At 43.7% G+C, this 144,179-nt stretch overlaps 3 protein-coding genes across 3 annotated transcripts; 2 read left to right on the forward strand and 1 right to left on the reverse strand.

The window, feature by feature from the left end:
* Window positions 1-3,136: 3,136 nt before the first annotated feature.
* Window positions 3,137-4,082, forward strand: LOC122618904 (inactive serine protease 45). The gene is made up of 3 exons (XM_043795499.1): window positions 3,137-3,421; window positions 3,482-3,527; window positions 3,584-4,082. The coding sequence occupies exons 1-3, from the start codon at window positions 3,232-3,234 to the stop codon at window positions 4,080-4,082; spliced, it is 735 nt and encodes a 244-aa protein (XP_043651434.1). The 5' UTR covers window positions 3,137-3,231.
* A 254-nt stretch (window positions 4,083-4,336) lies between these two features.
* LOC122618905 (serine protease 42) lies at window positions 4,337-5,243 on the forward strand. The gene is made up of 3 exons (XM_043795500.1): window positions 4,337-4,514; window positions 4,586-4,631; window positions 4,685-5,243. Exons 1-3 carry the CDS (start codon window positions 4,337-4,339, stop codon window positions 5,241-5,243), a joined length of 783 nt encoding a protein of 260 aa, XP_043651435.1.
* Window positions 5,244-23,591: 18,348 nt separating this feature from the next.
* On the reverse strand, window positions 23,592-120,589 carry LOC122619344 (nucleolysin TIA-1). The gene is made up of 9 exons (XM_043796210.1): window positions 120,513-120,589; window positions 119,227-119,828; window positions 70,476-70,563; window positions 34,921-34,996; window positions 26,419-26,521; window positions 26,121-26,313; window positions 24,145-24,489; window positions 23,840-24,008; window positions 23,592-23,782 (listed from the first exon to the last, which is right to left on the reverse strand). The coding sequence occupies exons 2-9, from the start codon at window positions 119,525-119,527 to the stop codon at window positions 23,741-23,743; spliced, it is 1,317 nt and encodes a 438-aa protein (XP_043652145.1). The 5' UTR covers window positions 119,528-119,828; window positions 120,513-120,589; the 3' UTR covers window positions 23,592-23,740.
* Between the last annotated feature and the right edge of the window lie 23,590 nt (window positions 120,590-144,179).

The raw sequence follows: 144,179 nt of genomic DNA on the forward strand, positions 1-144,179 counted from the left end.
ACTCCACCAACTCCCGCCCCGATTCACATGTGTGTGTGTGTGGGCGCGGCTTGTTCGCGAAAGTTGATAAAAGCGCCGCGAGACAAATTGTGATGTGGGTGTACTTGTGCAGGTTGTTACCTGTAAGCAGGATGCCGTACATCAATCTGGTGCTGTTGCCGTTTCGGCTGCATGTTTATCGTGTTTGCGGCTCATTAAATGCGCCTCATTAGGCCCGGTCAGAGTTCACAGGCCAACCGGTTGCAGCGCCAAGAGGCTGAGCTCCCTGCTCATCCTTGGCATGAGGCAACCGCATTGGGTTCATGCAGCATGCATGTATGTGGAGCCAGCAAATTAATATGATTCTCGATGTCTTTCTGTTTGTACAGCACATATCGAAATCGAAATCCGAAAGTAGCAATCACGTCAAATATTATGCTCGAAATTAAACAAAAACAGAAGCGTAATCAGAATCTTGGCACACATCTGTCCAAAGGAAGTGTTTATTAGAGTGGTCCTTTTCCGTATATTTACATATAGTTAATTTCCGGTTTACATGCGCCTAAAAGCAGGCTATGAAAAATAGTAAATCGATGTGGCAAACTTTTAGAATTAAGCTTAGATTTTAATGGTTCATACGAGTATTTAAGCATGCACTTATCAATATTCCAAGTGAAATTTCCAAGTCCACCCCGAACGTCGGACAGAAATGATTCGATAACCGGGCAGAATCAGAATTCAGCTCCTAATTGAAATCGACTATGTTGATCATGGGTCTCTTCCCGTCTGCCGATGACAGATGTCGGATTGAGTCTGCTCCCATCCCTCGTCCCCTTTAATGAATGGATGCAATGCTTAGGCCTTTTTATGAGCCAAATCCCTGTGTCCGTGTGTTTGTCCGCCCATCTCTGTGTGTTTGTGGCTGACAAACAGCTTAAAACCTTGATGGACATTAGGCTAGCAGAGTGGGATGGTGGGATGTTTTACATTTCAACGTCTGTTGGTCGAAAAGCAAACCAAAACCCGAACCAAACGGACGGTGGGGAGTGCAAACAAATGCGCTTTGAGGCCTTTCACTCACTTTGGCTAGGTAGCAATTACTGTTTGTTTATGCATTTGTTATTGTTGCCGTTGCCGTTGCAGCCAAAGAAGTAGAATTGAAATTTGAAATTCATAATTCAATTGAAGTTGTGCTTGGCTGGCAGCATCAACAAAACCCGAGACCAACAAATGGAATTACACAAATACACAGAACCCAAAGCTGATATATTGTAGCTTTCTATTAAAATTTCACTTACAGTAGGTTTATATAAAAAATGAGTTTAAAGCTCTAACTTGAAAGCAGGCAAAACATTGGCGAGATATAAAATAGTTATAAGCGGAAGACTCGATAAATAAATAGGGACTTAAACTAAAAATTTGTTATGAGTTATTGAAAGATTTAGGTAAACCTTCGGTAGTTTCTCTCCGTGCACTGATGCAACAGCAGAAGGGGGCGTGGTCGCCAAAGGCGGACTGCGTGTATGTGTTATAATTGAATGCAGTTGCAATTGCAGCAGTATAGCATCCAAATGCATTGCCAACTGGAATTTTCTTTGATCGTTTTTGCCGGAGAAGGAACGAAAAATGTACGAATGGGTAGAAAAATGCCGGCTCCTTTATATACGTCCATTTGCTGACATTTTGTTTAAAATGCATAAATCATCAAATGCTGCAGTGTCATAAACGAAGCAATGCACAAATACACCGAGACAATAAATAGATATGCGCTCGCATACGAAAATCAAACACGGCATATTATTATTCTGTGAGTTCGGCAAAAAGCAACAGTAGCAATGGGCAAAGAAAAAAATTGGAAAATAGAGAAAAGAGTTCAGCTAGAACGAGGCGAAACTCGTACGCTCTTCCCCAGTTGCAATAAATCTGCTGGGGCAGTCATAAATATTGATTTCGAAATTGTCCCTTTGCATGATGCTTGCATGTGTGTGTGTGTCTGTGTGTGACTGTGTGTGTGTGTGACTGTGAGTGTGATGTAGCCACGCCCCCTGCGACCCACTTCACTTAGATTTGTCGCTCATATTAGCTGCAGAAATGAAAATCGTTTTCCAATCGTATTCTTGTCGTTTACCTTTTCCTCTTACCATCGCCGCCCCCACATTTCCCATTTTCCATTCCCATTTTCCCATTGCCCTGTGTTCCATTCAAGTGTAATTTGCAGTTGCTTTGCCTGTCGTTGTTATTCTTTTGCTGACAAACGCTATTTTTCCATACCCTATTCAACTGAAGGTCCTGCGTCCTAGAAACCAGCTTTTAAAATGAGGAAAAGCTAGTGTGCAGACTTTCAAGACCTTGCATCAAACAGTTTGCTTCCATAATACTATGTGAGTGATTTGTCAGCTCTCATGAGTAATTATTATGGTATTCTTATGTATGTATATTTTTGTATATTTGTATATTTTTTTAAACTTATTTTTTATTGACTCATGAAATATGTCTTATTTTTTTGGTTTTTTTTCAAGATATACTATATATTTTATATTTGCAGTTCAGAGCATTTGGCAGTCGAATTTAGCCTGAGTTGCCGACCTGCTCGAGTGTTGAACTCAATATTTTCAATATGATGGCAATCGGTTTTTGAGTTTGATGCTTTCGTCATTGACCGTCGATGGTTCCCATGGATTCATCTTAGGTCGCCCAACTTGAACCATTGTTGTTGCCTTTGGTTGTTTCTGCCACTGCCGTTTCGTAGAAAAGTTTCAAATTTATGATCCGTCACTGACTTTAGAATTATGGCCAATGCTTACTGGCAGGTGGTTTGCCAGAGAAACTGGCCGAAAGGGCAGGATATCGAAGGGCAGGACACGACACATATGCTGGACCCACACTGAAATTGAAATTAAAGTCATGATTCATTGCGCATCCGCTGACTTTAGAGTTCAGTTTTTGATTCTTGTATGTTTCACATGAAGAAAACAGTAAAACAGTAAATTCCAAGTAAGGGAATTGACCCCAGAAATTCACAATGTATAATATTCTTTTTTAATTCACTTTGAAATTGACTATAAAACACAAACTCAGCCTGCGACTTGAGGTCAGTTGTTTTGAGAATATTGACATTGAAAGATAAATGCCTTAGAAATTCACAATGACTAATTCACAGCTTATCAGCTGCGTTTTGTGAGAAGCGTGACTATAAAACACAAACTCAGCCTGACTTCAAATTAGTTTTTTTGCGAATATTGGCATTGAAAGATGAATGCCGCACGATGGATAGTGCTATGCACCATTTTGATGTTTGACCTGGGATCTCCACAGACTCTGGAGGACGATTGCGTAGCCATTGACCAGAATGATGGGAGTAGACGATCCAGAGATGCTCCTTGGCTGGCAGAAATTCTATCGAATTCCACAGTAATCTGCGCCGGAACGCTCATCAACAATCGTTAGTATGGCACACGATATGCTTTACCAGATACCAAATAATCAGGATGTTGTTTCTCAGGTTATGTTCTAACAGCGGCGAGCTGCTTTCAAAGGCAACAAGAACTGTAAGTTAATTTTAAAGATAACCCAGAATAAAATTATATCTTTCTTTTTTCCAAAGAACTGTTCGCTTGGGCAGTGGCTATTCTAATAATAGCTTCGAAAATTTCCGAGTATCGAAGGCCATCCTACAGCACCCAGATTATTATGGGAACCACACTGTATGCTTGCTTCGGTTGCAAACGGAAGTCAAATTCAAGACCCACATACGACCCATGTGTATCACAAAAAGTTTTGATTTCCAAACCCAAGGAGGGACTTTTGAAATATTCAGTGCAAAGCTCCTAGTAGGGTGTCAATTCTCTCAGTTTTACGGTAGATCTTGTGACGAAAATAAAAGAAAGAAATATTTACAGTCCAAGCTCGTTGGGAGTCCTTGGACTGATGTGATCGCAAACGGTCCTTTAAAGGGCATGGTTCGATATGGAATCCTTATGTATCGTAACACAGCAACTTTTTATGACGTTTATATAAGTGTTATGGCCCATATTAACTGGATAGCTAAAGTCGCGTTAGACATTCATATAAGTACTCCGAATACGACGGAAATAGTAAATTAAATATTGAATGGAAATGGGAAAATTTCTTATTTTAGTGGTGCTAAGCGTGACAAGGCGGGAAAATACGTAAAAATTCTCTATAAATAATGACACAGTCCTATTTATTTACAATTGGTTAGAGGTTTAATCTGTGAGTTAAGAAATTCTTCTGTTCACTGATAAGAATAAAAATAATAGCGCAGACGGTAGCTTCAGCTCAATGCAAGATTGCTTTTTATTGTACATATTTTCAAAACGCCTCTTAGTTCGAAACAATGAGTGCGGCACTCCAGTACGCGATATTTTCTCTGCTGCTGTTTCACCAGGGATCAGCTTTAAATTTAGAGCAAAATTGCGGGAAATGTTCTGTATTTACTCCCACTCCATGGCTGGTCAAAATTCGAACTGATCTGAGTTCGAATATCACATGCGCTGGAACGCTTATCAACGAACGTAGGTTTTAATCTAATAAATCTAATAGAATCTAATAAATTTTTTTTTTAATAATGTTGCTGATTGTTAAGGCTTTGTCTTGACCGCTGCGAGTTGCATAGATGGCGCATCTGAAATGTATGTGATAATAGAACATAAAAGATATTTTATTCACCAAGTTTTCTTCACAGCATCGTACGCTTGGGAGAGATCGACGGAACTTCTAACAAAAGCAGTAAATTGCACTATGAAGAAATCGGTGTTAAGGTGGCGATTATACATAGGTTATATTCCTCAAAGAGCTATCAGCATAATATAGCCCTGCTGCGATTGAAAACAAGTGTTGTGTACAAAATGAATATACAACCGATATGCATTGATGTGAACGCGGAGAAAGTACCAAGAGCTCCTACCTTTCTGATCGAAATTAAAAAACCTGTAGTGCACAAAAAGCCTGAAGAGGGGTGGTTCAAAAAATCCACAAAATGGTTTGTGTCCCTGTTTAAAGGGAAAGATCCAGATACAGAACGCGAGGTCAATTTGGAACCCGAGGCTTCGGCAATTGGGTGGCCACTCACCAAACAAATCGACAATTCAGCAATATATTATCAATCTGGCATTCTGAGCCATCATAATTGTGGATCGAGGAAGGACGTCTATACCGATGTAATGGCCTACGCCGATTGGATAGTACCGATCGCACTTGATGTGAAAATAATCATGGCCCCAAATACAGATCTTGATAATTGAATTTAAATACATTTAAATATAGTCCGTTTTTTCCTCTGTGCAATGTGAGTTTCATACTGTTGCTGTTGGCCGCTGAATCTCTACTTTTGATGGTAGGATTGTATTTAATTGGCTAATCCCGATCCTATATTGGACTGTGGTGCGTCCAGGAAATTCCCATCTGGTCAGGTCCTTTTTCCTTTTATTGCTCTGCCCTGGCATCGAAGTTGTGGGTTAGCTTGTGTGTAGTGGACAATGTTGGGCTATAAAATCACCATCATACTCATCTCTGAGTGCTGACAGTTTCTGCATTCCCCTGGGAATGGTTGCTTGGACTTGGACTGTTACTAAAGCTTATGAGTTATCAGTCCATCCCCTCATTTGTTTCCTTAGGCTGTAGATGCCTTTCATTTATGTGATTTACCATGGAAAATGAAGTTGGTTCAACTTTAAGTAAGATTAGTGTTGAATAGCAGCATTAGCATTATTTATATTAATTAGAACTATTGATAACTATTTTGAACTTTTAATATATATATTTTATCTAACATAATCAAAGCTAAATTCATTTAGTACGCCGAAAGCTATTTACCTAATTTCCGCTATGAACGCAGGCTATTAAGAAATTTGATTGCAAATCGATAGATTTTAATCAATGTTGATTAAATTTCCACTCTTTCGTTGACCGCAGATGATTCTAAAAGTGTTAAAACGCTGCCGCTGAAAACTCAATTTATTTTATCACACATCCCCACATAACATACTATAGTCTCTTTCCAAATTCGAAAAATTGTTGCTCCGCACACGGGCATGGACATTTTATCCAATTACACATAGCCCTTTGACTTTGAAATAAAAAATATCGTTATGGAATTGGGGCAAATAAGCTGAACATGAGTCACACAAATGGCCAGGAGGTCCTAAATCTGCATCCCCCATTTGGGGACCTTTGCGCCCTCGTGTGTGTCACATTGTTGTTTTTTTCTCGTTTAATATTGGCACAAAATCAAATTATCTGCTATTTGTCAATAAATAACTACGGACAAAGGCGAAACTTTATTAAAATTCACCACAAAACGTTGCAGTTTCCGGTTTCAATTACGTCATAAATTTTCGGCCCTCCACAGCCGCACTTGGGGGCGTTAGGAGGAGGAGGGCGAGGGCGTGGGCGTGGTCGTGTCGGTCATTCGATGACATAGAGCCCATATTGAAATTTAAAGCCCCGCTGGCAACCTATCGCAATTTACAACCCGTGTCCTTCCCGATTCGACTCACTCATCCTTCCTCCGGTGGCCCAGTCCACTGTCCAAGCTCCACAAAGCACGAAATATGAGCCAATATAAAAGCAATAAAGCACGACATGCAAATAGAGCAATATGAAATCTGCCTAAAACGAAAGTAAGCCTTTGGAATCCGAATACCAGTGAAACCAGCCCACTACACAGAAACAAATGTTTTAAAAAACTTCCAAAGTACTTTACATCACTTGTGCTAATATACTCACCTGTCTCCTTAATTAGGACATTTAATTGTATCTTTAAGAAGCAAGTGCAGAACAAATAGAAGCCAACACTCCAGGCCAGCTTGTCTGGCTTTATGAATTATTGTAATTATAAATTTCATTTCATTGGCCAAGTAACTGGCACAGATCAAACGACGACAGCGTGCGGCCATAAACATTAATAACCAATATGCCAGCAGGCAGAGGGCAGGACTCGCAGGAAGCGCAGGACCCGCAGGATACGGAGTACCAGGTAAAGACAGGCGTGTGAAGCGCATAAACAAGCCGCACAGGATTGCAGCGAAGAAAGGCCAGATCCTAGCAGTTTTCCCTGGGCGAGCCAAAGCCACTTTCGCAATTTATGGCAGCGGGGTAAAAGGAGAAAGAATCGCGAGCAAAAGCGCGGCAGAGTAGAGAAAAGCAAAGTTTGTTACTTTGGCACGGCTTTCACCGATGATGCATTGATGCGGATTTAAAGTTTAAAAGGTTTCGCGGCCGTGGAAGGGAGAGAGAGAGAGTGAGATTCCTGACAGCCATTTGGCGTTTTGGCGCATAATAAATTCGAGCGGTAGACACACGGTTTAATTTATCATCAAAGGCTGCGAACGGCTGACTGGCAATCAGGGCCTAGCGAAAGGCGACTGGTGAATGGAATTTATTAGACTAACTTACGGACAAACCAGGCCAACAAGGCCAACCAATGCCGAGTTGATGGCTTCGTGGCTGCCAAGGTGTCTGTGCATAGTTTATTCCAAATTGGTTGCTTCTGCCAGCGATCCGCCAGCAGATTGATTGGACTGATGAATGAATGCTCATAAGAAGCGGTCGGCGGTCGGCGGTCGGTGGTCGGTCCATTGTGCCTGCAATCCAGTTTAAAAATTCCATTATATGGTTTGCTGTTTTTGCAGCACTATTTGCCTTCAATTGGTTATTTATTGGCATTCATATTGAAATGTTTTAACAATGGGTGGGGCATCAAATGGGGGCGCAACGATGATTTTCACTCCGAATTTTTGTTGCGTTTCAATTGTTGTAAGCCGTGTTCGAAAATAGGAATAAAAAATCATTTAAAAATCATAAACGACTTTGATGTTCGGCGTGAGCTGTAACTAAAACAATGCTAATAATCTCCGATGACGGTGAATGACAAACCAATTTCTTGGCAATAAAATGCCTGAAGTAGGTGGGATTCATAATTTCCAGCTTGAGATGAGCACATGGGGATACTTGGCGAAGGGACATGACTCGGCTGTATCCTCAGATATGGGATAGTAATAAAAGGGCACGCCTGGATGGCCAGAGACGACGGCATCCTCAAATCAGGCAGAAAAATGCTGCCGTGTCTGACTAGCTGCTGATACTGGATAGGATAGGATAGGACAGGATAGAATTGGATGGGATGGCAAGGACTAGGATGGGCTAGGATGGGATGGGATAGTCAGTGTGTCTATCTGTGTTCCACATTTCATTACGCCGAACATGACGATGCTGGAAGCACGTAACAAGTTTAAATTGCGCTCGTTGACTGTTGACTGCCGTGCGGAAGATGGCGATATCGATGCCCAATATCCCCATATCCCCATAGCCCCATGGCCATATCCACAGCTATTCCTGATTCTGATTTCGATTCCAACGCCGCTGCCGGCCAAGTCATGGCCAACAGCCGCAATTGAACCAGAAAAGTGTATTTATATGTAACGGAAATGATGCTGCACTTATGTCCTGCCGCACGGAGCAGAGTGGAGCGAATCTAGTCGGCCATCCACTGATTTGCCTTGCTAATAGATGATTATGATACCATACTGTATATGGATATGGATACATAGAACATACAGAACAGAGCCCACTCCAAACTGGCATCTTCCACGGGCAATTGGCTGGGCGATAAGCGCGGCATTATGCATAATTGTGAGTGGAAAATCTGAAAATGGCTGGAGCAGCAATGATATGAAGTAAATAAAGTTGCGAGTGTGTGGGCACTGAAAAAAAATTATCAAAAGGAACCAGAACTTCATTAGATGGTAATGAAGCAAAACTAACTTTAGGATGCTAAATATATAGGTTGTATATTTTGTGTCCAAGACTTTAGTTCCTTGGATAATTCTTATAATCCAATGCTACTTCAGTTGATTTCTTTGCGTGGAATCACCGCCATTGCTATGACATTACTTTTTATGTAGTTAAAGCTGAATTGATGTGAGTGTGTGCCTGTTGTGATTTTGTTTCTACTTGGTGTACCTAATTTAATAGCCACCTCCTCTCCACCTGCTACCCGAGATTTGGAAGCCTGTTCACCTGGCAATGGAATAATGGCAGACTTATCGCTCTTGCCAACTCTGTTGATTTTTATGGCATCTTGGTTTTCGTTTTGGTTTTGGTTTGGGCTTCGGGTTTGAGTTCGGGTTCGTGGGAATGCGTAAATGAAATTATTATCTGAGGGATTTTTGGCAAGCTGAATAAATAAATTTTATGTCTGCGGCTGTGTGTATTTTTATGGCTTGCCAGTCGGTCGGTTGGGGCGGCGAACTCTTGCAGTAAGTGTTGCCTGTTTGCTCAGCATTTGCATTTATTGTAATGGCCCAAAAGTTTGTCTATTTCAAAGTCATGCACGCTGTCAAGCATTAAGCGTTTCACACACCTACAACAAATAGAATGCAGGGCGAAGGACGAAGGACGGTGAACGAAGGGCGCAGGACGTAGGACAGGTATGCATGCTAATGTTGCGTATACGTTATATTTTCAGCTGCTGCAAAACGCGACTCGCTGCTCTCTCAAATATTTGTGCAGAGCCAAAAACGGGCACACAAATGTGTAACCAACACGCTATTTGCTTGAGGCAAACTCACAGATACAAATGTTCATACGTATGTACATATGTATGTATGTAGCTATGTATATGCGGATCCCAGATGCGACACAGTGCAAATAAAAATCTTGGGCAAAAAGGTGAAACGTGTATTAAATAATTCCTTTGTCGAGCACATTTTAATCGTGCAGCAGTAGCGGCAAACAAAGGCTCCACTGGACGCCAGCCCAAATGTCCAGCGGGCACAACAAACATGGCCCTTGGTCTACAGCCCCCCATACCCCGTCCCCCGCACCCGCCACTTAAGCACCCTTAACCCTTTCTGCACCCCAACAAAAAAGTGCAAACTTTGTAAAAATTCAGAACCAGAAATTTGTTGTGTCCACGTACACGAGCTTTTCGGTCTGTGGTCGCGCATGCCAACTAAGTGGACTTCAGATCGCTGCACTGACAAAAAATCTATACAAAAGGATGCTTAGTCTCAGATAGCACATAAGGCAGCAAGATCTTAGGACATTCAAATTATTTGCATCATTTTATTGTCTGGTGCAACATGTTAGAATTCATTGTGAAACAATTATCTCAGGTAAATTGCTATTACCTTTTTTGTAGAACTTATAAATGTTTGTGCGAGTGCATGGCTTATATTGATTGAAGAATACTATTTTTCTCAGTGTGAGTGCTGGAGCAGGCTAAACCTAGCGAATGGATGACAGCGGTGCAACGGTTTGACAGGCGTGTGAAGACAAATTTCTGGGAATTTTCGCTGGGGCGACGAATTCAAAGCAACGAAAAATGAAAATATAACACTCGTTCTCTCACTCTGGCACACGTGTGTACAAATGTTGTGAAAACAAATAAAGGCGAAAAATGTACCCCCTTTTGTATCTGTGTGTTTTATAACTTCAACGTGTGTCATGTGTGTGAGTGTGTGTGTGTGCAGATGAGTGTGTTTGTGTTTTTGAGAGGGACCATTGCGGTTTTGCAGGCATCAGCATCAGAAATAGGAGCAGAAAAAGCCGAAACTGAAACTGAAACTGTGGCAACGGCAACGGCAATGACAAAGCCATGCCATCTTTTTATTTATTTATTGTTTTTGTCTGTGCTGCTGCATTGGTGTTATTAGTGGCGTTTTCCTACTACATAGTGTAATAAAGTACAAGCGCCACACACGAAATACCAAAACTGTAGCGTCAGCTGGCATCATTCGGCATTATATTTCTATATTTTACGAGTGCGAGCTGCGCTGCTAAGCCAAAAATGCGATTCAATTTTTGATTGGTATTATGACGTTTTTTTTTGTCATTTATAGGTTTATTTTGGATAGTGCTTCGAAAGGCTCAAGTGAGTTTTCACAACTTTAAAGTTAAAAATAGCAGACTAGAAGAAATTGCTTAGAAAACAATTTAAATACTTAATGTTCAATTACCCACTTTCTCATACGTTTAATGGTCTAATTTACAATTTGGAAATAATTCAAATTAAATGAAGTTTATTTTAGGCGCATTTAGTGTATGCAAATGAAACTTTTGTAAATGCCAAATGAAAATTGCGAAATGAAAATTGAAAACGAACAATGCCGGGATGCCTTGGCTTGCATTATATTTGATCAAATTTATTGATATAATTATCCCAGCAATTTGTGGCATGAATTTCTGATGTCCCATAGGTAAATAGCATTATTTTCTTGTCGTTCGAAGCAAAAACTCTTCTTTAATCGACTGTTCGTTATCGTACTTTGCAATTGGTTTAAATAAAACTGCAAATTAAATAAAAACTATGTAAATTACAGCAATAAATTGCATTCGTTCGATAGCTGGCCCATAAAGCGAAATCAGATAATGGCAATTATCCATCTGGCAGTTAGTTGGGTCGACAAAGGGCTATGCAAAAACTTTTAAGCCGGGCCAACTCGTAATCAGTTTTATGCAAATGGAAAGATAATAATTACATCCCACATGACACTTTTGTCTTGTCTGTGTGTGTGCGGCTTCGGTTTCCAAGCAATTAATTTACAATTTTCGGTTAACTGGCTGCCAAGAATAACAAAACAATTAATACAATCAAACAAACTTTCCCAAAGAAATTAAAGGCAAGTGCCGCAAAACCAAATAAACTCCTTCGCAGTAATATCCCATTCCCACCTCAGTCTCAGTACTTTTTGGGTTCGTGTGGCAGTTGCTAAATGGAAAACAACAAAGGTACAGCCACAAAAGTGACATCAGACGCACACTGTGAAAAAATAAGGAGTTTTATTTACACTTTACAGCTAGTCAACTGTGTATCATATCTTAACATCCTAATTTAGATTGTTAAATTTGAACATATGGGGAATATTTGTTTTCTGAATATATATTGATTTTTCGCTGTGTACAATGTGCGCACTGAGCATTGACCAGTTTGGTTGGCTTCTCATTACGGATTCAGTCTGGTTTCTGGGGAGGCGTAAATCAAGCTGGTCCCATTCCCTTCCTTCCCAAACCGAAACAACATAATTTTATGTGAACTTAAATGCTTTTAGCTCCAGTGGCGACTAACTTAAGAATCGAACTGAAGAAATTTCTCGGCTTTTCAAGCTGCTGCTCGCAAAAGGCTGTTGCATATTTTATGCAACTCAACCGGTGAGTTGTCGGTCTGGTTTGACTTGAATAATTTGGCAAAGCGAATGAATTTTCCTTTCTGGTTTTTTGGCATGCCTCTTTTTGTTTATGTTTGACCGAGGTCAATTGCTGGCAAAGTTTAGCATGCATGCCGAAGAGACCGTAAATATTTTAAAGCCAGATGCCAAACTGTTGCATACTTATGGGAGTCGCTGGCCAGAGAGACGGACAGAGACGGCTGAAAGGCATTTCCATTATTAATGTCATTGAGGAGGCTCTGCGCAAGGAACTCATCTCTCAACTGCTGCGTTGTGGAATTTTAATAAATCATTTCTCGTGAAATGCGTATCCAAAATGAAACGGAACGAAATCAAATGAAACGAATGAATGAATGCCTTCCTTCTACAGCTGTATACAGTGGGAATGTTGTCTGCCAGGAGGTTTTGGGGGGGAAAAGCCTCCAGTCCCGAATACAAAGCAAATTAGGATCGCTTAGCTGGGCCCACCAAGGAGGGGATTTATTTCAGTGGAAATATTTAAAAATGTCTGGGGGTATTCGCCTGGTGCGTTGTAAATCAAAATGCCAGAGCATTGGCAAAATATTAAAGTACAGCGAGGGGGAAGGCATCAAATATGTAAATTGCTCTTGGACTGCTTCGCTTTTTGGTGCGCCGTTTATGCGAAGCCTTTTTGGAGAAAACGAACCATTCTTTTAAATTTAATAAATATTAAAGTTGCTATTTATTCTGGTAATGAAAATATAACTTTCCAGCGTGCGTAGTACGCAGCTTATCGTGTCTATTATAATTCGATGGATATGGGCATAAACGTATTTCCATAAATTTATTTGGAGTATTAGGAAGCCGTTTCGTGCATTTTATTGGGCCAATGAAGCCGCTTTTCGCTAGACTATCAAAGAGTATAAATCAGCCAAATCACGATGCAACAAATGTTCCACAGACTCATGGAGTCTGAAAAAAAGTCTCCCACTTTAGTTACTTTTTTGCGCATGTAAATGTTGATATGTGATGTGCTCGTCATGTGTGTGTGTGTATTTTTTTAAGGACCTGCATTGGGGACACTCTTGTCAGGCTCTCGACTGTAGCATTCATTTGTCAGATGAGCTAACATTTATTGAAAATATATATTTTTTCGCACAGTCAGCGGAATTTCCTTTGAAATGCGAAATCCGTTGAGATTGACGATGATAGGGTTGTTAATAGAGCAGATATCCCATTATAGTGAGATGACTTAATGGTTGGAAAAGGGACAGCTCTCAAAGCCGAAAACTCTTTCGCGCATTGTTTAATTTACAATTTGCGCATTAACTTTGTCACATAATTCTAATTAACGCTTTTAATTACTTTATGAGGCACTTTGCGCCGCACCCTAAAAAATATGGCTGGCTCAAATTGCCCGGGCAACAACGGCTTAAATGTCATCGCTGCTCCACCTCAACCTCCTGCTCCTCCAGCTTCAGCTCCAGTACCAGCTCCAGCTCCATCTCCTGGCCACCTGGCCAAATAGCCAGGCATCCGCCGAGTGCCTCGTTAGGGGCCAGCATTTTCACGCTGATGCTGGCAACTGAGGCCGTGGCCAAAGCTGAAGCCGGGGCCTGGACAAAGTCATTAAATGCGACGCAAATTAGATTTATTGTACGCCACTGCACTTGCCAGGTGACTGCCGAGGTACACCTGGAGAAACGGGCTAGCGATATAAGCAACTATCTGAAATTCAATCTAGTGCATGGCTGCATACTTAAGCAAACGATAAGAAACTTATTTGAAATATCTTTAAAGGTATTTTTACCAAACTTAAAGAATACGTATGCTAATATTCAACTTAACCTATTATTATTATTAACTTGACCTATTTATTGTCGCTTGATTGTAGTTTTCTCCATGCTTTGTATAATTATGGTTGGTAAATAATTCAAGTGTAGCTGTGGGTGGTTCAGGCGGTGGTATTCTGAGGTCCAATGCCGCGGTGCCGCTGCGGTTACCGCGTTGACCTGCCCAGCGAACGTGGTCCGCGGCCAGCCGCCCCATTCCGCCCGCCCACTTTTTGCTTAACAATAAATTTACATTAGCAGAATGTTACATATTTGCAGTGCTCGGAGCGGAGCGCATTTTAAAAGCCGCCTCGGACAGCCTGCCAACATCCAACTGCCAACACCGCAGAAACATGCACGCACCACTAACTGAGCCGTGTCCTTTCGCCGTGGATGTGTGTACGTATGTGTGTGTGCGTGTGTGTGTGCATGTGTGTTTGTGGTGAGTGCACTCACCGTTAACTTGCGAAATGATATGCAAATAGGGATAAATTCGTCACCCGTTGTACGTCCTGCGCCCCGCCTGCCAGCAAATCAACTAAGCTTAATGTCAGTGGACTGCAATTCTACTTTTTTGCCACTCCAAGTAGGAAAATATTTCTGGCATGCAAGTTAGTGCCTTCCTGCATTTCTCGAAAGCCATAAACTTGAGTTCGATCTTGAGTCAATTTCAAAATAAAAGAATATTTCTCTACCTCGCCTATATCATATAATTGTTTAAACTTAGTACTAATATATGCAAAAGATTTCATAAGTATTTAGCTTAATTTTCTAATGAAGCCATAACGAAAATTTAACTCATTTCATATATACTCCTTATTCATATAATAAATATATCTTTATATATACTCAAAAGATTTCAACTTAATTTTCTGGTGAAAACATTTAGCAAATTAAATTCAGTTCATACGAGTATATAGTATGCTCCTTTGTACTGACTGCCACATGTCTGCGCATTGGGACTGAGAACCCGGTCAGGAAATCGTATCTCATAACTCACGTCATTTAATTTAGCAAATATCACGACCCCAACAAAAGCCATTGAATGCAACTGCTGCTGCTGCTGCTTCTTTGGCTTTGGCTTTCGGGAATCCAAGAGTCGGCGTAATGAAACAAGAAGCAGCAAGAAACTGGCCGAGATAAAGGATAAAAAGGAGGACGGGCGACGAGCGAGGAGCGACGTGCAAAGCGAGACAAATGGTTGGATTTCGCCTAGATCTCCGGGTGCCTTGCAGTCGCAGTCGCAGTGGCAGTCGTCCTCTTTGGTCCTTTTTTTGTTTCGGTGGGCAGGTGGCAGGTGTCAGGCGCATGAGTCTAGGCAATGCTGAAGTTTTCGCATAAACAAAGGCAAATATTGCGCACTTGTGCAATTTATATTGCAAAACAATTGTCATTAGAAAATGCCGCACGAACAAAAACGCCGCAGACAAAAGCGCCGTCGACGGTCGACCCACCAAGGACCAAACACTGTGCACTGAGCACTGAGAACTGTGCAGGATCCAAGGACCAAAGGCATGGACTCGCCGAGGTAGCAACTGCAACTGTCACATGTGAAAGCGGGCTGTGCTGCTGCAAAGCAAACGGCAGCAGCATTTTATGGCGCAGCTTAAGTGCTTCAAAAATTCCACGTAATGCACTCAAAGCAACGTCTGCCGACCCTCAGAGAGAACCAGGCCCCCAGATCTGTCCCCATTCCGAGTCCCTCGCGTCCTGGCCCCAATACTACAGATGGCAAATAAGAAAACGTGCGAGGAGCAGCGCAAATTAAAGCCATTGCCACTTGGATTCCCCCATGCACTGAGCCAAAGAAGGCGGTACTTTGGGCTGTCCTCCTCACAATCATTTAATTAGCTGGAAGTAAATGTGCTCAGTTATATATAGATTCTAATGGGCTATGCAACAGTTAAGTTTGGTTCAAAGCCATTAATAGTTTTCAAAGCCAAATAGAGTAATTTAATACATATTTCCAAATCTATCTAATATCATTAATATTTAATATCACTACACTTTTACTTTTCATAGAATGGTCTTCATTTGATATCATTTTATCTATGAACAAATGCCATACATTTGGACTGAGCATACAACTCTTGTCTAATTACACTTCATTTATGCTGAATCCCGCGGAATTAAAAGCTCCATTTCTCGCCGTGAAGTGATTCCTTACCTGCTGACAGAGCAACGTGTTCCAGGTCTTCCCTTGCCTTTGCCTGTGCCTTTGCCAGTGCCTTCAGTTGACTCCACTCAACTCCACTGCACTCCACTCCACTCCACTCCATTTTAGGCCACCGCCCGTGTGTCATCCGTCCGCTGCTCCTTTTTCATCGCTCAGCGAGTGCTGTGCGGCATTTTCTTCATTTAGGTTTTTGTCTGTGCGATTTTCACACACTTTTTGTTCATTAGTGGATAATGAACAATTGCAGCATTATGACAGCGCCAGCAGAAGCAGAAGCAGAGGCTGTGGCAGAAGTAGAAGCAAAAGCAAAAGCAGAGGCTGCTTCCGCGGCAGTGCAATGCAGTTGAGTTGAATTCTCTTCTTGTCGGTGGCCGGAGCATTAGCAGCCTGCATCTGGCCAGTTTTTCACCTCTCGCCATCCGGATGCAAGCATTTTTATTAAAATTCCATGTCAGAACCATTAATTTTCCCGCACTGTGCAGTCGCTCCAGCTCCATTCGCCTCCTCGTCCTGGTTTTTATGCACCGACTGGTTTTGTTCTTTTTATTCGGGTTTTAGATGTTTTGCCGGTTGTTGGGTTAAGTTTTTCGTCGGTCGCTTTTATTGCAGTTTTAAGCAGGCTGTGCGCTTGTTCTTTAATAAAGTCTGTGGAAAGGAATTAATAGCTTTTCGAGTCGAATCCTTCATGTTTTTTTTTTATGGCGAAAGGCGATGGCAATGTGTTGGACTGGGTACTGGGTACTGAGGACTGTGGACTGGACATTTCTCGTCGCAGCGGGAGTGCGTTCAATATGCAAATGATCCGGCTCGGATGGCCCGTATCTGGGGGCACAATCAAAGTTTTGTTTGGCACATTAAACCACAGCTGGCAATTAATTTGGCTTAGTTTAGTTTAGTGCACTTCCGTTGCGCACAGCGGCCATTTTGTCGCACCGCCGGATGGACATCAGCCATTCGCCATTCGCCAGCAGATGCAGCGGCATTTGCCACGCCGGCGAATTCATGACCGCTCAAAAGCAGCTTTAGTTTTTATTACCATTAAAAGTGGGCGGTGCCCCTGCCTCCCGCTGCTGCCACCAAAAAACAGAACAGAATGTCGCTCATAACTCAAAGGCATAAACACACAGAAACGGCACATTCGGGGGGTGTGAATGCACTCGGAAAAAATTAAGCCTGTTATATTATCAGAATCTCATTAGAAACTTAATATTAAACCTCTTCTATTTCGGTTTATTGATCACCTACAGCTTCAGTGTTATTATGCAAATATAGCGAGTGTATACGATCCATTTTGCCAGTGTAGCTTTGAGCCCCCAACTGGGTCTTTCGGGGCATCATGTATTTAACAATTTTGGCAATGCTCTTTGCTGGCATCACCTGAAATTCAGCCCTCGGCCAGTGTCCTCGAGCACCACTGCCCCTCCACTGGCGCATCCGTGACCCTATTGTCCACTCGCCGGTTCAACGGCGGCTTTGAAAGCCAAAACTGAAATCAACTAACAACATTAACATGGCAAAGCAATTTCCACGCATCCAGCGAGGCTGCAAAGGAAAAGGAGGAGGATCTGCCCCTGGACCTGGGGACCAGGACCTGGTTTTTGGGCCACACACAAAAGCAGACAATAAGCGAGCTCTCTACCAATTCTGATGACTGCAACGCAACGGTGGATGGGAGTCCGCGGTGGTGCTGGTGGTGCTGGTGGTTATTGCATATGCACACACCATATACCGCGCACCACACCTTTTGCCGCTCGCAGGACAACATGGGTTAAATAGGCGAGAGCCCCGCCTGCAGGGCACAGAGAGTGTGCCAAAAAGGATGGGCATAGTTGCCAGGGGCATCCTGGAGTTGGAGTTGGAGCTGCATTTAGGTACTCAAGCGCCGTTGTCATAGTCATTTGCCATGCGAACGGGTTGGCCGGGGTTGGTGTAGCGATGGTTTTAGGTGTGTTAGCCGGGCTACGGATCGGCCCTTTTGGCTTTCTATCCAACAGCGTCACATATGCTCCTAACGATAATAGTTTTCTGCGTAATTTGTTCGCAATTTTAGAGGAAGCTCCGTCGGATATCGCGCTAAAAACTTAGGCCACGCATCGCATCCAAACCCGGCTTTTTGGAATGGCAGTTCGAGCTGGAGTGGGAGTGTGCCGACGTTGCGTATAATTTAGTAGCCCGGCGGAGGACCCACTGGGTGGGATATTGCACAGATAAATAGAAAGTGCACTGCGAACTACAAGCTAAAAAGGTATATTTAAGTTAAATGTAATGATAACTTTACAACGCCGGAACAATAGTTTGCATAGCTAAATCATACTAAATATAATTAGTTTATAGTAAAATTCCTAAAAGTAATTACCCAATCTTCAGGTGTACAGATAAGTAGAGCGCTGCAGACCTTTACTTGCCGACACTTTGCGCTGTGACTCGTTAAAATTCATTTCAATTTGGCCCTGCTGCTGCGCAACGCCTTCGGTCCGCGGCCACCAATGGGTTAAGATAGTGGAAATGGCAGGACTTTGTCTCTATCTCCGCACGTGTCACCGATGCCGCCGCCGTGGCCGTGGTCGCATCCTGCGTAGCTTTATAAACAATTTTGAATTTTGCGGTTGTGCGAAAATTAATGGATGCCTCGCTCTTGTGCGGTTTTTGGCCGCGCTTCCAGACACGCCCCCTTTTGGCGCTCCACCGCCCTCCGGCGAATTTTAGCATTTTGTCATTAGCGTTTGCTTTCCGAAAACGAGATTGTTGTTTGTCGTTGCGGCGGCGGTGCAATGTTGGTGGTGCGATTTTGCAGCTTAATGGCGGGTGAACTTTGCACTGCAAAAGCAGTTGTGCTAGATTCTGATCAAACTCAAAGTATATTTAATGCATTTGATACCATTACTTGCATACTTACATACTAAGGAATTTAATAGATAGAGAATAAACAGATTCTTTATTTACCACAATCCGCGGGCAGCAGAGTGCAATCAATTAATGCAGCAGCCGCCGCCGAAGATGGCTCACACACATAAAAATGTTTCCCCGGAGTTTTGATGGCGGTGGTGGTGCAGCACGAGTGCAGCTTCCACATGTGACTCCATGTGTGTGTGTGTGTGTGTTTGTGTGTGTGTGCTATGAATAAGACAGGACGAAAACTTGGGCTTTTGACTTTGGCAGCGCCATGGAGCCGTGGAGTCAGGCAGCTAGGCAGCCAGGCACGGTTAATAAAACAGACAAACACTCAAACTTTTGCTATAAAAATATCCAGCTAGTGTGTGTGAGCGAGTTTTTTAAGTTGCCAGCGTTGTTTGCTTGCTAAACAAGTGCTATTAAAAGAGCATAAAAAGGTGGAAGGTGAATTGCGGGAATTGGGGAGTGGGGAATGGGGAATGGGGCCAAAGACAAAGACAAAGGAAACCCAGCCAGCATTCAGGCATCGTTAAGGTCCTGGCTGTCTGGTAGCAGGATGTGCCACTCCCTGTGCCGTAATAAGCCCCGGCAAATCTTCATGCAAACTCAGAGTTTTTATATTTGGCAGCTTAGGTGCACTTCTGCCGTTGTCCTTTTGGCGTTCTTAATGCACTGCACGGTGAAAAAAAATATACATACATATATAAAAATGAGTAACAAAAGCCGGAGCGGAGCCACTACATGATGCAGTGAAATTTTATGCGCTTAGTTTTTATTGCGGAATATTTTGCATGGCAGGGCAGTATAAAGAATTATCCACTAAAACTGTTGTAAAGCGGAGTCAAGTGTTTGTTAAGAAGCACAGCTTACAGCTCCACCTAACTCGAGAGCCACCACCGAAACTTTGGCCCCGACCCTTTTTTCTGTGGTGCAACCAATTTCGAGCTCGATGCGTTTGCGTTTGCGTTTGTGCGGCCAACGGGGCGTATGAGTAACATGTGCACTTTATGGAGGGAAGGGGCCTATTTGTTTTATTTATATTTCGCCGCGCTGTGCCATTTTGAGCGCGCATATTAAACAGGACATGGCTGTTTGTGTGGCCATGGCATCGGCATCGGCACTGGCAGGCCAGCGGGCAGGACACGGAGGACACGGAGGCCCAGAGACACGGCCAAAGTGCAAAATGCAGTAAAATATTGAAATTGTACAGTTCCCGTTGTGCAATGAGCCGCAATGCCAGCGACGTTTCAGTGTTTCAGTGTTCTCTCTGCACTATTTTTTTCGTATTTTTTTTCCCTTTTTTGTGTGCACTCACATGTGGGGAAGAATTTTGATTTTACGTGACTGGCATGCGACGATTGCAGTGTGGGTGGGGTGGGTGGTGTGTGGTGTGGTGTGGTTGCACTTTCGTACTGAAAAATAAAATAGTTCGAATCGAAACATTCGGGGCTCGATTATGGGGGGCTGGGTGATTTTGGAGCAGATTTTCTCTTATTTCCAATTAGCATTGCAAATTCATTTGCAGTTTATCGGGCTGAAATAATTCCACAGAACTCTGGCTGGCATCACCGATAATTTGAAGTTCTGCAAATCCATCCATTCACGCATTGATGTGTGATTCCTGCCAATTAATGCATTCTTCTTTAAGCCATTACCCATTATGCAGGTTTCGAGTTGTCTGAAAATCATTCTTGGCCTCAATAATAGGCCATAAGTCATAGAAATGTTAATAATCGAAATGTATATAAATTTGAAGTAATCTCACTAATTAAGATCTCAAAATCCCTTCCAAGTGCCCAAGAAAATAAGAAGACGTCAAGGCATTTGTTTTTAATTTTGTTTTTCTGTTTTTTGATTAACATTTTTCCATTTTATTTGATTATTTCTCTCTTGCTCGGCTGCAATCGCTGGCAGCGCCTTTTTCTATGCATATATTAACGTGTTTGCAGCCACACACTCAAGTGTGCGTAAGTGTGGGCGTGTGTGTGTGTATGTGTGTGTGTGTGTGATTGCGTGGGTGTTGGTGTGGGCATTAATGTGTGTTTGTGAGTTTGTTCCGGGGGCTTCGTTCGGTTTTGATTGAATTGGATAGGCTTTTGATAGGCGCTTAACATAATTATGGCATTTTGCTTGCACACTTTTCATAATTCTCTTTTTCATACTGTCTGTTTCTGTTTGTTGTTTATTTTTCATTCTCCGATTTTCCTGCTGCTGTCACAAATGCAATTATATAGGCGAGTTGCTGGGTTTGGTTGTTGTTCGGATCTGATGGGCGCTATTTAATGATCTATCATATGTCTGCGCTGGGCCTTTGCAAAAACAGATGCTCTCCTGCAGCTTTGTTTGCACTCGGCTTTGTTTTTTATTTTGTTTTTACATGTATATGCAAATATTAATACAATTTCCTTTTAGTTAGTTTGCCTTTGTTATGCGCACATATATCTTGCTTTTAATTATATGTTTTTTTTAGATATACCTTTTTCATATTTTTATATGTACATACACAACATTGAATCATTTATTTATATTTCTTTCGCTTACACCATAACTATGTTTATATAATTAAATATAATTATGCTATTATGTATATGTCGTAGAGTATTTCTGATTTCTTCTTCCGTTTCATTAAATTTATTTCGTAATTTTACCATAATTTTCCAACATTTCCAACATACGTTCAGCTACAATTTTATTTAATTTTCATTGATTTTCCATATATTTTCATTATTTATATATTTATATTTATATTTATATTTACGCATAGCTTGCTCTGACACACAGTTTTCTTGTCTGCTCAAATAACATTTATCATTGTATATATATATTGGTGTATATATATAGATTTGTATATATGTAAAGTGATGCATCCGTCGATGCACAGTTTGTCGTTGGCTTTCAAAAACATGTTATGCCAAGTTGAAAAAATAAATCAGTTTCCTTTGTCCGTAACATCGATTTGCTCTCATCACAACTTATAGAAATTAGACTCGCTTCTTTTGGCTCCACTCCGACGATTATCCAATTGAAAGATTTCTAATTTTGATTTCTCCGTTTTTGCATTATGAATTACTTGTTTTTCTCAATTTTCTCGTTTTCTTTGGTATGTAAAAAATAGTTTACAATTTGTATTCGCATTCGTTTTCCGTTTCCGTTTCCTAGCCGTTTTGCCTTTGTAAATACCATAAATAATTGTGTTTAGGTTTACATTTTAGTGTATAGTGTTACAGTTACAGTTACTCTTACGATTCTTAGCTACACATTGACTACAATTTGTATTTTGCTTTTGCTACACGTTTTTCTTTCATATCCTTTTCTAAATATTTCGCTATTTCCTTAGTTTCTTATAGGTTACCTTAATACATTTACACGGTACACAAACACAGATACATGAATAAGGATCCTTACGTGTGACTTTTGTGCGTGCCTGCGTATGCGTGTGCTTGTCTGTGTGTAAGTGTAGTAGCCTCTTCTATGGGTATCGTTTAGGATATATAGTTTGATCTAGTCATGGGTCCATCTACATATATATATATTCTCTGGCTCAATCGATCCGTTCGGTTTTCAGTGCAATTATCTACGCGATTTCTGGTGTGTTCTTCATTTTCGGGTTCGGTTTAGTTGTCGGTGCTTGACTCAGTTAGTACATTTACTTTGATATTTCTCTAGATAATGCTGGATAACACTCATAGTCGTGACTCAACTGATCAATGCTAATGCTGGACCATTTGACTGGCCCTTGACTACATGCTAATTCTTAGGCCTATGCACATCGATATATCGGTGAAATGATCATCGTAATGGAATCTATTGGAAAATCATAGGTTCTATGCATTTCGAAGATATCGAAGATGGGATCAATTTTCCAAAATGAGTTCTCAGTCAACGAAACATGTTTGTCTTAACCTTTTGTTTGTTTGCTTATATCTACGCTTAAATATTACTTTCGGTTTGTTATGCTTTCTTTTGCTATGTGAAACGTAAGCCCTGGTAAATCATAACCACTTTCTTAGTAGCACCCACTCTATTCTTACTCTGGTATATACATACCTACATACTCGTCTATATGTTTATACCTACTAAAATACATTTAGAGCTTCTCGTGTTTTCATTATTAATATATTTTTCTTCTTTTCGACTGGGGCGACTTCCTCGAACCGCAGGAAAGTCCCTCAAAAATAGACACAAATAACACACATTTAAACTTTGGTTTTCGGGTTTTCGGGTTAACCGGTTTTGGTTTTCGATTGATTAGATCAACTTTGGATTTCGACTATTGCACTTTCTGGCCTGTGTGGTTGCTGCTGTCGCCGTGGCGTATACTTAATCTAGGGTAAGATTGCACCTTCCTACACGTCGGACATGCCATAAACCTGAGCCACTGGTGGTTGTTGCTGCGCCTGCTGCTCGATGTTTGCGACCTGCTGCTGCTGCTGTTGCTGCTGTTGCTGTTGCTGCTGCTGCTGCACCCAGTGCGATGGATAGTACAGTTGGTGGATATAGTGTTGCTGCTGCTGCTGATGCTGGTTGTGTGTGTGCTGCTGCTGCTGCGTTTGGTAGGGCGGCTCCTTCACATATTCCCCGGACGTCTGCTGCTCATGTTGCTGCTGCAGCATCTGCTGCTGATGCTGCTGCTGTTGCTGCTGATGCTGTTGCTGTTGCTGCTGCTGCTGGTGCTGCTGCTGTGTGGGATACATGGCCATCCCTCATGGCAGCTACACGAGCAGACTGGGCGCCAGCCACTCATCCTCCGCCAGCTAAACGATGTACAATCGTTAGGCACCGCCACATCATCGAAATCCTGGAGCACTCACCTGTGGACTGACCTGGAACTGCTGCATCGGATAGGCGACCACTCCGGCCGCCTGCGGCAGTGCGCTGCCCACACTCTGTGTGATCTGCGGCGCAGTGGCTGCCGCTGCACTGGCCAGCTGAGGCTGGGGCGGCACACTCTGCCAGGTGCCAGGCAGCTGCACGCCCATTCTGAAGTGGCAAACAACAAATAGGGCATAAATAAAGGCATAGTAACTAACACAAAATATTTAAAAGTATTTATTTATGTGTTTACTACAGTATTAACGCTACTTTTCTGCCCAAAAAAAACAGATGTCGAACTCACCCCATGTATCCTGCCTGCTGGTAGCCGGCGAATTGACCGTAGGTGAATCCCTGCATGCCCTGCAGGAACTGTCCTGGCTGGAGGGCACTGGCGGGGGCTGCCGCCGGATATGTGGGTGCCGGCGGGTACCAGTATCCGGCCACCTGCTGTCCGTAGGCAGCCGCTGCGGCCGCCGCGGCCGCCGAGCCGAAGGGGAATCCCTGGGCCAAGGCCCCACCGGCAATGGCCGACATGTGGTTGGGGTCGCCACTCTCCTTGCCCCACGCACACTTCACCGGCTGCTGGTTGATCTCCGTGTTGTTGACGGCCACGATGGCGTGGGTGGCCGCCTCCTTGGTGGAGAAGCTGAGAACGAGAGGAGAACGAATTGGTTTTTCTTATTTATTCTTAATAATTCTTGTTCATATATCATATAACTATAAATAACTATCTTAAAAAACGTGATTAGATTGGAACAACGAAATTAAAAAAATAAAACATTTAATTTATAATTAGCTATCAGATATTTCTGCAGCATTTCCCTTATTGGATTTTTGTTTTTCGAAAGCAGGCAGCAGATTGGCCTGGTTTAATTTCCGCTTAACCCGCTGCGGCAACAAAGCGCAAAAGTGGTACAAGCGTCTGTGGAATTATTCCGTTGTTGCTGGATTGGTTATAATGATGCAGCAACTCTGCCACAGCTGCTGCTGCACTTGTAGTCCCCGAGCTCATTATGTTACAAAATGCCAAACAATGCCTCCGCTACGCTCCGCCTCCCGCCTCCTGCCTACTGCCTCCTGACTACTGACTTCTGCTCCCTCCTCCGCCCTTTCACTCACTTTCTCCTCGACTTTCTTTTCCCCTTCGCCGCTTTTTTTGCATCACGTTTGCAACACACAAATGAGTTTTGGAGCAGTGCACAAAAGGCGCCCATGGACATGGCCAGTAACTGCAATGCGTTTGTTGCCCACCCCTCGCGCGCTCATCACACTTCACACGTACACTTCACAATAAAAAGGCTACTAATACTAATAAACTAAAATATAAAGTTTGTTTATAAAGTTACAGTGCACTCGTTTAAACTTGTTTGAATAAGACATTGCCATATTAATGATATAGTTTTTTATGATCAAAATTTCAGTTCCAGCCATATTTTTTCTCAGTGAGTGAATCCTATCCGTATCTGCCCTTTTGGTTGCGGTGGGGTGAACCCGGTCCGTCGTGGGCCAACGGCTGCCATTAAAACCCTATCAGCATTCGTGACGGCAGCTGCGATCTCCACCACCGGCACCACCAGCACCACCGGTACCCAACCACCTCTGCACCTCCTGCACCACCGACTCCTTGGCTGGGGGCTTATCCCCCCGCGTTTTTACTCGTTTTTTTTTTGGTTTTTACTCTTTGCCGTGGCATCATTGTCGTCGCTGTTATTGCGGTTCATTGTTCTGTTTGTAACTTCAAATTTGCCTCTCGATGTTGCTGTTGTTGCATGCCTTGTTATTGTTGTCGAGTGTAAAAGTGTTGTTGATTTATTAACGGCGAGCGGTTTGCATGGGGGCCACGCACACATTCATGTGGCGTGTGGTGTGTGTGCAACGGCGACGATGACAATGAGAATACACCGATGACACCGCACCGCAGACCGCAGCACACGCACACCCATGCAGGCGGCAAATCAAAATGGCGGCCCACAAAGGGTTAATGTAGCACACTTATGGGGGCACACTGAAAAGGGGGAAGATTGCTCCATTATTTGATCGATTGCCTGATCGCTCATTGTGCGGCGGGGTACTTTGGAAATATGGAAGCACACCAAATGTAAAATTATAATAGGAATAAGAAATCATATTTGACAAACAAATAAATAATTTGTTAAACTGTTAAATGAAATATTTTTAATATTTCGTCTTAATAACATATTTTTAAATAAGTCATTTAGTAGATTTTGTAATCTATTTAGATTTGGTATGTATTTAAATATTTTCCAGTCCACTTACCGCACGAATGCATATCCTTTGTCCTTGAAGACCCGTATCTCCTGTATTGTGCCGTACGGCGAGAAGGTCTTCTGCAGGATCTCCTCGTTGAGGAAACCGGAGAGGGCGCCGTTGATGCCGCCACAGTAGACAGTGCAATTGGTGGGGCTGCTCTGGTTGTAGACCTCGTCAAAGGTCAGCGGCTTGGCGTTCACTGCGGAAGAGCGAGATGTGACATTGAGATGCGGGATTGAGAGATTGGTGGGTTGGATTGCATGGTGCTTGATGCTTGGTGATTCAGATGGAATGGGATACTCACTGTCTGCCTTGGTTGCCGGCGGCTTTCGGGTGGCCCAATTTGTGCGTATCGAGCGCGAGCCCAGCCATTGGCCATTCATTGCAGTGATGGCGGTTTCCGCCTCCTGCAACGAGCCAAATTAAATGGAGAGCGCAATTAGCTAAGAGCCCATTCCATTTACGCGGGCTTGTCTAGCCGCCTAAGCCGCTTACGGCGGCTGCTAAGTCGCCTCGAAAGACTGCTCTTGGTTTTTAAGTACGGATCCCAGCCCCAAATTTATAAACAAACAGCTCAGAAAGTGTTAAGGCAGAGGCAACAAAAGTGGCAAGCACTTGGAAAAATATAATTATCCTTCAATTAGTCGCAATTCTATCGACGAAAGCAGAACAAGATTAAATTCCAAACAACTTAGCGAGATCTTTAAAATGATTAAACTGTTTTACTTTTATTACTTAAACTATGAAAATGTAAGAGTAATAATGATTTTTTTGAGTGCCTAAGCGGCGATGAAAAAATAAAAAAAAGAACGTGGAAAAACAATCGCGTTGGAAAGTTGCTCCTTGTGGTTAGCAGGCGACATTGTTGCTGCTGCTCTTTGATTTTCCTTGGCTGCGTTTTGTGTAAAGTAAAGTAAAAGCGGGAGAAAGTGGGCGGTGGAGGAGGAAAAGGAAAAGGGCAGGGCTATATACGTAGCATTTACAAGGCCGTGCACAAATTATAATTTCAATTTCGCATAAAAGGTAATTCGTGCGTATCAAACGTGATTCATGCCGAAATGATTGCAACTGCCAGGAGGTCTTGCATGCAGTCTGCTTTCCCCGTGTGTATTGTATGTGTATGTGTATGTGTGTGTGTGTTTGTGTGTGTCTGTGTGTGTGTGTGAGTGTGCTTGAGAGTGTTTCCGTGTATGTGTGGTGGGCGTTTCATAGCAATTTACTTGCGGCACACCAAAAGACCGAAGACCGAAAGCGAGCGGAGCCGGCTAAAGCAATGCAATGCAATAATGGCATCTGCGGCGCTGCAGACGCTGCAGCTGCTCATTGCACGTCCTTTAAATGGCGGCAAAGTCGAATCCGCATCCGGATACGACTGCGGCTGGCAGCAACTGTAACTAGGCACCTACAACAGCCCGCCCACCAACCCACCCACCTTCCATCCTTCGTCCTTTCTTTTTTTCCATTAATTTTCCTACTCTTTGTGGCGGCTACGTGCAGCGCTCGAAATCAGCGTTGACGTGCACCGGCTGAAAAACGACGTTTTCAAACCGAAAGCAGACTCGAACTTTAGAAGGGGAAAACTTTCGAGGGTTTTCAAGAGCAGATCTCATTCGAGGGGTCTGTAATTGCTAAGCGTTTATAGACCTTCTCCAATCCTTAAACATATTTGATCTTTGTTTCCTAGCTCCAATTCTCATTCAGAACTAAAGTCAGTTCTCAGTTAAATGTATAAAAATGACGCATTAAAGTCGTTTGTTAAATAGCTCTTACATGGTGCTTAAAATCCCTCAGCGTAAATTGCTGTGTATTGGTTTTCTTGGCCCTGTAATTTAACCACTTGAGTAAGAGTCAACAATTGAGTGCTTGCCCCGTCAGCGATAAACCACGCAACTGTCGCCCAACTTTGTCCGTAATTTAATGTCTGAATGTGTGAGTGCCAGGATGTGTGTATGTGTGTCCTATGTTTGCCAGTGTGCGCTTGTTCCCGGGCAACGTCGCTCAGTTTGCGTGCGTGCGCATTTTTATGCATTGCCAGTTGCATTTTTCATATTTGCATAAACTATAAATTTTACATTTTTTAAGCGATACGCATCGTTGATTACATATATATACACTCACGTGCCCTCACTGCAGAAACGGCAACAACAATAACGACAGCAATGGCAACCACAACAAGAACAAGTCCTGCAAACAATACCACAATACCCAGCCCTCGTCCTGCGACGAGGGTTTCTGCCGGGCATGAAATGTTATTTAAATATTTCACCAATGACTTTACGCCAGCTTAAAGCCCAGCCCAGCGTTGCGCCCGATTGTTCGTCCTTTCGCAGCGGGATACATCCTTCAGGACTTATCAAAGGACAGACACTTCAAGTGCAGTTACAAGTGCAGTTGTGCCGCTTTCTTCTTTGCCAATTCCAATTGCAATCGCATGTGTCAATGAAAATTGTCTTGCCATGATTGTGTGTGGATTAGAGGAATGAGACGGAGAGTTTGTTAGAACAACTTTGGCCCTGGCTAATGCAATGGCCAAGACCAGACACACACGCACACACACGCAAAAACTTGTCCTAACTGCAACGGACATTTTCGGTCGAGTTTTTCCAGTTTTCCCAGCTTTGACCAGTCTTTGAAGCCAGGAAACTTTATCAATCATTTTGGTGGCAAATTGCTTAGAAAACAGGAAGTGGATGCTAGTGAACGCAGAAAGCAAGCGAACAGAATAATGGTTGAAAAAATATATAAAGCATTAATACTTGAACATGGGCAATTTTGCATTGCTAAAAGTTCGAATGGCACCAAGTCATATCCAAGTTAATCCACCTCGACACAGAAATCTTCAAGCACCCTTAATGACTTGATTATAGCACAATTTCGGGCCTCAAGAGCCTCTCAAGTAATTTACCAATTCATCTTGCTCAAAATGGAAACCCGACGACCGCAATATGGCACCCACTACGACTTGTCGAACTATTTATGAAAGTCCGACCCAAAAGCCAACCGAATCGAAACCAAAACTGTTGTTGGCCGAAATGCCTAGGCTAATTGCAAATCTACGGCATTGGCTCAAGACTGGAGACAGACGACAATGGAAACTGGCCTGGGTTTTGGGCCCATTTCGCATCATTGGCAGTTGGAGCGACACATTTTGTTTGTGTGCGGTTTTGGCTGTTGTTTGTTGACTGGGCGAAATTAATTAATGGTGAATGGCAAATTTGCAGCTAATAGGAGGAAAACTTGAATCGTTTTCTGGTCTGTCGCTGTGACAACTAACTTGTGGTGCACTGGACAAAAATGAGCTTAACTTGGGAGATAAAGTCTTCAACACTATGATGCATATGGCATATGTGAGATATTTTTCTGGAATCGTGAACGGTCCATTTTTCATAGCGTTTTAAGTTTTAACTCGCCTTTGATTAAAACTTCAGGCCTGCTTCGAAGTTTTTGCTTGTCGCTGGAAAATTTTCTAAATGACAACTTCCGCCTTCGAGATAAGTTAATTAATTTTCATGGACATGGCTGGCTGAAAACTTTTCCCCATCCGCGACACTCAAATTTAAGAACATTTTGCGTTGCGTACAGATTGAATTTTCAGCGAAACTTGTGTAAAGTCAACTGGGACCGAGAGTGAGAGAGCCGGGTCTTTTGTAAATATTGATTACTTGATAAGGCGCAGAATCCTTTAATGCTGCGTACCGTTGACCATGGCTAACAACGGCAACGAGTTGGGATGGACCAAAGTTTCCAGGGGGTGGGGGGTGTGGTGGTAACAAGACCAAAAAGGCGAAATACCTTCATTAAGCGAATGAAGAAAAGCAAAAGTAAGTTGAAGAATTTTTAAGTGGTTTAAAAGGGTTTTGTCATACTTTTCATGTGGATCTCGACGGGATCAGGAACCCTTTATCTAACGCCACAAAATGGGGGATGCCGCTGGTTGCGGCTGACGTTTTGTGTGTACAAAATATACAAAAACACCGTACACCGTAAGCCGAAAGCAAGACATTTTAAATGTTTATTAAAACAATAAGGAAATGGCTTGTGCCGAAAACGGAAAAAGGCCAGGCGGAAAAGGAAAAGGAAAAACTGTTGCGAAAGAAGGTGAAAAAAGGCCAGCTCGACACACAAAAAGGGGATAATCCCACGCCCGCACATAGACGACACCCTTGGCACATGGACACATTCAAGGAAAAATAAGAGGGTTCTGGCTTTTCTTACGGCGACCGTTTTGTCTTAAAAAAGGTAGCAGACGTCCAGTATTTAGTGTTGGCCAAGCCCATTCCTTCTTATTTGTTTTTTTCATCGGCTAAAAGGTTTTCTTGCCTTCCCAGCTCCTGCTAAGCTGGTTTAGCTTTGTTCTTCGGTCAGATTCATTAACGTGGCTATTTAGATAAGCGTGAATGTAACCAACCAACCAATCCCAATCCCAATTCCAATCCGAGTTCCCAGTCCCAAGTTGAATATTAAAGCTGTCCAGATAACAAAAAAGAGAAGACCAAAAAACACCAGCATCTCAGTTCACAAGTCGCAGTTCCGATGATGATTTTTTGATATTTATAAAATAACTCAAGTGGCAAATCGTTTGCTCAGTGAAAATGCTCTTCCATTTGCGGACTTCTCGAACGATAATGATGGTCGACATCCAGCATTATGATGTTCTGGCCATCGAAGGGCGCAGATAAGGCCCAGTCATCTTTGAATCTGTCTGGCCCAGTCAACGGTAAAAACTGTTTTCATTCCGCTTAGGCCCAAAACGCTTTTCGATTTTTGACCACACTCACACACACATCCAAATTTTTGGGCGATTGGGATTCTGGGTGGGTTGTGGGAGTTGTTGACCAAAAAATCAGTATTTCACGCTAGAACGCATTTTTGTCAAGGCATAATTCCATGGGATTTATTTATGTACGAGTATGTCAGCTCTGGCCGTTGTTTCCCCCAACCCCCATCCATTCAAACATTTTTTTTATAGTTACTGCCTGCGAGGCTTGAGCTTATGCGTGTGTGTGTAGGCAGTTTGTAAGCCGTGGTGTCCCTACATCGCCCTCAAATCACTAGTTCCTGAATTATTATGGAAAGCATAAAATGAATGTCCAGGCCATTTATATTTATAACCGAGTTTTGTACGCTTCAGCAAATTTATTGCCTGGCTTGAAATTAAATAAATTGAAAAGCTCTAGGGCGGGGTAAAAACTTTAAAGGCAGCCAGAAATATCGGAAGAGTTTTCGGGTATTGGGTTGAAATCTGTTTGATAAATTAGCTGTGATTTGATTGCATATGTCCTGCGATAGAGAAATGTCCTTTTGAAGCTAATTGATTTACGCTTGTTTGGAGATTTGTTTATTCGTATGTAGACTAAACTCATTTTATTTAAAGAACACATAAATAGCTGGCCAAAAAATGAGTTAGCATCGAAGGGGTAATCAATCTCATGGTGGTGGCTGATATTTCTGGCTGATAATTTTGGCTCTGGCAAGACGGCACGTAGCGCAAATTAAGGCCAATGTATGCGGAATGCTTTTTAATTTAAGTGCACATGCACATGACAAGCAGGCAGCAGGAGCAACACGCAACGGAATCATAAAAGAAACATCGCCACTGCCATTCGACTGGGTGGTTCGGTGGTTGGGTGGTGCGGGCTGTTTGGAGATTGGGCGGTTGGGTGGTGCGAGGTTAACCACAGGCATTCTGTGCGCCGCGGCGACAACGGCAGCAGCGACAACAATAAGAACAAATGATAATAATGCAACAATGAACTGCACAAGAAGATGATGAAAAGAATGGGGGGCGTGGCCGGGAAGTCGACATTATATCTTGTTCGCTGCACACATTGTCAATTCGCTTGCCTCCTCCTCCTCATCATCATCCTCCTCCTGCTGCATGCATTTCTTTTATTTGTATTTTTGTGGCCCTGCTGCCATCTTCTTCTTGTGTTGTGGCAACTTTTAAATAAATTTAAGTGCATTATACAACGAAAAATCTGTCGTCGAAAGCAAAACGAGGCAAAGGCGGTGGGCGTAATGCGATTAAATGCATCTCGGGCGGGCCCTGAGCCTGCCTTTGTCTCCATAACGCTGGCAAATAAGTTTTGTGTCAAAATGAAAAGCCACTCAAGATGCAGCTGGCGGTGATTTCCTCTTCCTGAATGTGCTGATCGCCTTTTATTTTTGCCATGTGAGTGTGCAATAATATGTTAATATGCCTCGGCTGTGTGACAATAACAGAAGCCGTCGGCAATGGCGAAAGGCATTAGCATTTCCGGTGGAGCAGGAAGTACTGCACGGAAATAAAAATGTGTGCAAAAATAAGGTAATATTCCAATCATACTTAGAGCATAATATGAAAAGATAGCTTCTTCCTTACAAGACAAACACAATATTTATGCCTGTAACAAGTGCAGCTGATGGAATGCTGGTTTCTCTATGTGTATTCCACTCCTGCCATCGACATGTTTATTGCGTTTAATGCTAGCGTAAATTTTTTCGTACTCGCCGGCGTTGTTGTTGTGATTTATGATGCTAATGACACGCAGACAGGCGTCGTCTTCCCGAGAAGAGCTCCCCATGCAAATGCTCAGCTTGCCTTGATGGTTATTAAATTATGGCAATTTGTATGCGTCGCGCTGGAGGAAGAAGCGCAAAAGGAGCTGGCGTGGGAGGAGAGGTAATGCTCTGGTGTTTATTTAAAACATGTTGCCAAACAATTTACGTTAAATATTTCTCGAGATGCTTGAGCAGATCTGGCATTTTGGCATTGGGTTTATGCAAAGCCATGGCGATTGGCAAAATTTCATGCGCCGGCAAACGGAAGTGCTGAATGAAAGAAAACTGTTTCTTCCTTTTCCGCTTGCAGTTGCCATTGCAATGCGCACACATGCGACTGTATGCGAGTGTGTGTGCGTGTGTGTGTGTGCAGTAAGCCATTCGAAAAATAACTTTTCAATTTCCGCAAAACCACAGAAAATATCAACTTTGCACAAAAATTTAATAAAACTTTTCGCATAAATAAAATTTGCATTAAATCAGCTGCAAGCGACGCCGGGACTCAGGCACAAGGGGGCGTGGCGGCTTAGGGCGTTCCGACTGTGTACAAAACGCATGTCGAGAAACTTAATTTGAAATATTTGAGTTTGCTATTTGCTCTGTGAGTGTGTGTGTGCGTGTGTGTGCATGCATTTGTGTGTTTGCACTTCTTCCTCTTTTCGTTTGCATCGAAACTAATCGAGAAAGTTCGAAAATTGGCATCCCATTCCCCACTTGCAGCACAAAAAGTTAACTAGTTAGCTGGGGAAAAGCATTAAGTATACGCCGCATTGGCCATAATTCCAACTAAAACAAGTCACTTGCCAAAAGGCTTCGAACGGCGTGTTCGTTTTTGGCTTAAATATATCTATATATACACATATATGGCCGAATGACAGCTGGGCGGGCGATCGAAGGGGGCGTGGCAGCAGCCAAGTGTCAGAGATTATGTCGTATTTGCACACGACACATTCCAGCGCAAATCCGCGCTCATCTCTTCGATGTCAAACAAATCATTGGCTTGCCTGCCAAATCATTGGGCCATGTCGGCTGCACACTTGATGGCATTAGCATTAAAATTTAATTAATAATTTCGAACATTTTGCCGCCTAATTGACTAGCGGCACCTTTGGCTTTTACGCCTTCTCCGGCAACTGATTTGGCTTTTCGCAAAGTACGCTCGCATGTGAGCATAAATCTCCGTGTGTGCTTGGTTGGTTTCGGGTTCTAAGCCTTAAGCTACCGAATTTTTTCTGCTCCACTGGCTGACACGCAATTCACTTGGCTTTAGTCAGCAGCCTTTGATGATTTAAACCATGTTTATGCCATGCGTTTTATGAATTTTCGTCATTTCCAACCCATCGGAAGAAGAGGAAATGGTTGTAAAAAATTAAAGACCCCATAGGTTTTACCATCTTTTATAAAACTAGTCACGGGAAAAAATGTTTCTTTCATGTAAAAAGTTTTTAAAAATCTTGAAGTCTTGAATTTCAAAAGCTGAACCAGTTTCTTGACATGATTTAACCACAAGGACCTTCCATAAATTGGGTAAAGTTCTCCCTTCTCCCGACTTCTCTGCCTCTTTGTCGAATTTTCTACCTATTAGGCACATGAAATTCAATCACAACACACATACACACAGGGATATGGGGATATGGAGTCCTGCCAGCAGTCACTTGGACCCTTATCAGTTGCGGTTTAAACATATTGAATATGATGTGTAAATGTTTACAGTGCCCCAAGGGTGGTTTCTTTTCGGGTTATTCTTTCTGGCCTCGGGAGCCCGTGAGATTCGCTGCATCTGTGGCCATAAAAAAACATTACAGATTCGTGAGCCGCACACTTTTGATATACGAGTGTGTCCATGAGGAAGAGAATAAAATCAAATACTCGCCCCTTGGCAGTTAACCGGGAAAAGGAAAAGCTGAATGCATTAAATCTTAAAAATGTGTGCGCTTCGTTTGGCTTTTCTTTGGCTTATGTATATCTTGAGCAAACGTGGCCAAGGAGTGGGTAAGGATGGGGTTTTGGGAAAGGTAGGCGAAGCCACAGGTGTCTTTTGATATGTTAAGTTGCTGGAACGTCAAATGGGATTGCAGCTAAAGTTTCCACTTGTTTTAATTAAGATTTCATTTGCCAAATTCCCCCTTTGTGCGCTTTTGTGTGTGTTTTGTGTGCTTACTTAGAGAATTAAACTTGTGTAGCGACTAATGCGAGTTTGATTGAAACATTTCTAATTGCCAGCGAAGGAAGCCTTTGATGTTGCAAATCTTCTGCGATAGCTTACCGATTTCTTGACAAAGCTGACAAAGCCATAGCCCTTTGATTTCAACGTCTGCGGATCGCGCACAACTCTGCAGTCTCTGCAAGAAAAGAAGGAGAACATAAAAATATTTAATCTCGGGTAAAACTTTTCCCAGCGAGAGTGGGAAACAATTAAAAGGTAGCTTTACATAATTTATTTGGGTAATTTAGAGTTATCTGTTTAATGTTCAGCAAAGGTCCTGTGAAGATGGCAGGACCCCTTGAGCAAATTAAAAGGCCAAGTTGAAGTCGGGAAGCAAAAGTCGATGTCGACATTGGAAATCCAATGGAATTACGTGTGAGGAAATATGAGGCGTTGGGCGGAGAAAGGGGGATTTCGTAATGGAAGTGCAGAGATATGGAGTGCAAGCCACCGCCTTCGAGGGTGTTTCAGTGGGCGTGGCCAAGGGGATTTGCCACGGCCTCCATTCGCCATTCCCCATTCCCCAATCCCTATCTCCATCTCCATCCCCATTCCCATTCGCATTCTCAAACTCAATACCAATCCCATTCCGAAAACCCGTAGCCCCGCCAAACCACCAAACCACGTGTCGTGCCATGTCGTGGACGCTGCTCGAGAATCGGGCGTCAGCATTCGGCTTAAATATGTTGGCCCGTCCAACCTAAGCCACGAAGAAATATTTAGCCCCCTTTTCGCTTCAACACCCATGCATGGCCATGTGTGTGTGCGAGTGTGAGGGCCAACCGCAACAGCAACAACAAGCTGGCGGAGCCACTAGGCAACCAGTTTGGGCCACTCCGAAAAAGTTTGGGTTCTCTGAAAATTCAGAAAAGAAGTGGAGGCCATTTTAAATGCATTTTTAAAAGAAATGTTTATAAAGGCATTTATGCAAATGAAATGCCTGCAATTTCAATTTAGATGTTTATTATGGCAATGAATATTGTTATAATAATAACACATTAATTATCAGCATTTTTTCCTTTGCAGCATTAGTTTTATTACTTCCCGAAATATTCTATATAGTATATTTTTTTTGAAAGTGTACGGGGCCAACAAGGCAAAACCCGCATGTCGACCACGGCATTTAAAAAAGGCCAACTTGATTGTAAATCACGATAAAAGTCAATTTTTAATATGAGTTTTAGTTTAGTCCGTGTTACCCTCCCCCCTTTGCCCACCCACCATGTTAAGTGGCTGGCGAAAAAAAAAGAAGAAGGAAACGTATTTTAATGGCCTTTGGCGCTTTGGCTTTGGTGGGCCGCTTCAAGGCTGTGAATTTATGGGTGGGCTGACCAGAAGCGAAATTGCAATGCGATTGCCAGCAGCCAGCGCGATGCAGTCGATGCACACATAAATATCGAACAAAAAACATATTTAATTAAAGTTTAATATTTATTAGCTACCAGTGGAATTCGGCTGCGATTGCCCGGGGCCGAGGTTTGTCTGGTTTGGTCAGGCGAAAGGTTTTCCGACCGGCGCAAGTAAACACGGCTTTATGGCCAACACCAATACAAGCAGGAGGGCAAACACTTTCAGTGTATGTATATCAATACACTGACACAATGGATGTGAGCAATTTGAATGAATTTAAGTTATTTTGTATATCGACAAGTAAAAACATCCCGACTAAATTCTAGTCTCTTGCTTGTACAGATTTAGAACTGAAATCTGCGCAAGTTTTTCTCAGTGCCAGCAACACACACATCCTGGCTGCCTGTCAGCGGTGCTGACTGCCATTGGGAAGGATTGTGCTAACAAATTAAAGGCCAGGACAGTATGTGCACTCCCTTGGAGACCTCCACCTCCACCTGCACCTCCACCTCTGCCCAAGTAACCCACCCAACGCCATCTCCCCGGAGTATATCATATTTCACAATCGATAAACATCACAGTTCATATTTTCATAACGTTTTTGTTTGAATATTTTAACATGCAGACACAACATCACAGTGGCGTGGGGATGGTGTACAATTTCCTGCTTGCATGTAAATACAACTTCGAAAATGTCTGCAAGTGCTCTTCGCTCCGCACACATGTACATATAGTATAGTATAGTATAGTATAGTAGGGGCTGCAATAATATATTTGAACATTTAACAGAAAACAAACACAACCTTTGTGCCCCGGGCCAAGAGATTTTCGTGGAGTAGCATCGATGGCCCTCGAACTGCGTTTGCCACACAGTTTGTTATCATGCACGAAATGCTTGCGAAACTTGCAGGCAACGGCTGCAGCCAATGGGGGCGGGCACATCGGCTTCTGGGGGCGTGGCACCAGCTGTGCCCAATGTTTGTCCAAAGAATTGAGCGACGCAGTCGCTGGGGAAAGTGTGAGGCGCTCGGGAGATGCAAAAGACAACCACGGAAGTCTGATGTCAAAGTGATTGCAATATACCCTTTACTTGCGCCTTAAATATTCTAAAAAATATAAATAAAGTAATAAATATATTTAAATTTCGAAGAAAGTTTATATTTATTGTTGTGTAGTGTCATGTATCACACTCCAAAGTTTTAACACCAATTTAAGCATTAAGCCTACAGTCTCTCGAACACGGCAAGCTAATGATTCTCGAGTCGTATCACTCAACAATGAAGAACAATTTGAATTCGAAAGTCAAAGGGTAAAAGTTGAAGAGCACTTAGGGAAAGGGGATAAATGCATGTGCATAAGTAAGATCTGTATGCACATGTACGGCCATAAGCCTTTCCGTCTTTCGGTTTCCCCTTCTTTTGCTCTCGACTGTGGCCAATCAATATATTTTTTACAAATATTGGCAAAAGTTTTGCTTATGGCTTAAGCCCTGTGCCTGATACTCGAAAATAAATTTAACCAGAGAGGAGAAGGAAAATATTTTGCTATCTTAAGTGCATAAAACTATAATCGTTAAACAAAATATTTCGCATACTCGTACACGCACGCACTCATACAAATGCGGTTATTTATACTGCATACATACTCGTACATATATATATATTTTTTTGGCTTTATTCCCAAAGCCTTTGGCCCGGGACTCGAGTAGCTTTTGGCCCGATCTATTTTTGGGGGGATTTGTGGGCCGAAAGGACGAAGGAATGTTTGCGGTGCGCGCTGAGCGCATTAGTTGTGGAGTCCTCGCTATTTTGGCCTTTGCAATTGGTTTATGCCAGCAATGCAGCTGCAGCTCCCATTCCGGCCCCTCAGCCATGTGTGGGAAATTCTTTTGTATTTGAATTAAAATTGCATAGATGATTTATAGACGCTTCCAAGTTGGCCGGCTGAAATAAACTTATGCATGGGATTTTTGTGCACCACAATGGTGAAATGGGGTAAAGTGGGAAGTGTAAGCCCATTGATAACTGCATGAGATATAGCTCTTGAGTTTGAGTGGGCTTTTCCCGGTGGCAAACACACAAAATATGAGTTTGATATCGAGAACGTAACGTTTCTAGCAAGACAACAAATAAGTACGGAAACAGTTGAATGTTGGCGTCCATAATTCTTCTGCATGTAGCCATTGGCATGGCCTTATCATTACCATCCAAATACCTTACCTGGCTTACCTTACCATTCAAATATAGACATAAGAAAGGCTACAATGGCCAAGACATGGACTGGTAACACATTTATTGGGGCGTAACTTGCCTACGCAACTTAACCAGCAATTTGCAATTTCCTGGCCACTTTAAGAGCATTATCTGCACCCCATCGGCACACTTGGCAGACATATAATTTACAAATCGGTCGATCGGAAAGGAAAGGAGGGGATAGGAATCGGGCTGGCAGGACATGCTGAACACATCAACAGCGATGGCAAACACAAATTACTCAGCAGTGCAAACAAATGAAAAGCGATAATATCGCGTACAGCACAAGGGAGAATATAGAATGGAGTATATATGTATACATATATCTACAGGATTAGCTGAAGCCAAGTCAAAATCCCTGGCACTAAATCAATGAATGGCGGTTGTCCTTCAATTTCCTTTTTGGCCACGTTGGTGCAGCGAGAAGAATGGAGAATGGGTAGCTCATCGCATCTCATCCAGCATCCGACATTGGCATCATCATCGACATTGAGTTGCGTGTTTGAAATATTGAAATATTTTTGTTGGCCATGTTTACACATCGGGCTATTGACTGCGCACAGTTATTCCGCATTTCGGTTTTTTTTTTTTTCGCCTCCCAGTTTTGAATTTCCATGGCGAATTTTTTCGCCAAGCATTTTTATTCGATTTGTGTTTGTCTCGTGCTTGCATTTTATTGGCTTCCTCTGCGCCGATAACCCTGATGGCTGATGATGATTTCCATTTCCTTGTTCGATTGCAGATCGGAGGCGGCGTGGAACGGGGGGCGTGGCAGAGTGGCAGAGTTACTTCAGCGCCCGTTCAAATACCGAATACAGTTGTAAATTCAAATGAAATGCAAGCGAGCGCATTGTTTGAGCTCCGAAATGGGTACAAATCGGATGAGGGGTGGGTGGAGCTTCAATTCTGGCTTTTTGGTTAGCCAAATATTTAAAGTGGATTTCTTGGAGCATTTTATGAGCTTTCCATTGCGGCTGCCTTCTTTTATTTGATTTGATTTTCCGGCCAGTGGCATCTGACTTTCCCACTTTCCCACAGAATTAAGTAATAAATTTGGATTCGAGGCATCCGGTTGCCGAATCCAAACGGCGACCGTGCTGAATTGCTGTGAATTACAAATCCGTAAACGTCGCATCTTTGATGCGGCATGCACTCTGCGAAATGGCCAAAACTGGCAGAGCCAAACCGAAGAAAAAATAAAACAAGCAGAATCGGAATCAAAGAAAAAAAAAAAAGAAGCGGAGAAAAGTCGAGCTCATCACGTCCTTGTCCTTGTTCCCTTGGCCAGGACATCTTTACATTTATTTACACCAGCATGCAAAACTCGCATTGAGACAATTTCATGCTCATCTGCATAAAATCAATTCCATTTTGGAGACAATTTGAAGATTGGAATACAAATTTCGAATTATCAACATGGGACCCGACGTCGGGGAGTCGTGGCCAAAATGGCCAAACCGGCAGCGATCGCAATCAGCATTGAGACCTGACCCCCAACTTCATCCATTCTCCATTTCTTTTCAATCCAGCACTGAGAGAAATAGCCAGCATCCTCTTGTGCTAAAAACTCTTTACGATGAATCGTAGATTTAAGTTTGCAAGAGCAACGCTTAAGTGCCTTCAACTAGCCTCTATTCAGTGCGCCCCATTCACTTTTAGTCATTTTTTTCCCAGTGTATAGAGGGCCATCTATCGCTTGACTGGTGCGGATGCGACTGCTTGACTTGTGTTGCTAGTTTTCCTCTTATTTTCGGGAGGAGCAGAAGCAGAAGCCAGCCGCTCCTGTCCAGGCATTTACGCCATTCACGATGCGACGCGGCTGCTTTGGTGGGCTCCTCGTCCTTTTCGTCCTGCCAACGTCATGCATACGTAATGCGCCTGGGGATCCTGGCAGCAGCGACTGTCTCACTAATTCCAGCCCAGCCATTACGCGCGTGTGTGAGTGCGCGTTAGTGTGAGTGCGAGTGCGAGTGTGAGTGAGTGTGTCTCCAGTGCAGCGGGAAAATTATGTGGTGTGTGATTTGCCATGGACACTGAACGTTTCCCGTTTGCCTCTGCTCGACCCCCACCCCCCACCCCCCTGCAATCGCTTTTCCCGAGGTTTTCCCCGCTTTGCTATTGAAATTTCCTTTTGGAGAAGAGAAAGAGAGAGAGAGAGGGAAAGAGAGTGAGCGAGCAAGAGGCGGAGCTGATATTTCAGAGCACAAAACGAGAAACAAAAAGGAGAAATTTGCATGCAACTCGTTACGCTTGGCACTTGTGTGTTAAGCCCGCTCGCCCCTTAACCCCTGGCACCCCAACTCTTTTCCCGAGCACGTAGCGCAAAGTGTCGGGGGGAGGGGGGCAAAAAGCCATATCGATTTTGCAGTAAATAAAACATTCAAAGATTGAAGTTGCCGCTTTTGAGCTTAGCCGAATGGTGTGTGGCCTCCTTTTTTATGGAGTGCGCTTCCTTTTATGGCTTCCGTTTCTATAGCAGCTGCCGCTGCATGGTTATGGTGGCTCCACTGTGGTGATGGTGGCGGTGACGGTGGCGGTGGCGGCGGTGTGGTGGGGGTTCCACTGTGGCGCGCTGAAGGGACACTGCCACTGCCGCTGCCGCTGCCAAATTGTAAATATTTTTGTCGGCCACGTAGCGGCGCAGGAGAAAATATTGCATTTCTCGCTTGGCATAATAAACGATGTGCCGGCAAAAAAGGAAAAGCATAAAAAAACACACAGAAACCGAAAGAGTACCGCCAAAAACCACGCAGAAATACCAACAGCTGCACCGCACAAAGAACACCACATGTACACATCGGACAATGGCAGGATCTTTGTAAAGGACGAAGGGTAAACAATATGCTTCGACGGTCAGCCGAAAAAATAAGAGGGAAAACTGCTTTATGAAAGCGATAAAATCTATTTTTCTGAGAAATGTATGGAAATGAAGCGGAATATAATTGCTTAAACAGATTTATCATCATAATAAAGCCAACTTTAACAGTTATGTAAAACCGCAATCACCGTCAATTTTAAATAAAGTTATCGTTGGCATATTTAAATACTATGTATTTAAAGCATTTATGTCATTGTATCATACTTAAACTTATTACCCACAAATGGGAAATTGATTTGCCATTTGCCAAATTTCCGTTGCCTACATTTGGGCGCCAGCTCCTTTTGCCTGACATTCGGCCATTCTTTTTATTCAATTTGCGTCCGCTTAGTTGAATTCTCATCAGCTAAAATCCTTAAATGGTCAGTCCTGTCACATATGGCCAAAACGACGCCGGCGGCAGACAAAACGGGCTGAGCAGGAACCCAAAAAAAAAAAACTGGTAAAATCAAATTAAAATGGCGCCGTTGTCCCACAGACACACGCAAATCCAGCAACTTTCCTTCCGTGTGTGTGTGTGTGTGTGTGTGTGAGTGTTCAATAAATTATATAAGATATAGCTTTAGCCGCGCTCATCCTTTCGGCATTGATTTGACATGAATTATTGCGCTGCCTTCGTCCTTCGGGACAAGAGTGCCAGTAGCAGTATCTCTACCAGTAGTACCACTAGCAATTGCTGAAAATCTTGCTCGTAAACTTTAAGGCTTCCGTGAGAATGGATAAATTTCATTAACCGATGCCAGCCGCAGGCTAAACGCTGAAGTGCATTTACCCACCAACCAACCGACCGACTGAATGAATAGGGCGTTATTTATAACGCAATAGTGCACCTCCTGCCACACCCTGCTGCCCCTCGCTTTATGTATCTCCTTGAATGCATGGATCCACGGATCCATGGATGCATGCATCCAGACCCCTCCCCCCCCTTGTGGCCACGCCCGGACACACGTCAATAAAACTGCTTCAAACTGTCCACATTGAAGTTGTTGGCCGCTGCAAGTGAAGCTGATGCCGGGGCGATAAGGCTACTTTAACGCTGTCCCCGATTTCTGCATGATGCCACACACGGTCGGCCCCTTTCGTGTTTGCCCCCAATAGTGGTTGATGGCCAGTGAGTGAGTGGGGCAGCTGGGTGATTGGGTGGTTGGGTGGTGCGCTGGTCTCTGGATGGTGCAATGGCCGGGTGGTGCGATGGTGCGATGGTGAATGGAATGGCGGTTTCAAACATGCAAATTGCTTGCGGTTCGCTTCGGTTTTCCCCGCCATCGCTTTTCCCATCCCCCGCTCACACTCTCTCACCCCCCGCCGGCATTTTTCGCTTTCATTGAGTGCTCCGCTTACTGTTAACTCGACTTTATCCCGTGTGTGCGAGTGTAAGTATAGTGCATGTGTTTGTTTTATATGCACGAGTGCAAAATGCAACAACAAAAATCCATTTAGATTAATTAGTTTTCAAGCGAACCAAGGCGACTCTGGGTTCCTGCGGCAAAGCTTAAATTTAAACCAGGAAAGTGGTAACGATTCCCTTTGCTTAACGTCGGAAATGCAATGCAAAGTAATCAATAAATCATTAGTGCACTTCTAAGACTTTCAGCAGTAAGTGGAATAATCTTGTGTGGGTTCCATTTAAAATACATAATATGCCAATATTTATTTCCAAAATTAAAGCTATACAGCAGCAATACTTCATTTAAAAAGTGTGAGTTTCTCTGGAAGCTCTTTTATTATTCTTTTTTGTAGAAAGGACGTCTGGAAGTCATAAAAGCTGAAATATTCGCCTTTGTATCTTTGCGTTCCCCTCCGAGCAAGTTGAGACTCACTTTCTGCCCGACTGCACTTGGCGAACTCCACCTGCAGCCCCAACTGGCAAACTGGCCAACTGGCGTCCGCAAAACGGCGCTTAATGATGCCAAAGATGAGCGACCCCATCGTGTCAATGGACTGGATGCGACCAGGACCAAGGACCCCCGGACATCGGCTGCATCATCTACATCATCTACATGGCTAACTAAGCGTGGCCTGTTCGGCTGCTGTTCCCTTGGTGTTAAACTTGTCGTACATGCACCACTCAGCCTCTCAGCCGAGTGGATCCACAAAAAAAGAAAAAAAAATGTAGTAGGATGCGAAAGTAGTGAACTAAAGTTTGCTCAAAAGTTTGTTTATTACACCGACAACGGGCAGCAGCGGCACACAAAAAACTGGAGTGGCTTTCACTGCGGCCAACTTTATGGAGTCGTTTGTAAATTCATCATCTTTTCAGCAGTTTATGCGCCAGTTTGCTGCCTACTTTTGGAGTTGCGAAGTCTCAGAATGCAGCTCCTTTGTTTCGCTCTATTAAAAACTTGTAGCAACTTGGCTCGTTAGCCATTTCTTTTTTTTTTGTTTTTTTGGTAAGCATAATTTCAGCCGGCATTCGTTTGAATGTCACATCGCCGGCCATAGTTTTATTGATAGCCGAGCACTGGCGGCAATTAAGTGCCAGTTCGAAGAAGCCAAGACAAATGCCCCAGCCATTTACTTGAGCTGCGAAACTTTGATTGCTTCGGGCCTGAAAGGGCTAGAAAGCGGATAGCGGGGGATTCAGGAAAGTTTTCTCGGTAAGACTGTGACCCCGGTGACTGAGATAAAGCTACAGCTGCGGCTGTGGACAGTATGAGACTAGCAGATACCCCTTACACAAGGATTTTCAGCTAAAGCGTTGCTGTTTCTGCATACTTGGGTAATCAATTTTATGGTTTGTAACTGCTGATTGATTTCATGTTGTACCTTTTACCTTTTCTAGATTTCGAGGAACACAATAAACTCTTGCTGGAAAGAGTACTTGGTACAAGCAGGACTTTTTACAGCATCATTAAGGATAAGCATCGTTTGCCGGCGTTGGAATTTGTTTGTTGCCATTCTCCACATTGTGCTATTCACTTCCTTGAGATAGCCCTGCTCTATCTTTTCGGATAAGGGCAGCTTTAATTTTGAATTCAACACCCATCGCAGTGGGCCCAGCCAAGCCAATTAAGAAATAATTTAGAACGCCAACAAGTTAACAAGTGTGGCCTTTCAGTGCCACCTGCCACTCGATGGCCACCTTCCGCTGGCCATGTGGATGGCCAAAAGTCCGTAAATAAAACTTGAGATCTCCAAGCTGACCTGGGCCGTGAAATCCTAGCGCAATCCTTGGAAATGTTTTATTAGCCCTACGTACGCTTGAATAAGCCAGCTTAGCGGAAGCTATCGGATTTTATGCTTTTGACTTTTGCAACGAGTGCAGCGGCATTCTTCGCCCTCTCAGCTGACCTGGGAGTTGCATTTCCCCCGCTTTTCCGACCCCGCTTTTCCTGTCTGTCTTGGCCAGTCCATCGCCGCTTAAGCTGTGTGCCTTGCAGCAGCTTTTTCTTGCCGCCTGTTGGTTTTTGTGGCTCTTTGTTTTTCGTTTCATTTTATGTGTTTGGTGGCGAGTGCACCTTTGGGTGCTGATTATCTGTACGTGGCTAATGTTTGGTTTTCTTGTCCTACACATTGTAGTGTGTAACGTAGTGCGCCACTGTCCTCAGTACAAGAAGGAACTCCTTGCGTTAGGCAGGCTTTCGAGGATCTGAGCTGCGGGGCACGCTTTAGATTCCGGCTCTAGCTCTTCGGCTTTGGGGGTGGTGGTCTTGCTCACCCAGATCTCGGACACGGACTACACATTACTATTAATAAAGACAAGAATTGAGCGTGCTTGCGACAAAAAAATAGGAGCTAGTACTAAACCGGAAGAAAAATAAATAAATAAATTCTAGAAAATAAAAGTTAGAAGAAAGGACGAAAGATAGAGGAAAAGACAGAGAGAACACTATCATTTGCGAAGACACGGATGTTGTTGTGCTCGCTTGAGGCCCACCCCACCTATGATCATCTTCCGCAGGAGCATGGCTCCGATGATCCCTTGAAACCTTACGACCGTGGAGTCATCAGTAGAGTCGGTAAAGGAAATGTTTAGTTGATCATAATTTCGTTAAACATTAAATTTAATAAACATAAAGTAATTAAGACTAACATCGTATTTAGGTAGTTTGATTATAAGCTTAGATAGTTGTAAGAATATTTATGTATCGCATGATTTAAAAATATATAGTAAAAATAAATGTGGGATTTAGATATAAATGTTAATTGTGATAAGTATTAAATTTAGTAAGAAATAGTTTCGATAATCTAATTTATTTCATTGGTAGACAATTTCTCGTTTAACTTCATTGTGAAATTTCTTTTAATTAAATTCAATTAAACTTCAATTTTAATTCACGACAAATTATAAAAAAATATTCAATTTATTACAGCGATAGCCAAATTTCAGTTGTTGCGGCATTTAATTCGTTTTCAACTTCTTTTATCATTGCCAGTTAATAAATATCTCTTAAGTTTTGGTTAGCGCTTAAAACAAGGTTATATCAACTCACGCATCTTATCCATCGGCGAAAGATCGATCTCCCTCGAAGGTGTGCTGAAAATTATATGGCTTTGGCAGGCCACTTTGGGGTTTTAAGGCATTAGTTTAAACAAAAGAGTCAAAAGGCATTCTTCTACACAATTCATTTAACTTCGCAACAGGAGAAATTTTCGTAGATTTTAACTAACTTAACTTAAATTATAAAAATAAATGTATTCTAATTTTTCAGGGTTTTCATCAACCATTCATAGCTTCTATTGCCAGAATCAAATTCACAAAAAAAACCTTTCATATGAGGGTCGAAAATTGTGGCGAAAATTACAAGAGATCTTAGTTCAGCAGAACTGGGTTAAAACCCATTTAATGGTTTTGCTTTAATCTACAAGACAATTTAAAGTCGGACATCGGATGCTCGGATCTACACTTAGGTTCACTGTCGGAATCTTTTAAGGTTAATCCCACATGGGTGCTGGGGTCAACAGGGGTCAACTAGGGGTCAAAATTTGGGGTCACTTTTGGCCCTGCCAATTTGCATTATATGTATGTAGGTTATTGCGCCTGCGCGCTGTTGGCCAATTAAACACTTGAGGTTATTTGCCGATCATTCTCCTACTGCTTCTGCTGCTGCACTCCTAGTAGTCCATCCTGCCCCTCCCAGGGTGCTCCTCGGGACAAGACGCAACTCTGCTTGCTGGGCTAGATCCGCTGGTTGAGTCCCGATGAAATAAATGGGTTTTCCAGACGGGCCTAGGGCACTGGCTGTCAGTCCGCCGCCTGGTTGCCTCCGTGGACACTCTTTCCGTGACCTGGGCAACAAAAGGTTATGCATCTGTATGCAAATGAAAACGGCTTTACTCACTTGAGTTTGGTTAAGCTTTCGCCGAACAAATTTTTCCGCTACCAGATTTTCACAATCCGCGTGGACACTGGCACTATGTGATTTATATATATATTTTATCGGCCACTGCAACGATTTGCACTCTACCGGATCTCAACAGGAATAGACTTTAGCACGGAAACGGATGGAGTTGCTTAGCACTTTTTTCCTCTGCCACAGCATAAAAATTTCCTAATTCAGACTAAAGCTTTCCAGATCTTCCCTGGCGCATCCATGAGCTATCTGGTATTTGTGTCCAAAACTCTGTTCTGGCAGAATTGCAGCTAGCTAATTAGAAATGCATGTGCATTAAAGCTCAGCTTAAACCACGTAAAGCTTTTTACTAAAATGCATCGACGTTATTCCCGTTGCGTAAAGCCAGGCTCAGAGTATCACATAATTTAGTGCATACTTCTAGGCAGAAAATGTTTATATCTTTTAAGGTTGATCTAAAATTTATTTAGCGGCTCTTCAGTCGCCACTACAAAAGCCCCCCCGGTAACATCTGGCTAGGGTATATGTTCGACTGGTACCCTAGACGGATGACACGACTGAAGACACGTCATTGCCGAATATCCTTCGCATGGTATGTACCTATTAGTCTTCCCTGTAAATCTTCTAGCACGTAGTAGGCGCTTCCTAGCCTTCTGCGAACCCTTGCTTTCACAAAAGAAGGACCAAATTTAGCGTTGTATCCTGTTTGGAAACAGCTTTGCTTAAAATTTCTTCGGAATACTTCTTGCCCTTCCGTATAAGCAACAACTCGAGACCGAAGATTGTACTTCTTTTCATTCTCGGAGTGTTTATCCATCATCTTCTTACATGCTTTTTCCCGTACAATATCAAACGAGTCTGACCGATTGAACTTCAAAGATCGATCATCCAATAGGTTGAGCTTCCTCAACAAAGAGTACGTAGAAGCAGAGGTAACCATGTGTTGCCCGAAAACCATATAATAAGGAGAAGTTCCTAGGCTTGAATGTACGGACGATCTCAACGCACAACTAATCTTGTTTAAGTATTCGTCCCAGTCCTTTTGATCGGGTCTCACATAGGCTCTAATTGCAGCAATAACTGATCGGTTCACGCGCTCGGAGGCATTTGCCTGTGGCGAATGTACAGCAGTAAATGTATGAGTAATGCCATACTGCTGCATTAACTTTTGAAAAGCGTGTGAACGGAATTGAGATCCATTATCTGACACTATCGTTTCGGGAGTGCCATACGACATAAATAATTCTCCTTCAAGATATTTTATGACAACACCTGAATCTATCTTCTTTACTGGTTTAAGAAAGACATATTTGGAGAAATGGTCAAGAACGATAAAAACTCCAATGTTCCCACTTCTAGACCTTGGATAAGGACCAAGAAAGTCTATAAATAAGCGTTGGAAAAACCTTTGACTCTCAGGCGCTTTTCCTAACGGTGGTCGCAAAACGTAATTAGGTGCTTTTGTGGTTTTGCACACCTCACACGCATTTACATAGGCCTTAACGTCTGCTACAAGTCCAGGCCAGAAATAATAACGTCTAACTCTCTCAATGGTCTTGTGTATCCCACCATGAGCAGACAACGAATTATCATGAGCACGAGACAGTATTTCAGAGACTAATTCCTTAGGTACCCATAGCTTCCAGGCATATTCATCGTGCACCTGCTCTCCTGTCAAATGCTCAGCCTTCCGATAAATGTAACCGCTATCGGTCCTAAGATCAGGAAAATTCTTCTGATTTGCGCTCACTTTCTGCACTAACTCGGTGTATTCCGCTGATTTAAAGTGGTCAGAATTTAGATCCACGAGAAGTCCCTCCCGCAAGTCAATTGCAGCTACCGCGTCTTCGTTCACTCGAGACAAGGAGTCGGGAACTACGTTCATCGAACCTTTGCGATGCTCAATCGCGAAATCATACCTTTGCAAGGCCAAAGCCCATCGAGCTAGGCGCGAATTAAGGTCATGGTTAGACATCAACCATTTTAGTGACGCATGATCAGTTATGATCTTGAACCTATGTCCTTCCACGTACGCCCTAAAACTTTTAAGAGCCACGATCGCGGCGAGACATTCTTGCTCTGTGACTGTATAATTTTGTTGCGCCTTATTTAACTTTTTTGAAATGAAGGCAATAGGACGCTCATCTCCTTCTTCCGAAACTTGGACTAATACGGCTCCAACTCCTGTCTTGCTCGCGTCGCAATGTATTGCGAACGGTTTCGAAAAATCAGGACTGCATAAAACAGGAGCCTCGCTAAGACATTGCTTTAGCTTCTCAAAAGATTCTACTGCTGCTTCAGTCAAACTGAATCTTCTTTTCGTGGTCATCAGATCAGTTAAAGGAGCAGCAAGAGACGCAAAATTAGGAACGAACTTGCGATACCAGCCACATAAACCCATGAAACTTCGCAGACTGCGCAACGTTTTAGGCAAAGGAAAATTCCTAATTGCGGCTACTTTTTCTGGATCGGTACGGATTCCTCCATCTCCGATTATGTGACCTAGGTAACGCACTCTCAACATGCAGAAGTGACTTTTGCCAATATTGATCGTCAAACCTGCACGTCTTATCTGTAGCGCAACCTCTCTTAGCACTTCGAGGTGCCTCTCAAAACTTGATGAAACCACCAGCAAATCATCTAGGTAAATAAAAACCTCGTTCCTAAGATGAGCTGGCACCACTTTGTCCATCAAACGAGACATTGTACTTGTGGCATTGCATAGCCCGAACGGCATAACTTTAAACTGATAGAGGGGTCTACCAGGAACGGTGAACGCCGTCTTGTCACGCGAAGCTTTTTCCAAAGGCACTTGCCAATACGCGTCCTTTAGATCAAGGCTAGTTATGTACTCGGCCTTCGGCAACCTACTCAAATTGCCACTAATTTGAGGCAGAGGATATGCATCCTTTTCGGTGAAGCTATTCACCTTACGACTGTCTAAACAAATTCTAACCTTTCCAGGTTTCGTTACCATAACGATTGGAGATGACCAAGAACTGTCAGACTCTTCTATCACTCCTAGTTGTAGCATCCGGTCAATCTCGGAATACATTGCCTTTTCTACGGCTGGTGAAACAGGAAAATGGCGTTGTTTTATTGGCTTTGCCATACCTACATCAATAGAGTGCGATATAAGGTTAGTCTTACCAAGACCATCTTGACTAAATGACGGAAAACAATTGATCACATTCGTTAGCCTCGCCTTATCCATCTCGGATAACTTATGTTGGTCAATTTTAACTTTAAAATCAACTTCAGTTGAATCTAGCTCAGATATGATAAGTCTTCTGGGAAGTAAATCGTAAAGCTTCCAAAAATCTATCCCTAAATATAAGTCTTGTTTAAGCGACGGTACGATGTAAATTTTTAAAACCTTCTTCTGGTCGCCGTATTCTACCTCTGTTTGAATATGTCCTCGTATCTGCTGTGATCGGCCGTCAGCCGTTGTAGCACTACTATTAATGGCCTTATAGTTTCCTGCAGCTTCTACTTCACGGGCTAAGTTACCTCCTACACAACTTGCCGATGCGCCAGAGTCTAACAGACCGTAAACCGTACGATTAAACAATCGAATTGGCAAAAACGGACGAGGATCTTTTGGTCCTTCAGGTAGCGACTTTATATAATTGACTCCAATTCTACAGCTCTTGACATTTTGCCAGAATGCTTTAATTCGACTAGAATTTCGAGCCTTTCGTTTCCCAATATTTTGTAAATAAGTCTCTTCATGTTTAATTTCCTTCAGTGTTTGGATTTTGCTATGTAGCAAAGGACTAGCAGGTAGTTGTTGTTCGTCAGGGATTGGAGGTTGTGCAACATTTGCTGCATCTCTTACTCTTCGGTCATTGTGGATTGGCTCCGGGAGGCAATCGAAGTCTTCTGTTTGAATTGCGACTTCGACGTGCCGGCTTTGGAGTTTTTTGAACACTTATTACAACTTGGCTTGTAAGTGTTTGCAGCTCCACAACCGTAACAAAATATTCTTCTCTCCGATACGCAATCCTGATATCGGTGTCCTTCCTTGCGGCAATTCCAGCATAATAAGGAGAACGCTTCGACATCAGCTTCATTTTCAGGTTCTGATTCTAACTGCGTATCATACTCCTGGCTAAATTCAGCCACTTCCCGTTTAAACGGAGTGCTTCGCACGTAGCCGCTAACCCGCTTAACATCGGCCAAGAAGGTTTCGCGCCTGCGACAAATCTGTCTGAGATCTGAAACCGTCTTAATATCAATGTTTAAGATCTCATGTCTTATCTCTGGACGCAAATTGTTTCTGAGAACTCGAACTAATTTACTCGTAGTCCAAGGATGCTCCAGCTGATCGACTAAACCTGATATTGTATCATAAAAACTATCAAAAGATTCGTTTTGCTTTTGTTTAGAATTCCTGATTAATTCTTCGATATCGCAATCGTCTCTGCTATCGCGAAACTGGAGACGCAAAGCTGTACAGAAAGAATTCCACTGAATATCGCCGTGCGCTTTATGATAACGCCAATAAAACTCATTGGCTTTTCCTTCAAAAAGTACGCTGGCGTGTTTGCAAAGCAGATCGACATTATTGTCTAACGTCTCTCGTGTTAGAGTATTTACTCTATAAATAAAATTATCAACATATACTCCTTTTCCAGAAAATTTTATCTTCCAACCGTTGAGGATATGTACAACCTTATCTGGTCGGTTTACCAAATCGGACGTAGTGCTTCTCTGTGAAGCGGGAGAGCCCGGAGCCGAGAGGACTTGCCTTGAATTGCTACCGGTTTCATTTCTTGTTTCGACCCTATCTCCATTGCTAAGCGATCGACGTGAAAAATGTTCCCTCTGAGAAGTGTCATTACCACCACTGGTGCTTGCTAACGCCCTGGTTATAGTATCGGTTATGGAATTCTGAATTAAATCAGTCATCTTCTCCGAAAGCGTAGCTAATAACCTTTGTTCCATAGCTAGTAATATCATAGCATTATCTGTTAAACTATTCGAATTGCTGGCCCCAATGTTATTAGCTTGCGTACTTTGTCCCGAGGTCGAAGCTATATTACCTGAGACTTGCTGACCAACTGTATCTACGGGCTGTTGTTTTCTCGACCCACTTCGAGTTTGTCTCTCAGTTACTTCTTTAGGCTTCGGGATCTCTGGTCTACTAACTACTTTACACACAGGACATTGTGCGCTCTTCTTCCAATAAGCTTCTATACACCGCTTATGAAACTCGTGTTGACAACTGGTTATCAAAACCTCAGCAGGATTTATATCTGCTGTACATAACGGACAAACAACCTTTGGGTTTGAGTCAGCCCCTCTTTCAGGAGATCGGTCTAACCCCATCATTCCCACAAGATATAAAAATCTGGTTTGAGTGCGAAAAAAAAATAAAAATATTCACGTTCCGACAACGGTTGACCAACTACAATCGAAATTGTTCTTTTAGAAATTGATGCTTTGTTTTGTAATTAAAGACAGAAAATGTTTCGATAATTTAACCCAAAAATTCGAAAAGTAAAATATGATAAAGTAATCAAAAATATGTATATGTATTTACCGAACTCAATACTAGATGTCGCACGTATCGCAAGGTATCGTTTTCTTAATGATAATTAATATTCTCAGAAATTGAAAGATTGGAAAGTAATAGGCTTTTGTTAAGGTTTGACCTATTAAAGAGGGAAAATATATAGTTTAGGATTTCGAATTCGGACAGCGATTGGTTCAAAAACAGAAACGCATGTATTCCAGAATACCATCAAAAAAAATATAGAACTTCTAGAAAAATAAAAAAATTAAAGGAAAATTTGCATTAACTCTCTCTGGCTATGGCACGACTCGGAAGAAATTGCCAGTATTTTCCGTAGCGTTGAGTTTTAGCGTAGACTTAGTTCAATGACTTAGTGCTATAATCTGGGACAGAAGATGAGCCTTCGATGACCACCTCAGTTTTCCTCATTTTAAATAGACACCTTGTAATCTCACCTACATCTTAGGAAGAATCTTTAGCTTCTTTGTAAGACTGGACAGTTGGGAATACTGATATTCACCTCAAATGTTTTCCAAGAATTATTCAGATAAAAGATAAAAGAAAGAAAGAAAGACTTCGTTTATCTGGGATTCCTAATAAAACATCTTTTTTTTTTTCTAGGCACTACCCGATTTAAGACTGGACAGCTAGGAATACTAATATTCACTTAACTGTAATCCGAGAATTCTTGATAACTGAAGTTAAAGAAAATAAATTTATTTATTCGCGAGTCTTAATAAAAAAATTATTTTTCTACTAAGGCTCCACACGTTTGGGCGCCACTTTTCTTATTAATAATAATGAATTATAACTGTAGTGTGTAACGTAGTGCGCCACTGTCCTCAGTACAAGAAGGAACTCCTTGCGTTAGGCAGGCTTTCGAGGATCTGAGCTGCGGGGCACGCTTTAGATTCCGGCTCTAGCTCTTCGGCTTTGGGGGTGGTGGTCTTGCTCACCCAGATCTCGGACACGGACTACACATTACTATTAATAAAGACAAGAATTGAGCGTGCTTGCGACAAAAAAATAGGAGCTAGTACTAAACCGGAAGAAAAATAAATAAATAAATTCTAGAAAATAAAAGTTAGAAGAAAGGACGAAAGATAGAGGAAAAGACAGAGAGAACACTATCATTTGCGAAGACACGGATGTTGTTGTGCTCGCTTGAGGCCCACCCCACCTATGATCATCTTCCGCAGGAGCATGGCTCCGATGATCCCTTGAAACCTTACGACCGTGGAGTCATCAGTAGAGTCGGTAAAGGAAATGTTTAGTTGATCATAATTTCGTTAAACATTAAATTTAATAAACATAAAGTAATTAAGACTAACATCGTATTTAGGTAGTTTGATTATAAGCTTAGATAGTTGTAAGAATATTTATGTATCGCATGATTTAAAAATATATAGTAAAAATAAATGTGGGATTTAGATATAAATGTTAATTGTGATAAGTATTAAATTTAGTAAGAAATAGTTTCGATAATCTAATTTATTTCATTGGTAGACAATTTCTCGTTTAACTTCATTGTGAAATTTCTTTTAATTAAATTCAATTAAACTTCAATTTTAATTCACGACAAATTATAAAAAAATATTCAATTTATTACAGCGATAGCCAAATTTCAGTTGTTGCGGCATTTAATTCGTTTTCAACTTCTTTTATCATTGCCAGTTAATAAATATCTCTTAAGTTTTGGTTAGCGCTTAAAACAAGGTTATATCAACTCACGCATCTTATCCATCGGCGAAAGATCGATCTCCCTCGAAGGTGTGCTGAAAATTATATGGCTTTGGCAGGCCACTTTGGGGTTTTAAGGCATTAGTTTAAACAAAAGAGTCAAAAGGCATTCTTCTACACAATTCATTTAACTTCGCAACAGGAGAAATTTTCGTAGATTTTAACTAACTTAACTTAAATTATAAAAATAAATGTATTCTAATTTTTCAGGGTTTTCATCAACCATTCATAGCTTCTATTGCCAGAATCAAATTCACAAAAAAAACCTTTCATATGAGGGTCGAAAATTGTGGCGAAAATTACAAGAGATCTTAGTTCAGCAGAACTGGGTTAAAACCCATTTAATGGTTTTGCTTTAATCTACAAGACAATTTAAAGTCGGACATCGGATGCTCGGATCTACACTTAGGTTCACTGTCGGAATCTTTTAAGGTTAATCCCACATGGGTGCTGGGGTCAACAGGGGTCAACTAGGGGTCAAAATTTGGGGTCACTTTTGGCCCTGCCAATTTGCATTATATGTATGTAGGTTATTGCGCCTGCGCGCTGTTGGCCAATTAAACACTTGAGGTTATTTGCCGATCATTCTCCTACTGCTTCTGCTGCTGCACTCCTAGTAGTCCATCCTGCCCCTCCCAGGGTGCTCCTCGGGACAAGACGCAACTCTGCTTGCTGGGCTAGATCCGCTGGTTGAGTCCCGATGAAATAAATGGGTTTTCCAGACGGGCCTAGGGCACTGGCTGTCAGTCCGCCGCCTGGTTGCCTCCGTGGACACTCTTTCCGTGACCTGGGCAACAAAAGGTTATGCATCTGTATGCAAATGAAAACGGCTTTACTCACTTGAGTTTGGTTAAGCTTTCGCCGAACAAATTTTTCCGCTACCAGATTTTCACAATCCGCGTGGACACTGGCACTATGTGATTTATATATATATTTTATCGGCCACTGCAACGATTTGCACTCTACCGGATCTCAACAGGAATAGACTTTAGCACGGAAACGGATGGAGTTGCTTAGCACTTTTTTCCTCTGCCACAGCATAAAAATTTCCTAATTCAGACTAAAGCTTTCCAGATCTTCCCTGGCGCATCCATGAGCTATCTGGTATTTGTGTCCAAAACTCTGTTCTGGCAGAATTGCAGCTAGCTAATTAGAAATGCATGTGCATTAAAGCTCAGCTTAAACCACGTAAAGCTTTTTACTAAAATGCATCGACGTTATTCCCGTTGCGTAAAGCCAGGCTCAGAGTATCACATAATTTAGTGCATACTTCTAGGCAGAAAATGTTTATATCTTTTAAGGTTGATCTAAAATTTATTTAGCGGCTCTTCAGTCGCCACTACAACATTGAGAAAACAAGTCAAATGTATATGTCTTTAGTTTTGAGCTACAATAGACTCAATGAGTTTGAAACAGATAGTGCTGTCTGCTCGCAAAATAAATGGTTCGCTCTTGCGGACGATTAATAAATATAAAGTCATTATTTCCACATGTGCAGCTATTGCATTTGATAATCATTTCAACTGCTTTTGGTCAACGTCGATCATTGAGTCGATGGCAGCCTGAAGAACATTCCACTGCGGCGAGGATTCCCAATGAGAATTCCGGTTGGAATTTCAAAGCGATGAGGGCCATAATGTTATTGCAAACATTACTGCATTGGCCAAATATTTATTTCGTGCGAGAGCACTGGCCGTGCATCAATTTTCGATATTTTCGGTATTGCCAGGAATTTCAGTGCACTCAGCAACATGTGCTGTAAAATACACGCATCCTGGCTGGCATTCCCATCGTCCTGCAATGCGAGTACAACACAACAAAGAGCCAAAGAGCCGGAGCCGGGTTAATCCAGCCAGTAGCAACGGCCATGCCCACGATGATGGAGATGGAGCTCCACACTCCCACTCTTCCGCCGATTTGAGACTTTGCTCCTGGCCAGGCTTATTGCGTTCGCCCGTGTGTGGGTGGTTAAGTTAGAAATATTGAAAATGTTTTTATTGAAGCACGATATATGAATGGCAGACGCAGACTGTGCTGCACAAACACCAATGGGCATAAAGAAAACAAAACGTGAAATCAAATTCCATGATGGCAAAGGAGTAAGCTGTGCGACCGCCTTTGCTTTTGCCTTTGTTGGCAAATATTTCAGATACCCAACAGATGTTCTCATTCGTAAACAGATTTTTAGAAATCGTCTCGGGCCGTGATTTGCATAATACTCGTACTCGTGGTGATAGAAGAGCTTTTCACGCGTTATTGAGAACACGGAATCGATTCAAGTCCTTGCCGCTTTCAAGAGCCATGTTTATGAGTTTTGCTCCCCCAAGAGAGTGTTTTGCATATCCCGTCGCAGCGGATGTTGCCATTGTCCTTGTCATTAATTATTCACTGGCTGGCAGTAGGAGGGATTTGGGGCGAGGGCTTACCAAATCATGAGGTGGGCTCTCGCATGCTGCTCTCAGCTCTCATCTCTCAACTCTCAACTCGGCAACAAAATAAAGATACGACGCAGACAAAAATGTTACTTCCGGTGGCCATAATTGATGATGTGCTGCCACAGATAAGTACAGTGGGGCCAGATGGCGAGCCAAGGCAGTGGGGGGAAATTTAATATTGACCCCACTGTTTCGGCAACAAACAGGAAGCAGCCACTCCATAGACATAAATATTCCTCAGCTAATAACACACACAAAAGCGTACACTTCCGCTTACCAGATGTAAACTTGAGGGTAAACTTTTCCTCCGCTTTCCCAGCTGATTGAAGACCGATTTTGTGTGTGTGCCCGTGTGCAATACACAATATATAAATCCAGCTCTTATGTTTTTTTTTGTATTTTGCTAAGCGTGCTGCTGGTGTTAGCTAGACAAACATCAGCTTCATCATATTTATAAATTAAACGTCATCGATACGATACATCGATTGCGGTTGGGGGGAGGTGGCATGGTATGCCAGACCGAAACATAAAAATGAAATATTTATCATCCGAGGCGGTATCACTCGACGTCCCAATAACAATTCTCGATTGCGAACGTGCGTTGGCATCTGCCGATTGCCGGCAATCAGCGCCAAAAAGGACGAATCCCGACAAATACGAGTGTGTGGCACTTGCTGACTGCCTGACTGGCTGACTGGGTGACTGGGAGTTGCAGATACCACTGCTCGTGTTTCCTTTCAAATTTGTCATCATTTTGTCATTGCCTTATCGGCAAGGGGTCTGCTTAATTTCCTTTCGAGTGGCTGTGATTGGGCAAAAGTTGAGGCCATCAAATAGGCAGCCAACGATGGTCATTTCCATTCAATTTCGATTTTCTATACAGCGAAAAAAATGTGAATTAAATGGGAAATGTATTCTCGAAAGTGGAAAGAGATGTTTTTCTATTTAGCCATAAAGAGAACATCCTCCGAAGTATTTTCATAGCATCCTACTTATATTTCATTTAGTCAAACTCTTCTGTTTTTATAGCGCAATAAAAGTGATTATTATGAAATATGAACTGCTCAATTCCCTAGTGAAGAAAACAATAAGCTGTCACCAAAACGGAAAAAACATAGTTGAACAGTTTAAACATTTCATGCACAACAAGAAAATTTGTTGAAATGGCATCAACTTTTTTACGGCAATCAATACGAAGAGGCAGCCAGAAAAAAAGGCAGAAAAAACAACTTGTACCAATTTGGAGTTTTGTCATAAAAAATTGAAAATGTCAAAAACAACGTGGACGTTTTGCCAGTTTGCTACCACCACACATACAGGATGTGTGTGTGTGTGTGTGTGCCAGTGGATGTCGATGTGTGTGTAGCCGGCATGTAGTTGACATCATTGATTGATTTAGCTGTCAATTGCATAATCACTCAAGCGTTATTGTTCGACCGCTGGGTTGTAGCCAGCCTCTCGCTCGCTTTCAGTTTTGGTTGCTTTCCCTGCCACGCCCACTTTGCCGCCGCCACCGCCCTCCAATCCACCCCCTGGTCTCCTGGGCTCTGTTTGTCTGACTTGGCCAGGCCAAATCAATGCGCCACCGGGGGTATGAGTTTGCCCACGTGTGCGGCGCAAATAAAGCAGCTGCCCAGTGTCAGGCAATTGTCAGCAAGCCGCCGGCGCTCTAGAAACCACCCACCACCCACTGGAACACCACCCACCCAGCAAGTTGCCTTGCAGCCCCCTTTGCTGCTGCTTGTTGTTGCTGTTGCCTTGCCGTTGTAATAGTTGTAGCTGCAAACCGCAACAGCGTCAGCTGTCGGTGAGATTGTTGCACAAGCATCCTGAGTCCCGAGTCGTGAAGGGTGTCTATGTGTGTGTGTACACGGAGGAAAACTACTCAATATAACTTCGTTCATGATCCACTCAATCTTTTTGGGAGTACCTATGAGGAGTAGGAAGCGTCCCAAACTTTGAACTACTTTTCGCTGGCATTTCTCTCAGTGCACGGGTGCGCCTTTGATTGCGAGCGCGCCGTATGTTTGTGCATGCGCCTCGCATATTGGCAACAGCAATTGATGTGGCAACAAATTAACATGCCGCAAATGGAAGTAATGGCCAAGTGTTAATTGTTGTGTGAGTGCAGCACACACACACACACACACCCAGCATTCAGGGACCAAACAAAGCATGGGCCCATTTATAGCCATTTAATAATGACGTGATTTAAAATTGATTTATTTCTATTTGCGGAGGTGAAAGACAGGAATTGACCCACAAAACAGAAAAATCAAGTCACAAAAAAATAATAAATTACCTTCATGGCAGCCCGATTGTCGTTGTTGTTATTTGCGTTGCCTTTGGCCAATGCCATTGTTATTCCTATAATACACAAATACACAAGCACACAGAAACGCAGGCAGTGTGGAAGTGGGACCAGCATAAGTCCTGTCCTGTCCTGGCAAATAGAAAAAGAATGACCGGGCAGCCGGAGGGGCCACTGGGCTTGTCTAGGCTTGTAAAAAATGGATATGTCAACGTCCGGCATGTCAACAAGATAACATGACCATGCCCACATCGGCTGCCCCTTGTCAAAGAAAAGAGGAAAAAGATGAACAAAAGTTCAAATCAACAAAAGCCAAGTCTCAGCTCGCAGCAACAATTGTGGGCAGAGGCATTCAGCATTCAGCATTCAGCTCTTAGCTTTCAGTTTCCATTCCCTTTTTTATGGCATCTCTGCCACGTTGTATTGCTTTCCGAAAATCCAACTCAAAGTCAGCCGAAAGGCTGCTGAAAGCATCCTGAGTGGGTGGCCCGAATGAAGCCAAGATTAAGCAGCCAGCGGGATAGTTGCATGCAGCGAGGAATACGAGTGCACCGGGAAAGTAAACAGGATCTTTCAACTAAATGTGGCTCTGCTGAGCTTTAACATTTATGGGTTCAAATTTCGTTTGGTTTCAGTGCAGAGCATAAGGCTAATAAGACATAGGAGCTTTCGTTTATGATATACAAACCATACATACTCTTTTGCGACACCCCTTTTCTCAGTGTACAATTATGGTCACAGAGGCCCAGTAGGATGTCCTCGAAGTGGACATAAAGCCTCTACTGCGGCCCGGCCCCAAGTAATCGTTCGCTGCCAAGTATCCGTTTACGGCCAATGCATTTCGGCTGCTTGTCGTGTCATTCCGGATATCCGGCGGAGTTGCAAGTGCACGGCGCGGACCATAAATCTTCGAGGAGCCAGCCAGCGAGCGAGCGGCAAAAGAACAGCGTCCTTGAGTCGGCCAGTCCACGAGTCCTTTAATCGTGTCACAACAACACGACAACTCAGCGTTGCACAGGACAACACACTAAACAGCTTTCGCCGAATTGCAGTGTCATAAAAGTGGCAGCGCTTTCCATCGCCACTCCCCACTCGCCACTCGTTTTTGGCCGTTTTCCCGCCTTTCCTTTCCTTTCGTTTGCTGGCCAAAAGCATTTTATCGCTCGCTTTGACGGCTGATGGGCTCTTGTTAAGTCGACCGGCGGAAGCGCCTAAGCAGCTCGCATTTCTGGCGTGTTTTTTTAACTGCCAGCCGCATGCAAAATAAATTCGCAACGCGAGCTGCTGATGTGTGGGTGGTGGCATGGTGTGGCAATTGCAGCCAATGGAGGCTTGTTGCATATACGAGTATGCGTTGCAATTGCACGTCAGTGGCATGTTTGCACTTGACAATTCATTTCATTGTTTGTAGATTGCATTTGTCGCCACCCCCCACCCCCAACCCTTACGCCCCCGCTGCAAATTGTTAACGCAGTTTGGTGGAAGGGGGCGTGGTCGTGCAGCAGCTCCGAAATTGCATTCGCAGCACGCGATGCGCGCATTTCACTCGGCCATCCCCCTCAATGATTCCCTTCTTACTCCCCCCACCTCTTGCAAGTGCACTCAACAAATTTTTAAAATATTTCCCAGGTTTAAGGAACCTATGCCTAAAATAACTTTCATTATAATAGCTATTTTTGGACAGCTCATTAATTAAACTGAGCTGTGACGCATACCCTCTGTTGTAATGGAGTATTAAACTTTTAAAGCTAACTAATTTCACATAAACTAATTCCCAAAATAACGGTGTCTTATTTTTGAGTGTGCCTTTGCCAATGCCTATTCCCGACAAACACAAAACGCCGGAGTTTATTTCCCAGCTGCCTTTTACTTTATTTTGCACTGTCGCCAGTCGAGGTTGCTACCTTTTTCATGTTTCTCCTGCTCCAGCGAAATGCAATTTTCTTGGCATTTTCGGCAAAACTTGAGCAGGGTTCTTTGAATTGCAGTATGCACGTGGTCAACAGGTTATCCTGTCCGGGGAACGGGTCCTTCGTCCTTGGTGCTTGCTGCTTGGTCCTTGCACCGTGGTCCCGGCTCCTTGGCTGCCTGCCTGCAACGTTTATTTCCGCTTTTGTACCTTTTTGGCATTTTTGTTTTCCTTGGTCCTGAGTCCTTGTGCCTCGGCTTTCTTTCTTTCATTTTTCTTTTTGTATGTTTTGTAGATATTTTTGTGTTTTGTCGGTTGCTGTTGCATTGTGGTTTTCTCATTTATTTTGCGCTGCACTATGCCGCAACATATTGTTGTTGCTGCAAACAGGAAATGGCTTCAATTTGCTGTTAACAAGTTTAAAATTTCGCAATTGCAACGGAAATACACAACATGATTTCCACCTGAGCACGAGCATTGGCACACATAATTACTCAGCCAGCAGTTCAGTTCAGTTGAGGTGTGTTGGCGAATTAATATCGCCGACTTCATTTGGAAGCAGCTTTGAGCTGAGGGGAAAGCTGAAACTAACTAATCTGATGACTTCATCTTCTTCCCGTCTGCGCCTTCTCAAAGGAGCCAGTAATCAGTCGGTCTGAAAGCTTAGCATCTTGGCCGGCTCATCCGCTTTTGGCCAAAGTCCGAGAACTTTAGACTGCAGCAGCTGTTACACACGATGCCAATGAACTCCGCACTTCACATCTGCTTACATCTGGAAAATAAATTCACGCCATTTGGCAGAATCCTCGCAACGTGCACAGCCAGCTCTTTGTGGACATAGTACGTATGTATATACGAGTATAGTATATAGTACTACATGCATATATAGGATATATTCATATGCCGTGTCTGGGATTCCTTGGGGTGCGTAGGTGTGGGTGGGTGGAGATGACTGTGATAAATCAACAAATTCATCAGGCCGAGACTGGCAGCAGATGGCGACACTTTGCTAGTGAAGAAGACATTTAAGTCCTGCAGAAACTTTTTCAGATTTTGATTTTATTTACAGATGTTTTCACATACAGCTAAACTAGATAGAAAGTTTTTCATATCAATAATAGATTAGCTTAAGAGTAATGCTACCAAATGAATGTTGTTAAAGTAATACAACATAATGATCCAATTAGTAAATTCCCAAATTGATTAAACCTTCTTGTGCTGAATAAGTTAGCCTTTTCAGCTCCTTAATGAACATAATTTTTCTGAGAAAATAGCAACATGGTACATAGAAGCCATTTAAATGAGAATCAAATTAACATATTTAATTTAACCTGCTTCGCCACCTTTGCGTCATTTCAATCATTTCGGGAATTGTCGCTGCGTACTTCATATGAATTGTCAACGTTTTTATTTAATTTGTTGTGGCTTTGCGCTTCAGTTTTTCTATTTGGTTTAATTAATTTAAGCACCTCCCCCACCAAACGAACTGTCTCCTCGCACGATGACAGTGTCGAGAGGCCCACACACACACACACACAACACACATGCACAGTTTTATTACCTATTTTAATCATAAAAAGCGCGTGGCCATGTGGCACAGACAAATTGACATTATCATGGCCAGCAGTGGGAGTGGGAGTGGGAGTGGCAGTGGTAGTGGCAAGCACCCAGCCACGCACGCATTATCCTTCCATGTACGTGTATCGTACTTCTCTGCGAATGTGTGTGTGTTTCGCTGCAGATGCGTAAGTTGATTATTAAGTGGTGTGAGTGGGTGACGAAGTGGCTGATGGGTTGGAGAAGAGGAAGGGGGCGGGGAAGGGGGAGGGGGGAAGGTCCTGGCTGGGTATGTAGCTGCTATAATTACGAGCGTGCCCAGAACAAGACTTTGCCCACGGTTCATGCCCAGTTAAATACAGACATTAGGCATGCATAGCTATTTAGCTATACAAACACATCTCACTCCCACATTTTCAAGTACACGGCGGCGAAATATATCATTATTTTAATAATGTATTTGTATTTGATTGATTGATGTTGTGTAGAAATCAGGAGCATAGAACTACTTAGCTCCTGACTAATTTAGTTATTTCGCTCTACAATGATAGATGGCTTCATCTCCAGCTTATACAATAATCTATTAATTAGTATTGGGTAGTATTTCTCTCACTGTAACTGTTGAATTTAATAAGAGCGCGTGCGTTCGAGGATTTCAATGCGGCCGGGTCTCAATTATAATTTTGCTTGATGGTCGCCCAGAAACGTTATGTCCTTCGTGCGTATTGCAATAACAACAAAGAAATGAAATTACCCCAAGGCACAAATTAAGCGTCCCCACATATGCACTGTATGTGTGAGTGTGTGTGAGTGTGCGTGTGTGTGTATGTGTGTGCGTGCGGAGCAGAGCGGATAATCTAACGCAATTAATCGACTCGTCACTACGCACACACACACATGTCACAGTCACAGTCACAGTCGCTTCGCCGTAGCTGGAAATGTCAGCGGTCTAATATGCAAATTAATCTGAAATTACAGCGCATTGCGAATAGAAGGGGCGTCGACTTTTCAGAGAAGGCCCTACCTATTCTTTTGGGGGCGTGGCAGTGTCCGCTATCCACGTGTTTTAATTAATTTTAATTGCAGTCCAACGCAGCGGAGTGGTTCTGGGCCGGGGCTTTTGCGGCTTTCGATGGGAAAAGATTAATTTGAAATGCATTCAATACTCCATTGTGCTGCTGGTTTTTTCAACAAATTGATAGACCCTCGAAACTCGAAACTAAATGGAAATCAAAAAGACATTATGCAAATGGCTGGCTGGCCCCAAAAACACATTAAATTGATATCAATCTACAAGGAAATAATCTAAATATTAAATATGTATGGCTTCTGGACCCGCAGCGTTTCACTTTGCCCATTATTCCGGATGACGAATCCCTGGAACCCACGAAACCCATGAGAAACCCCTGAACTCCCGAAACCAACGACCTCCAATGAGCAATCCCAGACAAATTCAATCAATCAAACAAGGACGAGGCCAAAAGCAAAGGCAGAGGCAGAGGCAAAAGCAATGCCAATGCCGTTAGGTGCCCGTAATGAAGTCCTGTCCAAATTTGCCTTTTTCTAAATTAGCACAAATGTTCTTTTTACGACGGCGAACGACGAAGGACCTGGAAGTGGCAATGGTCCTGCCATCGGTTGCGGCTCCTATCCGCGCCACTGTGGCAGCGACTCCTGCATTGTCTCTAATTTCTCATTAATTTGCAAGCGAAATCAGTGAACACGGTGCGGCGCTACCGAAATGACAACAGGCGAGGAGCCTGCACTTGGCAAAAAAACACCTCATTTGTGCGGAAAACCACTGAAATTGGAACCGTTTCTGCTTTTGTTAGGCTGATATGCCATTTCATAGTATGGCTAAGCACTTCATATAAAAAAGCTATCTTTCCATATCTAAAAAACCATAATAGATTCGTTCGATACAGCCCAATTTATCCAAGTGCAGAACGACAGGTTCAAAATGTAACGACAAAAGCGAAGCGAGGCAACAGGGCGTATGAGCGCTCTGTGCAAACGGCGGTTGTGGGTGGTCGAAGGGAGAGAGGGGGAGAGGGGGGAACTAGGGGACACAAGACAAGGAGTGGCCCGCTCGGGGCAGGTGGCATCGAATGAATGCTCGTCAGGTGTTTGCGGTGGTTTTTCGAGTATTTTGGCAGGGACCAATGCCAACGAACGCTGTCAGCGGCACAGCCACTGCCAAAGTCAATAAGAGGCCACGGACGGGCAGCTGCCGCTGCTGCTTTCGGCTTTCGACTTAATTGAAAGGCGTTTATTTGGCTTTAAAAACGTAAATCAAATTCATTTAATTCACCCCCAACCTCGCCACCAGCGCCCCGATCTTCTTTGCCCTTATCTTTTCTACTTTGAGACCGCCCCTTCGGGCGTTTACCTCTGTCCGGCAATTACAGGGCACTCGACACTTGGATGGCTCTGTGGCAGATCTGCATGGTCGTCCGGCATCCGCCATTCGCCATTCCCCATTCGCCATCCGTATCCGCCACATCCGCATCCGCATCCGGCAGCTCATTTTATAGCTTGTATTTTAAATAAATGTCTACCAGTGTCGGGGCCCTTGAGTCTGGCCAAGCAAATTTCCGCGCTTACGCCACTTGGGGCAAACAAAAGGCGCTTGACATTGCCCCGGCATTCGCTTTTGTTGGATTAGCTTTGATTAGATTTCTCTTGTTTGCAGCTCCTTCTGCGCCATCCTGCCGCAGAGTGTCACTCAAGTGGGCGTGGCACCTGTACAGGCGGCACACTAAGCGAAAAACCACGAGCCATCTAATGAACAACTAATTGATTTCACACAATCCAGTCATAATGGTAACATAGCGACTTGGGGCAACAATAATGTATTTCAATCAATAATGAATAGGTACACATCTTATTCCTTAGTGTATAGACCGACTTTATTGGTCCATGATTATACAATTTTGTGCCCCTCCGCTAATTTTTCAGTAGGCTGGCCCAGAGGTCGTTGAGTGTTTTAAAATTACATTTCCGTGTCGAAATTGCACCTGTGACTTCGGCGCAGAGCCGGGGGCCACATAAAATGGGCCACTCAATCTGTGTGACTCATTTTGTCAAATTATTTGAGGGATTTATGCGTTGGCAGCCATTTTTTATTCGCTTACTTTAATGGCAGTCAATTTATTGCCAATAAATTTGTAGCCAAAAGTTTAGAGCAAGGCCGTGGAGTGGCAAACTCGGCCCGAGTAGCAAATTTTTATTTTTATTTGGCCAAGTGATAAACTTTCAACATATGTGCGGGCCCCGGAGGGTCGACTCCTCAGCCGCTGACTTGTTTTCTTTTTGTATTTTTGTTTTTTTTTTGGCAGCGGCTCAATTTTGGGCAGAGCCGAGATGCGGAGGACCAAAGAAGGAGAGAGGCGCAGAAACTGCAGTTAAATTCAATTTGTGCCGCGCTGCCTGCAAATGACAGGCAGCCAAAGTGCCATTTTAAGCGGCAGCCAAAAATTGTCGCCCCTCGTCCTTGTCGTCCAAGGACGTAAAGGACTACACTCGTTGTCGTCTTCATTGCAGCATAATTTCTGGCGCGGCTTTGTTGGCGCGATAAAAAAGTTTGCGCTGCTGCCCTTACATCCCTTGTTGTCCCTTTTATTTCCGTTGATTTAATTTTAAAAGGCGCCGCCGCTCTGAAGCACTTTTATTTATATACATTTAGCCGCTGTGGGGCGCCGTTTTGCAAACTGTTTTGGCTCCGTTTAGTTGGCCCCAAAAACGCAGGACATTGTCAGCCAGTCAGCCAGCCAGCCAGTCAGTCACTCAGTCATTCATTCACTCAGTCGCCGAGCATTTGGCAACAGACACTGTCCAAAAGGCAGCCAACCGTGCTTGGCACTCGTGTTTCGCCTTTGTCAATTTTAATGAATTAATGCGTATTTTATGGGAAAAGTTGCCTGGCCGCGGCATGAAAGTAAATTAAATAAATTTATGCCCAAGGATCCCAAGGACGTTGCTGCCGTTTGCCACAGCCTGGCTCTCTGTCTATTATCTAAGCATTAAACCTGAGTGTGTATATTGATACACAATCTGTACAAATTGAAAACGAAATTTGTTTGCCATTTAATGATTGTGCAAACTTTGCTGGCCATTAAAATTATATTAAAAAGTTTACACAGCTGAATGTACTCCGGGTTTTCGGGACGGTTTCAATGTTCTTTAATTTGCATTGAGTGGCGCTTTAAAGTCGCAGAACTTGGTCCAACTTTTGACACTTGCCACAAATATAAATCGTCGCAGGCGGCATGAAAAAGTGTCAGGCTTTTGCGGCTGCAACACAAACTGCCAAGACTCATTTTTCACACTACGCACAAACAGAGCGAAGGATTGCGAGAAAATCCGCGAAACGCACATAGAGAAAAAATGCACTCTAAACCAAACAAAATGTTGCAATTATTTTATATAAAATTTTGAAAAATCAAGCAAACTTTGTTACTTTATGTTTTAAAAGATAATTTAATATAACATTTTTAAGTTAGTTTAAAGACTTTCTATATATATTTTATAAGCTGAAGGGTTAATTTGGTTTCCAAGTGCAGGGAAAATCGCTAAGAGTGCCAAGGAGATGATGCTTGACTGATTGTGCGCGTTTTGGGGCAAAAGTTTTTCGCATTAACTTCCGCTGCACGCCGCGTCGCATTTGAATGCGATTTTGATTTGTCACTCGCCGCCTCGCAACAAAAGCCGCCGCCTACTTAACAGCACAGTTAGATGGCGCGGGCCGCTCAACTTTTTGCGCCATTTCCGCCGCCCACTTGTCGCCGATCATTGGTTTCCGTTTCCCCCTTCTGCTGCTGCAACTGAAAGTCGAACTGTAGAACTGTGCAACTACAGAAAGGAGCCAAGTTAACTTGACGACGTGCACAAGCGCACTTTGAAGTTTATGAAAAGGGCTGAGGCCGAAGCCGAAGCTGAATCCATCGCTGGAGCTGGGCAACTTTCTGAATAGATTAAGTTGAAAGTTTTGCTCATTTTCAGCAACGTCCCATCGTCCCAATCGACGACTGTCGCTGCAACGGAGGGCGACAAAAATGATATGCCCCTCTGAAAAAAAATTGAAATGGATAGAAGGAATATCAGCGTAATGACATCGTGGCCAGGTGGCAATGGAGTCTGTAGTCTGTAGACTGCAGTCTGGAGATGGTAGACAGCAAACCAAAATCAAAACTTTTGCAAGTGTCATTAAAAGTAACCGAAAAAAGCAAACGAGATACCGAGTGAGTTTATTTCCCTTTCGCGTTCCCAGTCGCAACTATCAACTATTATCTTGTTGATTTCTTTGCTTTTTTTTCCGGGAAACCTCTTTAGGACTTTTACACGTAAGTTCAGCATAAGTTTTGTGTAGATGCACAGGAAAAAAAAGTTTGGTGAAAGAAGGATTACAGAAAGAAAAACTACTTTTGTATTGCTTATAAATTTAAAGCTTTAGCTGAAACCCATTGAAATATGTTGAAAGATTAATTGCACTATGAAATGCTTTTTTTTCGTCGAAATTTTGAAATTTGTACGGAGCAAGCTTGAGCACAAAGGCCAAGTTAAGCCCTTTGTGGCCGACAATGAATGGCGGCAAACAGCAACAAGCAAGAAGGGCTGCCAATTACAGGCCGAGAAGGCCTCGTTAGCCATGCAGCACAAAAATGTAATTGAATTATGAGAGGCGGCAACAATATCGAGGAAACTAATCAGCCAAGGACCCTACTGTGGGTCCTCCTGCCAAATGGCCAGGACGTGTCCATGTCCCGCTCGCTAATCAATTTGCCCATTGTGCCGGACTCCTTTGTTTCTCTGTCTCTATGTTGCTGGCCTTGGTACTAGGACTGCTTCTGATTCCGATTCCCATTCCTATTCTGAATCCGAATCTGAATCTGATTCTGGTTTTATTTATGAATGCGCCTCGTGAAACGAGTTCGAGTCCGAGGCCAGAACATATTGCATGTGATTAATCAGGAGCATTGGTATCTGGTTATGGTTTTGGGCTGCGGCGACTGCAATTTGTGCCGCCCACCGCAGGCGGGTAATTGAATTTCAGTTTTGTGCCCGGTCACGAATATAGTATTATAACCATATACTATACGAGTCCCTTGAACTGCCCGTCATCGTCCTAGCTGCTAATGCTACTGCTACTGCTATTGCTACTGCCGCTGCAGTCGATTGGTTTCTGCGAACTCGTCTAATTGGCCAACTTGAAGTGGTCCTGGGTTTTATGTTGATCCCTTCGACCCGTCGAATAATTAATTAGCTGCATTAAAGCAAACACACTCGAGGCGTTGTGTTTTATGGGCCGACGCCATAAGAATGAGGGGCTTCGCATTATATTGTCTAATCAGATTTTTGCTGGCTGCCAGTCCATTAAGCATCTGCGATAGGGAAACTACTTATTAGTGGCTATTGCCCCCGAAGGCAAATTGTGTGCTGGGAAAGTGGACAAGTGACGCGGATAGAAGCTGGTTGCTCGGTGGTTTTGATTAAGAACAAGGTGTTGATTGATTTGGCAACTCAAAGAGACTTAATTATTTTGAAGGGATTATGAGTGCCATTACGGTGGCCGCTTGCAATTGTATTGCAAAAGGGAAGCAATTAATTGAGGGATTAGGTTCCTTTTGTTTCCTTTGCCTTTCAATAATTTCCCATCGACTGACTGCCATAACGAGCTCTGTCTGGTGGCCCGTCTCCGAAACTAAAACCACAGAAAGTTTGCCGTAATGTCGAATCTCCACACATATTACATATTACTTGGCAAAGTTTGCACAGTTCACCGCAGCTGAAAAGTTAGGCCAGTTAATTAAAAACGGAGCTCAAGTCTGGGGGCGAATTTGTTGTATAAATTTAGCGTCCTAAATGAAAAATCCACCCATGAGTGCTGTTAACCTGATGATGAAAAGTAGGTAAAGCCGGAGACGACCACATATTTGCGATTATTTCCCACGCGGGCACTTAAGGCATAAAGAGCAATAAATTAAGAGACGAAGGCAGCTGCGAAGGCGAAGGAGATGTCCTGGCAAGAGGATGTCTTTGAAGCCGGCTGCTGGGATCCTTGAGTCCGTGGACCCCGAAGGCAGCGCAGAACCACTTCAGGTGTAGATGGAAAATGTAATTATTTCGTAGATTTGCTCCTGCCATAAAATAAACATGCGGAAGAACGGTTTTAGCAGATCCGCAGCCGCGGGATAAAAAGCTACCAAAAATCCGACGAGCACTTCAAAAGGACAAGCTCCCGAAATATTAAACGAACGTTTGGCTCTGCACAAGGAAAAAAGGAAAATTTTGTATTATTGTAACAAAAGCTTGTTTAAAGAAAGCGAGCATGATGATTATCCATAAACCATTCGAGTTTGTTAAAGTCTGACACGTATAAAGTTGAAATTCAAACTAAAATATATATTCTCAATGTTTTTCTGAGTGTTCACTCGAATAAATAGTTTCTGGCAAAATGAGTTCAACGTTTCTCAAATGAACTGCGAGCAAATAGCGAGGGGCGAATGAAAGATGGAGACGCAGACGGAGGCTGATGCTCATTAATTAAGGAAGTGGCAAATGAAAAGCCTGCGAAAAACGCTCCCAGGACGTCTTTTTTTGGTTACTGACCTGATGAGCAGACGCAACATTTCTGAGCTCATATATATACATATATATATGTAAGTTTGTAGGGTAAGGTAAGGTAAGCGCACTTGAATCAGGCAGGGGTGTAGTAGGTATGTATATAAATCAGTTTTATTTGCTTTCACTTGTTCTGCTCTAATATTTTTTTGGGCCACTCGCCCGGCATCATTTGTTTGCCTCGGCGTCGACAGCGGCTTGTGGCTTTCAACTGGTCCCCGGTCCCTGGTCCCCGATGCAGTTTGTTTTTCCCCCTTTTTTTGCTGCTCAAACAAAAACGTCGAAAATTAAATTATTAATTTATTGCCCGTTGCCTGGAATCCACAGCCACAGCCCCAGCTACAGCCGCAGTTTCTATGGACCATTCACTCGTGATTTCCAGAAAACCAGCCGGAAAAAAAACAAAAGCAAAAGCAAAACCAGAACCAGAAATAAGAGAAATTCACATTGCTGTGGCACAACATTTCGCGGTTTCCTTCGACATGCACCCTCGGCTCGCTAATTATTCATAAATTAGGCGCAGAAAGACGGGGGACTTCATTTGCCGCTTGTTTGTTTATTTAACAATTTGCTCGGCCGGCACAAGTGCGGCAAAATGTTCTTTGATTGGAGTTAATGTGCCGGCAGCAAGATGAATCGATGCTGGAAAAGGTTTTTGGAGTGGGTAAAGTTCTAATAATTAAGTAATAGCAACCCAGGCGATTATCAGATTCTGAGATGCTTATATTATAAATTTAGTTTATTTACTTACGATATTTCTCCGAATGGGGTGAATGCATCTTTCAGCTGTTGCGTTTCGATTTCGGCACTCAGATCGCCCACAAAAATGTGAAACTGTTCTGTAAAGACAAAAAAGCAAGACAAATTCAGCGGCAATTACGGTCTGGGCAAGAGTTAAACTATAGTTGCTTAGTCTCGCCATCGGGCGACCAGACACAACAGACCAACCAACAGACCGCACTCGACGATGGCCCAGACAGACACTTGAGATGGCCAAGATGGCCATGTGTGCCCCACCAAGTGGCGACTGCCTGAAATCGCAACGTGCAATTGTCCACCCCCGCCGAGTTTCCTCCTCCCCCAGTTGGCCGGTGTCTGTTGCTGATTTGGGGCTTGACATTATCAAATGCCCACTGTCAGCCGGGCTGCCTGGGATCTCGCCCCCGAATCCTAGCCCGGAATCATTTCCCTGAGACCCGTAGCCGGAGCCGGAGCCCGTCACTCCAGTTGCCACTTTGCTTGCCGGTTGTTGCCGGCTATTTTCGGCACTCCGGCTCCAGCTCAGAGCCCAGATACAGATGCAGAGTTTCTGGTTCCGCATCCGGTTGCAGCTGCAATCGCTGGGTGAAAAGTGCCAGGAGCCGGCTGCCAGGTGGACACGAGTGCCATCACAAGTGCGCCAACGTGTCATGTTTGCATGCACGCGCTGCCAGCAAACACGGGTCAACATCTATAAATAGGTTTGCTCGAAATTGCACTATGCACTTTCACTGCCATAATCCTGGTGCTAAAATTATGTTTAAGCTTTAAAGTACAGAATATTATAATTACACAAAACATTAGCAAAGTGATTTATGTAAAGTATTTAGCTTTGTTGATTAATCGAATAGTTTGGTTGATTTTATGAGGCTTGCCTGTACCCACAGACCAGCACAGACCATCCGGGATCCTGAAACTGCTTTTCGGCCCGCGTCCGTGCCAAAATGACATAGTTTCGCATTACAAGGAAATTGCACTTGAATGTGCCACATCCACACCCACACACACACCCACACCCACACCCATGGCAGCACCAACACCAACAACCCACGCCCCACCTCATCATGTGTGCAGTGGAAACAGAGTTGACAAATATGCCAAAAAAGAAAACTCCCTCAGCGACATGAATTACAATTCGAGTGGGTGGTGCTAGGTGGGTGGTGCTTGGTGGGTGGTGCTTGGTGGCTGGGCGGTGGTGCTGCGCGTCGTCCCGTAGCTGTGGTACTTTCATTTGTCCGTCCGTTTGTCCGCCGAAGCGGCAGGAAGTTGTGCTAAGCGTCATTTCCGTTGTTTTGAGTGATTGCAATTGAGATACGGTTTTTGCGGTTTCTTTTTTCGAGCACCGCTGGGGATCGCTGTCTCCCCGTGTCTGGCCAATGGAGCACGTGTCGACGGTTCTCTTTTCACTTAAGCGGTTTAAATTCCACTCGAAACGGATGTCTGCCTAATGTGCTGTAAAATGTGACCTTAAAGATTCACTCAGCAAAAAAGCGAGGGCCAGAAAAGCGAATTTTAAGGTACAAATAATTAATATTTAGCACACTATTTCACATAGGAACCTTCGGTTTACTACTCTCGTTATTCAAAGTAGTAAACTATTAATATACTTTTGAAATCAATCTTCTTTTATCAGATTGTATGTATCTTGAAACAGTTACTAATATAGTAAAAGTCTGATAAAGTGCAACCCCAAAACCCCATCAGTCACAAACAACATTGGTTGCCGTGTAGGTCACGCAAAAAGGATTAAAGGGAAAATATTTGACTGGGTCGGTCATTCGACTGGAATGGAATGTTGCCATTTTGATGTTGACACTCAAATGCCTTTATCTCGGTGGTAATAAATTGTTCGGCAAATCCCCCAAATCAATCGCTGACCAATTTATTTTATGCAATCTCTGCATCTGACACAACCCCAAACCCCTCCATTCCGAATCGAGCGAACCAAGCCAACAATTTATTGCCCTAACTAACAAAACTGCAGCTGCAATCGCTGCGTTTACAAACCTTCCCCTGACCTTTCACCCATTCAGCTCTGCCCCGCTCGAAACAAAAACACAACCGCGCCGAAAACAAATGCACATTAAATCTGCACCAGTTACAAATTCTTGTTGGTTTTAGTCAACTGGTCAGTCGCAAAACAATTTGGACAGCGCATTTTATTTGCCAGCGGCAGATTTTTCAGCGCTTTTCCGCGCTCTGTGTGGGCCATTCAACGGGGGGGTCCGGGGCCAATTAAGTTCCAGTCCATAAAATTTGCATCAAAAGGCGACCATTGACCTTTGGGCGTGTCCATAATTAAGAGTCCAAAAATATACCCATCCGGATATACAGTTCGGCTCCACAATTAAAGAGTCCGCACTCCGCGGCTCCATTAAAAGCCGGGCCAACTTCCCAGCGAGCGGGCATAAAGCAGCTGGCCAAAAGGAATTCACAGCCAAACACCAGAGCACGAAAATGAGCGAACATCAACGACTTGGGCTTGTGGGGTTTGTGGGCTTGGGAGGGAAATGCCGGTTGGTACGTAATTCGACATAAAAATATCGTAAATCTTAAATTAGAAATTTCGCACATTAAAAACTTGGAAATTGCATTTGGCTTTCTGGCTTCAACTTGGTCGTAAGCTCGCATTCAGGCAAAAGGCGGGAAATTCAAGCGAAAAACATCCCAAAATCTACATGAGAAAAAATTAAGTGGTTACAATTAAGAAAGCTTACAAACAATAAAGTGAAAATCAAAGTAAATAGATCATAAATAAGGTTACTTTTTCGTATAAAAAAGTGTTTATTTTGAAGTAATTTATTAGTTAACCAATTTCATGAACCAGCAGCCTTTTATTTCAAGTGCAGAAGTATTTTGGCCCGATTCTGTTTATATTGCTATGTGTATGTGTGGCAAACAAACGAAGCTTGAGCCAAAGTCGGCGAGGAATCAAGGATCCCCGGACTGGCCTGCATAATGCCCATTGGCGCACATTTTTAATGAGTTGGACATAAAAAAGTTTTAGCTTTTGAAAAGCTGCTGTTGAAATGAAGCCAATGAAACAAACCCTCACAAACACCCAAAGCTCGAGGGAAAATGCGGAAAAGGACGCTGATGAACTGAGGCCTGGTCTGCGGACCATTGTCTCTGCGGGGATTTGAGTGTTGTCCTGCATGTCGTCTGCTGTTTTATTGCATAATCGTGAGTCAATCAGCGGCCAGAGGGAATCCTTGCCGGTTCCTCCAGCTTCTCCAACTCCTCCTCCCCTTTATCCTGCACCACCCACCTCCAACTGCCACCCTCCTTTAATATTCATCCCCTGTTCCAGTTGATCACGCATTCGACGCTAGTTCGACCTTCATCAATGCACGTCAGCTAATAAATACGTGCTGCATTTTGCCTTACCTCCCAAGAGGAAAAGAGCCAGTGAACAAAAGGGGAATTGTTCCCCCATGCAATTAAATTTCACTTCAGCTATACCAGTTCGCTTTAATTTGCCGAATTTAATTGAATTGCGAGCACATCAAATTGCGCATACGCCCCGTGGTACGCAAACACACATACCGTGTGTGTGTGTGTGTGCGGATGGAAAAAGTTGAAAAACATTGGTTTGCGATAAAAGTGCACACTAAATTCGTTGAAATTATAGATTTGTATGGTAATGCGTTTCAATTTGCCAGCATTTCTAATTCATTTCCGCCGCTCTCTCGATTATCGAACCAAATTCAAATGATGAGGCATTAAATGAGAAGTGGCTATCTAAACGGCTTTGTCCTCAATTTGGCTAAAATTTGGTAAATTGGCAGTTCGCGGTCGATCAATGGACAATCAATGCAGTACTACGGTACTATATGAACTTGTAATGGTACTGATTGTTGTTTATGTATCTTTTTGAATTTGTTTAATAAGAAATAGGATGATAGGATATCATATTTACTTTGAATAGTAAACACTATACACCATAATTTATATAGAAATGGGATAAGAAATAGGATGATATGATATCTTATTTACTTTGATTAGTATGTTAAACATCATAATTTATATATCTTCAAGCATTTTGAATATGAGATGAATGAGCACGGACAGATGTATCCGAGTTGCATGATCACAGTATTGCAAGGTGTTGCATAAGCTGTAGTCATGTTTTTTGTTGGCTTTTCTTCCTTCGCGCACTTGAACTGTTTTTTCTCGGCTCTTTTTTTTTGGCGGCTGTCCAAACCGGAGTGACTACAAATGTGGTTGAAATGTGCGCGAAAAGCGGCAAACCGCAAAAGTAGCTGAACAAACACAAATGTGCCAGGCCAAATCGACAGAGAAAAAGCGATAAAATGGGTTGTGGAACGGAGGTAAACACTACTACATGTTCGCCGACAAATGTGACGGACATGGACATGTGTATGCCCCCACACACCCCCCTGCCCACCACTCACCTACCACCCTCAATCGTCGGCAGAAAATGCAAAATGCAAACACAAATATAAACACAGATGCTAACTAACCACATCAACATATCTGCCTGTGTGAAGTTTAGACTGTTGTGCAAACATATGAAAATGGAGATTTTCACAACGCTCCATTTTGATGTATTTTGCTCGAAAATGATGTTACGAATGCCACTTGTATTTGCATCGCTCGAAAAGCCCCAGCAATTATATCGCAAAAAAGAAGAAATCGCAGTACATTTTCCATGCGAACCCTCGACATTGCAAATGCATGGCCTCTTGAATTAAATCAACAGCGGCTCAAGCTGAAATTGCCGTGTAAACGAAAAATGGGAGTACATCCCGGTACATCCCCGATCCATTTTCGAGTGCCCCGGGCCATATTATAGCCAGGGGCAACGCATCTGCTGGAGAGTCCTTGCCGTCCATTGTTGTCCGAATGTAATTCATGGCTCAGCCAGACAACTCGCATCGTCAAGCTTTTCGGCTATAATACATGCGGAATAGCAGATAAGCAGGGGAAATGGCATATAAAGGTGCAGCTCCAGGCTAAAGTTTAAATTTTATGAACTGCAGTGAAATTTTGCAGAAGTATTTAACTAGCAAAGGAAGGAGACTTTAAATTTGCTTTAATATATATTTTAAGTTGAGCTCTTCACAGATTGTTACCCAGATACTGATACATTTGTAAAGTGCAAGCGAGTTATTAAAGCGCTTTAAATGCTTCCAACTCCCAATGGTTTTCCGGCGGAACCACTACTTCTGTTTATCGAAGTGAACTATGCATTTTGGGAGCCAAGTTTCCCTTTGTTGTTTACATTGTCAAATGGATTTGGTTTGGAGCCGCCGTTTGCACCGCCGCCGTTAAAAGCGAAGCGTAAAAGTGCCACAAAAGTTGAGAGCGCGGGTTGGGGGCTAAAAGCGAATGGATTAAAACACGTGAAGCACGCGACCTCAAAGCGCATTATTTGTTGTAAAAAAAAGTATTACACACACTCGCACACACACAAATTCCAGGGCTGAAACGAAATGGCAGTCACACACAGAGGGAAAACGAGTGAAACGAACGGCAGGGAAAACCTAATAAGCTTTTGTGCAATTGCAAGCCATTGTGCTGCAGCTAAAGCCCGGCCAACCAACAGAAAGCTAATTCAAACACCTGCCACAAAAGGTAGGAAAAAGCCGAGTGTGAGTGCGAGTGTGTGTGTGTGAGTGAGAGCTGAGAATATGCAAACGTCGAATGAAACGTCGAGAAAAAAGAAGGGAAAAAAGCGAAAGGATTTTGCCAGCCACAAATGCATGCAGCGCGTAACATTTAGCCTGCTGCAGCGGTGGTTTGGTGGTGCGGTGGTGCGATGCCTGTGGTGGTGCATTAACACATGCGCCAATAAGTATGCAATGCGCTGTGACATTTTTAACGCGCCCCACAAAGACAGCAGCAGGGCGACAACAATGCCTCTATCTGCGCTCCTTCTCGTTTGCCGTCTGTTGCACAGGAAATCACGATTACAGAGAGTCGAAAGCAGCGCTACACTGGGCAAAAATCAACTTAAATGGTTATGATATATGGTTATAATAACTTAGGTAAAGAAAAGCTTGAAAGTCTACTTTAGTAACATTTAAATAGCTTCTAATATGTTTTAAGGCATTCTTTGCTATGCAACATCACCTATTCTTAAATTACCTGTTATGGTATTTAATAGTACGCAGTTCTAAGCAGACATCTTTATCACTGATTTGAAACCACTTAACGAACTATTTTTTTCGCTCTGCATAAGCAGCATCAGTTGCATGTGGAATATGTGAGCGTGTCGCTGTTTGTTGAGTGACAAAATTAGATTTAAATATGCCCGCCCGCAAACGCCTCTTGGCGAAATGTCACCGCATGTCCTGCGCTTTCTCCTGCCTTCACTTCGGCTCCTTCCTTCTGCTCCTGGCAACTCTCGTCCCGATGAAAATGAGCTATCGGCGGAGTGAAGTGTTTTTGTCGCGCATATGGGACGCCGGCATTTTGCTGATTGTTTTTTATTTTTATTTTATACAGCGAAAGCGGAAAGCCGAAAGTTTTCACTAGGGCTTATAGAAAAATCAATTCCCTATCCATACACACGCTTATGCGAAAAGTTTTCCCATGAAACTTGAGTCGTTTTCCCCTCACCCACACAATGCACAATGGCTGTAAGCCACGAGGGGATTACATATTTCCAATATGATTATTTACGTTTGATAATTACTATAAGAGCTCTGTAAGCCATTATGAAATATTGATCTGGCCTTAGGGCTTAGCGCTCATTAAAAAACACTTGGTTGGATTTCTTTGTTTCATTGTTTCATTTCTTATTTTTTTGGCAACAGCTCCTTTCATTTCCGCCCATTGTCTGTCAATCGGCTGGGATCGCCTTGGCTTGAATCCGCTGCCAGTGTCTTTGTCATTATGAAACGTAAAACGAAAACGATTTACAGTAATGCCAACACTTTGCCGCCCTGCCAGTGTCCCGGCGCTGCCACCTTCCCATCGTCCTTGTCGCCGCCCGACATTGTTGTTAAATGAAGAAAGTATTTTTCAAATGCGAATTTCCGTTATGCTCCTCGTTCTCGACATGAAGACATTTTTGACTATTGTCTGGCAGAGCAGCGAGCTGAAAGTGGAATCTCTGAAGCAGCCGAAAACAGCAACAAAGTCGGTGCACTTCAAAAAAAAAATGTGCACCTTTTAAGCAGTTTATTTGTATTTTGTTTGCATAAGTTAGTTGTCTTGTTCTTAAAATATTTTTAACTAGTTTGAGCTCTGAGCTTACATTTTGTTGAGTAAGTACTGTGCAGATTTTCGAACAGTGTACAAAACTATTGCCACTGACAACGAAAGACGATGAGCACGACGGCACGACGCTGATGATGGCAAGCGTTTCCGCTTTTGTTGTTGTCACCGTTGTCGCTGCCTCAGTTGTTGTTCTTGTTGCCCTGGTTGCTGGTTGCTGTGCGCGGGACACACAAAACATTGAATGACATTATCCTTTATTGCTTATCCCACGCCTTGTTCCGAGTCCTGTGGCCCGCGTTAGCAGCTGCCACGCAAAATGGACGAAGAAAGTCTCCTCGGGTGGGGGCAAAAAGTCAAAAGGGCATACGCGGCGTATGCGTAATATTAACTAGAACTTGCAGGACAAGTGGTGTGGTGTGTGTGTGTGAGCGTGTGTATAGTGGGGTGAAAAGATCGAGGGCAGCCGCATTGTGTCCACCAGGACAAACTTTTTCATTTCCCCGCGGAAAAATTTTCAAAAAAATTTCATTTCCCAACGACTGAAGGAAAACTTTGCACCAAAGACATAGAAACTAGTTAGGAGTGCGGATACAAGGGGGCGCAGGGGGGTTTAGTGGAAAGTGGGGCCAACAAAGCTGAAAAAGTCATGTCGTTTCATTTCCCCTCACCATCCCCCCACCATCCACTCATTCACTTACACACACAAACACACACACACACACAAACGCATTTCACGAAATAAAGTATTCAAATAAAATATGCTAAAATCTTTGAAGTACTTCAAATAGCAAAACGTAGAAAAAGAACCCAAACGAAACGAACAAAAAGAATACGCCACACAGAAACAGTCAAAAACTTTTCATACGAAAAGGGATATAGAATCGCAGTGAGAGGAGCGGTGCTGATGTGGTGGTGGAGGAAAATGGGAAAGCCAGGGAAAGCAAACTCGGCATAAAAGGCATCGAGAGAAATAAAGAAATGGCAGGCGAAATGGCAATAGCCAGGCACAAAAAGTAAATATCGTTTATGTTGTCATAACGCGCAATGCCCTGCAGCCAACACTGCCACCACTACCATCACTAGCACCACCGCCCAGAAATCCACCCAACCACCCACAGATTGAGCTCGGTGCGCCACAGCCTTATCATTTGAATTTTCCGGCGACGTGTTTGTCGAGCTGGAGCCGATAAAGATGCGATAAAGTGAGAACAAGTTGTCGGGCAGCCGGAGAAAAGTTTTGACCGAATTCTGACTTTTGCCCGGCTTGACTTGACTGACATTATTCGGCCAGCAGAATTGGCAATTTGTGTAAATTATTGCCTCAACTTTTTCCCCGACGAAAACTTCTCCTTCAAATTAATATGACGTTATAGGAATTTATTTGATTATTTCAACCGTTTGACGACTTACTGCATGCGTCCTCCTTTGCAGCATACTTAATTAAGCAGAAGCGTTGCACAAAAGTTTACCGAAAATTGTATTAAAAATTCATATTTGCCTCGAAATGTGTGCGTTCGTGTGTTCGTCCGCACACATGTAAAACTCACAGCTGTTAGATTTAATTTGACTGCAAATAATATATGAACAAAGCGGGTATTTGCCTTGTGCTGGTGGGAAAACTCGGCTCAAACTCAAACACTCGACACTTTGGCAACGAAAACTGTTAACGGAAAATGTGTGTGTGTGTGTGTGTGTGTGTAATGCCCGGCAGGCGGCTGAATTTATGCATTTTAAATGATATGTGAGAGTTTTGGGTTCCGGGTGAGGCGGCTGCAACAATATTTGGATTTGCCAATGTGTCGGCGCTCTAGCGGAATAACCAGCCATGTTTGCATTTCAACAAAATGCAGCCAACTTTTAGGCGCAAATTGTCGGCAGATTATATTGTCCTGCCTGTCAGGATATGTGTGATTCTCTATACGAGTGTGGGTGTAAGTGTGTGTATGTGCACTAATGCAGCGGCAAGTCTGCTGGAAATTATCCACATGCCAGACGATTTTCCATGGCAGTCTCTGATATTTGTTTTTAATTTTTCCACGCATTTCTTTTCGCTCTGTGTGCTTTCAATTATCATTGTTTTGATTATTATTTTAATGTTTTGCACAAACATTTAGCTCATCCCAATTCTGCGACACATCTGCATCTGCTGTCACATTTGTCTGTGCTCCCCTTCATATCGTGATGTTGTTCGTTAGCCGCTTTTGTTTCGTTATTATTTATAATATTCGTTTGTTTTCGGGGCACACCAACTTTATCAGTGATTTAGAGTTTATTTTAAACGTGAGTTTATTCATAATTAAGATCTTGAACACATGTTCTTTACTTTAAAGATAGTTTATGTTTCTACCTTCTTTTTTTTGTTTGTGTTATCAATTCTTTTGGCACCTGTGCCACATGTCATGGAAATCCCTTGAAGCGTTATGTAACTCAATCATCTGTGCATGCCCAGCAGTTGTGAGCTTGATTTTCAAAAGAAAAATATCCTTTTTCCTTGGCTTTTACCTATTCTCACTTTAAACGTGTCATTCGATTTTTCCTCGCCCACGGATTACTTTGCGAAGGGACTCACATTTCCAGCGTTTGCTTCGTCAAATTGTCATATCGAATTTAGCTGGTCAACAAACTGCATTGATTTTGAATGTCCTGGTCACGTTTATTGTGCAATCCCGGCAATAACGTTCAATTTGCCCAAGACCCAACAAGTCTGAAAGAAATCGAGTCAAACGGCAAGGCGGAGTACACCGCAAATGCAGTTCAATTCGGGCAATTAGAACAAAGACAATCCCAATTTGATTTGTGCTATGCCTGCAGAAAAGCAGTGATGGCATAAAAACTATATTTTGCCTCTGAAAATATAGAAGTTGCCAGCTAAGAGTCCTTAGAAAAAAGTATTGCGTTTAAGTTTCAGGTTTAAGTTTCTTTCTTTCTTTACTTTCAGACTAACAAGTTCAATAAAAATGCAAAAATAATATTGACAAATATGTGGATACACAGCAATCTAAGAGGCTTCTCATCACTGCAGACAACGTGTCGTATGCGCAACGCAAACGCATGCAACTGCCACTGCAACTCTTTTTCTGCATGTGGCTCAATTCACGTCGGCCCTCCCCTGGCAGGCAACTTAAAGCGAGCCAAGGCAAGCCACATTTATTGATGTCTCAATTTCCTTCGCCAAATCACCTATTACAAATCGACAGCCAGCTTTGTTGGTTCTTACAACTGGTCGTGATGGTGCTGGTATTGGTGGTGCTGCAGCAATTCGTACAAATTTGGCTGGCAAATAAAGCGCCTGGAAAAGCTGGAAATGTAAAAATTACCCTTCTGGCTGGTAATGGTTGGCAATTTGTTTGGCTCTTGCCGTTGCCATTTTGGCCATTGCACAAACTGCAGATACGTGTGGGTGGAATGGGCGGTGTGGGTGGCATGGTGGTATGTATGGTGGTTGTAGCTACACTCATTTGAGGTGAAATTGATAAGAGTGGTGCCTTTTATGCCTCATTTCCAATAGTTGGTAAGACCCCGGCGCACTGATAGCAGTTTGATCATTCCATTACAGCTCGCTGCTGCTTGAAGCAATTTGCCACAAATTTCAATCAAACGTGCTCGCTAAAAAGTTGCCATAAGTTGCACCACCCACTCAGGTGGCGGTGGCCACGCCCCATTCGCCGACTCCCACCACTTACAGCTAACAAACTTTTACATTAAGACATTAGCGAAAAACTTATTTTTTCCCTCCTTTTTTGCTGCCCTTTCCAGCGCTGTTTGCGATTTTTCTCTCATTCGGTTGCAGCTGCAACAACTTTCGCTCGAACTAATTTCTTATTTGTTTGGCTCTTGCGGTGCAGCGTGGAAAACTGCGAGGAACTGTGGAAGAGTGCGGGGGAAAGCTGTGGGGAAAACTGCGATTGCCATGTGGCAGCGACTGGCCGGCAAATGGAGTGCTCCATTTTCATTTGCTCGCCCTCTCACTTTTGCCGGCCAGCGGGATATTGCACATGAAAAACTTTTCGTATTTTCATTGGCTTTGATTCGGTTTTGCAAATGGCTTAGCATTGTTGAGGAGTCGAGAGTTAAGAGCTGATTGGATGATCTTTCGATGGCCGTGCAGTCGTAATGGCGAATAATGCTAATGAAGGCAGCTGCGCAACGAATTAAATTTTAGTTTTTGCCTAATTACGCGGATTTGTATGCATACCAAGCAGCTGCTTTTAACTGCAGTAATTCTTAAAAGTGTAGCTTTTCAATCTCTTAAATTGAAGCAGCTGAGAATGATCAAATCATTGCCTTTCAACCTCCTAAGCTGCACTGTCTGATCCATTTCATCCGCAGATATTATTTCCTCTCCATTTCCCGGCCACCGCAGCCTTGACATTTTCCCCACCCCGCAGCACTTAAAAAATGCAAAACGCGTTAATGGCAGCCTGGGCAGCACCTGTGCCACATTGGGTGGTGCAACGGGTGCACGGGGAGTGCAGAGTGATGGTGTCCACGTTATGGCTCGCTGCCGTTTTTGCACCACAGCAACGCACTTGGCTGCGCTACGCAATTTCCGTTTCCGGTTGCGCAGAACGAGGGCCAAAGGCAGACAACTGCAGGACAACATCCCGGCCTCATCCTTGCCAGCCATTTGGCGCACAAACAATCCGTTAACACTTTTCTGCGCTGCTCTTTTCTCTTTATACCCTCCCACCACCACCCTCTTTGTCTTTTGCAACTTTGTGGCCCTTGTTTCGGGGTTTCCGGGCTGGGAAAACTCCTGTTGCTGTCGCTGACGCGACTCCAGGTTGTAAATTTCCATTAAATGTGCATTTTTGTACAAGTTTTTGAATTAAACTTTTTTCGCCTTGGCCATAGCTCAGCTGAGCTGCCTGGCTGGCTGCCTGGCTGGGTGGCTGTAAAAGCGACTGTCGGGCTTTTAGCCCGCTGCGCCATTGCTTGGCCATCTTGGCCAGCAGCTCGGGCGAAAAGTTTGCACCGAACTGAAACAAGTTCATTTCCGTGGCTCTCATTATTTTGCCAAGTGCAGCAGATACGTTACGGGTAACTACAGCCCAAGTAGCGAGCAACGTAGTGTACGTTAAATGTGGGTTGGATTAAATGAGAAATGTGTTAGAAGTGAACAACGATATTCAACATTCCTACTAAAATATTATGCATTCTGTAGCTAATTCCTTTTAGACTAATATAAGTGCACCGCCACCTAATTTCTGTCCCCATTGCTCAGTGGTCGTTTTCTCGCCATGTTTAATCGCTGGTCCGAAATTTGTTAAGCTTTCGCTTTCAGCTGCAGGCGAATGTTATAATTTTGCACCCGCCCACCATTTTTCTGGCCACCACATGCACATCCGGATCCACATCCTCAACCTCAGCCACATCCACATGCTGCATCTGACGCTGACTGGGCGAGTCGTAAAAATCTCCCGAAGGGTCAGGCTAAGTGGGGCACTTGACCGGGGTTCAGGGGATTCCCAGAGCGGTGCTGGCATGCTATTACTTTTAGAATATGACCGAAACATGCAAAAGATTTCTCGCTAGCAGTTTTGCCAAAGGGCCAGAGACAATGCAGCCATGGCTTGACACTGAAAAATGTGAAAATTATGCAGCAAACATTAAAGAAACTATGTAAATTGGCTGCTCCTTCTTCTTCTGCTGCTGCTCCTTCTGCCGGGGGGCGTGGCCTCTGAAGGGGCTGATTTCCCTCCGCCCCCCCGGCAACAACTTTACTGCCCTAACCCGATGCCATCAAATTTGATTCCCGTGGCAAGTTTGACTCACGCCTAATGGTTTTAATTAAGCGACTGCAACTCCGACTCGTGAGTTGCATGTCATGCATGAAATTCATTAGGTTCTGCCGACGTCTGCTTAGTGTCTTACTCGAGAGTCGCGCTTTTCCAGCTTCCTTTGATATACTTATACTTGGCATTTTCTTAAGCAAAAACTTTGCTGGCAACTAAAACCAAACTTGACATAGTTTCGGCAAAAATTGCAGCTAAAAACTTACTTAATTTCTGCCAACTGCACTTACTCTGCACCAACTGTCGCCGTTGGGGTGGTTATACTACTTATTTTCCTTACCCTACACAGAGAGAAAAAACGGCAAAAAAAAAGGAACTATTTTGGGCCTTAGCGATCGAAAAAATTATCAAACGTGATGAGTTATACTTTGCTGATTTCGTAGTTTAATTTCCAATCGTTTGAGGTCATTGGCACTTAAATCGGACACCTTTAATTTTTTGACAGTTTTTGCTAAATTTAATGATGGTACCCCTTATAAAAAATGAAAAAATTCGAAAAAAAATATTTTTTCCTAATCATCAAAAATATGAAATGGATCATTAGCCATGGTTTTCCGCTGCATAAAACAGTCTATACTTTGAGTCTGCGACCTAATTTGATCAAATTAAAGGTAAATCTCGACTTTTAAAATTAACTTTTTTTTAATGCCCATTGCCTAAATTTCCATCAATAAAATAATTAGTATTTTAGCCATAGCAACCGATAAAATTAACCAAAAGTAGAATGTCATACCTTTTTATGCTCGTAGCTTAATTTCCAATCGAATGGCACTATTGGCATTTAATTCAGAAAAAATTTACTTTTTTATCGATTTTTGCAAATTTTGATGATGTACCCCTTACAAAAATATTACAAATTGGAAAAAAAAATTTTTCTTGTTTAAACTTAAAAAAGTAATATAGGTTGTTAGCTTAGATTATAAACAGCACAAAACAGTATCTTTTTCGACTCTGCGACTTAATTTGACCAATTTTCAGCTATATAACCACACGAAATATTTGTTTTGGAATGATAAACCTGGCTCAGCTCGTACTTTTGTACTTTCTGCAATGTATGAATAGAAATTTTCGGTTAGTGCACCCGCACTCCTGGAGGTGCACACACAGAAACACTGAAACACAGACACACATGGCACTCTTATTTGCATAGTTAGTCAAGTTTTCTTTGGCCCAATGGGGAATGGCCGAGAACGGGGTCGGGCGTTTGGGCCAAGACAGTGGCAACTACTGCTTCCCGCATGTGAAGAGTCCACTCACTTTGACACTATTTCAACAGGCAAATAAACATGGGGCAGCGGGGGTGCGGCCGTCTTTTATTTATCTTTGACACTTGCTAATTTTTGCCGAGTTGTTGATGAAAATATTTTGCCTGGCAAGTGTCAACTTCTTAAGTTGTTTAGCAACCAAATACAACGAATTTAACTTGGCTGTCGAGGAGGTGGCTTGCCAACTCCACTGACAGTCGCATTTCGCAGCAGAAATTAGCCCGTCTAATAGCGGAGATGACATGGCCAAGGAATTTTCGCTAAGCAACACACACAGTGGATGAAATGATGCTGAAATCTGTGCGACGCTCTAATGATTGTTCATGTCAACAATTTGCAAAACTAAATGAACACATTTCGCAGTCATAAATTATGCAATAGAACGTAGCAGCCACCAGCTAGCATTTGGCCCACAAACACATGTGTGTGCCAGTTGCCAGTTGCCAGTTGGCAGTTGCCAGTTGGCAGCAACTTGTTAGCCAACTAGGAGACTGAGCTGAAACTCGGCTGGCCATAAAACACAAAATACGAAACGGAAAGCGACGGCAAGACACGGAGCCTGTTGAGGCCAACATGGCATACTGACAACATGTGTTCTGAGGTGAAGCTTATAAATAAATTATTGATAAGCATCTGGCATAGAGGAAACGTCAAAAGTTGTATGCTTAAATAAGCAAGGAAAGGCAGCGGCAGAGGGAAACTTGTTGTGCTGGCTTTTGAATTTTTAAATGCATTGAAATTACTGCGGGAAAATCTAGACTAAGTAGGATGAAAATTTAAATTGCACACCATCGCCATAGCCATCGCCATCGCCATCGTCATCGTCATCGCCATCGCAGAGGAACACAAGGCGAAACGAGGGCAAACTTTTAGCAAGTTTGTTGCGCATTTTTAATTAATTTTCTTGCCTTCCTCGCCGCGCCCAAAGGCATGCTATAGAATTTTTTCGCGTCGGCTTTTAGCCATATTTAAACGGCTCACACTGCAGTGTGCCTGTGTGCAAGGATATGTGGGTATGTGTGTGTGTGTGTGGTGCATTGACATGTCAATAAGAAATGAAAATGAATATGAAGACGTGTGCGAGCTGCCCGCTTGCCTGCCAGCCTCCTGAACATCGACGGCGTTGCAATTAAAATTGTAAGACAAATTAAAAACCCGGAGCACACTGGGAAAAACTTTTGTCAAACAGTGTAGAAACAGATCCAGTCAACGCAAGCAAAGATCTGTGTTAAGGATGCAACAAAAGCGATTGTTTAATCTTCGGAGCATGCTACACCTTTATTTGTGAATTCTAGATTGTCTGGCTCCTTTTTATTTCAGTGCACACACGTAACACTTGCAAATCCTGCAGCAATAAGCCTAGAAGCGGTGGGAGTGAAAAGATTTGCACTTGGCTGCTGATTGCAGTTGCCGCCTCGTGTCCTCAATTTGACATTTATGCGAGCGCAGGCAAGCGATCCTTAATCGAAGCAACTGCGATTCCTTTCTTGCCAATCGTATGCACGCCTACACATGCACGAGTGCGTGTATGTGTTAGCCAGCATACACTTGTACACTCGTATCGGAGGCCAGAGGCCAGAGGCCATGGCAAAGTTTGACATCCTCCTTCGTACGCAACTGAAACTTTTAATTAATTTATTTTGCCCAGCTCTCGCTTTGTCCCGCTGACGTTGTCTGTTTGCCGTTTTACCCGGCAGAGCCTCAATAAATGTTTTTGCCCTGACCATAAATGATTTATTTGTTATTTATGCGTGCCATGTTGGACAAGTGATGGCTCCTTCCTTCGACGGCACAATCAGTCCAGTCAAACAACTTTATTTAATGTCAAAGTAAACACGCCGTCACAGCCTCTTCGCTCTGCAGATGGTGCACTCAAAAAAGTATTTTCAACTTCTTAAAAGTGGAATAACCAATAGTTACAATTTGAGTACATGAAGTACTGCAGTTAACTTGATAACTTCTTGCTCTTTTATTCGTTTTTATAGAAAGATATTCTATTTTTTGTTCAGTTTAAACAAATTTGAATAGTGTAGCGCTTGTCACCTGGAAATTCCGCTTCATTTTCCCCACTTTCCCCATTTTCCCCCAACCCCAGTTGCCAAACAGCCGCTGCTGCGTTTTTAATTTGCACATTGCGGTCGGCGGGGCGGATTGCGCGCGCATTTAAACGATTTTCGGTTAATTATACGCCGTTACATAATGACATTTGCGCAAAGCCACGCCCCCAGCGAGCGCCCACTTTCCCACTTGCCCACTTGCCGCCATTGGGCTGTTAACCGAGCTTCCTGACGGCCAACCGAGCGGCTTCCATTTCATTTCGAGTGTCTTGCGCTGTTTGTTCAGGCCCTGGTTTGCATTCCTCGCGGTTTCATTACCCAGCCACTGTTGCCGTTGACAGTTAGCCACCCACTCGCATCTGCCACCACCACCACCACCCACATATACAGTTCATACACAGCAGCCGCGTGTCCTGCTCTTCATCGGTGTGACTGCAGTGGAGCCAAAGCCTCAAAAGACAATCGCTGGCTGGATGGAATGCATGTGTCAGATTGCAGAACATACCAGAAAAGAGTGGCTGGCAGTGCATTAATGCGGTGAAATGCCAAACAATGTGCGGATATCGCTTTTCCTGGCACGGCCTCCGATCATATTTCTTGCTTACCAACGCCAACTTACTAATTCAAAGTTTCTCAATTACACATTCCTCACGCAGAAACAGTTTCGAACAGATATTCATAACACGACACGCCATCTGAGGCCCCGAAACGCATGGGAAGTAGATAAATAATTTGAACTTATTCAATTAATTCATTTATCCATGCAAGTTGGTGTCAAAGAATGTGGGATGCTCAAATTGCAACTTAGTTTTAAGGTATTTCCATATCAGAAGCAAAGTTTTAAATCCAAGTTACTCATTGCCTTAGTTTGTTATACACACATGTTTTCAATGCAGCGCCACAGTTCATTGGGGTTTAGAGTTTCCTTGCTTGTTTGTAATCGAATTATATATTGTAAAGTTTTTAAATTACAATTACATACATGTCGGTTTTCTGTGTAAGCAAAAAAAGTCAGGCTCCCCCCTTCGATGAACATTCGATATGCATTGTTAAGCGAACACAACCGCAGAAACCATAAAACTAACGAAAATTCAACTTAAATACAAATTAAACGCACGAGGGAATCGATGGCAAAAAATAAAAAAAAAATGGGTAAAAAATTACGCCAGCAGCTAACAAAACTTTGTGTTGGTCAATTGTATTCGTTTTATCTTGTAATGTTGGCGGAAAAAATGGTAAATTACAAAAGCGCACAAACAAAAGCAAAGACAATAACACCAGCAACTATTTACCATATTTTCCCCGCGCGCGATGAAAAGATGGAATTATTGTTTATATATGGCTGGGATGATGCTGCACACAAACACATAAACAGGCATAAGGGCATGTGGCTGGATGCGTATTTATGTATTTAAATTCAATTAATAATTAAGGTGTAAATGCATTTGCATGCTGGTTAATTAAATTTGTGCGGCTTTATTAAAGGAAATTACGTATTTTAATGCGGCAACCACCGCGGCAACCACCACTCGCAATAACAACGACAGGATGCCCGAAAGCCCCGATCAAAGGATGCTGAATGGCTGTGGGATAATGTAAATTCCGGATTCCCGCCAGCTGTTTGCCAGCGAGCTTAAAGCCAGTTCGAGCAAACACTTAAAGCCTCGAGTGGATGGTTGAAGCCGGGAAGTGGGGATGTGGGGATGCAGGGATACGGATACACAGGCGCATCTATAAATATTTCATGCGTTGCACTGCAGTCATTATGGCATTCATTAAATATAGAGTGCACGACATCCATACCCAGTGCACGACAGCCATACAATCCACATCCATGCAACCCACTCCATGCGACCCACTCCACCCGCAGATAGCGAGCGTCAACTAAAACCGCCTCGCATCCATAAATCTCCACCAGCCTCATAGTGCCTCATGGCCATGCCACCACTTTTGTCAGTAGTTATTCATATAAATACACAGTGGGTGCTGTGGGTACAGTGGGGCCACAATGCCACTGACTCACTGACTCGGGCGTGGTGTTAGTGTATTTCTGATTTGTGGTCTGACAGTTTAACCAAAACTGCATGCATGTAAATTTATTTGTGCTCATTTTTGCCGGCGAACTGGGTACAGACCACCGCCGTCGCCGCCGCCTTTCCCGCCTCGCTTACATATGTCAAAATATTCAATTTATGCAGCGGCAGAAACAAAATGAGCCCAGATGAACGCCAAGGATATGGAATAGAGGGCGGGACTCGGCAGGATTTGCTACAAAAGCAATGAGCTCCGAGTGTCAGCCATTATTTGGCGTGTTCCTATTTCGGTGCCCATTTAACAGTGGAGCTTTGGTTAGAGGAATGTGCATTTATACATTATGGTTTTGTAATTTAAATAATATTTCTATTTAATACATTTTACATAACTTACATGAAAAATCTATTATATTGTTGAGAATATTTAAAGAACAGCCCGCAGCTGTAAGCATTCGATTTGTCCTGGTTGTCCTGGGAGTCCTTTGGGAACACCCACTCCCGGCAGGACCTCTGTTCCTTCCTGTGTGCCCCATTTTGAGCTCTATTCTATATATATATATGTATATATATATATATATACTTTGCATGTGTGACATTTATTTTTGCATGCTGCTGGCCACTGACAATGGGTCAGTTCAGTTTCCAGTTGCCGGCGCCATTGTTCCGACCAGGCCCAAAAGCGAAGCCAACCGCTGCCGTTGGTGGCTTGACATTTCTGACATTTGCAACATTTATGGCCCTCTGCTGATACCCATGGGTGTGGCACGCCCCCCTTCCCCCGCCTCTTTATCCGCCCCCCTCCGGACACCGCACGCATAAATGCATTGCAATTTCGCCACTCTTTACGGCAATTTGTATGCCAAAGTGCTGCATTCGATCAACTTATTAGTGAGCAGTCTTTGTGATCTTTTCTTGCTACACTGTTGCAATTGACCCTTACCTTCTGCTTATTTGTGACTACCGATGCCGCCATATTTTTATGATGGCCATAGCGTTTTATGCACTTTTTGTGCATTACCCGCTGAACGGGAAAACAACAAGCAGCAAGTTGGGAACCTAACGTGCTACTTTATTTGCAACTTATTCACTTCCCCGCAAACTCTGTGGCCATGCAGATGTAGTTATTATTTGAAATTTCATAATACTTTTACAACTTTATGCAACTGTTTCGCTGGCGGGCTGCCTTAACGCCGCTTTCATGCTTTATTTTTTGCGGTTGGCCAAAAAATACCCATCCGACAACCAACCCAGATCCACCCACAACATCACCACCCACCCACAGCCGCCCACTTGGGTTGTTTACTTTTGCAATTTTCAACGCTCCAACTGCATGCCATTTATTTCAGCTTTCGCTCCCCCCCTTCAGCTTTCCCCCTTCGCTCCTCCAACGCGACTCTGTTTATTTAGCCGGGCTTTTTGCTTTTGCTTTTGCTTTTGTTTCGCTCGGCAGCTCCATTTTTATGTAAAACATATTTTTCTTAAATAATTTATTTTTGGTTTTTGTTTTCCTCCTTCAGTCCTGCTACTTTTCTGCTCCTTGAGCAATCTAAAATGAAGCTTTTATTGAGTTCAGGTGCGCGGTGCCTTTCCCACTCCAAGTCTACATTCTACATCGCAAGAATATTATACTTCTAATTAAAATCGAAATTATTACACCTGATTGGAAGATTGTAATATAATTATCAGCATTTCCCTTTTACATTTTTACAGTGTGAATTACTCACTTTGAAATGCATTTAAAAAAAAGGTTTATCACCTTAGATTTATTTCTAATTGTATACTTTCCATGACAACTAGATTGATCACTTTTTACAGTGTACTAGTCTGTAGTAGCCGGCATACTTTAGGGCAACTTTTGATTTCGCCTCTTTGCTTCTTTTTCAATTTGTGGCCACATTAACGTTAGCAAAGAAGAAAAAATATGAATGCACACGAAAAGTGTAAAGAAATGGCCTGGCCTGGCCTGTCGTGAATGCAGAATTTGGGGTGGCTCGCAGGTCCTTTCTAGGGTGGCCCAGATGGCGGGTTAGCGGCGGTGTTAAGCCGGAGTCTTCGCGTGCACGGAAACGTTTAGCCGCCGCATATTGCCGGGCTCCGGTGGCCGAAAAGCTTCTGCTTTTATTTTTAGAAAATATTGGCACTATTTACCCCACTCCCAGTCGCCAGATTCAGTTCACATTCAGTTCACCTTTTACCCGTACGCCACTCGAGTGGGAGCCATTGGAGCCATTCGCTCCCCGGGCTTTGTTCTCCGGGCCAAATGGGGCCAAAGTGGAAACGTTTGCTTATGCATGGCGGGAAAGTGGCTCTGCTTACCTGGAATGGAGAAAACAAGAGAAATGGATATTAATTAGAGTGCAAGTCGTCGTTCTGTAAGTTGTGTTAGTGTGTTGTATTTGCCTGCTTATTATTTGTGAGCCACGATATCGCACACAACGTAGAGACTTTTACGAAAACTTAATTTATTATTTCGTGCTTATGCAAACACATCAATTTGTCGCAAGTAAACACTTCAAGCGCTTTTCGTTATCTTTGGCCAACAGTTGAGGCCGAGCCAAATTCATTAGAAATCCCACAGCAAATAGCAGCAAAAATGGACAAAAAAAATGAAATATATAGATATGTTTCGGGCGGGTCAAATGTTTGTTTAGGACCTGACGGCCGACCGAAAATAACTTTTCGACTTTTGGGCGAGAAATGCGAACCCTAAAAAGCCACCTGGCCATCCAATGGCTTTCATAATTTTTCAATAAATTCAAAGACCATGCTATCGAACTAAGTGAGGGCTTCCTATTCAATAAAGTCGACATTACGTTTTGGCAACCCTAACTAGCCGGGTTCGCCGCCTGATTGCTCCTGTCCCGCAGCCATTTTGCCATTTTGCCACTTTTCTACTTGGCTGCTGTTTAACCGCAATTGAAATTACGCGCTCGCTTCCGTGACGACGAAGGCCGCTTGAAAAATTTATGCAAATTGCGTCACGTGCCCCGATGATTTCTTTCGAGGCAAAGGAGAGCAGAGGAGGTCGCAGTTCCAGGATCTGAGCCACCTTTCCATCGGCACTCCTTTCGTGTCGCTGTGCTGGCAAGTGGAATCATTATTTAATTTAATGTAAAATAATTAGCATGAGCCGGAGCTCTCGGAACATTCCGAGCAGTCCTTGGCTGACAGTGATGAATACTTGAGCTCCTCCACACTTGCTGGTACCGCTCTGACACATTTTTTCAACCACCACCAGCACCACCAACACCACCACCAGCACCACCACCCGCATCCATCCGAGTCCCATTTGCGGTCAGTCGATGATATATTACACACTGAGATACCCACACTCGAGGCCCGATTACAATTGAAGTCCCCTCGACTGCCGCACACTTGTCTTATTCTTTCCGAAAGAAACTTTTTCCGCTGTTAACATAATTTCCGCAGTTGATTGATTCACTCGGTTCGGCAGGACGACGGACGAAGGACGAAGGAATCAAGGACTACGCAGGATACGGGCGGGCATCTATCCGGCTGGAGCACTTAAGCTGCCTGCCTGCCTGCCTGCCAGCTCACAAGTCCACATCCGTCGACTGGCGCTTAGACAAATTGTACTTTAATGTAATTTTATTGCAAAACTTTTCGATTTGCATATTAAAGGACGAGCAGCGAGCACAATAAAAATTTCATAAGCGGTCGGCAAGGACTTTGACACGTGCCGAAGAAGAGGAAGCTGAGGATATATTTTACATGTGCACAAAGGCGGTGAAAATATATTTCAAAATCGAATTAAAATGGGATGTAATTGCAGCAGCGTTGGTAAATAATTTTATAAAAAAAACCCTTTTTGGATATGGAAATAGATTCTGAGGAACAATTTCGTTATGTCACCTTATTAAATCATATATAGAACACATATCAAAACGGTTGTTGACACAAAAATAACCTAATTGAATGCTCGTTTTCCCCTTTTGGACTGGACAACAATGGCGCTTGGGCTAAAGAGGTAATTACGGACTAGGAACACAACTTAACGCAATGCAAACACATATATATCACATGACCCCCTCCCAGCAGCAGTAAAAAAAGGTCAAACCCATACTGGCACACTCACAAAATTGATGCAAAGAAGTCAACCTTGGGGTCATCGATGCGATTGCTTAACAAAGCCAACGTCTGGCGGGCTCAACTTTCGGGCATTAGCTCAAATTGGCAAAAGGGAGATGGAGACCCTTGAAGGGAAAGTGAAAGGGTCCTCATTTTTTATTCATAAACATTCATATTTTCCCATTCATGCAGCACCAGCAGCAGCAGCTGCTTCCTTTTGCCTTTGTCCTGTCAGTAACTTTGCCTTTTTTCCATTCCAATTTTGCTGATTTCATATCCACAATTTGTGTTGATTGATAAGCAATAAGCGGAAGCTTTGAAGTGCGGCCGAAAGTGCAGATACCCCAAATGGGACGCACTTCTATTATATTGTATATTCGTGCTGGAGTTCCTGAATTTCGCTAATTTAATGAGTACTTTCCAGTGTATCCCTGATAGTTCGAGACAAAGGGAGATGAGCTTGTAATTTAAGCCTTTGGAGGTTCGCCGTTGTGTGCATGTATAATCGCATCTTACTGCCCCCCATCTTAATCGGTGTTAATTGTGTGTGCTCGCATATATGTATTTATATACCCTGTGCCTATATATAGTTATATATGTATGTATGTCTGTTCAGGCCCTGGGCCTGCACCTTGTGGCGTTCATTGGCATTGTTGCAACGACAACTTCAATTTACACGCCTCGTCGGACGCTCATTCCCTTTGTTTTGCCGGCGAGGCTGCTGCCTTCTTGTCGTGCTCCAGTAGCTCTATATAATTAGAGCTGCCATACATATAAATATATATATTTGTATTTGTGCGTGGCTGGAACAACAATTATCCACCCACCAACACACACACACATGGCAAGGAGCAGCAGTGCCAATAGACATTTTCATAAATTGTTAACAATTATTGCCGTGCGGCAACAAAGCGAAAGTCCGCCTGTGTCTAGCCAGCCCAAAACTCATCCTCTTCGCTCAGTTTTCCCTTTTCCCTTTTGCCATTTCCCATTTCCCATTTCCCCGTTTCCCCACTGCACTGTCTGCCTAATACAATTTCAATATTTGCCGGGGCAACGTGGCGTATACGTTATGCTTACATACACACAAATATGCCGCTGCTGCCGTTGCACTCATGTCTGATTAAATTAAATTTACAATTCATACGTCTGCTCGGCATTATTACAGAGTACCATGTGTACGAGTATGTGTGTGTTTGTGTATCTTTGTGTGTGTGTGAGGGAAAGAAACTTTCAGAGAGATTGGCAAACCAGACAACAATGTTGTTGTTTAATTGTTGGCTTCGTTTTTGCCATCTGCGCGAGCCACGCCCTCTTTAATTACCAGACGCACAACCGCCCCCATTAAGAAATGACATGTGGAACAAAAAAAAGTGGAAAATGGAAAATGATTATTTACATTTTACAATCATTTGGACATTTGGCTGATATTAACATAAATCCTTTCCATTTTATATTAAACTGATCAGCAACATGACAATAAAATTCAACATGACAGCAATTCCTGAAAAGTGTAACCCATATTATGATTCCTAACGATTAAGATAACTGTGGTAATTCAAAGAGCAGTTAAATATTTAATGCTAAAGTGATTGTAATTTGGATTTAGCCACAATGGGCCACTCATCTAATTTTAATGCGTTGCTAAGTCAATTTGGAGGTGAATCTAACTCTCTCAACAAGCCGTCGTTAATTGCCACAAAAGTAAGGGCAGCGGTGAAAAGTCCTGCTCGCAGTTGAGCAATTGAGAAATGACCCGAGAAACGATTACAACAAAAAGTAATGGTCAAACATTAGCAGGAACACGCTCTACATTTTGCATTTGCCATTTTCCATTTTCCATTTTCTATTTTCCACTCTGCATTTGGCCACAACAGAGACGTCGACGAATCCGGGCCGAGCATAATTGCATTTGCGTTAAAACGCAAGCAAACAATTCACTTAAAGTGCAAATAAGTGAGGAGAGAAACCACTCTGCCCATATCCTTTATATATGCGAGTGTATAAATATCAGTGAGTGGGTGGGCCGAAACCGAAATGGCCAAACTGACAATCTGACAAACTGACAAACGTGGACAACGGAAGTCAATCAGACGGAGACGACAGACTTTGATACGCAAGCGCAGCGGAAGTTCAATTGCAATGAGCCGGCCACCGAGGACCAAGGACGAAGGACGAAGGACGAGGAGGTGGCAATGTCCTGGCGACAGGCCAACAACAGCTGGCGATTAGACGAAGGAAGCAGCCAGTGGAGTGAAGAGGAGTGCCAGTGGAGGGGAGTGGAGTGGGGAGCACAGGAGAACAGGATGACCGACCACGGCAAACGCTGTTTAACTTAATTCAATAATCATTGGCAATTGCAATTTGCGGTCTGGCGACGTCCGGGCGACATTTGTGCAAATACAGAAATTATAATAATGACAGACTGCAGGCGTGCAGGAATGGAGGAATGGAGGTCCTTGCCCGTCTTGGCCGACTTGTGCAGTGTCCTGTGTCCAGTGACCGGAGCGGCATTAAGTGGCCGAAAGTCAGGCACATCGATCCCAGGGACCCAGTTTTTGCGGTTCACATGGGCAATTACCATGTCGAGATCCCAACCGAACCGAACCAAACCAAACCGAACCGAACCGATTCCTGAACCAATTCTACGCAGTCGGACGGATGACAGTGTCGATGGGTACGTGACATTTGGACCAAAACAAATTTCACTTATTGCCCGATAATGTTTCCAGCTTATATTAAATAATCATTTGGGTAATTTCGAATTATTGCTAGGTGGTCGGTCGATTGCGAGTGCACAGGCCGAGAATTGTGTTCGATGCACTAATTGCTGAATGTGCAGCTGCAGCGAAATGGGGCAAGTGGTGTGGAAAGTGGGGGGATTTCAGATTTCGAGGAACTGAAAGGGGTGTTCGAGCATTAGCAGGGCACAACCGCAATATTGAATTGAAATTTCATTAACGTATTAGTGTGTGTGCGCAGACAAATGGGGTACGAGATTAAATGGTCACAATTGTATTTGGCAAATGGGTGTAGCATTTTTGTTGCAGGCACCATCAGCTTAAAATATCGAACCAATAATATAACTAACAATTCCATATTATCAGAAAAATTGCTATATTATTCAGAGGCTTCTAATTCCACTTCATTACCACTTACACCATGTTTATTTGTGTACTACAACCGCTTAACACAACCTCATAAGCAAGATAAAGATGCTGCAACTTGTGCTTATTTTCATTCGATTCGCTGTAAGTGGCTTCTGCCGCCACTCACCTCACGCGTGTATAATTAAAATAATAGCAGCAAAAGCCTAGTTTTATTATTAATTATGCAAGAACACACAAACACACAGAACGCGTCACGCCCCTTCATTAATTAAACATGGGCGTTCATGATGGTGATGGGGCATGGTGAATGGTGAATGTTGAATGGTGGAGTGGAAAAGCGGGGCAACCGCGACGCATGTGGCTTATTCAATATGGAAGTTGGCCAGGACGGTTTTCTTTTTTGTTTTGGCTACTCGCAGCCGCCGTTGTGTTTGGCTTTTAATGCCGATTAATTACATAATATTTAATACACATGTTTCACTTGGCGTTGTCTGGGCCAAGTTGGTTTTGCAACAATTTGTTGCTAATTTATGCATGAGATGTTTATTAGTTGGGCTTTTCTCTGGCGGCGAGAAGCAACATCTTTTTTCTGTTCGAACGGAAGCAATCTGGGAAATTAAAAGCCTGAAGCATGGAAAATTACACAAAAAATCAACATGGCGCAAAATATGCTTTTCCGTTTGCCGAACTAAAGCCGTCATTACCATGACAGCATATTTCTGGCGTCCTCAGCAACTTTAAGCATAAATTTATGAGCGATTTTAAATGCTTTAAAAATGAGAATGAAAATCTCGGCGGGCGAGGAAAGCATGAGACGAGATGGGTGGGGCGATGAAAGAAATGCGGCAATGAATTGGACGGCATTGGCATGGAAAGAAAGATGGAAAGAAATCCGGGTCCGGGTTTGGGTTTGGGTTTTGGTTTGGGTTCCGGGTCCATCGGCCGTAGCGCAATAAAACTGCGTCATTTTGGGCGGCATAAAAAATCGTTTTTGTGTGTCCTGACAGCGCGGCATCAGTTTGAAGGGGCAGAGCATGGGGCATGGGGCATGGGCGCAAAAAATCATGTCATGTCATTGTCGGCATCGTAAAAATGTTATCAGCCATAATAACGAGCCACGATTTGGGGTGGAGGGCGGTGGCAGCAGCAGGATAGCATGGCGAGCAGAATTTTCAGGGCTGCGGGGGTGTCGCCAGCGCTAATGGTGCGCAGCTAATGACTGGGTGAGGGGTGTCCTGGTGTCCTAGTGTCCTGGCGTCCTTTATGGAATGGCCGTTGCCCCGAATGATGATATAGTACCGAGAGTACCGAGCTACCGAGCGCTCCGGAGAGCTTTAAATTCCAATACCCAATACTGGGCTGGATATTAAATTGCCGCATTCGCAGTTCCACTCGCCAACTTACGCTTAATGGTAATAAAAAGTAAATCAAATCAGTGTCCTTAATCCCTGAATTGATGTGGGGCTTCCTCGATTGCGACACAGACTCCTCGCAGCCTTCGTCCTCTGCCCTCTGGATCCTGAATCCAGGAGTCCCCTACTTTCGTCTCGTATTTATGCGAAGGCATTTCTTTTTTGCCGGCTGTCCTTACTTACAATTCAATTTCTGAACCGACTTTGACTGAGGCCACATCGCTGGCTGCCGGCTGCCTGCTGCCTTTTGTGCCGGCTGCGGTGCAATGGAAGCACTTTGACCGGTCTTAAAGCCGCCATATTATGGCAGATGCATTGAGCCCTTGCGGTTTTGCCGATGGAGCCTTCAGCGGTGCGTGAACTTAATATATTCTGAGGTCGCTTTAAGAGGTTTCAAATGTATCTGGTAGTTCAAAGGGCATTCACTTGAAAATATCTAGTTAAGATGACTGACTATCTCTAATGATATATTAACCTAATGCTGCTTTATAGGAAATTTAAGTCCCCTTTGCAAATCAGTAATAGAAAAATGACCTCTCGAAGAGGCCATCACCCAGTTTGGCTTACTTAAAGCCAATCGTTGTTGGCATAATGCTCCTACTGCCAGTCGACTTGAACGGATGGCGGCCAATGCTGCGTATGCGCAATATTCGGGGCAACTGCCTGAAGCCTGAAGCCGCCAAAAATGAACTGCCAGCTCGAGTTGCACTCATTAATCAAATGTTAAGGAAGAGAGCTCTTCCGCCTGCAGCCCCGAATGAAGTTAAAAAAAAGTATGGCAAGAGGGGCGACTTTGGCAACATTTTTTTCCTCCTTGCAGGATTTTGGTGAGCAGAGGGTGAAACTGGCAGTGTTTGTGCAAGCTGAAAATGCATTTAAAATACACAAAAATCCGCAGCGAGAAGCTAAGTGAAAAACCGAGCGGAGCGAGAGAGATGGCGATAGAGCTAAGAGCTTGAGGAGGCGCCTCGGCATTGTGTTCCATGCTATTTGCATTTTCTCTCCGCTTTTCCCCCGTTTTCAGTTTTCTCTATTTTTTTTTGGCAAGGCAAATAGCAGCGAGTACATAAAAAACAAGTTGAGAGGGGCCAACACACACCATCACACACCCATTTATGGAGGGGCGAAAGAGAGATAGATATAAATAATAAGTCCATGGGCGAGTGTGTGTGTGTGTGCGAGTGTGTGCAAAAAATGGGCGTGCCGCCCCCGTCGAAACAAAAGCAACCGAAAAAAGTGTAAAAGAAATGCTGGGCAAAAAAAATGCATTTTATATGCAGATGCATGGCGTAAATTGTAGTTACGTACTAAATAAGTAAAATAGCGCTGAGTATTTTTCACTTAAAATGCAGCAAGGCAAAAAGCAAAGGGGCCACAGACCCTCCGGTCCGGCCAGGAAAAAAACAAGGGCGAGAAAGGGGGCGGTGGGCGTGGAGACGAACCTCTTAATTGGATGCATGCAGGCAAAATAACATGCGAGGCGTGCGCAAATTGTTCGGGGTTGAATTAAAGTGGAGGCTAAGTTAACTAGCCGCCGGCTAATTAAAACCTGAAAAGTTCGCCACACTTGAATATCCAACTTGGGCGTACTTCTGCAGCTCTATGCTATATGTGTGTGTATCTGTGTGTGTATGTGTGTGTTTGAATGGAATTTGCATTGGGAATTGGACTAAGACAAGAGGCGGCTTTTGTGAAAGTTGCTAAAGTCGAATTGGCTCAGAGACTTGCACAGTTTTCCTTGCCCTGCTTTGCTCCTCTGCTCGCACTAACAGCTGCTCAATGGAAATGGGAATGTCGCTTGTGCTCTCATTTTCCGCAAAGACACACACACACACACACACATATATATTCAGAGCTCTATTTGCATAAGCATTTTGTGTGGCTGTCTTTGTACACATGTTGGCAATAAAACCAGAAAACCAGCAACAGCAGCAGCAGCAACCACAAGAGCGTCAAAATTAAACACAATCAGAGCAGAAACTCATTTAAGGCGCTAAGCATTCGCAACAATTTCGCCAACAACATAAATTACACTTTACTCGAGGGCCGCAGGATAACCGACAAAAAAAAAATAAAGAGAGAAGAGAAGAGAAGAGAGAAGAGGGAATTGAAATTGCTGGAACGCCTCTAATGAAAGGATTAGCTTAGATTGCTATCAAAATATGAAAATTTATTCCAGCTGGAAAAGCCTGCCGCCCTTTTTTACGAGACACCCAGGCCGAGAAATCCTTTTCTGGCTGGGAAAATCTTTGAGTTGCCGCCGCATTAAATGAAACATTGCCGTCCCTTTATTTTATTTAAATTTATTTTTTTGTTTTTTGTTGTTGTTTTTGCTTTTCTTAGCGCCGGTCTGTGTTTTTTAATTTCATGCTGAAGGACACGCCTTGGAGCTTCTTCATTTTGTCAAGTTAATGGAGAATAATAAAGCGCAAAAGTAAATAAGTAAACAGAGCGGAGACGCAAAACTACAACAATAAAAGGCGGCAGGCGCAGGAAAGCAAAAAGCTGAGACGGCAAACGGCCGGAAAATAAAAGCGGACGACCAAAGCCACGCCAAAGGACCTCCTGCTCCCCTCCCCAACCCCTTCCCCTTCCCTTTTAGCATGGATGCGGGGGGATAGGGGCCCAGCACAGCAAGGCATCTTTTTGTTTTATGCGAAATGCACTAAAAATATATTTAAATTTATTTCATTTTCCCCCAAATGAACTGCGCAGGACATGGCCAAAGTGCAGCCTTGCCGTTTTCGCTTGCTATAGTAAATGTAAATGGTGGGGGGTCCTCGTCGTCGTCGGACGTGGAGCTGCCATGACGCCAGCCAGGCGACAAGGACGATTACCCCGCGACCCCCACCCGCTCGCTGAGGGGCTACACAGAGAGAAAAGTACAGTGACAGCATGGGAGTGGTGCTTGTAAAATGATCGTAAATATTATTGCGAAACATCAAATATTTGTTGCCTAAACTGATAATTATTGGCATATGTTATGTATCTATTCCTAGTGCTCTGTTTTGTATGCTCTGTTATTATGAATTATTTATATATTTATATACAAAGTCATCTCTGTCTGAAGCCAAGTTACTGAGCGCTCTGTTTGCAGTAATAAACTTGATTGCGCATCCCCATGCTGTACATACCCCCCTTGGTCTGTTGTTGTTGCTGCTGGTTTTTAAATAAAATTTTTATGAAATTTTTGGCAATTGAACTCAAGTTTTAATGGAACGCCATAAATTAGTGGCGCTGTCCTTCTTCTCGGCCACTTGAGTCCCGCTGCGAAATTGGATACAAGCGCTTAATAAAGCACTCGAGAGGCTGAGCGGCGTCGTCTGACCGCTCCAGACCCCTCCAAATCCCCCCAGATCCCCCCAGATCCCCTCCAGATTCCCTCCAGATCCCCGCCAGATTCACCCAAATCCCCCCCTGATGTCACATCCATTTCATTTGCGCTTGGCAACCGACATCAATTCATTTTGTGCGCAATTAGATTGTTGTTGCCGCGGCGCACACACACGCGAGACTAAACTTTCCAATATGATCCGATCCGTTGTGTTTGTTGCGTTTGTTGTATTTGATTTTTATGTCCTTTTGCAGCGCCGTCCAACTTTTGGCCATTCAGCGAACACTTTGCCACTGGCCATGGCAACGATTGACTGGGCCCCCGAATGGTTTTCAATGTATTTCGCACTCGAAACTTTTCACATTCATGCACAAGAGATGGAAAGATGGATGGATGGACAAATCAAAGCGGCAACTAAAAAATTTGAATGGTCAATGGGAAAAAAGGAAAAGTCCCCGGAAGTGGAAGTGGAGAAACAAAAGCGGAAGTTCTAATTAGTTTAACTTCGCAATGGGATTACCCTGTTCGTGGAGAAAGTCCTTATCACATATAAATAAATATTAAGTCCAGGAGGTTAACAGGGATTGCATCAAATGCGTAGCACAACTTTATTAATAATATCTATCTAATTTTATAAGCGCCGTAATTACAGAACGATTAGTAATCGAAACCATTTCCTGTAAAGGCTTTTTCATCTATTTTACATTTATTTTACATTTTGTTGTTATTTCGGCATTTGCATTGTGCATCTACTGTGTGCACTCTGATGCTTCATTAGTTGAACTGCAGAGCGAAAGTTTGTGGTTTGTTGTCCTCACCGCCCAGGACCTTTAGTTTCCCCCCATTTCCCTGGAACTTTACCCCATCAGCTATTCACCCCAATGCCGGCAATATATTTCAGCTGCTGGATCCATTGGGGCAGTTGTAAAGTTTGTCTTGCAGTTTGTCGGGAATGGATTGCAAAAGGGGTCAGAATGGAGTCAGTGCGATGGGGATTTATGGGAGCTGGTGGCTGCTGGCTGGTGGCTGGTCATTGGCCAAACGCGTTGATGTGTAATTGAGGACCAGGAATGCAACGTTAGGTTTGTGAGCTAAGAACCCACTACCATTCCCCTCGAAACCTCCAAAGTTGCGGTATAAACATATCATCTGATGCAAAGGAAACTCGAAAATAGATTGGAAAAAAACGAAGCTTGTTTATATAATTATTCGCAGTGCCTAAGTATACAAACAGCGCTAAATCTCCGCTTTTTCTAGATGGTTAAACATAAACTAAACTCTTTAAGCACTCCTACACTCCAAACGACATCCGGAGCTGGCGAATTGGCTGGTTGGGGCTAAAGTGCAGCTGCCATGTGCCATGTGGCATGTTCCATGTGCCAGACGTGACTGAAAAGTTGCTGCTATCATTTTTACTCGCAATAGTTTGCACTGCCGGCAATTAATTTATGTGACAAACTGTTTAAAAAGTTAAAGCCGCTGCCCAAGCAGACGGAAATAGATTCAACTAAATCTGCTGCATCTGATTTCCAACTGGAGCAATAGCAGCAGCCACTTCCCACCACTTGACTGCAATGGGTATGGATGCCGAGTGCAAAAAGCGGCGAAAACGATGAAATAATCATGTTTTGGCTTCGAGCGTATTTTATCTTATTTAGGGTCAGTCGTGGAAATGTGATGAAATTTATTATAACTCGAGTTGGCCACTGCAAAGTTTGCACAATCAACGGAATGGCCAGATATAGCGCCACGATAATGGCAAGACAAAGAAATGCCGTCCAAGGAGCTGAAAACACAGGGGCTAAATTACGAATTACGGAATCCTTCTTGCATTATCCTGCCGCTAGATTAAAATGAACTATTGCATGACAACAACACCACAACACACAACAATGGCAGTGGCAGTGGCAATAATAATACAAGCAAACGATAAGCAACACGAAGCAGGGCGAAGCAACTTGGCTCGCAAGTGCTAAAGAATGAATGAATAAAAGAAAGAAAGCCTGGCCTGGCCCAAGGAAATCTGTGAAAGACGCCGGGTGAAAGCGGCAATAGAGAAAGCAGCAGCAACAACGGCCATAATAATGGCTGGGATAATAATAAGAATTAAGCAAGAAAACACATCAGACAGACATCCGAGCCATAGCCATCGCCATCGCCATAGCCATAGCTTTGGCCAGGGATTGGGATTTGGATTCGGATACGGATTCGACTCGGCGCTCTTTTTTGGGACTCGGATTCGGATTGGGGCTGTGAACAGGGAGCTGAGCACAACACAGCACAACACAACACACGGCTTCCGTTTCCGCAGCCATTTTCGTGGGGATTTATTAGTTTTTGCTCGTTAGAACTGCGCACAGCTGCCGGGCCATGTTGAGAAGTGTTTAAGCAGCGGCTACACGGCGAGAAAATAGTACCAAGATCTGTGTGTTCACTCAAAGGGAACAATCAGGCCTTCTATGTACTTAGTTTTGTGATAATTGTTAAAGTCTAATGACAAGTTTTTTCTCTCTCTGTACCAATAGGGAAAAGGAGCTCGAGCAGCTAGAAAGCTCTAGCTGGAGAAGACGACTTCATGAACCAACAAAAATTAACACCCAGTGCAAAAAGTAGAAAACGAACGACTGAAACACACATAAGCTGCTTGTTTATAGTTACAGCTTATGCTGCCACCTAACCCCCATTTCCCGCTTTTCCCTGCTTTCCCAGCTTTCCCTGCTTTCCCGCTTTTCCAGTGACCAAGCCATTTCGCCTATGAACCATTTTCTTTGGCTAAAACTGCAGTCGAGGCAACGACGGCAGCTTCTGTTGCTGATGTGCATCAAAGTGAGAATGATTGATTCAATTTTAAAGTTGTTGCTATGTGTGTATTGGTGGGTTGAGCTCCTGCGTCCGTGTGTGTGTGTGTGTGTGGGTGGGTGGTGTGTTTTCGGTTATGTGTGTGTGTGTGTTTTAAGCACAGTCTGCTGCTCAGTTGCCAGTTTTAACAAATAATCTCGCTGGCGTCCATTCGTTTTGAGTCCTTGCTGCTTTCGATACACCTAGGAAAATCTAAGGACCTTCGAAAACTAAAACTTGCTATTAAGTTTGACATGCTCAACTCCTGTTATTAATCCTCAAAAATCGTTCAGTAGTTCTATTTAGAAATATTTATAGAAATTACATATGCCTAATCCTTAGATTTGCGGTCTCAGCCACTCCGCTTTGATTTTAAATTTATTGCGTTTCAGTGTAGGGACATGAGTGGGTTCACAGGATCTGCAGGGGATTCGGGTGGAGCAGGAGGAGCTGCTGCCATGATGGAGTTCGGTCAGAGCCAGCAGTCGTTGGCTGACTTTTCTCCGCTTGTTACCTCAGCTACTAATACCAGAAATAATTACAAAAGTGAATTTATGTTGCTGCGGCGATAACAAATGCTTTTTAGCACCATCCCCTTCTGGACCCCTTGACCCCTTCATCCCTGGCCCCATTGCAGTACAAACACACTAAAGTCGAAGATTTATTTTTTCCCCAAGGGGTTTTTGGTGCGGTGGGGAGGGGGCGGGGGGTTTGAAATGCGCGTAACTTTTGCCAATGACGCAGAGGAATTTTCAGCCAGAGCAGAGAGCAGATGTATGAATCGCCATAGATGGGGGATTGCGATGTCAGAGTGAAGTATGGCCTGCAAAGTGCAGCAATCCCACTGCAATCCCTATGCAATCCCACTGCAATCCCCGTCCAGAAGAACCCCTTGCGAGGCTCCCAATGGCAGGCACCCAATGATCCACTGGGTGTGGCATCCATCTAAGCATGTGGCATACAAGACTGAACTTTCTTTATCAAGTTTTGGCAACATCACAGATTAAAATTTGGCTTTCTGACACTGCCGAAGCGACAGACTCTGGAATTAGTTCTGCTTCGTGAGGGGGCGGACGAAGGATGAAGGATGAAGGACGAGGGGCGATGGGCGTGGCTGTTGCAGTAGCAGTGGCAGTGGCAGTGTTGTGAATTAAGCTGAGTGACTTTCAAATGAGTGGATGCGCCCAGAAGTTCATTAGCAAAAGCCAAAAGTTGCTTGATTGACGCCAGGCATTGACTGCAGTTCAGCTTGCTGAAGTTGCATGATTTCTGCTCAGGCTCTTGACAGTTACTTTTGGCTGGGAAAACGTTTTCCCCACACAGTTGGAAAGCTCCTCCTCGTACCCCGTACTTGTAAAAATTATCTATACCAAACTATTAGTACTTAAACAAACTATCGCTACACACAGCCATCATTTCTCTCTCTTCTTAATTAATTTTTAAAAAATCAAAGTTTCCTCGTCGTAAGCCCAATTAAATTCTTGTCAGCCAACTCTTTTATTCCCCTCGACCCTCGTGCCATAATTATTTTTCGTGTCCGTAATTACGTTTTCCATTTTCCATTTTCCATTTACATAACCTTTTGCCGCCGCCACCGAAGGCAATCACTTAAGTGGCGCTAAAAAATTATCTAACCAAATTATTTCAAGCGAAAACCGAAAAGAGCGCCGCAACGAGTAACAATCGATGCGAAATACTTGGATAATTGGCGCTTATTGATACTTGAGCGCCACATAATCGTCTTAATTACTTTGCAAACTAACTTTAATTGGCCCGAACGGTGGACGAGATAAAAGGGCCCAATTACAAACGCCCGAGCGGCTGAGATCCCCGGGCTGATTGCATGTCTGCTTGCCATTTGAGGCCAAAAAGGGGGAAAAAAAGGAGAAAAATCCAAAGGAGAAAAACTAGAGTAGAGCATGGAAAAAATGAAAAAAATGAGCGGAAAAGATGCCGATGCCCAAGTCGATGCCACCATTCATTATCTGGCGCCCCAATCGCTGGTGCAGCAGCCAACACTTGAGCCGGACCCTTTCAATAAATAATATAATAATAATCCAATCATATTGTTACATCCGCGACTCTGCCAGTCATCAGGATGCAGAAGGAGCCGGCGAAATTCCAGCTGCACTGCCACTGCTCAGAGCTGTCCGGATCTGGCTACTTTGTTCTTGCGCTTCCGCCGTAACGCTTCCGTCGCCTGTCCACCCGGAATCCCCAGTCCAGAGTCCTTAGTCCAGAGTCCAGAGTCCTGAGTCCTGAATCCACTGGCAGCCAGCTAATATGCGTCCCGCCGGCGCAGCGGAAATTGCAAGCCAAGCCAAGTGGGATGCGGGGGCAGTGGAGATGTGGGATGCGGGGATGTGGGGCAGAAGGCGTGGGGCATCAGGATGCGGACAGAGACTAAGCAGCTTAAAGGCGCATCATCGATGCCAACGCTTGCAGCTGAAGATTTATCGTCCTGTTCGGGTTCAGTTTGGGTTTTGCCACGTGAGATGTGTTTGGTCCGTTGCCCAGGGACACGTTGCTTTTCATTTGAGTGGCAGCCACAAGATGCAGGCGAATGGATAGCAAATGCTGGCATGCATCTATTAGCCAAATTGTTTTCCCCTTTGCACGTATTCAGATTAAGTGCGCTTAACCATTTGTTTTAATTTCATAAAAGGCATCGCATTAAGTTTGCTTATATGATTGAATAATTATCACTTTAAATATCTCTCTGGCATGATAAAATTGCACACAACGTTTTTAATTAAAGTCATTTAGCGCTTAGTGAGGAGTTAATGACAAGGTTGCCCCAGTGAGCAGCAATTTGCAACATTAATTTGGGTCATCCGACTCCACGGCATTGGCGGCATTCGATTTGGCAAGATGCAATTTCAGATTGCGATCGTTTGTAGTTTGTAGTTGGTAGTTTGTAGGCCGCCCTTGCCAGCCACCCATGTGCCTATTTATTTATGCCAAGGGGATGTAAGTATCAGATTTACTGCAGCCGCTTGCCAAATGGCAGAGCCAAGAACGGCATCCATTATCATCAGCGGCAGCCAAGCATTACGACGACGGCCTCGTCTCAGCTCAACTGAGCTGCCTTTAATGTCATTGCGAGGCAGCGCCACTGATTTGTCAACCCAGCCGACCCACAACCCACGACCCACGGCCCACTACCCACGGCCCACTCGCAATTCTGATAATGGTCTAGCCCTCAACGATTTCCTTCCCGCGACTTTGCCACTGCCTCGCAAGGTGAAAATTGCAAATTACAGCCGAGCAAATAAAGCAGGCGACATACTCGTAGACCTAGGAGGAACTTTGGGAAATTACCAGTGGCATGAGCCTGGGCTTCCCTTCTAAAACCAAATTGAATTCGGCGCTTTGATGGCAGACGACGTTTTGCGGGGGGGCAGACATTTTTTTAGCAGCGGCATTTCAAAGAAATTGTCATGACAAATTGAAACAATTTCTTTGGCTTTTGTGGCTTGCCAACATGCCACCGAGCCCCGAAAACATTTTATGCAATAAATTAAAAAATTTGCGTACAAAACCTCTCCGTCGGCTTATTTCACTCCAGCTTTTCGTCCTTTGTTTGCCGTTTAATGGAGCGTGTGCGAGACCCAAAAAACCAAAAAAACCAAAAAACCCGAAAACGTAAATTTCAAATTGAGTGATTTTTGAAGGGAAAGACGTGTTTAATTGCATTTGCCGTTGGTGCTGACAAATGTATGGTCATGACATTCCCCGAACTGGCAATAAATATAATTCGAAGCTGGAAATCCGAAATGCCCGCCTCACATAAGAGTTCTACTTTCCATCGCAAATATCTTATTTCCAATTCCGAGCAATTGTCAACGCAAATGTCTCAACTTGGGCGCTAAGCGTCCAGCTCCCTGTTTCCAGCTCCCTGTTCCCTGGTTCCCTGCCATCCGTGTCACTTTCGCTCCGTCCGGACAATGCGCAAAATTTCAGGAATGTCGACCCGTAGACAGAACCAAGACATTTGCTCTAACACAAGAAAGGGGGGGAATGGGAGAAGGAGAGGGACGAAACAAAAACGAAGAAGGCAAAACGAGCAATGGTCACACGGCACAGGACATTTAATGTAAACGTTTTGTCGACAAATGTCAAATGGCCACTCTCCCGGACAACTGGAAGCCAACAAATGGGATGGTGGCCTACCATCACCGCCACTGGCGAGCACCCGAAATTAATTCGATTTAATGCTCACCTTAGTGCGACGGTCAGGCGGATTAAGCAGCAAAATCAATGATAATTTGCCAGGGCAATGAATAAGAGAACAAAGGCTGCCCTAACAAGTTCATTTCATTACGGAAATGAAAATGGCATAATTAAATGTTAACGATGCTGTCGGTGGTTGTACTTTTTCTTTTTTCTTTTTTCATTTCACTTTCTTGGCGCCCCCGGGTGCATCCACGTGCGCGAATAAATCAAATTTACCAGTCCGGCATGCGGCTGGTTTTCTGCAACTCACCGTTGCGACCTTCAAAATTACCGACTTCCAATCATGGCTCCCTTCTTGTATTTCTTTTTTTTTTGGCAAATGAACTCGCGGTCGAGACGGTTGCTTGGCTTACCTGTAACGAGAAAAACGGGAGGAGAAAGCGATGAGCATTAAGTGCGGCTTAGAAAATAATAATAAAAAGTGCGCTTTGGCTGCGGGCACGCACACTTTCATTAGCCGCATTCATAAGGCATTCATAGGGCATTAAAAACGACGGCGGGATATCAATTTGGCCAGACACGAGACCCATTAACACCGACGCACACACACACATAGGCAAAGATCTCCGGCTAAATAGAAAATATGAGGAACGAAAATTAAAAAGGGCAGCCACGCCTTCGACTTCGCCTGCGTTTCTTTCCCCCGCCCCTTCCCTCAGCCATTAAAGTGTAAATCCTTGCAAGGCATCGAAAATGAAGAGATTCCCCCAAGCGCCACCCTGCAACATTATGATCACCACTCGCACACATGTGCATTACGTGTGTACACTCGGTGTGTGTGTGTGTATGCTGAAATAATTTTTATGATTATTTCTTCCTTCCGCTGCTGGCTCATCCACAGCCCAGCCAGCAAAAGCCAGCAAAACCCAGAGAAACCCAGACCAGACCAAACCAGACCAGAAGCTCAGCTCAGTTGAGCTGCTAAAAGTATATCTGCTGCGCTGCTCTATTTCCTCGTGCGCCATTTAAGTGCGCCAAAGCCAGGACTCTGACTCCGACTCCGCCTCCGACTCTGACACTGACTCTGCCCAGATAAGCACAGTGGAAATAAACATTACAAGTTGCCACGGGGTCCGAGTTTAGTGGCCGCATTTACTTACTGCTCAGATTACGCCATGATCGTCCAGGCATTAGCCATCAGGCAGATGGTGGGTGCAATCTTGTAATGGGACTTTTGTCCAAATGCACAGGTTCACAAGGACATGCATAGTGCAAATAGGCAACTAAGTTAATAACATTGCTTAAGAGAGTTATCTGCCTTTAAAAGAACAACTAAAAAAGTATAGCTTGATTTAGCTAGTTTATAAAGTTTGATTCTATCTTAATTATAGTTTCTGGCGCAAGCTGAGCTATTTAGAGCACCTAAACTGATAATTCTTGAGGCCCTTCTAGGCTTACACCTGTGTTTGTTCAGAAACATTTGCCATCCTACCGTCGAAAGCCGACAACATTCAACTTTGCTTCACGGTGGCAAACGTTTGCCTTCTTTTTCGCCTGGCTTCCCCACTGGCAGCGATATGGAATTCCTTGGATTAAATGTTATGTTGGCATTATATTTCTTTCTCTTCACGCCCATGTCTGGCAATCTGTGTGTGTGTTAGTAACGCATGCTGGGCCTTAATGTCTTCATCCTTATAGCCTGGCTATGTGGCATTGTTGTTGCCATTTCTGCGCTGCCTGTGTGCCTCTGCTGCACTAATAGCTGCGCCCACAAAAGCAGACTTGACTTTTTGGAGCGGCTAAAATAGAGCAGAGCCGAGTTAAGTAAATAATGCCAACACATGTAATACATCAAGGCGGCCATGTGTGCGTCGGTGTTTATTTATGATGTTTTGCGGCTGGCTGTGGCGAGAAGCTTTAAGAATCTGCGCATTCAATTTGCACGCCCGCCACTCGCTCCTCGTTCTTCGTTTCCCAGCCATTTCATTTAATTTAAAAGCAAATGAAAAAATAGCAAAAATGGCAAAAATTGCCAGAGCACATAGAAGAAAGTATAATAATATTAAAGCGTTTTTTTGCGACATAGAACTAAGCACTTGTAAATCCCCATGGAGGATGTGCCATCAAGTTAGTCTCAAACACAAACACACACGCACACGCACACCCGCTGCACTTTTATCCACATGCAAACATGAGTGAGCTTCCACCCCGGCCATGGATATGCATATATACTTCCTTATGTGTGTGTGGGTGTGTGGCCAAACTCATAGGAACTTATGCATAAGTGACATTAAGAAAAAGCTCTTCAAATGCAAGAGAAACACTTTGGCCACCGCCACCGCAGCCGACAAGGAAAATAGGAAAAACCCAAGTAAAAGTTTTCTCAGCTGAAAGCATCACAGGCAGAAAAAAAAAGAGAGGATAGCGAAAAATGCATGGGGCAGGAAGTGGGGAGGAAACCGGCGGGACTCCGGCTGGCATGCAGCAGCCAAATGAACGCAAACTTTCGGCGGCATTAGGGATATGGCAGCGTCGCTGGCGAAGGATATGCAATCATCATGCGGATTTCCATAAGCAGCCAGCGAGCAGCGAGTCGAAGGCAAATAGAAAACCAACAGAGGACACCACCACCACCAGCTCATGAGCAAACACACACAGTACACTCGAACAAAATCAGTGGCACTTACATACGATCCGCCTGTAAATAATATATGAAGTCCTTTTAGTGTCCGATACTAAAAAGGGCTCTCCTTGCGAAGGACTTGTACGAAACTTGTATGTACTTTGAGGTCACAAATGTTTGCAGTGTAGGCAGCCGCACACACTCGCCGCCTTGTAAGCTGCAACTGGCTTAGCTCAATATCCTTTTTGGTGCAACTTTAAACTATTTTCAATGGCATTTCCGACTGCATCTCCGCTTCGTTTTGACTCTGCCATTGCCTCTCCGGCGGAGTCAAATGTTTGTACAGTCTACGAGTACGCCCCCCCCCTCCCATAGGGAATCTCCTTTAAGTGGGTTTGAGCATGGAAAAATTGATAAGTTGCCGGGGATGTACGGTGTGCGTGCTTATTGACATATCTAACTCCAGTGCGCCATGACTTTTGCGTTGAAAAGTGCGATGGAAATGTTTAAAGTTTGCCTGCTGCGGAAGCAGGAGACATGAGTGAAGGCCACCGCAGATCCTGCAGATCCTGCAAATGCAGAAGTTTGCAAATTGTTTTCTGCGGCTACACCATTCAACTCTTCGCCAAGCAACGAATGTGAAACGGTCATGGCAACAGATATTTATAATTAGAGAAACTTTTGCTCCTGGCGTGGTTTATGGCAGCACCATATCCGAATAATAGGGATTGTTACGGCTTAGTTGCTCTGAGGCTTCAACTTCGAATCGACTCAGTAATCCCATTTTAACTGTGGCCAGAAGACAAACCTTTTAACGTTTGCCATATGCAATGCCGAGCGCCCAAGAGTACACAGTGGGTACACAAAAAAAGGCTGGCTAAAATCACTCTTGTTGGCCAAGAAAAAAGGTCCTGGTGCCGAGCAGTGTCAGCTGGCGGCAAACGCAAGTATGCAAAAATAGCAGCGGGACACGCATCCTGCCGAAAAAGGGCAGCAGTTGCTCTTTTCCCTATCGCCAATTGGCAGTAGTTAGCGGCAGTCAGACACATGCACTTTGCGAAAAACTTGGATTAACTTGCACTTGAATTAACTTGGGAAACAAAACTCCGACTGCAGCTAATTCTTCAGCTGCAGCTAGAGAAATCAGAAGTACTTGTACTATTAAGCTTTGCATAGGCATTCAAATATATATTTACTTTCTTTACTAAATGGATTGTATTCTTGCCACTTTTTCTCTCAGTGCGCGCACCCACACACGCAAAATCACAGCGAGCAATACCAACGCACTTGTCGCCGTTTATTGATTCAATCATTGGAAATGTGTTAAGGTTTTTAAAGCAGTCTCTCTATTTGCTTCAAGTTTTTTGCAGGACACCCCCCCCAGCTGGGCACCACCACCCCCACCAGCACTACCGCCCCCACCCTTAAGCGACCAGCCCCCTTAACCCTTAACCCTTAACCCTCGCCGCCCTTTTCCGCTTTCCGGCGAGTTGCCTTTTTGCTGTGTTTGTTTTCTGTTTGCATTTTTTGTTTGTTTCGAGCTCTGCAGCAACTCAACTGTCGACTGTTTGCTTTGCGTTGCTTTAACGCTATTTTCGCTCAGTTTTATTTTGTTTTGCCTTGTTTTGTTGCGTTGAGCACTTTTGTACAGTGTGTTGTTGCTGGCTGACCCACCAACACACCATTTGCCCCACCCATCCGCCCACAGTCGTTGATTTTCCCCATTTTTTGTCGCCTTTTTTTCGTTTTTTTGGGCCGTAAATTTATGCTAACAGCTCTCCATTGAAAATGCATAAATTTATGTGTTTACACTATGTGCAGGCATTTGCTTTGCGGGTGCGGATGTGCGGAAGTGCGGATGTGCGGATGTGCAAAGAGCGGGGATGCCGGGCACATGTGTTTACTTAGCACTTTTTATGGCCTGGCCAAGCCGGAAACCCTGGGCAGCCCGCAGTCCATGTTTTATTTACCTACAGTTTGTTTTATTTAGAGCGAACTGTTTTTATTTTCGGCTAAGCTCTCTTTCGCCCCGGGATAACTATGCGAAATTTTATAAATTATTATTTGCATAAATTGCCGTATTTGCCAGCGCAAATGAGACCAAAGTCAAACAGAAGTTCGCACGCACAGCTCATAAAACTTAGCTCAAGACTAAACGCTTTTGCCTGCCGATCGGCGATGGGAGGTCCGTTCTAAAATTCCATCAACGCCCCAAATGACTTTATGCAAAAGTTTGGCCCGGGCATAAAAAACAAAGGAACCGAAAGCTGAGGAGTCGAGGAGTTGAGAAGCCGGAATGCCAAACGAGCAAAACAATGCGGACATGGCGGTAAAGGGTTAAGGAAAAGGACTCACACGTCCACGGTACACAGCAAGAAAACCAAAGATGCTTAACGATTATTTAAGCTCTATTTGAAACGGCAGTAATATTGCTTCTTTAAGATCCGTTGGTAACTACAGTTTGTATCATAAATGCAACAATAGTCAATTAATTGTGGACCGCATATTTATGCTCGGTGTATATGCGGAGCCAGTTTGTGGCCAATACATTAAAATCGTGCCAAACTCAGAAGAACTGAAAAGTGTGAGGACAAAGTCTGGGACCGGGCACATAAATGCGAAATAAAAACCATTTGAATGGCAGGCGACACTCAAAATCGATACGAACCGAACTACAGGATGGCACTGACTTCGAAGGATGGGCTGGGATGAGAGCCTTTGGAGGCTGGGCATTGCAAAAGTACGAAAATGTAAATGGGCCTTGGTTCTCGGAGCTCGAAGTGCTTCTGTGTGTTTATTTGGTATATGGGGCTGCAGCAGTAAAATAGATGGGCATTTAAGATGAGCCGACTTCCCGTTCGGCCCTCCGATTCGCAGTCTCAGTCTCAGTCTCTTAATCCACACTTGCGGTCATCAGATCAGTTGGCCAATTCATTGCAAAGTCATTTGAAAAACGTTTTCCTTTTATTTCCCTTGGGCGGCACATTTGGTTTAGTCACGAGCTTAAGGTCTTTAAAAACATCCTTTAAACATCTTTCAAGATTGGAAACTAGAAAGTTTCGATGTAAATTGTATGCCAAATTCAACGTTTTCATTTGGGAACACCTTTTAAATATATTTTAAAATTTAAAAAATATTTTTTAAAATCGCTACTACTTTTTCCGCTGCTGTGGCACTCGTTCTTGAAACAGTTCACGTCCTTGGCGCCGGGTAATGGAGGACCTCAGTCGAGTGGTCGCCTCCTTTTCGGCGTTAATGAAAAATGCATGAAATTTAAATTGCGCCAAAGTGTTGACCAGTGGCTGGACCCACACCTTTGCCTCCACTGAAATCCGCTTTGCTCGGATGCGATGTGGGCATGAGCAATTTGTTACACCGCGCAACAAGCGAATGGTCCGCAGACACTTTTATTACACGGCGCCAACAAAACAAAAGAGGAAGGCGCAAAAAATCGACAGACAAAAAGCGACAAATGCGATGACAAACAATACGAACAACAACAACAGCAACAACAATGACGCCGCTGTCAATTGTCTGAATTTTGAAAACCGAAAGCAAGAAAATAAAGGCAACGAAACGAAAACACTGCAAATCGGAGACTGTGAAAAAAACTGAACCTCATTTTCTATGCCACTGCCACTGTCGGTGCCGCTGCCAAATGTCAAATGTCGAATTGAGCAATGAAATGTAAACTTTTCATTTGCCGCCACCACCAACAGGAAGCAAAACGAAGCACAAAAGAAATTGCAGTGTAAAAAATGGACAGTCAAAAATGTTACCAATCAAATGAAATGTAATCAAACGGAATGAACAGGACAGCGGGCAGACATCAAATCAAGCAACGATTTTTATGTTTCAATCGAATGATAAGTGTGCTATTTTTGGAACAAAGATAAGCATTTCTGTTTTAATGTACAGACATTTGAATAGTCTATTATTATTACCAAATATTTAAAACGCAAATAGAAGCTGAACACAGCAAACAGTAAAAAAATGGCAATAATGATGCGATTTATTAGATACGAAACCTGAATTTTCTTAGCAGCCAACCAATTTCCAATAGAACACTAATATTGTGGCACGCTTTCGTTAAACATTTTATCGCATCCTCCACTTTGTACCCAATTCAAGTGGAATTTATTGAGAGTCTTTAAGCACGGGCACTCCACACCAACACCAGTGCACCACTGGCAATTCAAATGGCTCACACAGACACGAGCACATAGCTATGGCCAGAGCTACTCAATTGTAATGGCCGCTGGCATAAAATAAAGCTCACAACGAGCGGCGCCCAGGAACGGCCACGCCCACAAGGCCAACCAACACCTTTTTTATGCGTTTTCATTTGCGAAAGCGTAGGAAATATCTTGCCCACGGGGCGTATTAAAATCAATTCATTTAATTTTGATCAAAGCGAAATAAATCTTTGCGCTTTTTGCTTAATTTCCTTCGCTTTTCGAGATGGGAAAACTCGGAGGGAAAATCCACAACAACGTCAGTGAGTAATTCGGTTTCAGTGTGTATTGGTGTGTGTGCTGTAAAACGCAAAGTAAGACAAAAAGCACGGGTAAGAGAGAGAGAGAGAGGGAAATACTGTAAGCGAAATGAGAAATCATTAGTAAGTAAAAAGCTTGTCAATGTGTGTGTAAGTACGCACACAGACGAAGCGAAGATAAAGACACACATAAAAGGAGAGCGGCGTGTAAAAGTTTTTCCAGTTCCCTGTACTTTTCCTTATCAATGCCAGCGACGGCAACTGAATTAATTTTTCAATTCGCCAAACGAATTCATTGACTTTTTGTGTTCGCCACCCATGCACCCAACCACCCACACACCCCCACAACCATCTCCTTGCACTCACACACATACACATATACCAGCGCGCAGTCAAAGATTCTGATGCAGACTCCACGTTTCTGCTGGGGTATTAAAATCCTTTAAACAGATTTCATTTCGAACGCTTTGCGGTCGATAAATGCATTTCACTTTGGTGGTTTTTTACCCACACCAACTCTCTCCCGCACACACACACACCCACACACATTACGTGCTTATCCTTACGTTTCTGTGTGTGTTTCATTTGGCGTTGCATACTTTTCGGCTGCTGCTATCCTCTTCGGTTATTCCGCCTTCGCAACGGACTCCTTCCAATGATTTGCTGGCAAATTACTTTGAGGTGTTGCCTGCTGTCTCTCGCCTCACTTTGCCACCTTGCCCCGCTCCCTGCTGCTGTACAAAAATTGCCAAATTCATTTCCAAAACAAACATTTAGTATGTGTGTTTGTCCGTATGCGGGTGCGGGTGTGTGTGTGTGTATGTTGACTGCAAGTGTTGCCAACCAATTTAAAAGTTTTGCTGTCGCCGTTGCCTGAGCGAAAGTAAAGCGCGCTCGCCGCTGTTGTTGCATCATTTGGGGGCAAGGAAAAACAGCCAAGTGCAGGCGGATCACAGATGGAGATAATACACCGGAATACAGTGGAAATCATGTTGGCAAATCACATTACCAATTAAATCTGGCCAAGGATATAGTTTCAGTGTCCTTGTTGGTAACTGAGACTAAGCAGTGGTAAGTAAAATAATTGTTTTATATCATTTATAGCATAAGCTACTTTTAAAAGCAACATCCTTTCATTTAGACATTAAATTGAAATATTATAAAACACCAAACTAGAAAGTTCTATGGACAGAATTTAAGGTGAGTTGTTCAGCATGTGGACGATCTCCTACGGGTAGCTGCCACTGTAGTTGAACCTCCATTAGGAGGTGGCTGCTGTTGCGATGCTGCGGATGCGACTCCTCCCACAGCCAACTACTGTGGCACTTGTTGGCTTGGCTGCTGCTGCTGCTGCTGTTGCAGTTGCGACACTTGAGAAACTCGCAGTCGCTGTTTGTTTTTGCAACAGCGGCGTGTAGGTGTAACCCGCCCCTTGCCACACTGTGAGTGTGTGTGTGTGTGTGTAAGTGCTGCTCGAAAGTTCATGCACCGTGTGGCAGTGCAGCTGTGTGGGTGGGTGTGCACTGTGTGTCCTTAGTGCATATATAAATTTATATGCATGTGCCTGTTACGCTCTGCTCCTTTCGGTTTGCCGGCAGTTTGGCCGACTCTCTCGCATTTGAATTGGAAATTCAGCGGCGTGCTTAATTTTCAATTTGCAATCATTTGGCCTGGTAATCAATGTTTGCTTTGTCGGTTGCGGTTGTCGACTTTTTCTAGTCCTCTGCTAATTAGTAACTAAGTGTGGCTCATCGCAAAGTCAATTGTCCCTCTTGCCTTCTCCCCATTGGTTTCTTTTGATTGAATAACTACAGGAGAACCCACACAGCATTTCCAACTACCTAACTAACTGCATTGCAATTTAATAATTAAGGTCCTACACGTTGAACTAGTAATAAAGCTGAGAATACTTAGGATATCTGAAGAAAACAGACAGAAACTAGCTACACTTTCATTCTGTTTTATTATTTCTACCTATTGAAAAATGTCTATTCGCAAGGGAAAATGATCTAGATTTCAATTAGTGAACACTTGGCTTTGTCGCTGTGCTGCCATCGACTCTTTCCATATGCCCGCTAATTAGTGGATAAGTGCGGATCATCGCAAAGTCAATTGTCCTGGAAATGACTCTCCATCTATATACTTTTTTTTTGTGCCGGTTAAGAACTAGCGAATTTGCTCCACTTTCGCACTCATTTCCCGGGGTGTTTTCCCCCCAACGATTTCCTGGACTTCTAGTAAGCCTGGCCGCATTAAGCCAACTTACACAATGCCCGGAACCGGCGGACTCTTCACTTTCGCCCCGGCTTCTAGTTATGTGCCCATGCCCGCCAGTTGTTGGTGTTGTTGTCTTGTCTAGTAATTTTCTCACACTTTGCAGCCGCTCATCAACGCTCGCTTCGGCGGCCAAAGGGAAAGGCAAACTTCGCAGACTCAAGTGTGGAAATTTTCACTTTTTTGCCATAATTAAATTCATTTTCAAGTTGCTCTTGCTGCCTTTCTGCCGGCTGCTTTCGACGAGCAGCAACGAGATGATGCCACACCGACGCACACTCAACTTTTCACTATTTTTAGTCGTCCCAGTCGTCGCAGTAGACATTTTCCATTTTTCATTACAGCCCAAAGTCAGGCTGCCTGGCAAAGGCCGCCTGGCCGCCTGGCCGCTTTTCCTCGTTTCATTTTCATGCAGCTTCCTGTGCCGTTGTTTCCGGTTTTATGCCTGCCAGTGTCTATTTGTGTATAGTTTTTGCCATTAGCAACCGTTGTCGGTTTGAGGGACTTAGGGGCTGGAGATGGGAATGGGGATGGGAATGGTAGAGCCAACAAATTGGAGAATAGTCCCAGTTTCTGTCTCTATCGCTGCTGCCTTTGTTTCCAAGTTTCGGCTTAAGTTGTTTTTAAGTTGTAAATCTCTACGGGCATGCAATTTCCCATGCCCAGCCCTTGCCCAGCTCTTGCCCGTCCGAGCTGTATCAAATTTTTCATTTGTGGTTAAAAATATGAAAATTGTAACTGATATTTATGCTTGTAATGCCTACGCTTGACATTTTCCAGCCCGCAGGGGTGGTGTCCACAATAATTCATCTCTGAAATGCGTGTTCGAGTTTTGTTATTTTTCGGATTACGTGTGCGAATTCGGCCCCTTGGAATTTTACTCATTTAAAACTGTGGCCGAAAGTGATACGTGTGCTCAATTGGTATTTTTGAAATCTACCTCCTTGACTCTCTGGCTTTCGACTGTCTGGGCCACGTTTAATTGAATGTGTTGCCAGCATGATTTTGGCCATCTGACGCATACGAAATTTCTATAAATATGAAATACGTTATCGTGCCCAGATATCGATCGCCTGAAGTGTTTTTTGGCTTGAATTTTGAATTGTAATTGCTCAGACATTTCTCTGAATACGTAAGCTGTTGTTATTTCTCAAGAGGTTCTTGTTAGCTGAGGATTTTTGCTTGAGGTTTTTGCTGCACTTGAACTCTTGTTGATTTTAAAGTCTCGGAATTTTTGATTATTTTTAGTTTGCAGCATAATGTATTTTTGGTATACCCTAATTTATTGCGTTTTTAGATATTGACAAATAGAACACATTTTAGCACAAACAGCATTTTATTGCGATACAACTAATAGGATAAATGATTTTTTTCAACGGCCGTTTTTGAATGATTTGCTAACTTTTTAAGCCTGCACAAATCCTTGGCTGAAAATGAAATGCAATTATATGGCAAAATAAAATTCATTCAATTAAATCCTAACTGAAAGCCAATCCGAATACGTTTAGAATTGCAAATGACTATGCTGATGGTTTTTTTTTTAAATGCAACTAATACTTGATTTATTGGTCTTTACATGGTATTAAACGGTTGCCATTTAACGCAGTTTTTATATAAGGAATGAAAATAAATGAGGCACAAATATTTATACATTTTTATAGACTTTCCTTGCTAATACTATGTACATTCCTAAGTTGGAATATTTAGTTTTTTTCGAGACATTCAATTAAGAATTGGTATTGCATCTATATGCAGCAGTTTGTTCGATGAATGAAAGCGTTTTCCATTGAAAGTTTTTTACAGTTGTTGATGTGAAAAGTGCCCCTCAGAGCGAAACGGAGCTCGTTGTCTGCCGCATGCGAAACACGTCTCAGGGGCAAAATGGCAGCGACATTTCTCAATTTATGCAACACCTTTTCGCCGGTGGAAATGGCGCCGAAACCGAAATCGAAATCGAAACCGAGTCCAAGAACAAGAGCAAGAACAGGAACAGGACCGAAATCGAAACGGGCAAGGACATTCACCCCGGAAAACTCGCTTTTCCACTCACTCACCTGGCTTGGAGTTGCTGCCCACGAGCTGCTGCTGCTGCTGTTGCTGTTGCGACATTTGCTGCTGCTGTTGCTGCTGCTGCGAGTGCTGCTGCTGGCCATTGTGCTGCAAATGAGCAGCTGTCACCGCCGACTGCTGCTGCTGCTGCTGTTGTTGCTGCTGCTGGGCGGCTGCTGCGGCCGCTGCAGCGGGATGGATGGCCAGCAGCTTCGTTTCCGGCGGCTTGTGCGGACCCATTGTGATCTGCGGGGCACCCATGGCTATGGTCGGTGCTGGCATCATCAGGGTCGACATGGTCAGCATAATTTGCGAGTGAATGTTGGTCGCTGGGACTCGAAGTGGACGCGATGTGGGACTGGTGTATTTGGGGATGCAGTTGCTCTGGCTGGGTGGGTGTCTTTGTCTTTATTGATTCGCTGCTGACCCCGCCGCAGGATGTGAACTCGGTGCCAAAGGTCGTGCGTTAGCCTTTGTCGCCAGCTTTCTCTGGCTCTCGCCGCTGCTTTCTATGTGTGCGGAGTGCAAACTTATGAAATATGCTCTCGCCTGGCTTTGCCTCTATGTATTTTCACTTTTCGTGCTGGCTGGTTACTCTATTTATGTACTGCATATATACATTTATATATATATTGATATAAGTATGGGGGGGCGAGTGGAAAATATGTAAGTATATATATTTTTTTTCGCCTTTCTTTTATGTTTCGCTTATGTGTTTGTTCAACCGGAAATACACGAACTCAAGCGCACTTGGCTTGTAATATCGTTTCAGGGATTTCCTTCGCCTTCTGCCTGCCAGTAATCGCAAATTATTCTTTCTTTTCTGTTGTGTCTGCTGGCAGCGGAAATTATAAATATTCCTGTCATGCGAGTAGTACTACCGAGTTCTCTGCCTGCCAGACGTCTTCTGTTTTAATATCAATGTCTGGTATGTAAAATGTCAGGCCAAAAAAAAAATGAAAAAATAATGAAAATATGTGGTGAAAACAACAGGGGAAAATGGCAAAACAGAAAAGTGAAGTCCTGCTCAGACGGCTCAAAGTCGCAGGGAAAGTTTCAAGCAGCTGGCTGCAATGGCAATTATTATTTTGCCGGCAGCTTCTGAGTTTTTGTCGCGCGCGATTTCGCTGGCAACTTCAGAAGTCAGTGACTCCAGCCAGCTTGATAAATGTCGTCTTTAGGTTTAGGTGATCTTTTGGAAAAATAGAAAGTTCAAGTCCCAGGCCCAGAATAATTTGCCACTACAAGGCAAGGCGAGCTGTGAAGTCTATGTTTCGAACTACGCACGAACCAGGCAGACGTGATCAATCGCACACACAGGATATAATTTACAGGATATACAAAGCGTTCGGTATACGTTCGTACTAGACCGCTGGGCGACGCTTTTCTTACTGAACGCCAGGAGCACACGCATTGGCCAAAATTCGGAGGCGCTGCTGCCACTGCAACGACGGCAGAAAGGCTGCCGATTTTCCTGCTGCCGATTTTCCCGCTGCCGCTGCTGCTAGGAAAATCGCTGTCGCCGCTGCCGATGCCGATGCCGCTGCTGCTGCTGCTGCCTCTGCCGCCGATGAGGACGACGGGATGCGTTTCCCTACATTTCTCTTCGGCAGCGAGGAGCTCGGTTAACGGCGGCACGAAGCTGGCTGCCATCGCTGCCATCGTTCATGAAATATTCACGAATGGCTCGCTCTCACTCGCGCCGCCTGCTCCTTGCTGAATCCTTGCTCTCCGGCCCCCTCTCCGTCCCTCTCGCCATGCCAACTGGCTCGTTTCCTTGCTCCGGGCGCCATTCACAACTCGCAAGCCTCGTCCTTTCAGGTCCTTTCGGCTCCCGTCGCCACACAGCGCAGAATCCGAGCAGCCGAGAGCACTCGCTTTTCGAAAGCGCCAGCCACATTTGAAATTGCCTGGGAAGGCTTATTTAATAATTTTATAATTTAAGTGCTAATACTTAACAAATATTTTTATATATTTTAAAACAAATACTATAAAAATCTACATTAAAAACTGCAGTTTACAATTTAAGCAGAGCATTTTGATAGACCTTTAGTGTTACTTATTGCTCTAGAGAGGCACCCTAAAAATGTCCTTTTGCCGCCTTTCATCGAAAATACCAGTATTTTTATGGCATGGCACTGAAAACTGTTATACGCTTGTGGGCCAAGGCAAATGTTAATAACATCCAGCAGATGCCAATGTTTTCCCATCTCATTTCAGCTCTATTCATCCTTTTGTCCAAATTGCTCTAATATATAATCATATAAAACTAATATAACACTAACTAACTAGTAATAAACAGCTACAGCTCTTGAGTGATTGTGACAAGTGTCAGTCAGAGCCAAATGCCAAATATTGTGAAGAGGGTCAGATGAAAGCAACTTTAAACAGTGAAATTCTTCATTCAGTTTCCCATATATGAAATGTAGTATTGTATAAATTGTATAAAGTTCAGCTTCTCCTGCTGCCGATTGCTTTGCGTTAATTGCAGTCCTGAAACGAAATCCAAGCAGGACAACAGAAAGGATGCAATTTAAGGTGCATCTCCCTATTATTGCACTCTTTCCACCTCGTTATTACTCCTTTTTACTTTTTTTTGTTATTAACATACTTGCTGGTGTCGACGGCGGTGACAGGGACAGCGACCGAAAGGACGACGGTACTCACTGAGGTAATGTTGCAAAGAGGACTGCTCGAAAAAGTGTCTGGGCTGGGGGAGAAGCCATCAGCGAAGTGGGGAAATGTGGGGAAAATACATAATTACATGTAATTTACCATGCGACATTATCATTGTTCTGCTGGTATTTAGCATAGAATCAACGTCGCACGGCTCAGACGTCGAGTGTCCATGGAACAGCTCATGTGGCGGACAACGGGAGGGTCCTGAATGCACTGTCCCTGCTCCCTAACTCACTTGTATGTACTTGGAAAAATGAAGAGATCTTGGCTTTTTTTTTAATATTTCAGTAGAAAAATAAATAAGTTTCTTAAATAGTAAAAGATAAAAGATTTATTTCAGTACGTTTAGTTTAAAAATATTCAAGCTTAAGTAAAGATAAGTTGGCTAAGATCATAGAAAACATTTTGATTCATTTTTAAAAATATGTTCATACATAATATATACAGAATGCCAAATAGTGATTATTACATTTTCTTGCAGTGTATATTGCATGTGCTTAAATGCCACAAAAAGCAGCAGCAACTTCACGTTACAACAAAAGTGAAGTAAACAATAAGAAGAGGCCGTTGGAGCGATGCAAAAGACGAGTTTCTTTCTTATTTGGCCCACTCTTTCTGCATGTCCTTCTGCCGCTCTCACCGATTCTATGCACTTGTGTGTGTGTGTGTGTGTGTGTGTGTGTGACAATTGCCCTTTGAATTTTTAAATCCCTTTAAATGAAAACAACAACTGGAATCCCCCTGCCTTTTGGCCTTTTGTTCTTCGAGTTGCGCTTGTTAGGTAAATCAGCGCCAGTTGGCATGAGTGTGTTGGTGAGCGAGTGTGCAAGTGTGCGAGTGTGCGATTGTGTGAATGAGTGAGCCTTTGCAGCAAAAACAGCGAGAAAACAACAACAATATCATCGCGCGGAAAGTTATAACGTGCTTAAGCGTCTTTAGCTGAAATGAGGCTAAAAATATTTGCTTATAATGAAGTGCACGGGTGTGTGAGTGTAAGTGTGACCCGTGACCATGCACAAGTACACCCATACAATTGTATGTTTGCTTGTTTGTCATTGTGTGTGTGTGTGTGGCGACATAACAATAGCGCATCGGGTACTATTGTTGTTGTTGTTTCACTGGAGGAGGGGCCCTTGCACCCCTCCCTTGTAAGCACAAAATTAAGGCATTGTTAAAGCCAATTAGGGTATTTAGTCGAGAGTCCCGGCGCGAAGGCAGTGTGGACACAACACGGCGTATGCGTGATATTTCATGGCGGATGACAGCTGCCAAGGATAATGGCGCGAAACTGAAGGGGAAAACTTCACAGGGATTTTCTTGACAATTATGAAAAGGCCAGATGCATTTCGGGCATGCAAGTGGGAAAATGTGCAGACGAATAACTACAACTTGAGTGCACAGAGAGAACTTGATCCGTATTTCCTTTTTTGTAATCAACTTTCATTTAATAATGCTTTTATGAAATTAAATACTTATTACAAATTGCAAGATGAGTAAAATTATGTATCGTCGATTAAGCAATTAGGCCTCGCTCAAAATATATAGTTTCTGAGAGGATTTTCATTCACGGACAAAAGCTCTTAAGTCTTTAAAACCAAAGTTTTAAGTGCAAATTAATAGGGTTCGAGCCAAATCAAACTAAGCCACAACAAACATGCTACTTCTTGACACAACCAATTGCCTGGGCTGGAGCCAAATAGCCCGCCGGCAGATCCTTGAAGGACAATGGGATAGACAGCAAAGGGAAAGGGCCAGCCGACACGAGCTAGCAAACTGAGGAGAGGGGCCAAGGCTGATGGAGAATTCGCTGGTGATGCTTTTGGGGGCCCCAAAACAACTAAGCACCTTTTCTGAAAGACTTGCCACACTGATGGCCCAGCAAGGAATTTGCAATTTGGGGTGCCGGCACCCTTAAACTGCCACTAAATAAATACACGTTCGCATGCTCAAGACGGCGATGAACCCCAAAATAAGTGAATTATTTATGCGGGCCCTATTCCGGTCTTAGGTGCCACCTAATGGGGGTCACACTTGGAGATTTAAATTTTTAAATAGGTGTGTCAGATAATGAAAATAAGTACCCGACGGGGGAGTTTCAGCTGGCAAAAGTACAAGCGTTTTTCCTGTGTCACAGTTTAGTATTTCCCCCGGTTTTTTTAGGCTCCAATTTTCCCGGCCGACTGATGTGGACATGGCTTGAAGGCCATCGCCGTTGTGCCTTTTAACTTGGCTAACGATAATTTGTTTGGCAACTGGCGGCGCTGGCTGCGTAATGAATTTTTATGCTCCTTTAATGTACTTTACGCAGATATGAAATTATGTGACCAAAGCAACTGAACTGAATCCAGAACTCGGCCCGCCCTTCAGTTGAGCCCCCAGTTGGACGGGGCTCAACCGCCTGCCATGTTAATTATTAATATTTTTTAATTAAAATGTGCACTAGCCACGAAAACACAAACACGCCTGTTAGGCAAACACGAACGGGTGCTAAAGTGTTCACAGAAAGCAAGTCAAACACAAATAAAATCCCACACACTGCCGTCATAAAGCGAAATAAAGAATAAGCAAGCACTAAATCAACACACACACACACAACTTTTGGTGGGGCAAAAAAATTTGGAATTTAAAATGGAGCGAGTGCCAGGCAGCTCGTCAGTCTGCGGTCTGCCAGATAAATCTCCAGTGGGTCTGGGCCTTGGACCTGAATCTCGGTCTGAATCTGAATCGGTTGAGGAAAATGCGCGCATGAATTATCGCATTCAAATATAAAGTCCTCTGGCCAAGAACGAGCCGTATTCGCCGGCCGACTTAATGTAGCGCGAAATAACTGGAATAATTCAAATGTGAAGCTGTAGCAAATCGTGGTGTTCGGTGTTCATATATCCAGCCTGTCCCATTATGCATGACCAAATTATGACTGCCAATAATCAAGGGCGAAGGCGCGAACATTTACAGTCAGTTCCGCTGGCGAAAGAGTTACGCACCCTTTATATATTTTTGAGCTGAGTTAGTGGGGCCATTAAAGGGAAATGGTATCTATAAGTCACGTTCTGGCCACTGATTTGAATACGCTCTGTGGCAAAGTGTATATAATGGGAATGGGTATTGAGCTGTCCCAAGTGCTTGACAAAGGCAAGTGTATTTTATGCATAATAAAACCACAATGAGTTTAAAGGAAACAAAAATTGCAAGAGATTTGACCACTGCTAAACTGTCACTGTGCGTGTCAAAGTGTCGGAAGCACGTACAGTGCATTTTAACCAGATTTAAATATATATAATTGACATTTTACCTTACTCTTTAATATAGTATTTAAATAAATAGCCTGCAGAATATTACTTACCACCATTAGGTTAGTATATAAATAACTGTGCGTTCTTCGACATTTTTTGTGGCAGCTTCAATTGCAGCTTCTTGCGGCAATTTTCGGTCTCAACGGCTTTCGCAATAATTGTCACCGGACTATTACAGCCACCCTGGGCCACAGCCACCGATGGCACCGATGGCATCTCCAACCGGAAGCGCGTCCCATCGATTTGTCTCTGTCGCTGTCCTTCACTGGGTGCTGCTCTTCCGCTCTGAGCTGGCACAATTTAGTGTTTAAGTAATATTTCGTTACTTCGGCGAGAGAGAGAGAGAGAGTTACATGTTACACTGGCTGGCTGCACATAACTGGGTAATTTATATTGGCCATTTCGCTTTGAGGCGCACACACTCACGGTCGCAAAGTGCTTCTGCGACAAAGTAAATTGTAAAATGTCACCCATAAAGCGTAAATTGTAACAAAAAGCACTCGAGGCCACGCAGTGATTTAAATTTTGTCGTCTGTAGGCTCCGGCTGTAAAGTTATGTGTATCTGCGGCGTTGTACCCCGAACGTACCCCGAAAAGCACATCCCCTGCATCCTTTCGTCCTGCAGTTCCAGGACGCAGCTGGCAAGGCCTTTCGTCCTTTTGGTCGGGACACTGGCACTTGGCAGCACTGGCGACAAGTTTTTTGGCCCGATGCGAGCGCACACACAGTGTCCACAATTTACACAATTCATAATTCATGCGCAAATACTGCTCATGCAATATATGGATCGTCGGGCGATTTCAGCATTTCGCAGTCGCAGCTGCAGCTGTAGCTGTAAACTTTAATTATATCTGTAAATGTATCTGTATCTGTATCTATGCGTGTGCGTTTTAATTGAGTTTTGGTATGCAAAACACTGGGCCAAAGTGACAAATTGATTATCAATTCGCATGTTTTATGAACACGAATGACGGTATTTGATGTATAAAAATAAATACATATTGTAAGTATGAATGAGTGTGTGATGAGTTTAAAGTGCATATAATCGTGAGCTCAAAGAAACCATTTCAATGTGCTGGTGGTGAATTAAAACCGGAAACAATTCATTTCACGCACTATTGAGCCTGAGAAGAAACCATTTTTCTTCGCCGCAATTTGAGCAAATATTAATTTTTGCCCGCTCTTATTCATGAACCTGTCCGCCAAGTCTGGGAATTTTCTGCTCCTTCGAAACTCCGTCTGTGACTGTGGCGGCAGAGTCGTTTCCCGCTGGTCGTTCGTTGCTCGCTTTTCGTTTGGCGAGGTCCAAAAGGACGACGACAATCAATTTTTCTTCATCACAAAATTGCATTCTTCAAACAGATGGAGGAAATGGAGGAGTGGCGGTGGAAGAACACAAAAATTCGCACTTTATTCATTTCCGTCCGACATCAAATGCTTTCCATCTGCCGACGAGGCCAACGATCTCTTTCCACTCTTGATTCTCTGGACTCAGGACGAAGGACTCTGGACTGTGGATTCCCGTCTCCGTATTTCCGTATTTCCGCATTTTGTATTCATTAATCAACTTTCAAATCTTTCCACAACAAACGAAAGGCTGGCGTGCTGGGCGAAGTCCTCGCCGTATCCTCCCAACCCTGGTGGCACTTTGCACTAATTTGCGGCTGCATCTCCCGACAGTCGCAACAAGCAGCGACAAGCTGTCCACTCGGCGGCGGGCTTTTTACTCCTCGCACCACCCAACCACCCGATAACCCAACCACCGGATACCCCAACCACCGGATAACCCACCCATGGCCCCACCACGCAGGTGGGTGGGCTTGTTTGTATCATTTACGCGCCGTGAATGGAATCGAGTCGCGGCTCACACGGCGTATGCGTGCTGGCCCATCACTCAGTGGCAGCTGCAGAGTCGCAGTTAGCGGGCGTCAGTTTTCATTTGCGTCAATTGTTTGCAACTGGTTAAGGATTCAGGATGTCAGCTGGAGAGAAATGCGGATGCACGCCGTCTTGCAGAGGCAAAAATGTGTGTTCACAAGTCTGCAACATTCGTGTATCGATGTTATTGTAATCATAGCATAATAAAATGTTTTATTTATATTAATTTTATTGTTTTCCTTTTGGATTATTTTATCAAGAGTTATGTAACTTATATCTTATATAGTTTTCTCGCCGTGCTGGCCTTTGAACGAACATCTTTGGATGCCTGAGCATATTACGTGGCTTGTCTTCCAGTGGCAGGCAGCAGTCATTAACAACCGGAGATGAGTTTGGTTTAATGCGGTTGCCGTTTACAAATGGAATTTTTTAGTGGCCCAACAGCCCAGCAGCCTGACAGCCGACGAACGAAACGCCGAGTCAAAACGCTGAGCGGCGCAAGGATGTGCAGATGGATGTGAAGGATGCAGGATTTGGCAACGGAAGTCACTTTTGCGGGAGTGCGTGAGCACTGAATTTGTGCATTTCTGGAAATTTAATGCCGAGGGCCAATGCAAGTCAGTCAGTCAGTCGAGTCAGTCATCAGCAACGGCATCGTCATTATCAGCAAAACGAAAAGAGCGCCCAGACTTGGCATATTTACTCTTAGAATATTCCATCTGCCGGTCTGGCAAACGGTCAAGGTGCAGCTGCAATTGCATAGAGTGGTGTGGAAAACGAGAGGAAAAGCATGGAAAATTCGCCCCTAATACTGCCCGGTCATTTTTCCATGCGCATTTGGGCGAGCATTTAATCCATCTCCATCAGAACGAATGAATCTCCGAATCATTTTATTTGCCTGGCAAGAACAAGTGCTATTGCAGTTGATAAAGCTGCTTATAATTGTGAGTGTGTGTGTGTGTGTGTGTGTTTGCAGGGGTTTCCAGCAGGGGGCTTAATATATCCTGCTTTTATTTGGATGTAAGTTACTTGCTCGGCTCCGGTCTGCTGATCAGCAATGCAAATGCCTGAAAATCGATCTAAAACGAAAGCTGAAAATCAAAAATCTCTGCATTAATGAGCTGCCCGAAAGGGGCTTATGTTTTGGCTGGCAGGTACATGCATTTTTCGGCTCCATTTCCAAAAAAGGAGTAAAAGGATGGTGTGTTTTTACATATTCTTTTTAATCAGTCAAGCCCCCAAGATGTGCTAAAGAAAAACAGAAGGGGAATATGTGAATAACAATAAAAATGAAAAAACAACCTTAAAATTACAAACCATTTTATACCTTTCATTGTTTTCTAAAAAGTTTAAACAGCGTGTTTTTATGGCTTTCGATTGATGAAATCGCTGGCGGAAATCTTTGCAGCTCATAAAGTCGTGTATGTGTCAAGTCGCCAAGCCGAAAAACTAATTAAAAACCTTCAGGATTCAGGATTCTGGTCCTTTATGCATTTCTAAAGTGGATGGCAATCTGCACTTCTGGACTTGACTGGTCCGCTGGGTAAACTTTTCATTAGCCACATTTGGGTGGAAAAGTTTCGGTCCGAATCTTTTACACTTGCATGCCAAGCATCGTCGCCTACTTATGCGCAATTTTTCGACAACTATTTATGCAGTGAAAACTTTATGTTTGCCACACCCCTCCCCCAGCAACGCCCCCCCATTGCCACCATTGCGCCCATGGCCACGCCCCCTCATTCACTTGGCTTCGAGTCCGAGTCAGAGTGCTCAACTATTTATGTTAGAACTGCAAAGCGTAGAGCCGAAACCAATGAAATTTCCTGGAAATACTTGGGACAACGGGCAAAGTGCAGCCTATACACTGCGGAAAAAGGTGGATTCCTTTTGAGGATTATTTCCTGAAATATCCCTTAATATAAATAATCCCTTAATAATCCCTTAATCGATCCTTGCTCAATTTGCACTTGATAATTTGCTTTAGTTACTACAAAACTGAACTCTAACTACATTAATTATTGACTGACTTTAATTTCTCGCCGTGCATGCACTGCCAGTGGGCGTGGGGCGTGGCCAGGTTATACACTTTGACTTTACTTAGTTGGCTTTTACCTTGCCGGTGATTTTAGCCAGCTGCCTGGAAAGTGGCGAGCAGTCAGGCAGCATATTTTTCTTAGCCACTCGGCCCGTTCTTATGATTTGGCGTGGGCGTGTGGTGCGGGTGGTGCAGAGTGGTGCGGGTGGTGCAGGGTGGTGTAAGTGGATCAGGTGGCGCAGGTGAGTGGGTGGAGGCATGAAATCCTCGTGTATGCGCATACATTAGAAGCGTTAAGCTGCAGAAGCGGCGTGTTTGCACAAGTGCTGGAAACTAAACGCCCTGCAAAAAGGGAACGGGGGGAAGTGGCAAAGTTTTGCGACTTGCCGAGTTTATGGGCAGAGTCAATGGTCAATTTGTTTGAGATTTGAGAATTTGTGCTGCCCCAGGGTCTTGGCCTAATTAAAATTGCATTAAAGCCCCGCCCCGCCCGGCCATGTGTCCTTTAAAGGGGACACAGGCGCGAGTGGCCTTCGCCCATGTGATCTGCTCCCGAATGCTCGAGAGCCATCTAACCAAGCGAAACGCGGCCCGTGCCCCATACAAATTGCAGTCAACATGGCGCGTAAGTCAACCGGAACTGGCAAACGCCAGCAATGAAATACACATGGGCCGCTTCGAAATTCTCATGAGCTGTCGAGCTGCCGAGCTGGCTGAGCTGTATGGCATTCGATATATGTAGTACGAGTATATGGTGTATGGTGGTGTGGGGTCGTGGAGGCATTAGGCCAGGCAGTGACAAATAAACAGTGACAGGAGGCAAACAAACAGACGAACAATCGACTTGGGAACGGGACGAGGAGCAGGACAATGAAGCAGCGGCAGACGAGGACAATTCGTCGTCATCAGGAGCCTCATTTTGGACTTAATATAATACGCAGCGACGCGTCAAGGGACTGAAGATGAGGATGTGGATGTGGATGGATGTGACTGACTCTGTGGACTGCGGAGCTGGAAAGGCGTAGAAAATCATTGCAGACATATGAAATATTAAATATGTATGACCGCAAGCTCACACATAAACATGCAGAAAGTATGGCGTGCACTTAACAAATTCTGTAAAATAAATAGTTCCAAAACTTTTTGTCTAACCCAAATTTCATATGCTTAAGATAGAAAAAAGATGTAACGATACTTAGGGTATAACAAACAATTTGTTAAATTATAATAAATACTTCTAATATGCTTATGATGACTGGAGTTCTTCTCTTCTGTCAAACAAAATTCATTTAAAACTGAATTATTCTCATAAGTACTCGAAAGTACGTTTCAAATGACAATTTTGCTGAAGTGTAGCGTGTACACATAAACAATCATTTGGCCCCAAATGTCTGGGGCCGTTGTCTAGTGGAGCAGAGCACCGAGGAAATGGCAGGCTGATGATCCCATTTCCGAGAGGTAAGTGATGCCAGTCAGCTTCGCCTCGGAAAATGTGGCTTGGTGGTGGAGGTGGTGGTGGCTGGGAAACTGAGCAGTCCGAGCTGGGGGAAAATGTGCGGAACGGAACGGAACGGAAAGGAAAACTCACACAGCGACTGAAAAACAACCTTCAATGAGACAAAATCGACTTGTGCATTCGCCGTTGCACGGAGGAGAAAGGCGAATCGAGAATGGAGAAAGGAGAAAGGCGAAAGGCGAAGGAAATAAGGTTACACAGCCAATGCGCTGGTGTGCGTGAGCAGCCTGCTTCTGGCCCGAGTCCTTTTCATTATAATTTAAGCATGGCAACATGACAACGTGGTTAACTTTTGCTTTTTTTCCACATTTCGTTACTTTGTTGCCGTGATCAGTGACTGTGGGGATTTTGATGCTGCTGCTGCTGTTGCTGCTGTTGCTGCTCCTGCTGCCGCTTCGGGGGAAATGAAATTGCCTCAAAATGTTTGCCACTTTTATTCTCTGCTCCTCCACTTTTTGTGGCCTTTGACGGGTACGTGTGTGGGTGGTTTTGTGTGCAGCTAAGGTTGAAGTATTTAATGAGCTGAAATTCGGAACGTGTGTCCTTGGCATGGATGGATGGCAAACGGCAGAACGGCAGAATGGCAAAACGGGAAAAGCGACAGAAATCTGTTACACAAAACTGTGACTTTGGCGAGAGCGTTCTCTAATGAGGAGTGCTCAAAAGATGCGATTACGTGGCGATTCAATGGCGAAGGCATTTTTCTTTTTTCCAGGCATTTTCCACTCACAATAATGGCAATTAAATGGCTCAATCACGCATCGTGACTGTCCAACGGCAAACATGTTAATTAAATGCCTGCCGCGGCCCAAATTTGCATACAATCAAAATTAAGAAGCGGACAAGAAAATCCATTTTTACCATTTCCCCGAACATTTCTCAATGGGTGACATGTGCGCGCCATTTGTATGCGGAAAACAAACACAGATGCACTGAGAAAAGTGTCTATTAATAAGTAGTGAATTACTATTTATCAATTAAAATCATAATCTACGATTGACCAACTGTGAACATAAGCTGGAAGTGAGACTCTTCGTTTAAATAAGTTTAATTCTATAATAAGTCAGCGGTATTTTGCTGAGTGCTTAAACAATCACTTTCTTATATACGCGTACGGCATTATTATTTATTTTTATGCTTTACAATATTTATGCTCTTTGTCAGTGTCCGGCATACGAAACACTCCGATGGACAACGCATTTAATTAATGAAGAAACCGCCGGGCAACCGCGATCATGGGTGGAGCAAAGGGGTTTGGGGTTTGGGACTGGGAACCAACTGGATCGGCCTTTTAATAAAGCTGAGTAAATAGATGGAGAGGCAGAGAACCGGATTGGAACGCTGGGAGGCCAGGCATTAAGCCTTTGACATGCGCCAATCGTAAATCTTGGCCAACATATCTGAGCAATGTTTGTCCAATGTCCAGTGTGTCCAGTGTGTCCAGAGGGGGTTAAGGCCGAATCCAGGAGTCCTAGCACGCATGGCCAAAATGGCAAAAAAAGGCAAATACAAAAAAATGGCCGACGGCGTCGCTTTGTCCGCTCAAACGCTCGAGAGCCAAAAGAGCGAACCAGCAGCATTGACAAGGCCGCCTATGCAAATATTTAGTAAATGAATCAGCGCTTTGCGACTGTTATCATTTATGTCCCCCAGAATTTCCAGCTTGGCCGGGATTTCTCATTCCCGAGGAAGTACAAAGCAGTGCGTAGTTACGACTACAAGATACCCAGTACTTTTGCAATCAGTGTGGGTTACGGAAGTTAAGTACTTGTGGAAAATGTTACGGAAGTCGTTAAATTCATTTCGTTATTGCTTAGTAAGAGACACTGTTTCATTTCATTTTTTGTAGTAAGTTCTTGGCAACTTCAGACGAATGCCACATACTCCAACTTTTCGAGATTACAGAGTATCCAGAGCGGGTGACAGGCGACAGCGAATTTGTCAATTTGTAGCAATGACTGTAAACAGACTGGTCCAAAGAGCGGAGGATAGGAGCACGAGGTGGTGGAAGGATATGGAAGGATATGGGGGGCAGAGAGTGACCCCTGCACATGCGGGCCTGAATTTATGGCCCAGCTCACGACGCACTTGTCCAGCCAAAAGTCCGGGAAAGGGTACAAGGGGGGCGATTGGGCGAAAGTGGAGCTGGTAGATGGTAGCTGGTAGCTGGTAACTGCCAACGGCTATGCATACAAAACGCTGCGGCAATTATCTGAAATGCAAATGCTTTGCTTGGCTCGAATCCGAGGGGAGATGGCCATGGCTAAGCATGTAATGAATTGTCTTTTTGGCCATTCGATAAATTTGCAACTCTATGAAGTTGCCCAGCTGCAGTGGAGCTCAGCTCAGTTCAGCTCGGTTTCTGTTTCAGTTTCAGTTGCAGTGCCCAGATTCGGCATCGAAATCCCCAGCCCCTGCAGCGCCGTAAAGTATGCAACGTTTTATGGGCGAAAAAGGAAGGGCCTGGGAATCGGGGCTTGAATCGGGGGGCGTAATTAAAAATCATAAGAAATGGAATACAAACAGAAATAAACATGCCATAGCCGAGAGCATAAAAGCAGCTGCAGCTCTCCATCTCTGTAGCTGAAGCTGTATCTGTATCTGTAGCTGTATCTCTATCTGTAGCTGTAGCTGTAGCTGTAGCTGTAGCTGTAGCTGTAGCTGTAGCTGTAGCTGTATCTGTATCTGTATCTGCATCTGTAGGTTGTAGATGTAGATGTAGCTGCTCTGTGCTGTGCTGTGCGAGTGCCATAAAAATATGCCAAAAGGAAAGCGAGCCAAAGCGAAAGAGGAAATAAAAATAAAAGCGCTGAAATAAAATAAATTGCACTCAAAAATCCTTTTTCCGTGCCTGCAACTCATTACAAATTTTATTACAGATACTTGCCCGGCACTCACCCAACGGCAAGGCTGCGGGCCTGCTATTCTGCTATTCTGGTATTCCCGTACCCTGGTCCTCTGCCATTCGGGTGGCTAAAACACACACACACCCACACACACACACTTGGGCTGCCGCCCACTAGCAAGATAGAGATACTGCACATAAGCACAGAACTGACATTTAATACAACACTTGATGTCGCTCATTAAGAAGAATTCAGCGCACGAGCGCCGCAGCTTCTGGCTAGCTGAGGCATCCAAAAAAAAAAAAAAAAAATGAGGCAAGTGGAACTTGTTGCCGAATAAGCAGCTGCCATTACGTATACATATGTCTGCCGCTTTGGAGGAAAAACTACACCTAAACTAACTTAGTACTTAAAGAACACCAGCAATGTAATGTTTTGTAACAATAATTTCAAGATTTATTTAAAAGTTTGCTAGATTTATTCCAAAATAGAACAACTCAGGGCTCAAAACATACATTGAATTAGCCCCTAGTTTTTGCCAGTGTACCCAGCACACACACTGCAGCAGACATAATGAACAGACACTGCCAAAGACAAGACAAGACAACGAACGCAATGCCTGCCGGGCGACAAGTGAAAGCATGTGTGATTGCGCCCCTTTCGCCGCTCGGCAGACAGACGGCAGTTGCACTTGCAGCCAGGACTTTGGGTACTTTGGTCCTGGGTACTGACTACTGGAAACTGGATGTTGGATGGGCTCTGGTGCGATTCTGGGATTCTTGGCGGCGCTGATTCTCATCCTCCAGATGGGGAATCTGAGCTACTGCCTATGGCAAGGCGTCGGTTGTCACCTGCCGCCGGCGTCGCCATTCTGCAAAGGATGCCAACATGACGACAACTTGTCTACATTTCGTCTTCTTGTCTGCAGTTGCATTTGCAGTTGCCGGGGATGTACCCAGACATGTGTAGCTGACATGTCCTCATCTACTTACACACACACACACACATGTGTGCGGGGGACAACGGTGCGTATGCGCCTCATTTATACATTTCACACACTTTTTCCACTTACTTAGCACATCACGTCGAGATTGAATAGGGTTGCAGGCGTCAGGAAGTGCAAATAAAATGTAAACTTATTTATGCAACTAATTTACAAAGTTTAAGTTAATAATATAATCAAAAATACAAGTTACAATAAAGAATTATAATGGGAATCATTGGAAATTACTATTATGTAAAGGAAACTATCAAAGTTTTAAGTTTTAGTTAGCAGCTTGTTTTATGGCTAGCAGCATGATTTAATAGCAGATTGTTTTATGACTTATAGTTGGCTGCTAGCAGTGGTTTGCTTAAGTTTACAACATGTACTGTCAGTGTTTTATCTCAGTGATCTCGGGCATTTCTTGCTCTGAATGCCAATCGGCGACAAGTAACTACTACTCCCGTTTTATTGGATCCCCTTTGGCGAAGCTGGAGGGGAGCAGCGACCACAGTGATTATGCATTCTGATATCCCATTTGGCCGAGTATGGGAAATGCTTTTGGTGCTGTCATGCGTCTAACTTATCGCTCTCATTGTGCGGCGGCACTACAAAAGTTTTTATTCATATTTTATATGGGCCTTTTATGTGGCAATCAAAGCCTGTACAAACAGGCCGGAGTCAAGTGATACAGGGGGCTTCGCAGTGCGAGAGGCGAAAAGCGAGAAAGAAACCCAAGTATGTCAAATTAACAATGTCATCAAAGCGATTTAGCATGTTGGCGCGCCATGTCCTGCCCGTGTCCCTCTGCCGCATGCGATTACATGGCAAATCTTTTCAAAGCTTTTAACAAACACGCTCAACCGCACACAAAATGGCGAACGCAAACACACGAGCATGGGTTAAGGCGGGCGGCCGGGGGTTAAGGGTTCCATGGATCCGACGACCATGTCCCTCCCGCACAAAGGACAAGCCAAAAACTTTGAATTAAAATGCGTTTATTTGAGCTCTTCACACACCAGCAAATGGCAATTGGGCCCAGGCACACACTCGCATGTATGGGTATTTTTGGGCCAGCTTTTCCGGAGGGGAAGGAGCAGGGGGAGGGGGCGTGGCGAAAAAATCTTAACCCAAATAACTTGGCGGATAACTATTCAAAACATTTACTTAATATTCGCATCCCGGGCAAGCGGCGCCTGGCGAGGCAATGAAAGCGTTTCGTATGCCTTTGTTATCTTGATCTCGCTCCTCCTGCCCGCTGATGTTTAATATTAAATAATATTAAAATATTCAAAGGACTCTCCGCCACGCAGCATTTATAAACATTAGCACGCCGACATGGACGCCAAACCGAAAAACACGTTGGCAAACATGGTGGAAGCTGCACTGTAAAGAAATATCAGTTGGAAAGGATACTCAATTGTAATACACTTGGAAATTAAAACAAACAGCGCAAGGCTCGTAAATTTAATACAGATTTTACATTTTCTGCGTGTGCATTTCCAAATGTATGCTGGCATAGCGTAATGTTTAAAAAGCGTCACCCACAAAGTCAGCAAGTTGCCAAACGCACACACTCGACGAAAAGGATGTTCCACGTGGTGGCAAGGATCTGTCCCAGTTCTACGAAGTTGTGTGCAAGAATTTTAGAATAATTTTTCGCCGCCTTCAAAGTGAGTTTGCAATTGTGTGTGCGGGTATCTCTTAGCCACGAACTCGTTGCGGGCATAAACTACATGAGTTGTGCTTAGCAAGTGTTTAGAACGCGCTTAAAAATTTATCAGCGGCATGACGAGTGTGGCCGCAAGCCAACCCTTGAATTCCAAACCACCAAAAAAAAATGCCACTGCCTGCGGCATCGTTTTTCAGGGTTTTTCACGTCTATTGATTCGAAACGGCCTGCTGGCAACTTTTGCCCAAAGTCATGCCAAGACAAATAGTTTAGTTTGTCAAAGCATATTTGCGCCAGCAGGTGGGTTGGTTCACGAACTGAGAAATCATACATTTCAGCCATGTTTAGCTATTTCAGTCAATGCCTTGGAAAGATCAAAAAAGAATAGGCTGCAGAAAACTGTGTTAAAAAATGTTCGAAAGACAGACTTTGTGGGGGAAAAATGAGGAAAAACTTCTGCAAATTCTCAGAAATTGGTATTTAAATATGAATATTTGAAATATGTTCTAAAATAGGCGAAAGCCTAAAAATGCTTCAGATAACTGGCAACTAGAAAGATAGATTGCCACTTTGGATGCTTTTACTAACTGTTTTTCCTTAGTAGTCGATCGAAGCGCCAGCAATTAGCTGCACATTTCACGTTGCGCCTCCCAGTGGCAACTTTATCGGCAAAAAGCAAGGCAAAAGGAGGCAACGGAACGGCCATCCACGAACATGGAACCGGCAATCCCGAGTTCGCTTAACACGCTCCAAATGGAAACAGGCAGCATAAATTTACTGCCAGCCACTGCAGCAAAAGTTGCTTTCGCCATTGTTGCCTTGGGGACACACGCAGGCGGCATCAGGTGCACCAGAAGCAGCGAATGCAGCATCAGGAGCAGAAGGAGGAGCAGGAGGAGGAGGAGCAGGAGCATGAGCAGGAGCAGGAGCAACAACAAGGACATCGAACAGACAGAAAGAAAGCAGCGCAAGATGCATTTAATTAAACTTAAACATTTTCATTGTCAAGCGAAAAATAATTAGTTGTGTGGCAAAGAGAAGGAAACAGGCAGCGGAACATTTGGCGTATACGTTACGTGCACCGGAAGTAATATGGATGGCACACACACTCGCAGACACACACACCCACACACTTACACTTGTACAGAAAGGCAGAGCCTTTGCGTGTGTGTCTGTGAGGAATGCCGGGAAGTACAAGTTTCAAAATTAAAATGAATGCACGGAGCTGAAAGAAGGGATACAAGACTTTTGCACCAGCAGACATTTACAAGCGCCATCTTACACACACACTTAAGCGCGAGGCAGAGGATGCCAATACATGTGCACGGCGGATGGCAGTTATAAACGACAAAGTCACATGCATGAGCTTGTCAAAAAACCTAGTTAGTCCTTCTGGCAGCGACAGGAGCCCCGGAGAAGAAGCAGCAGGAGCAGCAGCGGTGGCAGAAGCGGCGGCAGCCAAAGAAAACTGCCAAGGAAAAAGTCTCCGAGATTGTTGTTCTTGTCGAAATAATGTGCAGCATTAACTAACTGCGCCTGCAAGCGACACCGCAGCAACAACGACAACAACGCCGAGGATGCCAAGGACACGAGGCAGGACGCCAGGCAAGCTCAGCTCTCAAGTTTACCCAGGATCGCGGCCAGAGGCGGCTGCAACATTATATATTTAGTTAAGGTATTAGCAGCCGCTACATCAACGGCAGCCACACTATGCAACCGGGTCGAGGTGCTAGAATCGCTTTCTGTGGGCAAGGATTTTCACTTAATGCAATGCTGCTTTCGGTCACTTTCTCTTGGCATACTTATAAAATATAAATAATATTTTATTTTTACAACAAGTTCCTGCTAGCCCAGTGTAAGTGTGCGTCTCTTTAGGGATTAATTAAATTAGAAAGCTGTCGCGCTGCTTTTCTTCCGCTGAACCCTTTGCCCGATGCCATCGATATGTCGCCTGGATTTTCTTGACGCGCTTTTCCACCGACCGACGGCAATCGACAGCAATGACACCTTTTGCGCTGCGGACGACGCTGTGCGTGGCCAGCTAATAAATTAAGGCTAATTATGTTTTCAATTAGGCAACAATGGCCAATTTAATATTTTACCCAGCCGCCATCGTCGTCGTCCTTGTTCCTTTGTCCCCTGATTGATGTGCGTCGCAATTTTTCGCGCGATTTGCAATTGCAAAAACACAATTGAGGGAGCGCCGGTGGAGGGGCGGCTGCATCGCTTCTAATGGCAAATGCCTGTAAAGCTTCCCTATTTCCACAACCCCCTCCCCGCGTACTTTTCTGTTTTATTTTTTTTGTGTTTTTCGTTGTTGTTGTGCCGGCAGGCTTATAGGCTATCGCCGATGGTGGTGTATATGCCCGCCGACCTTTTGGGAGGCGAATTTAATGGAAATTCTCGACATAGCCGGGGCATCAAATCAATATGTCATGAGAGGAGCTGCCCCCGTGCCGCCGATTCCACGATGCTGCGGCAACGGAAACAGTATCATGCTGATGTGTTGACGGTGTTGCCTCCTGTATGACTGCATGCATGTGTGCGCGTGTGCGCGTGTGTGTGTGAATAACGCGTTATTGCGTATACGCAATGTTGTGCTTCCTGCAAATGAGCAATCGCTTAGGTCTGCAATGGCGCTGTAATGAGCTTCCCAAACTAGTTATTATTATTCCATTGATGTAAGTAGTAACTAAATGTAACAAATCAAAGAGGTAATTAGGAGCTAAATAATAATATTATGTTATTTTATTCCATGGATTCTGTGATATAAATCTTTTGAAGAGATACATGTTTGTAAAATTAAAGTGGCAGCGTTGTTTAAGATCGAAATAGATACCAACTTATTGCAGGGCATTACCAACTGCAATAGCCTCGATTGTAGAGAGGCCAAAAATGTCAGATGGCGAGCAGGACGTCGGAGGACAAAAAAATGGTTAAAAAATTTCCCTCAGCCGCTGCATGTGCGCCTAAATCGTTGATTTACGATTCACGCCACACTGAGGAGCCGCTGGATGAATACGCCGGCACTACAAGCCTGTGCGAGTGTGTGCGTTAGTAAGGATATATGTATGTGTGTTTGTGCGTATGTGTGTGTGTGTGGTGAGGACACGCATGACAGACGCGCAGGCAGCCGTGCAAACCACTTTGGCGGCAATGCGTTGGCTTGTCCCCTGCCAACTTGCCCGCATTTTTGCTGCAGCGCATAATAAAAAATTTTAAAATTTATTACATGTCTCCAGCCAATATTTCACTTTGACATGCAGTGTCGCGAAATGAAGCTGTCCAGTGCGGCATGTCCTGGGCCCGCTTCGTCCGGTTTCGTCCGCTTTCGTTCTGTTTCCTCCAGTTTCGTCCTGTTTCGTCCTGGCACTGCGATGGCGCGACTCATCCTGGAGTCCGGAGTAAATTTGCTTGCAATGAAGTGCGGCGCACTGCTGCTTGGGCTGCCAATTAAAATTACCAGCCATAGCTGGCACCGCTTGCGATATTGCAGCATGTTCGAGCCATCAATACTTCCGGTCGCTTCCTTTAATTAATTCCATGCGTTTGACATGGAAAATGTTGCACTCCTTGGCTTCAGCAGTATCAGCCAGTATCTCGTATCTCGTATTAGCCCGTCTGGGCCGAAAGGCATCAGTCTTCGAGTGTGCGACGCGTTGCGTTGCGTTGCGTTGATGATGGGTTCACTGGAATTTTATGCGTGCGCAAATGAAAAGGAAATGTTATCGTTTAATTTTATTTTCGCCATTGGCGCCACTGCATAATAACTGCGAGCGTGCAGCGTGCGGCGCACAAGGAACTGCTGCACTCACACAAAACGCAACTGATTTTCTTGCTGCGAATCAATTTTGTGCGGCACCAAATCTGCAAAGTCTGTTGCGCTTTACTGACACTTACATGATAATGGATGTTGAAATAGAAATGAAATTTTATATATTTAATTTGTTAAATTAATAAATACGTATTTAATAAGAAGTTATATCTTTTTGATGTAAGTTAAGGATTGTAAATTATTGTATATTTTCCTATAGTTCTTGGCGTGAATTTCGCCGAGTGTGGGCACAGGAGTGGATGCGACGGGGCAGCGCTTCACTCCGCTTGGCTGCTTGGCAGGCTCGGGATGCACATAAGTAGGTCCTGGGCAGCGCAAAAATGGCATCGCGTCCAAACATAATTAAAGACAAACAACTGCACGCAGCATCAGCATCCCGCTCCCCCTTCCCCCTTCCAGTTGCCCATCCTCATCCGCAACCTCCTTCCCCTCCCCTTGTCTTGTTGTTCTTGCCGCTGACGGAGGCACGATAAACGCATGAAGGCAAATAAAGGCAATGGACGGATCGGAACACATAACTCACGCACACACATTTGGCCCAGGATACGTACATGGGGCTTTTATGCCGCACACACATACCGCACTCTTGACACTGCAACGCCGAACATCCTTGGAAGCCTGCCACATGCGGCACACCCAACGTCCCCTTCCTGCCCCTCGAGCTGCCCCGTTACACGCTGCCGAAAAATATGGCGAAATAAAAGCCAAAAACGAAAAATGCCGGCCCAAAGTGTTGCGGCATATTTTTATGTAATTAATTTGCAGAAGGACGAGGCAAGAGCCGAGTTGCAGTTACCAGATTTAATTGGCAGTGACCGTAGTTCGTTTCGCAATGATTTCGCCATTAGTGCGGCAGCTGAGTTACTTACCTGTAGCCAAATGGGCAGCTTTAAAGCTGAGATCTTTGAAATGGTTTCCAAACTTAAGCTAGAAACATTGCATATGTACCTATGCACTGAACAAACTAGTTATATGGCTTGCAGCCAAATTCAGGCTTTGTAGTTCAGTATACTCGATTACCGTTCGCTTAATCAGAAACAAAGTAAGTTGGTCAGCAGACGACACCTTGGGAAACGGCGACCTCGCCACCCACTTTCTCCTGCCTTGGGTGCCCCACCCCACTTTTGATGGCATTGCGAATGTGTGACGATGTTGCTCGCTGTTTCCCCCCCCCCCCCTTCCGCTGCCAACGAAGCGCATTTTTTTCCTCATTGGACCAGCAGGGGCAACAATTTTGTACATCATTTTACTTTCATTATGGCTTAACCTTGCAGTTTGATAGCCGCCTGCAACCCCCATGTAAAGGGCTTGAGTGTGTATGTGTGTGTGTGTGGCAAAAGGAAAAGGAAAACACTGCGTGGAAAACTGGGCTGAGGCACAGGCACATCCACTGTGGACTTCCGCTCGCTCGGGCAGCAAAACGAGCAGAAGTTGTTGTTCAATTTTCCATTTTTAGTTGCCAGCCAGTGCCGAAGGATGGGGGGGATGAAGGTCCTGGCGCAGGAAGGGGGTGGCAACGGAACGGCGGGCAAAAAGAAGTGCTGAGGACCCAGCGGTATGTAAGATAATGGCAAACATCAGGAGAATGAGCTGCGTACGTGTGTGAGTGAGTGTGTTGTGAGTGAGTGTGTGTGTGCGTGCGTGTGTTGAAAGCCATGCAAAAACTGTAAACAAACAGAATGCGGCTAAACACAAACACCTTTGAGAGATGCACACACACACACACACACACACTCGCTCACTCACGCAGACACCGACTTGGTGCAAGGGGTGCACTGCACTGGCGAGCGTGTGTGAGTGAGTGTATTTATAAAAGTCAGGCACAGGTATGGTGCACTGAGAAAAATAGCTAGAGTAAACAATACACAGCTTCACTGAGTTTACACCTTGAGCTGCTGTAACTATCGGAAATGATGACCCCTAAATGTGGCTAAACATTTGAATGTTTTACTTCTCTCAGTGTACAGTGGCAAAACACTTTGCGCGCCCCCAATACAGAACCCAAACTAGTTTTTGTTGTTCAACATCTGCCACGCCCCGAACGTTCAAAGTGAAAAATATCCTACCCTTTGCCTTCGTCCTGCACGCCCCCTTACGCCCCCCCTCCCAAAACACTTTCCCCTGCGCGCACCATCGACTTGTGGAACTGTGCCAGAAAAACATAATTAATATGCAATTTTTTGTGTTTTTTCCCTGCTTTTACATTTCTTTTGCAAACATTTTGCTCCTGTTCTGTTTTATAGTTGGAATTTCCAAAGGATCGGTCGCCCCACTGACTTTTCTTTGATGCGTTTGTATGGTCGTGCTGCTGTGTGTGTTTGGCTGTGTGTGTGTGTGTGTGACTGGTGTGTGTGTGGGTGGAGTGTATTTCTGTTTGTGTTTATATTTATGGTACAATGCATTCAGCATAACTCAAACATGCTAAAAAGCTTCGAGGGTTTCGGTTTGATTTTCAATCAATCCCTCCTGACATAAGCTTAACTTTTCCGAAATGAAAAAAATCAGTAAGCAGAAGATGGCAGTGGATGAATTCCTTTCGAGATGTAATGAATTTTATTTTAATTACTTCTGAATGTCTGCATATCCGGCATTCAGGTTCAAAATAAGATATTCAGTCTGGCATTCAGGTTGAAAATTAGATATTAACTCTGTTTAAAGTGAATCACTACCAAGCAGACTGCCTGCAATCAATCTATTGCTTACTTGGGTTTTAAGTTATGGCAGCACATTCTTTGTGCCCCACGGCATTGTTCGCGGCAAACAGAAAAATCGCTGCATGCGCCAAGGCGGCGAACGCAAATTAAAGGCAAACATAAACCGCTTTGTATGGACATGAACGCAGATCCTGCTCCTGCTCCTGCGGATGCTCCTGCTGATGGTGTTGTTCTTGTTGCTGCTGTTGCTGTTATTGGCAAGGCAGGCTGCATAAGCGCTGCAAACACACAGAAAACCGAGTCAACAAGCGGCTGATGCTGCCGTTGCAGCTGCCGCTGCAGCAGGAAGTCCAAAAGCAGCAGCAACAACAGCGGCAACAACAGCGGCAGCGGCAGAGGCAGCGCCATGAACAAACATTGGCGGTTGCACGTGTGGTCATGGTAGGATCCCAGTACCAACACGAAAACCATTGCCACTGGCAGGACATCACGGGGAAGAACGAGATGCGCAAATAGAGCCGCAACAACAATTGCTGACTGACCTTTGCACGATGTGCGATTTTCAATACACATCCACATCCACAACAGCAGCAACAGAAGCAGCAACATCAATTGCACTTGCAGTTGAGGAACAACAATAACCATAATTTATATTTTTTATTGATAGTGCCATAAACAATGGAGCAAAGATGCAAGTTCGAAATGCCATATGCACAGAACTCGACTCGCCTCATCGCTGCGTCTGTCGTACATAATCAAAAGATTAGAAACTGCTGTGTGGCTGCTGACTGTGACTGTGAAGTGACCAACTTGCTGGCGAGCAGCAATAAAATGCGAGCAGGGAAAGTGGAGCACTTGGACAGGCATCAAGAAAAATGCCAGAGGATGTGCGCCCAGATCCCTTTGAGCTGCTGCGTCTGCCACAAACTGATGCAGCAATAAAATTTGAAACAATAAAGGACGCAGCGCAGCCAGGGAGACGATGCCCGAAAGTTGCCAGTGCAGCAAGTGGAAATTGCCGAGTGAAGACGCAAATGGCAGCGTAGCTGAAGATGAGCCAAGCTGCTGCTGGGTTGCGACAGCAACTAAAGAAGCAGCAGCAGGGTGCCTCTTCTGGGGCAGATCCTGCTTGTCGCCTTGCCACACAAATTGCATACTCACTACAAAAAAAGCATAAGAGTCCTTTTGGAAAAGTATCAGCAAAGAAATCGATTCGTGATATAAACATATATTATATTTTCAAAGAAAACATTCGAAAGCAAACAGAAATCGCCATGAAAACATATTGGTAATCCTCATATTTGAGATATTTTAGAGAATATTTTAGTATTTTTCTCTGTGCCTATGTGCTATGGATACGACAGCAAAACACGTGCAACGCAGCCACTTTGCCGTTTGCCATGAAATGCGTTGCCAAGTGTTGCATTATTTTTGCGAGTTTCCGCTTGCCAGCTGGACTCCTTCTGCCGCAAATCTAAGAATAAAGAAAGACATCTAACTTGCCTGCAGAAGCCAAGTGGCATTGGTTAAAGTTGCTCATAAGGGGAAAATCCAAGCAGGCGACTGC

Source organism: Drosophila teissieri, chromosome 3R, assembly GCF_016746235.2.
Source record: "Drosophila teissieri strain GT53w chromosome 3R, Prin_Dtei_1.1, whole genome shotgun sequence".
NCBI lineage: Eukaryota > Metazoa > Arthropoda > Insecta > Diptera > Drosophilidae > Drosophila > Drosophila teissieri.

Bases quoted from the DNA above. Each gene is read 5' to 3' on its own strand.
- LOC122618904 (XM_043795499.1), top strand. From the start codon at position 3,232: ATGAATGCCGCACGATGGATAGTGCTATGCACCATTTTGATGTTTGAC. The intron at 3,422-3,481 runs GTTAGTATGGCA...GTTGTTTCTCAG, and splicing joins CGGAACGCTCATCAACAATC to GTTATGTTCTAACAGCGGCG. The intron at 3,528-3,583 runs GTAAGTTAATTT...TTTTTTCCAAAG, and splicing joins TTTCAAAGGCAACAAGAACT to AACTGTTCGCTTGGGCAGTG.
- LOC122618905 (XM_043795500.1), top strand. From the start codon at position 4,337: ATGAGTGCGGCACTCCAGTACGCGATATTTTCTCTGCTGCTGTTTCAC. The intron at 4,515-4,585 runs GTAGGTTTTAAT...CTGATTGTTAAG, and splicing joins TGGAACGCTTATCAACGAAC to GCTTTGTCTTGACCGCTGCG. The intron at 4,632-4,684 runs GTATGTGATAAT...TTTTCTTCACAG, and splicing joins ATAGATGGCGCATCTGAAAT to CATCGTACGCTTGGGAGAGA.
- LOC122619344 (XM_043796210.1), bottom strand. From the start codon at position 119,527: ATGCTGACCATGTCGACCCTGATGATGCCAGCACCGACCATAGCCATG. The intron at 24,490-26,120 runs GTAAGTGGACTG...TCTCGTTCTCAG, and splicing joins AAAGGATATGCATTCGTGCG to CTTCTCCACCAAGGAGGCGG. The intron at 24,009-24,144 runs GTGAGTTCGACA...TTGCCACTTCAG, and splicing joins CAGCAGGCAGGATACATGGG to AATGGGCGTGCAGCTGCCTG.